The 144,179-nt window shown below is 39.6% G+C and overlaps 1 protein-coding gene and 1 long non-coding RNA gene across 2 annotated transcripts; one reads left to right on the top strand and one right to left on the bottom strand.

The window, feature by feature from the left end:
* Positions 1-41,281: 41,281 nt before the first annotated feature.
* DKK2 (dickkopf WNT signaling pathway inhibitor 2) lies at positions 41,282-81,935 on the top strand. The gene is made up of 4 exons (XM_041480142.1): positions 41,282-41,565; positions 76,025-76,175; positions 76,793-76,942; positions 77,474-81,935. The coding sequence occupies exons 1-4, from the start codon at positions 41,308-41,310 to the stop codon at positions 77,722-77,724; spliced, it is 810 nt and encodes a 269-aa protein (XP_041336076.1). The 5' UTR covers positions 41,282-41,307; the 3' UTR covers positions 77,725-81,935.
* Positions 81,936-83,043: 1,108 nt separating this feature from the next.
* Positions 83,044-87,623, bottom strand: LOC121360288. Its single transcript, XR_005956181.1, has 3 exons — positions 87,492-87,623; positions 85,135-85,246; positions 83,044-84,081 (listed from the first exon to the last, which is right to left on the bottom strand). It is a non-coding gene; the product is annotated as an uncharacterized LOC121360288 (long non-coding RNA).
* Between the last annotated feature and the right edge of the window lie 56,556 nt (positions 87,624-144,179).

The following is a 144,179-nucleotide window of genomic DNA, read 5'->3' as shown; positions in this document are numbered from 1 at the left end:
TCTTTTTTTGTTACCTGGTTCTCTCTTGTTACAAGCAGACTGACTACAGTAGGTGATGAACTGTGCAAAGTATCTACTCATCCTTGGCTAGAAGGGCTCTTTGTTGAGATATGCTTGTGCTGGATTAATTACTGCAGCTTCCTAGCTGATGTACTGGAGCACCAAAGGGCTCTCAGCTCAAAATTAAAATTGGAGCAGGTTGTTTTCAGACCTCAGGTTAAAATTGTAACTCTGCTATGGAGTTTTTTACTTTTTTTTTCTGGAAATAAATATAACACAACCAGTGAGGCCACAGATATTTGGTGTTATCGACAACATCTTGAAACAAAGTTGCAAGAAATACAATATATTCAGGTGTTTTTATTTATTTAATTTTGTTCAAATGACTGAGGGCTTTAAATGTGTACTGCTGAATGAGACTTCAGAGTATTTACTTATTTGATATGGAATGTTTTAAAAATGTTAGGCTCAGGACAGTGAGCTGTAGCTGATACAGCGATGAAACTCATAAATGTGCACTCCCTTTACACAAATAGATGACCAAACAACAAAACAGAATGTGCTTTGAGTGATAAGTTTCTTTAGTGATCTTCAATTTTCATTCACTTTAGGTGGAATTTACTTTCTTTATTACTGAACCAGCTAGTAGTTAAATTTATGACCTTTCCTAAACAGTTAACAAAAATGTTATTGCAAATGGAGCTGATAACAAGGAAAAAACCTCAACAACCTGCATCAGGAAAAAACCCAAAACCCTGTAATATAACAATCGTCTCAAAGTTTAGTAAAATAAAATGGTGAGAAACTCAAATTTTACAGAACATAAAGGGATCTCTATGCCATGGAAATGTGTATAGGCTTGAGTTGTGGGTTTTCTGGAACATATTTTCATAAAACCAATAACATGGTCAAGTGGTTTTACTCTTATGGTTTCCTGGGGCTACTTCTAGTTTATAGAGATTAGTCCAGGGAATATCCCAAGTTTTTTATTTTATTATTCACACTTTACACTGTGGTTTAGATTAAACTACCCCTTGCCAGTTTTGGAAGACATTCTCTTTACTTTCTTGATGCTTTCTCATATTATTATTTTATTAGACACCATGATGGGTTCAATTTTTGAGAACAATAACCTGCAAATACAGCATTTTCTTTTTCTTAGTTGGACCTCCTGTTTAAATGCACATTCAGTAGCTTTTTTATTTTTTTTAACATAGTAGTAGAATCATAGTGCTTATTAGTTGTGCCATCTGATTTCAAAGTAAAGTTCTTTAGCTACAGAGGCTACCTTTGAATCCTTGAACTGGCAAGCACAGCACTTGCTCAGTTTTAATCACATCAGCTGGATTTCAGCCAAATCTCTTTGAGCTTAGAGTTCCTGTGTTTAAGCATCTCAGTTGTGATTCCAGGATCAACTTCATATGGTCCAGAATATTCTTGCATTTAAGTACCTTCTACTTCTGGTTAGAAGGAATCATTTGGACCTTCTGTCACTTCAGCTGGTTGTCTGAGGGTATGAGGCTCCTGGCTCTGCTAATGCAATGAAAATAGGCAAGTTGCACAGCTGCGGTTCATACAGAAGGATGCTGCATTGCCAATACTTTTACAGGATGTTTTTTGAACTTCTTGTTAGTCTAAGCTTCTCTCCCTTTTCCTGTGCTCCTGCGGTTGGATATTAATATATATTAAAATTTAGGATTACTCTAAAAGTTATTTTTGAATGCAATGTGAATACATATTGTTTAGAGGAGACTTGGTATTCTCATGCCTTTGGTATTACTACTTTATCTATCTTGACTTAAAAAAAAAATAAAGGGGAAGGAAGAAAGGTTCCTCTGACCCTGAAATTCCAGATGCCTGAGATTAAAAGAAAGAACTGGGTTATCCCATAATCTATGCTGGCACTATAGCTGCTAAGTAATTTAATGTGAATGCTGTGGAAATGATGATGTATGCCATCAATTGCTGTGAACACAGCTGTGTTTCATCAATCTCTGTTTCCCATGAGACAGAGAACTATCAATGACTTTTACACACTTGATGTCAGCATTTGGGTAGGTCTGAAGTTTAATTATTTTATGGAGTTTTGCATCAGTTGTTTTTTAGTGCCCACATCTCTTATGATTTTTATTCAGTAACAAGAGAGCTATAGTTTTTTAATAGCTAAAAAAAAGAAATTCATAAAAAACCCAACTGCTTTCTTCATAGGAACTGAGCTAGAAAGTGACAATATCCCACTTTTTGAGCAACTTGGCTGTTCTGTCATTCATCAGATGACAGTCAAATCAGTTCCCTTCCTGACTGACAAGGTTTCCCAAGATTGGGATGCTCAGCCTTTGCACTATTCTAGACTAAGTTTTGCTTGGCTGTGGGCTGCCACTCTTCTAATTTTTTTCTTCTCACTGCTTCTTTCTTCTTCTTCTTTCTTATCCTAAGAGGTGTTTCTTTATTTCCATCTTTTTTTTGCCTTGACACCATACTAAATTAATTTCCAGCAATAATTTTCTTTTCCCCAGAGAAAATTCTCCTAATCCTCACCTCAAACTGTGGGAAGAAGTTCCCTCAAGCTGCAGCTCACTGACAGCCAACAGTCCCAGTGACCACGTTCTCATGGTACTGCACTAAATGGGCAGAAAAATCCTAAAGGAGGTGGTTCTGAGGTTGCTACATCTTGTGTTTGTTACAGACCCAAAAAATGAGTTTTGGTTTACTGTGACTGAATTCAGTCATGGCATGGGGCAAAAAGCTTGATTCCAATTGTTGGAAGGCTCTGGATGCACTTCTGTCTCGCTTCCATGTTTCTGGTTTTATGCAGGAGCTGCTGCCAGGTTGTACTACACACACAATGTGCTATGGAGTGTTCCAGTGGAACCCTTGCTATCTAGATCAGGCAGAGATTTATCCCTGCTGGATGATTTGAAGCATTTCATATATTGTATATATTGCTTTATTGGGCACCAGCTCTGTTTATCAGCTTCTCATGCACAAAGAAATAAAACTCTCATACACTTCTCATAACACCTTTGCAATGCATATCAGGAATATAACATGATTTCAACTCAACTCAAACGTGGCCTTCCAGTGTTTTATTTACATCTACCTATTGGAGCAAAAGTAAGGTATGTTAATTTACACTTCATTATATTTTGGCTCCATATTAGACTACATAAACAATGTGAAATCTCCACATGTAAGAGAAAAGGAGAAAACTCTGCATGTTAGGGGTTTTTCCTCAGTTTTAATGCTAAAGATTCTTACTTGGAGATGCTTATTCAGGAAAAAAAAAAGTTTAATACTTTGACTATATTTAGACATTTTTAACATTAGTGCAAGTGGAAAAAAATCTCAATTCTGCTATCTTGGTAAAAATTTCTATTATTAATACTCCTGTTTACAGAATGATATTTTTCAGCCCTGTTTTTTTATCACTCCCGCCTTAATGTCTCTCTCCCTCTTAGTGCAGAAATGCCTCATTTTGCCCACAATTTAAGTGAGGAGTGCTTTTCATTTATAAGCACACTGGATATTGGGCTGCATTGTTAGAATGTTAGAATGTTCTTGTGCAAACCTGATGTACAGTACTGGTGGGATGACACAAACTGATGGGATGATGTGTGCAAACACTGACAATTCATTACTAGATTCAAAACTGAGCTAAGTAAGTGTTATTACGTGGGTGACTCCACAAAGCACATCTTACTTGACAGTTGTGATGCTTTGGCACTTTGGTGAAATGTATGAGGTTAGAGGTGGAGTTTTTAGTTACAGCATCACATTTTGCAACATGAATTAGACTTGGAAAAAGGTAGAAAGGGCAGTAAATAATATTTTGGGTTATCTTTTCAAGTATTGCTGGGCTTCGGTCCAAATACTAGGTATAATTTAACCAAGGTCTTTGTAAATATGTCCCCCAAAAATAATTTCTTCTGCTTGTCTTTTGCTAGAGCATAGATACATGTCTCTCCAAGTAAGCCCAGAAAGCGACATAGAAATCTCTATAATATACTAGGATTTGACTTGCAAGAAGAAGTGAGTTATTAAAAGAAATAGAAGAAAAATGAAAGAAAACCTATGCCTTTAATGAACAGAATAAAGGAGAAAAGAGAATGTTGATTTAATCTATTGATTTGCTGTGAAGTAAAAGAACAGATGTTTTCTGTTAGGTCCCTGGATAAAATTCAGTAGGCGCCACTAATACTCAGGGACTGGTGACTCCTGATAAGATTGAAAATTGATGTCTGCTCTATTGTAACCAAATGGAGATGCAGGTTAGGCTGCTTTAGGTGACTCCTTTCAGAGTACGTGAATACAGAAAAAATATCTCATTTTCCTAGGCTGAGACACAGATGAGAAATGTTTTGCCAACAGTTTCCAGCTCCAAAGATGTCAGCCATGAAGAGTTTAATCCTTACGGTAGGCAGTGGAGCACATAAAGCTCCTTTGTTGTAGGTCTGAATCCCTATGGATAAAAAAGGTAGAAAAATGGTAGATTATCTTTATTTGCCTGATTTCTGTTTGTCAATCACCTCTTTGAATGTCTAATCCAATAATTATCTACAGAGGGGCTCAGGGAGTCGTGATTACACTGTAGAGGTGTTGGAAGCAAGTCCATTTCAACATTGGCCCAGTTTATCTGACTGCCTCCCCTTCGACAGATCCAAACATTAAACAGATCACATTTAATGGAAGTTCAAAGGCTTTCCCAAAAGGTTCAGAATTCTCTGTGATCAAGGAAAGGAAAAAAAACCGTTTCTCGTTTGCTTTCTTGGAAACCACTCAAAGCAATGTAATTCTGGAATTCAGATTGTCCCATAGTGCTTTTTGAGAGACCTGTGCAAAGATTGCTGAGGTCAGTGTGTAGATGTTCCCAGGTGTCTGGTCAGCTTTCAGCCAAAGAGAGCAGAAAATCCATGCAGAACACCCTGAGAATTTTAAAAAAAGCACACATGTGGTGTGGGGGTGTGTGTGTGTTACACATACATGTGCGTATATATGTCAGGCAAAGGATTTGAATTCTTGCTTTCAATATGAAATTCACCTCAGAAACTGCAGTACTAGGCAGGATCTTTCTGCAACGTGACTGGAATCTATTCTTCACACTTCTCTTACAAGGAAGACTAGAAGGCCTTCCTCCTCAGCCTTCCTGAGATTTTTGGCATGGGGCTTTTATGTATCTAAATACATGCACATGCACACCCCCTAATATTTACTGTCATGCCTTGCTGCTTCTTCTGTGCCTCCTTAAAGGTGCTGTAAGTTGCATAGAGAAGTGTTTAAAATAACAGAAATACAGGTTTGAAAACTGTGTTTTCCTGATGAAGTGACTTCTAAGTGTGCACTGAGACTTTTTTAGTTTTGCTGTTTAGTTACTTTGCAGTAGCAGATGCCCTGAAATGGCAGACAATTTGGATTTTGGTATCATACACAGAAAGTGGCTGTGGCAACTGTGGGACTCCCCTGCTAGATGTGAGGTGTAAAACATGGTACTTGGACTCCAGCCTGGGGCAGATTAGTTCCTACTTGTGGGTGAAATTTGTAGAGAAGACAGAAAACTTATAAAGAGCTCTAAGGCCTTTAACAAGAGACTTATGTAGCATAAAATGACGTACTCTTTAAAAGACTTAAAGAAAGCGAGAAAGAATTTGAGAAAAAGCATGGCATGGTTTTGATGTGATGTCTCAGGTATGAGCTAGTCAATACTGTTTATAAATCTCCCCTTTTTAATGCATCAGGTCAAAAATTATATTGACCTCTAAACATTGCTAACTAGCTGAAATGAGTCTCAAATATAATCCAGCTGACGTGTAATAGGCATTACAGGCTTGGAATGAAGTCAGATGAATGGAAACATAATTTAACTTTCCAAGTTTCTTTTATTTGTAAAGTATTTTAAATGTCTGATTATAATAGATTCTGTACAGAGTGGTTTATTTTCAGCTGTTAGGCAGATCCACATCTCTAAAGAGGGTTTCCTGAGAGTCATTCTGGGCAATGTTCTCTATTCTTGAGGAAGCTATAGGGTTTTTAGCTGCTGTATGGTCAACTTTACTTAGAGAACGACATCTGTAACCTCCTACAATTGTAACTGTGGTCTTGTGTCAGCATAACACATAATCCCATGCTCGGATCCAAGCCATTCAGCTCTCCTGTTGAAGTCAAATTAATAAAGAGAAAAGGAATTGTTCACATGTTCACTAATAAAATATAAAATATTTTAAAATTGTGATGGACAAAATAATGTTAAAATTGTCTAAGGTTATTTGCACAGCTCGCCTGCAGATCATTGATCTATGTTTTGTATGGTTCTTCAGGATCTGTGTGGGACCATAGGAAATGTATTTTGGAAGATTATCCAATGCTGAACTGAAGGCTTCAAGTGACAGACAGTCAGTGATTGTGTATTGGCTGGCTAAATGGTTTGCCTTCACTCAGAAAAAATACACTTCTGATTTCTAACCTGAATTTTTACAGATTCAGCTGTTGGATCTTTTATGTTATCTGGTTTCAATAGCCTTTATCCTCTTCTGCTGAAATAGACATGCAAGAACATCAACATATTCCTCTCTAACCTTCCTTTAGAAGAAAGCAAGTGAGCTGAATTGTGAAACCTTGAATAACTGTTGCACTTCTTTTGTTAGCCTGTTCCAATTTTGTTCTGTTTCAAATGTGTTTGGTAAGTCTTTTAAATTGAGAGCAATGTGCCTCATCTGGAGGGAGAACTTTCTGATGATCAGCAATGCCTGATGCTCAGAAGCATGAGCAGCTTGGTTCAGATAAGGACATAGAACTGCAGGCTGGTAAACAAACCTCGTTCCAAATTCCTCATGCTAATTCAAATATGTACTGTCCATCTAGACTCTGCACGAGAAAAGCTCCCTGATGTTGCAGCAGAGATGCAGGAGAAGATACCGAAACGGGGAACAAAAATAGGTGGGAATGACAGCAGTTGTGCCCACAAATCTTGTGCTTCTTCCTAACAAGGAGAGCTGGCCCTTTGGTGCGAGGCTCGAGCCCTTTTGACGCCTGTGTTCACCATCAGCATTTGAGAGGACATCGCGTCTCGCAAGGCTGGGTGCTCTGCTGGCAGGGAGCTGGAACAGAGAAAGAGCTGTTTTAAGTGCTAGCTGGAGATTCATTGAAAAGGCACATGCTAATCTGTGAGCATTCGTTTACAGCCAAAATCTGTGCCAACAAAATAGCTTTATACTGGTGATACGGAATCAGTCAAACGACTTGTCTTTGGTCTAAGACTAATCTAGGACAAACTGCAGCATTATTGAACTTCTGGCGTCCAGTTTCCCATATGCGGAAGCTCTGCCCACCTGCTCTATCCTTAGTGTTTGTCCCCTGGAGTTCAGGCCAACCACCCGTATCAGATTTGCTCTAGGAACTTGCTGAATTAACACCAGTTTCTCGCCAGGAATAAGAAATATATTATCGCGACCGTCTTGGAAGGATATTGATCGAGCTGATAGCCAGAACCGGAGGCTCGCCCAGCTTCCCGCTGGGTATCCATCCCCGCAGCTGCCGTTTCCTCTGGAGGAATCCCGGTGTTCCCAGGGCTGGGAAGCAGCGCTGCCGTTCCCGCGGCCGCCGGCAGGTGGCGCTGCTCACTGCGCGCTGTGGCGGCCCCGGGGCGGCCGAGCCTTCCCGGCCGGGAACAGCCGGGATGTGTGCGGAGCCGGCCGGGAACAGCCGGGGTGCGTGCTGAGCGGGCCGGGAACAGCCGGGCTGTGTGCTGAGCCGGCCGGGAACAGCCGGGGTGCGTGCTGAGCGGGCCGGGAACAGCCGGGATGAGGCCCACAGGGGTGACCTCTCTCTGCGGTAAAAGCGAAACTGGAGAGCTACCTTCTTGTCAAATGCAGTCAGGGGGAGCCGCCGGTGTTGTCAGGATCCCCCGGGGTTTGGGGACACTCAGGAAGGTGTCTGGTGTGCTGATTCCTTGGACAGGCCCAAGCAATCCCTTCTCGGTCGCAGGAGTCGAGGGAATGGCCTGAAGTTGTGTCGGGGCAGTTCATGTTTGGTATCCGAAAAAGGTTCTTCTCCCACAGGATGCTTGGGCACTGGAACAGCTCCCCGGGGAAGTGGCCGCAGCCGCAGCCTGGCAGAGGGCGAGAAGTTGAAGGCAGCGCTCTCAGGCACATGCTGTGATCCTGGCCCTGTGCTGTGCAGGGCAGGAGCTGAATTGGGTGATCCTTGTGTGTCCCTTCCGGCTCGCCTTGTTCTGTGATTCTGTAATCCAGACCCAAGGAGGGACATGCAGGAGCTGCAAGAAAGCCTCGCAGTCCTGCAAGTGCCAAAACTCAAACAAAACTCCTGGCCTGTATAAGCCATTCCTATTTAAAGAACTAAAACATAACAAAATAAAATAAAACCTCGTAGATTATTGGGAATTTGATTTGATATTAGGAAAAGGCTCTTCCCCCAGAGCTTTGTTAGGCACTGGAACAGGCTTCCCAGAGAAGAGGTCCGAGGAGCAAGGCTGACAGAGCTCAAGAAGTGACTGGACAATGCTCTCAGGCACAGGGTGTGACCCTTGGTGTGTCCTGTGCCAGACCAGGAGTTGGACTCGATGATCCTTCTGGGTCCCTTCCAGCACAGGTTGGTCTATGACTCTATGAATGAAGAATGAGGAAATTAGGGATTATGTCCTCTTAAGATTGAGGTGTTGCTTTCTTTGAGCCATGTAAAATTGTAAATTTAGTGTTCAAATAAGTGTTTATAGGAAAAAAAAAAAAAGTATAAGTGTAGCAAGTGTAAAAAAAGCAAAGTGTAGCTTTTAGCCTGTTCACTTGAAAGTGATGTGTGTGCACACTCCATGGGGAGTGCATGTGCCTGGCTTTGTGTGGCTATGCTGCCTCAAGCCGGGCAACACAGACATAGAATTTTAATATGCGCTGTGGAGTTAACAGGTGAACTTTGGACTTTCACATTTCCTTTATTTTATGGTTGAAAAACTATTTGTATACAGTGTACAAAAAAATCACAGCATTGTTTCAGCAAAATCTCTGCTCTGGCAATCTTTTTATTAATGAAATGTAATTTATGATGACATATATGTCTAATCAAGAAAGAGTGACTTAACCATGCAGGTGGTTAGCTTACTATTTGTTTTTAGAAAAATACATTACTATATGATTTTCTTTGGGATGTAACAGAAATCTATTTCTATTGAGAAGAAATATATTTTACAATTAAATTGTATTAACCTGTGGGCACTCATTTTTCTTGAGGGTTTTAATCCGTTCTTTTAACCCTTGTTCCATTCCCCTGTATTTTGGGAGACATCTTCCATGCAAAGTTAGATACAAAATTGTACAGCTTCTTTTCAAATAAGCCTTGGGCCCCGAAAAAGCCCCAAACCAACAAAAAACTGAAAACCCCAAAACAAAATAAAAAAACCCAACCAAACAAAAAAAACCCCACCCCGACCAACAATCAGTGTCTTTTTGGCTAATGTTCCTGGAATATATTTGGTTAATATTACTAGAAGTAACACAGATTAAAAAATTGGGATATAGTTGCATTGTTGCAGCATTAAACCAACAAAGGGATTTTCTTCTTTATTCTCGCTATAGGCTAATGGTATGAAATGTGCAAAGTCCCAGCTCAGGCTAGGTGCCTCTGCAGCAAGTTACTCTCATCAGCTGGGTTAAAAAAATGAAATTACAAAGCAGTAGCTGCAGCCACATGGGAGCATTATCAAGTGGGAATTTCATGCAGGTGCTCTCCTGACACCCACTCTCCTTCAGAACAAGTGTCCACAGGGCCAAGCTTTCAACATCAGCTTGAAATTCCTCTTTATTGATTTCGAGGTCTAGCTGAAGGGCATATTGAATATTTGTCTTACAGTCTCTTTCTGAGGGCAAAATAGACACAATCTCAAAAGGCATAAATTTCAACTTACAAATCAACTGTAATTAGCCACAGAATCTTATGCAAGGAGCATCCTTAGACATGCTTTGAGTTTTCTAATATGAACAAACACAATATTTTCTTTAGGATGCTTAATCCGTTCAATGAAAAATATTTAGAAAAAAGGGAGACTTTACTATTCTGATATATTGTTTTGTCAATGATTGTGATGGATTAAAACTGGGAATTACTGGGTATCTGTGAATAGCACCCTCTCAGAAGCCTTTTATGTGCATTACTGGTCTTAGTAAGCAAGATGATACATTTCTTTTGAACATGTACTTCAAATTAGTTGCAGCTCCTACTCGGAAGAGGAATATTTGTAACTGACCTTTTTTGTTTGCTTATTTCTTTTACTGACTTGTGAGGCTTTGATTGAAGACTTCCATCTCTTGCTTTTTCCTTTAGCAATGGTAATTCTCATTTGTATGTGATTAATTCAGTGGTCACTCCACAGGAGGGTATTAAGTAAAATACTTAGTGTCTTTCCCAGAGACCTGGTTCTCTGCAGGGAAAAGCACCACAAGAACAAGAATTAGAATGAATTTTGGTCCTGGTGGAGATTTGTAAAAGATACCTTCTGCAGGCAGTCTGGCCACTGGGAAGAGGCTCTTCATGCAAGGCTGGAGGCAGCTACAAGGGTCAGTCTCTGATCCGTGCTTGCTGATGACTACCTTCGTCATCCTGAGCTGAAGCTGCTGATCCAAGTTTATGTTTTTATTCTCTTTGGTAGCTACTGCACAGAGCTTTGAAGTATCACAGCTTGAAACAGCACAGAGCTTTTCTCTGCCAGCCCAGATTACTTATGGGAAAGCCATCAAATAAAACTGATTTAGATACTGCAGTTAGCAATGCTGACATCATCAGTAGTCCCCTTTCAATTCCTCTGACAGCTTTGACTCTTTTGCTTTACTATTTGGAATAGCATTAAATGCTGATGAGACAGTATATATTTCAAGTTTCCAAAGTCCTGTTGGTCACTCGTAGACAAGAAGGGGTACCCCTTTTTTTTTGGGGTATAGGTACCTGACATTAACTGCTCGTGATATGGTGCTTGCACATCCACAAAGCTATTTCAGTACTGCTGCATTCCTGCTCTGGTTGGACAAAATGCAGTATATCTTTCATTTCCTGCCCATTATTGGATGGTTAAGTGAGTTCTTAGAGCTTTAGGAGATTTTGTGCATCTCAACAGAACCTTAATTGTTGGTGTGTTCTGCCTCAAAGTGATGGGTGTCATGGCTTTAAGATTCTGAATCTAAATCTCATGGCAGCTGAGGTAATAGAGGGTCAGTGATTTGGGTCCTCTTTCAGGCTCTCACCTGTAGTTTGTTCCTAATCAAAGTTGCATTTCTTGCACAGGAGAGAAATAGCTGATGATTACAGAAAGTTTACAGAAGAAGACTGAGGAAGGAGACATACATCATTCATGACTCTTTATCCATAGTAAGGGTGCAGATGTCTGTTAGTGCACATTGTTTGCTAAATCCATTCGATTTCCTGATCTTGTGCCACCTTGCACAAGTTTGCAATAGGGTTAGTATGCAGCAATTCTGAGAGTATCTGCTCAAAAACCATTTATCATCCTGCCTCTCACAGATGCCTCTGCCTCACTTGAAACATACTTTGAGCTGCACAACCCATGGCTTTTTTTAAGATCTGAGATGAAAATGGATGAAAACACATTAGCATGAAACAGATTCTCTAGCCCTTTTGTCAATTTTGTTATCAAGTGTGAGCTATCAAGTTAAGAAATTATGGGGTTTGAATGTAAAATGTCTTTGGGTTATTTCTGCCTAATTTTCTGAAAGAGTAGCACTATTTCTTAGAAATTAACAGCAGGATAAATAATCATTCTATTTCTTAGATCATACCACATCTGATTTGCTGCTCTGTGCACGTCACTAGAAGACTGTAAGAGAATAATTTAGTCCAGGTTAATTCACATTGTGTCTTCTATTCAGTTTTGGACTTCAAGAGTTTTTTTAGCTTTTTCCTCCTCAGCCATACTTTTGATTGTGAAGAATATTTTTCTTTGCATCTATAAAACTGAATTTGGTTGGTGATTTCTCTAAGGATTGTTACACTACCTCTTATGGAAGTGTCTTAGTAGAAAAAGAACTTCAATTAAAATATGCTATTTAAACCCCTTTGTTGAGATAATAAGACAACTTTATTAAAAAATATCTGTCCCATGCATGATTTTAATCAAGATAAGAAACAGCATGAAAAAAGTAGGATTTTTTTATACTAAGTGCAGATTTTATCTGCAACTAGTTTTGAGTACTTTGGGAATATGTTGCTTCAGAAATCACCTCATTCTTTTGGTGGAGTGACTGTGTTTTTTAGGTATGCCTCAAAAGACCAAGAGCCATTTTGGATGCAGAGAGCATGAGTGCAGAGATCATCACACCCATCAGCACCAGGTTCTTTTTGTTTTATGTCACAGCTATGTAATGTTTAAATAAAAATAAATTAAGTGTTAAGTGGAAAGTCTTCCTGCCCTAGTGTGAATAACAACATGCTCCTGGCATGACAATATAGCAGTTGTTAGCTCTGTGCTGGAGATGATCTCATAGTTGGTTTAATCAAAAATCTAATCTATGCTGTTGAGAGGACTATAGCTTTGGAAATTCAATCTTTTATTGTTTTGCCAAGAACTTTCTTTGGTGTCCTTTGGGTCACATTGGAAGGCTCATTTTGTTGTGCTAGGGTTTTCTGAGTGAGAAATCACACAGAGTTTTTGTTGTGGGGCCTCAGAAGGCTTTTCTCACACAGGCTGGGATGCATTAGGGAAATGAGTAAACTAGGGTCATATCATACATGCCTACTCTGTCCACTGCTGTCTGTGTGTTTTGATAGATGAGATGTAAATTGTATTTATTTGCATTGAATACTATTGCTTTTCTTTAAAGAGTTAAGAAATCCTCGGTAGATGTTTGGTTTTTTTGTTTTTTTTTTTTTTTATAATGGTAAACCACTTAGGAATCCACAAAGTCAAAAGCTTGCTTGTAAAAATTTCTAGTTCCTTAACTCGAGTGCTTGTAAGTTGCAAATGCTGTTGTTTTTAGAACAACTGCTGTTAATGAGCAGGCTTTTCCAACCAGTTTTGAATGGAATATTGAAACATGAAAGATAAACTGTAGTTCCATCCGTTTTATTATTCTTATAATTTTCTGTTCCCTGACTTTTTTAAGAGGCAGATTATGTTCTGTTACGAAAAGGCTGTTACTTCAGTCTAGAAGAAACCCCTTTTAGATGGGAAGGGGAAGATGCCTGAGGTGTTTGATGTGGGAACCTCTGTCATACTGTGTTATCTGGAAAGAAGAATGGAAAGTCAATGAGATTCAGCAGTTACTACCAAAGAAACTAGAGGGGCAGGAAAGGAAGAATCCTGCCAGATGCAGTCTTGGGTGTCATAGAAAATCCCCTCATTTGAATCCAAATCCTATTTGCATTGTGCTCAATAGCAAAATTTCAGCATAACATTTTGAAGGGACCTTGTCAGTGCCTTATTTGATAGCCTGTGATAATGAATCATCTTCCTTAAACCAGTTTTCCTGCATTTCTGTATGACCTCAAACCTTCTCATATAACTATGAAACAGCAAAGAGATATTTATTGTGCAAAGGCTAATGAAAGGCAACTGTAAGAGTAATCTGCCTGAAATGTTTTATTTTGCTGGGCTGTGCAGTTCAGTTTGGTGTTTCAAGTCACACAGCAGTTCTGCAGATTCATGGTTTCCCCGAGGAGTGTGATGGCAAACCCTTGCACTGCCCCGCTCTCATTGCGGTGGCTGGGCCTGTGTCCAATACTTGATAACCAAGTTATCCCACAGAGTCATACAAAACTCCTTTTGATCTAATGCAACAGGACATTCTTCTGTCAGTCAGTAGAAGTTAAAGGTCCCCAGGTTCTGGATCCAAGCAGACACTTAGGGGTTCTTTTATCTCTGGGCATGCAGCCTGGGCAAGTCACAGACTCTCGCAGCCCCATTGACATCCCCGGGATTCAGCACTGGTGCGTATCTCCAAGGTTTATTGCTGCTTTCAGGAGGTGTAAATTAAAACCAGCCGTTCAAACAGGATAGTCTCAATTCCAGTTTCATGAGCCACACCTCATCTTTTATCACCTGTGAGTGTTTCTTCCTATGTGTTGCCTGTATCTCCTGATAGCGATGAACTGTAATTCACTTTGAGAGAGTTGAGAGTATAATTTCATCTCTTGGGTATACTATTTCCCCTGAATGCCATGCTGGGAATGTATTAATATCTCTTTTATATGCCAGACGAATGTGGAATATGCATCCTGGCAGTGTGTTTGGAGCCCAAGGGAGGGCAAGTGAGGAGAGAGGCTGGGCTGATGGAAACGCTGTTCCCTGCGGGAGGTAGGAGTGGTGGAATTTGCTGTGCCACGCTTTCATACTGAGCCTCTTCTCTGTTTTGCCAGTGGCATCCCTACGCAATGTTATATCAGCTGTTCCCAGCCCTTCACCAACACAACCCTCTTTTGTGTGACCTTGGGTCAACCCTGGGCAAAATACAAGGAACTGGATGATGCAGTTTCTTCCTGAGCTTACAGGACATAATAACAAGTGTGAAAACAAGGAGGCAAGAAGGACAACACAGATCTGTTTCATGGCTCTTTCTTTCTTTAATTTTAGCTGTCATTTATGCATTCACATTTGTGTTGCTCTGGTATTGCTTGAAGCCCCATGGGTTGTTACAAGTTCTCACTAATTAAGAAGTTGATATATTTTCCTGGCAATTTTTTTTAAGCTCCTTGCTTTGTGTGTCTGACTGAAGGTAGACTTTATCAGCTGTCTGCTCTTTCACTTGCTTTCTATTTCTGCTAAATAAAAAACCCCACCTTTTCTACTCTATAGTCACAACCCTGGATGGATATTGGATTATTTTTTTTAAACAAGAGTATTTCTCAACATTATCGGCATTGTTATGAAAACTAGTTGTTGTCTTCATTGTCCTTGTAGCCCTTTTCCACTCAGAGCATTTATTTAATTCACTTAACAAAGGTATAAATCAAGCCATTAGTAAAAATACTGGAAATACCTAACTGAGGACAGTTAGGTATTTCCAGTATGCTACATCTATATACACACACACACACACACACATATACACATATGTATATGCATATTTCCAGTTAGTGAATCACTAATAAGAGCTCCTTGAGTACAGTGCTTCCTCTAGTCTGTCTCCCCCAGTGGCTTATGAAAATGTCAAGGAAGACAGTATTGAAGAACTTGCTTTGCTAAAAACTGTATGACATCTACTGCATCTCCACTAGGCATGTATCCTGTTACAGGAGAGAAGATTCGTTTATGTGACATGGATTCATGTCTGATAAATCTATATCTGTAAAATACTAACATTTGCATTTTGTAGCATTGCACCCTTCCTTTTTCAAGCTTAAGCCTTCTGCTTCAAACTTCCTGTCTCTTAGCAGGTTTTTAGCTCTCAGTGCTTACTTTTCATTCCTGTTCAAGTATTGTGATGAGGTAATATTCCACCTTTCATATTTCTGGGTTGTGGTGTGTTTTTGCTTGTTTGTTAATTTGTTTTGGTAGGAATCAAATTTGTCATGTTAAATTTAAAGCTGTACTTGTGATACTTGATCTTGGTGGAGAGTATCCCTGTTATTTTTTGAGTGCTTTTATCAGTAATAATCAGTAATAATTCAGAGGCTGAATCCCATGATAACAAAGGCATAATTCCACTGGGGTCCTTGGGAATTTTCTCTTCAAAAATGACCACGCAATTACTGTCAGGATTTCTGTCTTCAGACGGTAGCTGAATGGGCATTTGGACAGAGTACTATTCCGGTTGCCAATCCCAAGTTTCTCTCCCCACCCAAGTGAGAGAACTGTGTGCAATTACTGCTCCATAAAGGGCTTAGCCAGCTGTGGGATGCTGAACACTCAAAAATCCCATTAATTTGAGAGGGAATTGTTGATCTTGCCCTTTCTCTGGATGAGGCTGTATATGTTCCTAGCTAGATTGCTCCAGAGACCTGGCAATGAGTCTGGAGGGCATTTTCCTAGGCTGTTACTCAAATATCTGCTTGCAAATATGCAAAATATTCCCAAGGGACAAAATGTTGTTGGTAACATGACACACCCTCCCACCACCCCAGAGAATAATGTCTATTAAACCCTTTTTAATTAGTTGTGGTATTATAGATCCTGAGCAGTGCATATTCACAAAACTGTTGTGAAGCCACTGTCCTGTCCCATTTCTCCCTAAGAGGCCTTTGATGCTCTTGGTCCTATTCCGTGGCTCACCAGTGCTATTCAAGTCATTATTCAGGCTTTTCAAAACCTGCCCTCAGGCTCTCAGCTTCTTTGAACATGCCTCAGCTTTTCCAGTCTCTGAGCCCTTTCTTCATACTGTGTACCATGGAAGACTGTTGTGAAACACATTTTCTGCATTCTTACCCCTTCGAGGGCTTCCATATTGAAATGTTCTCCAAACCACTGTATTTGAGGATAAAACTCCAAAGTTCTGAAAGCTCTGATTTTATAGACTTGAGGGGAAAACCAAGTAGGACCTTAAAGGGGATCATCTGTAGGGTTTTTTGAACAGCAGGCTTTTGGAATGGTTTTGTAAAAAATAAGGTTTTCAGTTCAATATTTGTTTTAAATGAAGAGTAGGCCTCTTGCAACAATTGCAATAACTCAGTGACAAATAGTCTGTTTCCATTGTCATCTTATTTTGGGCTTTTAGAAAAATGTATTGAAGATATTTTTTCTGGAAAATTGACATTCTGAACAGCTTCTACTTAATTGATTAGCCCTAGTATTGAGGTGTTGGCAAGAATCAGAAGAGGAGAGTGGCATTTTAGAGAAGAAAAAAGTTGGATAGCTGAAGCTCTTTTTATAATTTTAGTGGGAAAGGAGTTGAGGCAATGGATGTTTAGAAGGAAGAGCTTGCAATTTGACTTGTGTCAGCCACAGAATGCTGAAATGTGAGGGGGCTGTCTTCAGCTAGAATGCGTGTTAGAAAGACAAGGATTTAGCTTAATTTGGACAAAGAACTGAGGACTGAGATAGCTCTTCAGTAGTAGAAATAAAGTACATTTCATATTTATACTTAGTGTTTATTTTCTTCTCGACGTTTCCCTCCCTTCACAAAACAAAATTAAATACAGTGGATGAAAGCAGAATTTACCTTAAAATTTGATTTGATGGATTTTTCTGAATGAAGAGCATTTAGGTTGCTGCTCCCTTCCTCTACATATGTAGCAGTACAGGATGCATGAATATAAATGTCAGGCAGCTGGGAGCTGTTTGTTTTTGGAGAACTGGAAGCTCTTTGAAAACTGCAGGAGTAGATATGTTTCTGAAGTTTTATTTCATTGTTTAGCTTTCTGTCATCCAGAAGTGCAGTGTTTACTTAAATGTTATACAAGCTCAGTGTTGTAAATTAACAAGTACTGTTGTAAATTAGGAGTCTTGGCTTTAAACTGCTGGACTCAATGTTATAATTGAAAACATCTCTACAAACACTCAGCTGTTGAGTACTAACTTTATAGAAATACCTTGATTTCAGAATATGATATTCACAAGCAGGTCTGAAATGTTATGTTGAGCTAAACCTGAGGTGTACCTGAGGTATACATTTAAATTTTTTATCAAATGAAATGTGCCATGCAAATCTGAGAAATCCATGCAATCTAGGGTTTGATGCCCTCTTCCTGTGGCAGAGCTCCTATGTAGCTCCTGTGTGTACTATTGATAAATGTGTACACAGCCCCAAGCATTAGATTTTAATTTATATGGTTTAGAGATTCTTTTATTTCTGAAGGAAAGTTTATGACATTGACATTCATGTTTCATGTCAATTTCTCCATCGTGCTGCATGTAAACACAGTCACATTGAGAGATGGAGATGGAAGCTCAGAGCAAGACAGAGGAAAATGTTGGAGGTAAGGTAGACTTAACCCTAAATAAGAGTTAACCAACCCCAGAGAGGTGTGTTTTGCAATAGAAATGTGATGGAATAGAAGGAACACAAACAAGTCAGGACATTTACACTGTTTCGAAGAGTACAACTGCTCGAAGAATCAAATAGGTAATAAAAGACAAAGCAGAGCTGCAAATGTCTTAATAAGTAGAAAAACCTTCAGTATGCACTCTGCATACTGTGATCTCTGTTCTGACTTCCTTTTGAAAAAGAATATATACATTTTATCCATATGTGATGGAACTATTTATTTAAGAGGGTAGTAGAGTGTGAGCAATGGCAGTGGAAATGATTGAGCAGTAACAAGATAAACATTTACCATACAGAGATCTTACTTCCAAACAGGCTGTGTGCTTTCTGTAAAAAAAAAAAAAATAAAAGGAGATTTCACACAATCACAGAATTGTTAGGAAGGGACCTCTGGATATCATCTAGTCTAACCCCTGCCAAGGCAGGGCCACCTAGAGCAGGTGGCACAGGAGCATGACCAAGTGGGCTTTGAATGTCTTCAGAGAGGGACTCCACAACCTCCCTGGGAGCCTGTTCCAGTTCTCTGCCATTCTCAATGTAAAGGAGTTTGTCCTCACGTTGAGGTGAAATTCCTTGCATTTTAGTTTATGGCCATTTCTCTTTGTCCTTTCACTGTGAACCACTGAAAAGAGTATGGCACCGTCCTCTTTGCTCCTGCCTTTTGTCAGCATTGATGAGATTCCCTCTCAGTCTTCTCTTCTTCAGACCCCAAATCTGGGTCCCAAAAAAGGCCCAGCTCCCACAGTCTCTCCTCATAAGAGAGATTCTCCAGACCCCAAATCTCTTTGTGGCCTTCTGCTGGATGTGCTCCAGGATCTCCCTGCCTCTCTTGTACTCAGGAGCCCAGAGCTGGACACAGCACTCCAGATGTGCCTCGCCAGGGATGAGTATAGAAGGATCTTGACCTGCTGGCCACACTCTTCCTGATGCACCCCAGGATACCATCAGCCTTCCTGGCCACAAGAGCACTGCTGGCTCATTTCAAGTGAGAGAAGTAAGTGAGAGGTTTCTTTAAATGATGCTGCTTCAGTGATGGTTTTCCTTGTCTCAGGTATTAAACATGAGGCATTACTTGAAACCTAGGCTGTTTCAGAGAGTAAAACCAGTCTTCCTTGTTTCCCTCCCCATGGTGGTAGAGTGTGGGACTTTGAGGTTACTGAGTTTTGGGGAGTGATTGTAGGAAGGGAGCATGTCATGTGTTGCTTTGTTTGGTTGAAATGATGGCTGAGGCGTTTTACCTCCAACTCCTCAGGGGATGAGCTCCCACAGCTGCGTACATCCCTACATAAGCTCTGGGCAAAATTACTGGCATTGCAAGTGTTGCAATTTCTCAAATCATGGGACAAATACTCAGTTTTTGTTGCTTTTCTGATATTTGAAATTACAGAGGCAGCTGCTGCCCTGTTTTTCTGTTTGTGTGTTAAAATCCCACCAGTTTACCTACATGCGGGCTGGAACCTGCCATGTGGTGTCCCTGCTGGTATTGTTCCTCGCCGTGAGAAAAGATGGTTTGTTCCCCAGCTGTCTCCAGCTTCCCCCACTACAAGAGCACTCAGCTTCCATCCTATACCTTGGAGCAGGATGTGGCTGAGGCCAAAACCACCAAGGGTGATTTTGCAGCTTGGAATTTCCCCATGGCTGTTGTGTCCATCTTTTAAGTATAGCAGCAGAAAAACATTCAATTCAGCAATTGCTTTTGTTAAGAGCTGATTTTAAATGCTGAACACTGCTGCTGTGAACTCAACTTCGTGTCATTGCAGTGATGTACCATGATTTGGTTGAGCACCAGGCCCGCCTGACCTCACAAATCATTTGGACAAGGCTTTTAGAAACATGTCATGATTTTTGGGGCTGTGCTGTGCAGTGTTGGACTCTATGATCCTTGTGGGTCCCCTTCAGCTCAGGAGATTCTGTGATTCTATGATACCTGCCCACTTTGTTGGCTTTTGCTGAGATGATTTTGTGTGTCATGTATCTTCAGGAGACTAAAACACTCTGTGTGAGCTGCCATACACTATTTTTCAGTTTTTCATGGCAAACAAAATGCCTGTTAAACCTCAAGTGCCTCTGTTAGGATGAAGTTGCATGTGAAGTTACAAGGCAGTATTTACATGATTTCCTTGTGTATTGGTAACTTCATTCCAATAACAAATAAAGTCAAGACCTCTCAAGTGTTAGCCATAAACATAAAACCAGAGGTGTCAGAATTAAATTCTTGCAATTCAAAAGGGAAAGCATTTTAAACAATATTAGAGGAAACCTGAACCATTTTTTCAAGCCTCCGTTTAAGTATGCTTCTTACTAAAAGAGGTTATATAATTCTTGGCCTCATTACAAGTCTAGTTAAACAATTTTAATTTAGCAGCCAATTGGAAAAAAAAATTAGTTTGCTTTCTGTTGGCAAATTGTAGCACTCAGGTATGGTCAGTTCTGGCAGTTCTAGTCTAACACACCTTAAGAAATGCATTTAAACCCTTTTTTTCTACCTTTTTTTTTTTTTTTTTTTCCATCCAGCTGTAGGTAGCAGCTGACATAGCAAAGAATGTAATCAGGCGTAGTCAAAATTGCTGCCAGGGTGAGGAACCATCATCTCTCAAAGCTAGAGCTATGAATTTTCATCTTGAGTTTTTCCTTAGCAGTGCTGAACATCTTCACAGCACTCCCAGCTCTGCTTCCAGTGGTATTCATGAGACTTGAGTTATCTGGCATTAATCTGGCTGAGAGCCTGTGATCACAGACAGCTTTCCCTCTACCACCCATTGCTTGGCCTTCTGACTACAGCAGTTTCTTCTACTCCCATGCTGGCCCCCACTACTGCTGATGCTGCTGTGATGTGACAGGGCACACGACAACATTGGCCAGCCCTGGCCTAAAATAGCCCTTATTCTGCTTTCATTTGTGCAAGATTAATTTTGTAAACATTTGTGTTTGTATAAAATTATTTTCTTTTCCTGGTTTTTCACATGGTCCTATGGAAAGCTGAATCAGCTCAGCTGAAAGATGGCATGGGAAGGAGGGAGTATGAGGAAGGAGTTGCCTAAACTGGCCCTGATGCTAAAAATTGAAAATCTGGGACTGGAGCTTCAGTGTATACGTCCAAAGCATGGTGGCTTAGCTGGCAAAGGCAATTTCCTTGTTCCTGCTGTGCCCCATCAGCATTCAGAGACTCACTCTATCTCACGTGCCTCCTGAGCTATTTTCCTGGAGTTAGTAACTACCTTGTTACTGTGCTTGTGGACTTTAATACAGAGCATGTAAAACATGAAATTGGTCTGCATTTCTTTGAGTCTTTATGTGTGAATTCTTTGTCTTAAATGAGAATTTTCTGAGTATTGGTATTTAAGGGGAGAAGTAGTAGAGCTCTCTGGATGTTATGTGTCTAGTGATCATCCTTCTAGCTCCATTTATTTTACATAACAGTGATTTTAGTAAGAAACTACAAAACAAATGCATGCTTTTTGTGCACTGAGGAGAGCAGCAGACTGGACCTCAGCCTTTGCTGCATGGAACCCTCTGGGCACTCATTTACCCTGCAATGCAAATTTGCACTCTTTGCCTGCAGCCTGTGCTTTGCTTGTACTACAGGACTAAATATTGACCTTCTTCATGTCCTCTCTTTGTCACACTTTGTTTATGGCTCAGAGGCAGCACATGGAGGATGGAGACATGCATTTTTTCCTGCTTGTATTAGCCACTGGGTCTAGATCAAGAAATATGTGATCAACATTTATGGAACATGATCAATTGCAGACAAGTAAGTTCACGTCACTTCCACTAACATTTTTCCATTTAAACTCTTAATTCTCCCTCATGTGACCTCAAAAAGGGAATTTATCACAATCTGCTAGCATTTGAACATTTCTGATGTTATAGACAGAGATTTGTGGGTGTTCAGGGCCTAGAGGATCTCAAGCCAGACCGGCAGATTGCAAATCTGTTAATGTAAACTTTGGGGACTATTTTTACAAAAAGAAACACTAATTTTAATAAAAGCTGACTCAGTTTTCAGGGTTAAAATATGTGCCTGTACTGAGCTGCATAACAAGCAGAACATGCGGAAACTCCTGTTCAATAAGCCAGAGCAAAGGACCAGGGAGACCTCTGCTCCAGTGCCGTGATTGTTTCTTAAGAACCTGAATCATAGCCTGGTGATTTGTTAAATTTGCATTCAAATTTGAGTTCAAAGCTGAAACTGTGGCCAGCCTAAAGTCACCTGGAGTTTTGCCTTTGACTTCAAAGGGCCACACTTTTTATCCAGTTCTATAGTTGCTGAGTGATGAGGAGGAGCTCTTTTTCAGCTCTGCAGAGACATGTCTATTTGATGTACAGTTCTCCACCATGGCAGCAAAATCCTTTCTCTATGAGGTCTCTGTGCTCCTCTCACTTATTCCTTCTCCTGAAGTTATAAATCTCTGTTTAGGGCACCAAAATCCATCTCTGAAACAGCTGGTACTGATTTCAAGGATGCTTCAGGTAAAGAAAAAACATCAGCATAATTCCTGTTGGCAGTCATCTTCCTCTAGATATTAAAAAAAGAGGAATGGATCTTTTCTATCATGCTTGTTTGTTAGAAGAAAAAGCACACAAGAAATATCACTTGCATCCCCAAAGCAGTGACCAGAGACACTTGCCATCATCCTCCATCCTGTCCCTCTGGGAAAGGTAGGACAGATAGGAGAACTGCATAAAATGGTGATGTGAATGTAGGACTTCCCTAGGGAGTGATAGGGTAGGTCCCTTTTCATGTGGGTTTTAAAAGTCACCTACAATAACTTAGAACAATGCTGTCCCACTGCAGTCCTCATGGCTGAAATGCCTAACTATGCAAATAGGCAGGATACATAATAATTTTCCTTCTTCCTTCCTCCCTTCCCCAAAACTGTTGTGGAGGCCCTGGCTGTTCTCTTAGCTCAAATAATGTTTGACAGTTCAGAAACAAGACAAAAGACAACCTTCTTTTATTTTTTTTATTTATTTTTTTTTAATCCAGATAATTTAATACAATAAAGAAGCAAAGACATCAAAGCAAGGAAACCGTATATATTGTACAAAGCATTGGGAATCTGTTCTCTTTTCAAAATTTTGACATGTGCTATGTACTGTGGTTACAGCTATTAAGAAAATACAGACATCTTTCCATGCAGTCCTCTTGCCATTTAAAACAATAATGTGAAATCTGTTTTGATGCTGCACAGAGACACACAGAGCTTTATTGCTGGCTTTAGCGAAGGTGGGTACAATACGTTGGCCTTGTACTTCATTAGAGCAAGAGCGCGGCAGTCCATGAGAGGAATGAGAGACATGCATTAGATTTATGGCACAGTGCAAGTTCTGTGTATGCAGACTGCTTTCTTCTGTCTTCAGAGCTCTGCTTAACTTCTTTTGAAGCACGTTTCATTATCCTTTATTGCCTGGGAGGGTGTTTTCAGAGATTTTCCTGCCCTACACCATAAGACTTAGGCAGGAATGCTATTGGGATGTAACACGGAAATGCACAGGATCTGCTCTTGTGATCTCTCATATCTAGAGGGCACCATGTAAGCCTGTGTCAGCATCATCTCTGATCAGCTCAACAGTTCCTGAAACAGTTGGTGGAGGGGACAAATGTTCTAACACTGCTCACAGTTCTTCAGAAAATGTCTCTTTTATGGACCAGGTGATGTCCATAAGACCCCCAAGCTTCTCTTTACTTTCAAGCATTTAAATTATATACACACTTGAACACAGGGAGTAACATAATTTAGTCCTCTTGGGAGGAGAGGATGAGCTGTAAGTCATGTCTTCTACTGGGATTCCAAATACAACTGCCTGGCTTGTTTATTTTAGAAGTTGGGACTGAGTTGTCTCAGTTACCAAGTTGATTATCCTTAATAGGCTGAGGTTGTTTTAATTATCGTCCCCATAAGTGTTTTACAACTGTGGGGAGATCGTTCTAGAAGATAACTAAATATTGAATTAATGAGAAGGGCTGGGATACAAGGTTTCAGATGGGGAGGGATGAATGGTAGTTGTTGGGCTATTTAGTTGTTGTATTTTTTAGCAGTTTATAAATTAATTATTTTGCCATAATGTGTTGCCTGTCTGCAGGTTTAGGTGAATTTTTAAGTGTGGAAATAACATTTTCACACAAATTTAATAGGCAGGCTGTGTCAAATACTGAAATCTTTCTTGCTTAGGTAGGAAGGTGAGATGACAGAATTTATATTAAAAATACATAGGTATTTGTAAAAATGATGTGTGAAAACACCAGGTCAAGGCTCTCTTGAGAAGATTTCCAAGTCCCTGGGTTATCTCAGGATCATGAACTTTCTAGTTTAGTAGGGGTATATGGTAGATAGGAAAATTAAGTAGACTATTTTTAATACAGGAGAGAAGCTTTTCTTTCATATCAGGTGTAAGCATAATTGTACTTGCCCCTGAACACATCTCTGCTTCTGGGGGAAAGCTTTGGAAGTAAACATTCATCTCTTCTGAAGGCTTCTAATATGAGCAGTAAAACTTTGTGTGGGTTTTTATCCCTTTGGTTATGAACCATGATGGGCTACAAAAAGAAAGTAGACCATATTTGGTAAAGATCAGACTTTGTTGCTAGCAAATTTTATTCATATAAATAATGTGTCTTATTGCTATAAAGTATTGGCTAAAGAGACAGGCTAGACATTGACTAAAGAGATAGGCATCCATCAACAACAAAACTGTGAACCAGACCAAGGGAATATAAGCAAAGGAATGGAGTTTGTTTTCATCTTGACTCTTTAGATGGATTCCTGAGATTATTTAGTGCTCTTTTAGTTGCTTAAGTTCCCATTGAACTTGGATTTGTCTTGATCTAGTCCATTCCAGACATTGTTACTTAATATTTTACATATCCCAAGATGTCACTTGGATTACTAACCAGACTTTTTTATGCTGTCAGCCATAATTTCCCCTGGAATAACTGCCTTGCTGCATCCAGATAAACATCTTCGTATTTATTGTTGCCCAGCATGGAGAAATTCCAGCTCCTACTCCAGCTGGGATGACAAGATTTTCAGACAGCAATAGTAACTTATAAGTAAACTCTTACATAAAGGATATAGACTCATATTAAAATCATATTTGTAATCTGCAGATATTCCGTGTGGAAAGGGGATTTTAGGACTGATGCATCTCTTTGGGTTGGTGAGCCCATACTGTCAGGCTGAAATACATTCAAGCCACCTGCTAAGTGCACAGCTGACCTAACACAACTGAAGGAGGACTTGATGTGAATGTATGGGTCACAAGTTAATAGCTGGAAAATATGCTAAAGTCTAACAATTGGAAAAGACATTTGCTATGCTGCGTTTTGGTATGAAGCTGGTAAAATGGCAAAGGAGGGAGTGACAGTTACTTGTGTTGCATAACTGGATGCAACAGTTCCTCATTTGTCACATGAAAAATTAATTTAACATTTCAAAAAAGCATTTTATACTTTTCAGATGCGACTGGGATTCCAAATGTAATATATAATCTGTAAGTCAGAAGTTGATCTTTCTGATGTATTATGTCATTTTTGAGCATATCTAGAGAAACAGGATTAATTTGAAATTTCCCTCTATCTTTTTATTTGCTGCTGCTTTTAGTATAACTGTGCTGCATTTTTTATTAATTATGGAGAATGATGATCATAAAACAGGAATCCCATGTTCCTTGCATCTCTAATTTGTATCATGGGAATGGGATATTTCATTATTACCATTGGCAGTAGCAACAGCAATTCTTACTCTCTTTATATGAATCAGGCTTTGTTAGCATCAAGCCAAATATTATGGATTATGACAGAGTAAGACTCTTTAAGCATGTGGGTAATTGCAGGGGCACAAATAAGCAAAAAAGAAACTGCAGTATACTTTGGGTAACCCTGTGCTTTAATCCAATCCTGTAAAGTTTCCAGCACATGTTAAGTTTCCTTGCTCATGTTGAGTGGTGCAGCTGCTGGCTAAGAGCTGAATTATCTATCTAGAGCAAGAGCATGGCTTCAAGGGGAAGCTGTCAGTCTGTGGCATAGGAGGCACATGTGACCTGTGGAATATCTCCACATACCTGAGAGCCTCCTAAAGAAGGTGACTGAATATCCTCTGGTCAAATGTTAGCATGGGACAAACCTGCTTGCTGCAAGCACCATTTCCTCAACACCAGCTGGGCTCCATTTCCAAGTAGCTACTGCCTAAAAGGGAACAAATGAGCTCTCCTAGAAGGACATGACACAGAAGATCCTTTCCCAGGTCCTCATGTTGGAAGTCATTCAGAGACGTGCCTCCATCCACTTCACTTAGTGGTGTGTAAGGAGGGAGAGATTCTTTCCAAAACAGGGAAGAGCACGGCCAAGCCATGATGGTACTGTGTATATTAGTACATTTCTACAGCCTCTGGGCATTTATTTATTAGTTTAGAAATCTTTTCTGAAAACACTTAGGAAAATGTTCTTGATACGCTGTGCCTTTGGTACTTAGCTGAAGCACCAGGGCTTTAGTAGTTTCCAAGTCTAGCTTTCCTTTAAATGCTGCTCACTGGGCTAAGTATTTCTATTCCTTAATTCAGAACATTTCCTTTCCTGGACTCAAAAAAGGAATTCTCAGGAAACTAGAAGGTGTAGAAGACTTAAGCATAAAACATGATTAATGCCTTTGTGAGGAAAACAGCACACGGTTGTGTAAAGAAGCATCTCTGAAATGAGGTGACCACTCTCCACCTACCGAGGTGCAGTTGTTGTGTAGCTCACTAGAGGGCATATGGCCGTGCTTCATAATCCTGAAGATAAAGAAATTCTTATTAAATGGTGTGTGGGGAGGGGGGAGATATTGCTCCTTTGCAAGCAGAAAATATTAAGGATTGCAGCCACTTATTTCACTTGCTCATTCGAGTACATTCTTTGGAAAAGATGTTTAGACTAGTCTTGCAGTATGCATATAATGGCTTTTCTTTACCAGAGAACGGAAGCAGAGGTATGTGCTGCAATTTACTCTGAATTCATTTTGTCCTATTATTTTTCCTTGCTGTTTTTTCCTGCTGTTTCTCTGGGACAAAAAATGTAGATACCATAATGATCCTTCCTTATGGAAGCTGCCAGAATAAGCAACTCAGATATTTGCCATAAATATTTCAGAATATCTAGCATTTCTATTTGTAACCACTTAATCTTGTACACATGTTAAAGGAAATCAATTTTTAAAAACAATTATTTTAGATTTAAATTTTCTTTAGGCAATAGAAAGTAGAGGACTTGGTTATTTTTAATATGCCCCTACCTTGGAGCTTTAAAATATAGAGGCATTTGGGTCAGTTGTTTTCATTTGCTGTATAAACAACCCCTAAATCTCCTGAATTTCCTAAGTATTTCCAGTTGTTTTCAGTTTTGGGGGTAAAAAAGGGCATAATCTAAATAAGTCTAGAAAAACCAGTTTCCCCCTTGTTTTTCTGTTGTGTCTCAGAATGCAAAGCTCTTTGTCCTTTACAAGTGTGGCAAGTTTGGATTTGCTGAAGTAAGAGGACACAGGTATAGCACCTTTCAGTTAAGTATAGATGCAGAATGAAATATGCCAGAGGACATTGCTTTGGGACCCCTGGGCCAAATTCTGGACTACTTCACTTAGCTTTTGTTTTAGCTCTTACTAGTACAAGCAGAACTTCGTTGAGCAGTGGCCTGTGTTTTTCTAAAACATTGTTCCTCATCATCTAACTCTAAGACCTGGATCTAGAAAAGTGCAAACAAAGAAAAAAATAAGTCCAGGAATTCTATATGACTAGGCAGTGAAGAGCATTGCAGAAGGACTCTAACTTAATTGTTCGCTGAGGTTTTTTGTTGCATCTCCCATCCATGTGTAAAGAGGCAAGTGGTGAAATGTTTGTGTGGTCCCTGAGTGGCCACTGGAACCTGTCAGCTCCCCTCTGAAATGCAGTTCAGTTGAAGCACAGCTGCTAATTTTTTCTCCCTGACCCATGTCACTATCATGGCACTCGTCTGTTTTTTTGTGTGCTCTGGGTACCAGTGTCTGGTTAGCATCCAGCCCCACCTAATCTTCCAAAGCTCTTTAATTTGCCTTCCACCCCTGATGTATGCACTGTTATTTTTCTGAGCTCACTCCTCTGCTCAGCCAGTGTGTCACCCCAGATCTACCTTTGCACAGCTCACGTGGCTTTTGTCTCCTGCGCTGATAGTATAGCCTTTGTGAAGTGATAGCTCTGAATTTCATGGGGGAAAACCATAGTGCATCTGAACAGACAATGTTAAAAGCATAAGGGAGATAAAAAGCTAAAAATTAGAGTACATTACCCTCCTTTATAATTTCTCAAGGTTCTCTATTTCAGCAGTCCCTACAGAAAGCTCCTGAAAGATAGCATGGCCAAGTCAGAGGAGAGTAGATCACACTGTGGCTTTAATTGTAGCATAAAAAGAGGTAAAGCACAAACATATGGAAACCAAATATCAATGGCTAAATACTCCTCTCTCACCTTTCATTTTGAATGGCCTCCTGTTTGGGCCACAACCTGTGGTGCCCCCTGGACTGCAGCCTGGTGGATTTGAAACAGTGAGGGTAAGGGTCACACTGGTGCTGCTAGCAACCGAGGTGGGGCAGCTGTTGGGGCAAACCACAAAGCCTTTTGGCTAGCAGGGCAGGTTCCCTTGCTTTCTGCTGCAGCCAGCACCAGCCAGCCTGCTCACAAATAGCTCTTGTTGGTTCATGAGACATTGCCTTGTGCTCTCCTCGTCACATCTGTCACCTGGAGAAGGGATGTGAAGCTGGCAGGTGGCTTGGCAACAGCAATGTCAAATAAAAATCTGCTCTGGGAGATGGGACAGTGGTGGCAGAGCCTCTGCAGAGCATATTTGTCATGTGACAAAAGTCCCTGGGTATATTCTCCATCTCCTCTGCATTAAGACAGAAAACAGCTGGGGTTAAGCTGAGGCACTTCAAAATTGTATGTAAAATCAGCTGGTTACACTAATGAAGGGCTGGTACCAACCACCTCCCAATGTTACCTTACATTCTGACTCTGAGAACACAACAAACCTGAGGCTGCTCAGCCATAATTAAAAAAAAAAGAGTAAACAAAAGCAGTCTCTCTGCTGAAGAAAATTAATTTGATATATCAAAGTAGCAACAAAACTTTTTTCTTTCCCCTATATTGTTTCCCTTACTAAAGAACCCATTCTGCATCTGCCATGAGGATTTGGATGGTGGGTTGAGATCACATTGAAAGTCAGGGTGGCCTACATCAGAAAAGTTGCATTTCACAGAACATTTGCTATTGATATGTTGGGAAAGTGTCAGACTTGTGGGAGGACTGGAGAGTATTTGCATGATACATTAATAAGAAACAGTTTAGTATACTAGATTACTAAAGCATGGTTAATTTTGAAGCCAAAGCCCACACATTCTTAACTTTGTTTCCCAGCTGAAGAGCCAGTGTGCTCTCATGTATTGTACAGAAAACGGAGTGTTCTTTGAAAGCAAACCCAGTGTTTAGAAAATTCAAAACTGAGCTAACAGCTCAGCATATAGGCATCACACAGGATGTTATTTTAAGCTGTAATGGAGACATGCATTTTTGCTTTACAAATCTTATGAAGCTGAGATAGTTTCATTTGTCTTGGGAAGTTCAGTATCTGACAGGCTGATGGGAGGTCTGTTCAACAGTTTCTAGAGGCTTTAACATGCCAGTTTTGATGGTGAGCTGCTTTTTGAGACTGCATTCCTCCTCCCAGGAGCATTTTGAAACAAAATTTTCTGAACTTCAGAATTTAACTGACTTTAAACAAGTTTACTGTACCACATCCCCAGCTACCATACTTGACTTTGGAAGCAATACTCATCTTTCCTGCCTTGAGAAAAGCACTGGACCTGTGGGAATGTGTGTTTTCTAGAGCTATTGGTAAATAAGATATTGAAAATGCAGTCCTATTTCCTATGATCATATGAAGAATTAGAACTAAAGTAGATTAAGTTTCTTCTCATTTTAATCAATGCAATCAAAAAGTAATACAGCCTCCAAGTCAAAACTGGGGTGGCATTGTTGCTGGAGAATGAAAAAGCTATCAAAAACTGATGTGATTATCTGGTCACCTGTAAATTCAGTGTTTAGGAGCTGAGAATGTTAGATTCAGAGGGACGTTGCATGTAAGTTTTAATAATCTTAATTGGTTTTTTATTGTTATTTTTGGGGAAGGATTTTTTTCTCTGTGCTGAATGCATGGTAACAGTAGCTTTCATTGAAGCAGCAGAGCTCCACCACCCAGATGCTTCATGCTTGTGCCTTACAGTTAATGTCACTGTTGCTCTTGAGTTGTAAATGGTGTCCCCTCAAAAGTGCCTTAGATTCACTCCTTTGGTATGTTAGATTTTTTACATCCCTGTCTGAAAAATACCTAACTCTGGGAATAACCATCTGGACTGCTTTGATGGTTTGTTGCTGACCATGTGTGTGGTTGTGTGTGGTAGCAAATGAAAAAACCAGTCTCTTAGCCTGATTAATAAACAGTACCATGCGATTTGGGAGGGTGTTTTTTCCACAGAGAAGCTCCCAGCTCCTGCCCCAGAGATACTGAGTTGATGATCATTTGTAAACTGGTGGGGAGAGAGATAACAAAAAAACCTCACATAATAAAACCATGTGAATGTTAAATGTTAACATTTAAAAAAAATAAAACAGGTACATCATTAAACTCAAATTATTTTTTCTTTGATTATGCACAGAATCCCTGTGAAGAACCTTATCTTGTTCAGTATTAGATAAAGTGGTTTTATCACAATAGTGTTCTTGTGATGTATGGAGGCATGGATATAAAATATTTTTTCAGTAAACCCATATAGAATTTAAATATTTATGTCAGAATTGATGCTTTGCTTTAATAGAACTGTAAGTAGAAGTTAGCACATTATTTTTTTATTCATCATTCCCCTTGTTTCAGTGTTGCGGGCTACTTACTGTTGTTTTGTGAAAAATTCCTAACCAAGGAAGACTAAGATTTAGCATGTCTCAGTACCATATTGTTTTTCATTTGGTATGTAAAATTGGGAAGATTGCATAGCCTACACGTAGAGTGTGGGGTAGAAGTGAGATATTCTTTCTCACTAGCAATCAGAGCCAAGTCTAGGCAGATACACAGAAGTAACAAAATTGGAGATTTGGAAAATATAAGTTAAATGTCCAAAGTTGATCAGACTGGTGAAGAAAACCAGAGTCAATGTATTCAGCTGCAGGTTTGAAACCTTGGGGACACCACCTGCAGTGCTGTGTCCATCTCTGGGGTCCCCACCACAGGAAGGACATGGACCTGTTGGAGCGAGTCCAAAGGAGGGGCCACAAAGTTGATTGGAAGGATGGAGCACCTCTCATATGAGGAAAGGATGAGGGAATTGGGATTGTTCAGCCCAAAGCAGTCTGTCATTCTGTGATTCTATTTAAACTCTTCTCACCCCCATAAGTCATACCTAGATTATTATCTGCTTCACTTTTTATGTTGACTCTCTTAGTATTTACTCAGTTTCTTAGATTTTTCTCTCTTCCTAAGAATTTGAATCCCACTGTTTTAATAATTAATTTTCTCTCTACTGATACTTTCTGCAAAATTGAGATGGCTAGTAGCATCTTTTGTTATAGTCAATCTTTTCATGGGGATTCCAAAGCTATTATTATTGAACTGGGCAATATGAGTGATTTTAGTACCTTTTGTGTCAGGACACAAGTTTATATTTTAGACTATGAACTAATGCTTCAAACGCCTAGAGAAGAATAAAGGATCAAGTCTGGGCTGAAAGAATCAGAACCTTGAAATGAGAATAATTCTAAAACCTAACATTTCCATGTTTCCATTAATTCATTATGTTATGCTCTGAAAAAAAAAAAAAAAAAAGGAAAGTGAAATTCAAAGACCAAAGTCCACATAGTTTTCTACACACAAACTAGCATTTCATCTAGATTATAGATGAAAATAAAGTTGCAACTTGCTCCTAGGACATAAAAAGCAAAGGTCAGATGATGGAAATAAAGGGAAAAACATGTAAGTCTGTTTATTCTGCATTTCTTGGCAGCTAATATATTCAGTATTCTGGTACTTGTTATGTAGAAAAATAGAGCTGCCTATTGTGGATAATGGCAAATAAGGCAAAGGACCAGTTTTGTTCCTCTTGTAACTCCATCAGTGTCAATGCACTTAGACCAGGAATTCATTTAGCAGGGGTCTCTGAATCACCAGCTGAGGTTCAAGTGCTAACTTCTTCTAAGACCCAGAGAAGTTATGCTGAGTAAGGCTGGCAAAAGGGTTCAATTAACCCTTTCAGATGGAAAACTCTGGGACAGAGCTCCTTCTATCACAGCACAGTTCTAGAAGGAGCCAAGCCTTGGGAAGGAAGCTAAGGCTGAGGTTTACATAGTCATTGTCTTTGAATTACCAAAGGCCAGAGTGAGGATGGCTTACCAAATGCCAGAATGGGAGTAAATTTAGATGCTCCCAGGATTATTTGTGCTTTGAGCAGTGAAACAAGCTCCCTTCTCACTAGCAAACTGGGCTGCTCACCAAAGAGGAGAGCCTCCCTTTTCTTCCTCTTCTCACCTTTATTTGCCATTTTCTCACACTGAGAGTAAAATGGAGAAATACCTAAAACCAAGGAAATGAGTAAAAATATACATTGGCAAGGGGAAAACTGCAGCAGGTTCTTCTGACCTGTAACCATTGAACTTCACAGTTGCTCACAGTCACCTCTGCATTAAGCCAGGAATGAAGCCTGCATAGTTCACTAAATGGCTATCCTAATTTTACCTTCTTCAAAGATTTTTAGGGAGAAAAATGTACCATAATCCTGCATTTTGCTCCTACTTTATTTAGCAGCTGTGTAGACAATGTCTTCAAAACAATATGGACTGAACTCCTTTTTTTTTCTTTTGCTGTCCACTTTCAATGACAGATAGATCAAAGAGATTGGTATCTTTAGTGCTACCTTGAGGTTCTTTTTTCTCTGCTATGCAAGCAGAAAAATCAAATACAATTGTGTTAACTTGTTAGTAGGACAGATTTTCAGTCTGTTTAATGAACTAACCATTCAGCATAAATTTTTATATTGTGGACAAGGAATTTTTGCCCTGTTATATTATCTCCACATTCTAAAGCAATATACTTGTGGTACAAAAACTGAGGGGGAGGGTGGCAGGGGGGTGTAAAGAAGCTTATTTTACGATATTTATCTCTTTATTTTTTAAAATAAAGACAGCACAAAAATTGAGCAGTCATACAGAGAAGGAAGCAACCTCAATTATTGACAAGGCAGAGGGTCTGCTGTTACCCTGAGACTGGGATATTTATTACAGCCTCTAGATACACCATTCTAGCTCCAAAACCACATATAAGGTAGGTTTGAAAGACAAAGCATATGAACAAAGCTATTTTTACATTCGGGCTTTTATACAGTCTTCAGTTGTGACTGCTGAAGACAACATGAAATCTGTTTATCAGACAACATGAAATAAATGTAATAAAAAACAATCAGTTTTTTCAGTCCTTATTATAGCTAAGGTTGCACAACGGTTTCTATTCTAACCCTTTTTAACCTCATAATTTTCTACTGCTTTCATTTCAGAGAAGGGAATTTTCCTTACGGTTATTTTTCTTTGGAAAGTTTGAGTAACTTAGCTCAATATTGCTAAAAATATTGCAAAGAAAATGGGTGTATGTAGGCTTGCTAATTATAGATATTTTTCTTGTTTTAACAACTCTTCAACATATGCAGCTGGGGGAGGGAGAGAGGCTGAAATTTCAGCTATTTCCATATCAAGCCAGCCGCCTTTTTGAGCTACCATGGATTCATGTTTTGGTTTGTGAGTTGTGATCCTCTGGAAAACCACGTGCTGAGCATTCCCAGTGTAGCTCACATACATCCTCCCCACGGATCTTGGTGCTGAGGAAAGCTCTGGTGGGACCAGCAGCATTCCTGTTCACACACACACGGCAGGAACACGGGAAATACTGCCTGGCCATTGCTCTGCACGTGTGGCTGGCCCCCAGGGAGATTGTGGGGTTTAGCTTGTAACCTCCCAGGGGTGGGAGATGCCCCTTCATTGTGTTTTGCTGAAACTTTTCTTTTGGAAAAGAATTCTTTGTCTGATCAGTGCTAAAATCCGTGTGGCTTTGGGACTGTGGTCAGGTGGCTTTTAGTTCACTGACATGGTGAAGGTGTTTCGGAGAAAAAAATGAAATGGCTTGAAATAATTTAAGATGATCCATTATTGCATTGGCTTTTGAAGCAATGTTTATCAATGATTATTAATTTTGATGGGCTGGGAGTGCTTTGTCTTCCTTCCAAGAAGTTGGTTATTCCTGCTCCAAAGGGTTAATTGTTGTCAGAGAGGCTGATTGAAATCCTGGACCACAGTCCACTAGCTACCAAGCTAGTCACAGCACACTGTGTTGTGAATTAACTCTGACACCATCCTGGACTGTTTTAATCAGGAAAAGGAGTTATTTATGAGGAATAACTGTAACATTCAGTACTCATCTTTTTCAAAAAATATCATCGGGAGAAAAAAATATAAATAAGAATTTCAAAACAGTTTTATTGCATCATTTGCCTTCCTGCTCACGAGGAGCATGGTGTTAGGAATTAGACCCAAAAATACAGAAATCAAAGGACGTGATATTTCTCCTGTTTCCGTGCCCGGGGTTGCACGCTGTGAGCCTGCCTCTCTCCAGGCTGCGGTCGTGCCTCCTGCTCGGCTGCAGCTGGAGCCTCCCGTCGCCACTCAGCCGGGTCAGGCGCAAATTGCACCAGTGGCTGTGCTTGCTGACACTTTTGGGGCGAGGGGAACCTTGGCAGAGGAAGAGGTGAGCTGGGGCTGCTTGATGTGGCCGGGCACGACGTCAGCGGGGGGATGCTCTGCAGCCGGCATCGAGCTCCCGCCTGGGGTGTTGTGGTGGCAGCCAGCGAGCGCTGGCAGTGCCACCAGGCAGTGCCACCGCTGGCAGTGCCACCGCTGGCAGTGCCACCAGGCAGTGCCACCAGGCAGTGCCACCGCTGGCAGTGCCACCGCTGGCAGTGCCACCAGGCAGTGCCACCAGGCAGTGCCATCAGGCAGTGCCACCGCTGGCAGCGCCTCCCTGCGCCGCCCTGCAGGGCACCGACAGCGTGCCCCACCGCACTGAGCCCTTCGGGATGAAGGCAGAGGAGGAGGAGTTTGGCTCCTCTGGCCGTCTGTCCCAGCATTTGCAGCAGGGTCTCCACGGCTCGCAGGGCTATGGCTGTGGCTTTCACACACCATCTGTCAAGAGGGAAAGAGGAGGAGGAGCAGGGAGTCAGTTCCTGGGGTAGGAGTCTCACCCGTGGACTTCAGTGCAACGTGGCATAAGCTCTAATGAGGGGTGGTAATATAGAATTGTTGCCTGTGGAGAAGGGGTTTGTGGTGGCCATGGGTTGCATTACTGTGGATTTCTGGACACCCATGTCATGGCTTCAAGCCCCAGCTTGTCCCCAGAGGGCTTTGCTGGGCCCACAGCCCCAGGCCATGAGACATTTCACGGAAGTGCTGGAGTGGGGGCATCCTGTTGTCCTTGGTCCCCGTTCCAGCAGCAGTGTCTGCATACTCTTGCCCTTCTATTGCTGTGCAAAGCCTTTTCTGTTGAGAGGGTTTGGTTGGGAGCTAAATATAAAAATGGTGAAAAAAGGAAATCAATGAACCAAAAAGTCATCCCCAAGAAGATCCTTAAATGTACTTTTTAAAAAATTAATATTGTTGAGCTGTAGCATTAGCAAAAAGTAGTTATTGTTTGATGGTCCTGACTGAATTTTTTAGTCAGAAATTAAATAAAAGACAGAGTAGGCCCCAGGAGCAATGCTAGGAGAGATTTGGCCATATCCAAATTGTTAGAGTTGATGTGAGGGGCAATGGAAATTCAGTGCAGCTGGTAAACCTAAAAAATAATAACAAAAAACAATACACCTCTGTGTAATAGAATGTCTTTCGTATGACAAATATTCCTAAATGCTTTATATAGAATTAAAAACAGATTTAATTTGAAGAACAGGTAATTTTGTTTGTTTAAGGGAAATAAAAACATAGGACATTAGAGTTAACTAAAGCTGGCGTAAATCAAAAAGGGTTCAACTAAAGTCACATGGCTTAAAATATAGATGCTGTAAAATACACAGGATTGCAATCGGGCCCATAATATTTTACATTTACAGTGTGTAATTTTGCCCCTTTGGAGGAGGTCAGGTAAAGGATCTCTTCATTACATCCTATTTCTCTTTTGTCTTTAAATTTGGTTTATTAATTTTTTGCGTTCTTTTATTTCTTGCTTTTGTCTTGACTTCTGCTAGATTCTGCCCTTTCCAAATATTTTGTCTTTTAAAACTTTCAGAGTCAAAGGAGGGGGAAGAGGACAAAAGGTTGCTTTTCTTTTCCATGTCTCTCCTGACAGCCTGCCCCCCACCAAATCCTATTCTCCTCCCAAGAAAAATGAAAAAAGCCTACAATTAATTTAATGGAACTGCCTGGCAAAGAAAAACGAGACAGTAGAAAAGGAATTAAAATATTGATATCTGTGAATGAAAATACCCCAAATTTAAATAAATTTTATGCCTTTTTTTGTCAATAATAAGTTGTATAACTGGAAAAATTCTATAAAACTTCTGTTTGCTTAAGGCCACTCAATTCTCTTAATAAATTTAATTAAACAAGTTTAATTAAAAGAAACACCAAAGCATTTGTGAAATAGAAGTATGTGTTTGAACCATTTAGACCTCCAACATTTGTTCAGGGAATGAATACCGGGTTTAGAAATAAACACAATCTCTGTGGTGTGCCTCCTTTCCATGGGTGCAAGTGAGACAGATGAAAAACCCTATGTTTCTTACAGAAAGCATGCTAGTTTAGCTCCAAAGAGATACAAATGCAGACTTCTGTATTGCAATAAATGTGGTTTTTATAATGAAAGGAGAGCTGAGCGCTTGTGGCCCGCTGATGTAGTTCTCAGTGTTTGCACTGGAGGTCTCACTGGCATTTAATGAGCGTGGCCCTCTTGGCTGTCAGGCTGCTGTGCCTGGGTTGTAACCAGCTCAGCCTCTCTCTCCTTCTGCCTACTGGAATTGTTCAGGAAGAAACAGCAGTTAATGTGGAACATACCCAGAGCCGAGGGATGAGTCCCACTTCTGGAGGATCCCAGGAAGATTTGTGGTTATGTATGCAGTGGTGAGGAGCAGATTCAGTCCCTGCAGGATGGCACTTGGTGAGAGATTTCTCATGACATTCTACATATGATGTAGAATTTGCCATTTATTGTGTTTTTTTTGGAGTAGTGCTGTTTCCATTATTCTGTGTGGTTACCTGCAAAGTGTCCTTTTGGGCACAAAATACTGAATTGCTCTGGGTGGTTTGACTGACCACACACAAAGTATGTGGGCCTTAGCTTCTCCAGAACAGGCATCAAACTTAGTGGGAACTTAGAGGGAGACTGTGTTTCTGCATGATCTGCTGTGTGACAACCTCTGCTTAGTGCACTCCATGCACTTGGTTCTCTGGTAGAGGAGCCCCATGGAGAAACACATCGTGCCCCATGGCATTTTAATGTTTTAGAAGTTCTTGGTGTTTCTCAAAACCTAAGTTGCAGTGGCACAGTCATAAATCTGAAAATCAGATATGCTTTTTTGTTATTTTTGCCTCAATACTGTCTTATTTAAGCGGATATTGTGAAATAAGTCTGTGTACAGACTCTGAGGTGCATCAGGGCTGCTGAAGTGAGGAGCACAGGTAATTTACACATCAGTTTGGAAGTCTGTGTTTGACTGATTTGAGGTAGAAAAGGCAAGGCTTGAATGCTAGTTAAAAGTAAGGGGGAAAAAATAAAACAAAAAACTCCCCATCAAACTACCAAATAGCTTGTTTCTCTACAAGTATTTCTCTACAAGTACAAGCTTTTGTTAAGGGAGAAAAACAAAAGCTCCTCCCTAACACGGATTTAGTGTCCTGCCAATCTACTTCTGCTTTCTGTGGTCTTGAGCATCCTGTTGGTCTGGCAGCAGCTGCCCTGCAGTGAAGTGTGTTGTTCTTCCTCTGGAGGGAAATATCTGTCAGGCTAATAAAGCAATACCTCTTCCCAGTTCCTCAGAGATGCTGCAAAATATCTTCCCTACAGAGCAGTGAGTCACAAGATGGGTCTTGCCCTGTTGTAAAGTTACCCATTTCTATTCCCACTAAATTTAAATTAATGCCTGGAAACTTAGTTAAATGCAATGACTGATGAACTTCATACTTCAGTGAATCCAGACTAATTGACAAAATGAATTTGGGGCACCTGTTCTGAGATAGCTGAAAAGCTTTGATTGTTCCTTCCCAGTTTTCTTCTAATTTCTAAGTATTCTGGATATACAAGGACTTTGTTATTTACATCTAAAGACTTTTAATGTGGCTTGTGTTTTCCATTTATTAATATAAATAAAAATTTTAATGAGGTATTAATAGACATATATTTAATTAATATAGAGTCTACTTACTATCTGATCCTTTAGATGCTGTGTGCCTCTTTTAATACCACCCATGTCCATTTATTTCAAGAAGAGCTGTATGATATTTGCATGAGGTCATTGTATTGTGTTTTTAATGGCATGAATTCTCTTTGCATGTCTCATCAAATTATTTTGCTCTCTTTATAATCTTCCCTTGTTCCAAGAAATTCTGGTGGATAATACTCTACCACTGACTTAAAAATTTGTGTTCCTTCCTGGGTAAGAGAAACACAGGTGAGATAAGAATTTTCCATGACATTACCTATTAGAGCTTTTCCTGTGGGCATGGATAGCTGTTTGCTTTTGGGTTGGGAGGGCTGAAGCACCATGAGGCCTGGGTGTCAAAAGCCAAGTCAAAAACAATCAAAAAAAGACTGGCTATGTCTCTTTCCTGTGAAGTAGCAAATTCCTTTCTGATTTTTCGGAAACATTTCCTTAAAAATGTCTTCAAGCATTGCCGAGGATTAAGTCAGAAAGGTAATTTTAGTTTATTTGAAGCTGCACAAAGATAGAAAAAAAGGAAATGCTGTGAAGAAGACAAACTTGAGAGGTTTTTTTTCATTCTTTGCTCTTTGCCAAACTGAATACAAAAAAAACCATTTTGAACCTAAGTTTTTGAAATTAAGTCTAATAAAATTTCTTTCAGTTTCAAACCCAGGAAACACAAACTCATCTGAAGTCAGAGTAAGTGACATACTCTGTAGAAGAGTTTAAAACTCAGTCTTGGCACTGACATGTCATTTCAGTTGATACTTAAAAAAAAATAGTGATCCCCTAAAGTAAGAAGTCATTTGATAAGGAAGATAAAATATCCAAAAAGCTGCCCCAGGAGATGGATTTAAATTCTCTCAAACAATTCTAAGGTTTGAGCTGTGGATAAAGATACAAATTACTCCATTCTTCACAAGGTGCTCTGTTTTTTATATAGCCCATGAGGTTAGGACGCATTGCTAGCAGTCACATGACTCTAGCTAGACAGCATTTGACAAATCTTATCCAAGGTGGTGTGGTTCCTGGGGCATTCCTGCAGAGAGCTCCCAAGTCTCCAGGAGCAAGGGAGCAGCAGCACTGGAGGCCAAAACGGTGCCTGACTCCTTTCTGTTTTTTCTTGCCTTGGCAAGTGCCATTTGCACAGCAGTTAATTTAGAATAAATGAAATTTCAAAGTGCGCATTTCTTGTTCCCCCCCTTCTGCTATGTAAAGGGCTACAGTAAGAGGAAATGATTGATAGATTAGAGGAGGGACCCTCCAGAAGAGGGGAAAAGCATGAAAATTCTCTCCACTGTTCCCAGACAAGGTATTGTTCATACAAGAACATGTGGGATGGCAAGAACGCTGTTCCCCTCACCATCTTTTGTTCCCTCCACCCCCCTTTCACATGTCCAGGGGAAGGACAAGAGCTTGTAGCTGCTCCATGGCAGTAACTGAGTGCCTCATGATGATGTTCTCTGCTTCGTTCTAGAGCTTTTGCAGGGACAAGTTAAGAGCTGTACTGTTCTGCTAATTTTATGCTGTGTCCCTGCATACCTTCTGTTTCTGAAACTGCGCTGTTTCGGTGCTGCAGCGAGGTGATGTGTTGGATGGTGTGGGTGTAGTTCGTAGCGTTGAGGGTTTTATTACAATCATGCCAAGGAAATGGAGAAGGTGGACACGAAGAAAGTGTCTTGGGTTGATGTTGGCACTGCGGTATGAGAAGGGTCAGGTGCGGAAGAGTGCAGCGCAGCCTTCTCGTCTGGACGTGCCCTTAGCCTGGACCCCGCTGGCTCGGCGGCAGGCTCGGCAGGAATCGCTTGGCGCCCCGCGCCCTGCCGGCTCTGCGGGTGTGACGGGCTTTGCGCGTCCCAGCGCTGCGGGCAGCTGGGGCACCTCGACACGCGTGGCAGCCCGGTGTCGGGAGGGGGCACGGCGGGGCTGAGCCCCCGAGAGGGACTGGGCCCGGCAGGAGCCGCAGCCGGGAGCGGGGCACGCCCGGCCCGGGCTGACCCCGCCACAGAGAGGGGGAGCCCGCCAGGCTGGGGGGAAGGGGGGACGGAAGGCGCTGCGCGGCATGTCCCTCCCGGGGATGGGGATTGCGGGCTGCGGAGGGGTCAGCGAGAGGCTTCGAGACCACCGAGTGCGAGGGGCAGCGGCGCAGGAAGCCCGACGGGGGCTCTGCCTCCCCTCCCGGGTCCCGGCGCTGCCGCCGCGAGTGGGGCCGGTCCTGGGGCTGCTCCGCCGCCGGATGCCCAGAACCCCTCGCCCCGCACCGGCCGGGCTGCAGGAGGAGGAGGAGAGGAGGAGGAGGAGGAGGAAGAGTAGGAGGAGACCGGGCGCTTTCACTCCTGCTGACTGCTGAGGCAAAAGGCAGAAAAAGGAGGAGGGGAATAAAAAGTAAAGAGGGGGGAGAGAGAGTGAAAGAAAACTAAGCCCAGCTTTTGCCGGTGCTGCTTGGATTGGATCTGGTTTGAGTTTCCTCTCTGCTGGCTTGAGCAGCAAGAGAAGGAGGAGTGGGGGAAGTAACTCGCTCACTCTTCCTCTGAAGCTTTAGCAAACGTGCTGGTGCCTGTGCTGGCGGGGAGCTGCCCGGGTGCAGTTCCTTCGCAGCATATTGCTCTCACTGCCTGGACTTCTCGAGGACCTGGAGGAAAAAGACGTCACAGACCTGACAGTTGCTCACTGCCTATAGACTTGTCATTTTTTTTTTTTAATTTTTTTTTTTTTTCTTAGGGGATTCTTTTTTAAAAGTATTTTTCTCCCGTGTCTCAGAACAGCAGTTCCTTGAGTGGCTTTGAAATCCATTGCTTCCTTATCAACTTCGGGAGATATTTTTAAAAACTTTTTTAAAAAGAAAAAAGGAGAAAAAAGATAATCCTTTTGGGGGAGGGGAGATGATCGTGCTGATGTGGAATAAGTGCTCCTGCTGTCTCCTCTTACTAGCCGCGGTCCTGATCGTGGAGAGCTCCCAGCTAGACAGCTCCAGCTCCAAGGTGAACTCCATCAAGTCCACCCTGATGGGGGAGGCTCCAACTCAGGCAACCAACAGATCTGCAGGCATCCACCAGGGACTGATGCTTGCTAGCAGTAAGAAGGGCAAAATGCTAGAGCAGATGGGAAAACCTCCCAAGCACTATCATCGGCAAGGAGAGGTAGGACATGGCTTCATTGCTCGAGTGTCTGTCCGTGTGCTGTATGTAAATAATTGCTAGTCTTCCCCCTCATATTGTTTTCAGAGCTTTAATATGCTAAATTAATTGATTTACTTCATTGGGTTTGCCTGGGACAATATAATCTCGTAATGGGTGTTAAGTACTGTGCAACTGGGAGGTTTAAACCATTCATTTTTCTCTGTAGGGTTAATAACTGATGGAAGAAAGAGCAACCTAAAAATCTATCATCTTCAGCGTTTCTTTTTTTTGACTCCTTCAAAAGGTTGCCAGAAGCAAAGGAAGAAATTTCTTGTTAACTCTCAAGACAGTAAATGAGTTGAATTTGAATAGGTGAGGAAAATTTGAACATGAAGTAGAAATTCACAGCAGTGTAACAAACTTGATTTTAGAAATCACACCTGGCAAGGTGATCTCTGGTATCTTTATCCTTGGTGAGAATAAAAAAGCATGCTATCCCTGTGGTATACTTTAAGGTACAGTCCTTTGTTTAATAAGACAGAAAACAAATTCTAGGTTCCTTGTCCAGAATATGCTCCAGTGATTGTGGAAGTTTTGTTTGGTTGTGAGAGTTTGAATGTAAAGAATATAGAAAATGTTATAGAAAAAAAAAAAAAAGGTTAAGGGGAAAAAACCCCAACACTCTGACTTGCTTGGGCAGTCTTCTTTCCTCTCTACCCTACCTGGAAACTTATTTTCTGATATAAAATAATCTTCATTCAACTGTCTTTTGCTAAACTATAAAGCAGCATTTTAAGTCATCAGTCCTGTTCTTCCCTCTCAAGTCTTAACCTGGATGGTATGAATGTTGCGTGTTGTGATGTCGAAAGAGGTAGACTTCTTCAGAAAATGTAGATTTTATTGGGTATTATTAGTATCTCTAAATACAGCTGCTTTTCATAAGCAACAGTGTAGCAGCTAGAAAGCTGCCAACATTCAGCACTAAAAAGGCAAAATACTCAATGCCTGAAGGGTCTGTACTTGCCTAAATTTTCCTTATAGCAGCAGAGAAGCTGAAAGTTCAAGTAATCCACTGAAATTTCTAAAGTGATTAACATCAGCTTCCTAATAATTAAATGTTGTAATTTGGTTTTGTGTGCAGGCATAGTAACAGTAGTGGTAGTTTTGGTTTTTGTGTGTGAGAAATTTCCAAGCTTTCTTTCCCTAGCCACTCAACTGCTTTATAATTTACTCAGAATTTGGTTGCCTCTCCTTACCTCTAAGCAAAGTTTAGCAAGAGATGCTGTGATGAAGTTTCATATTACTAAAGTACTGTGCTATTCTCTAGTTCACATTTTACTAATTACAGTTGCATTACTATGTTGAATCACCTTGAGGAGATAGAGGTGCCCAATGCACCTTCTTATATGTTCTCCTTGGATTTTCTTTTGTTTTCAATGTATTCACAAAATGTCCAAATACAGGTCCTATTTTCCCACTGAGTGTTAGCAGTCTCATGAGTTTTGTGAGTTTCTGCTGCCCAGCTTTTGCCTTTTGGAGAAGTCTTGCCACCTTCCCCTGTGTACAACGTCCTCAGCGCTTCACTGTGTATTCAGCTCAATGTTGAGAATAGTTGATTATAATTCACCCAGTTCCTGAAAAACAATTTGTGCTACCTACTGGTTGTATTTGCAAGATTTGCCCCTAACGTGCCTGCCTGGACTGCGATTTCTGTGTACTTCTAGTTACTGTCATGAACCCAACAGGCACATTTCAAGTGAAAGACAGCACTGTAAGTATCTGTAGTGGTAGAAGAGACATCATGCATGTTTTCATGTTTGTAGCATAAGCAAAGACCCCCAGAGAATTGGTGGCTGTGACTCCCAGGGAGTGAAGCCTGACCTCCCATCAAGGGCTGTCAGCACTGAATTTACCCTCTCTCCCTGAGATTCTGTCCCCAAGTCCTGCATGGCCTCACACAGATGTCTGTGAAAATGACACAGATTTGCTCCCAATAATTCTAGATGATACTTTTGGCCATCTGCCTGAAGCAACACAGTTAATGCAGAATTGCAATAAAAAGAAGGAAAAAAAAAAAAAAGGGAAAATACAAGGAAAAGAAAATTAGAGGAAAGAAAAAATGGAAAAGAAAAAAGTAATGAAAAGACAAAAGAAAAAAGAGAAGAAAAGAGAAAAATGGGCTCTTTTCTGAAAACGTTTTCTCTTTGGTGATACTTCCAGCTGTAGGGCTGGTAAGCCGCTGTGTTTTTTAACAGCGGTGTCACGCATATCAACCAATTAAGACATTTCATAATCTTTTTTAAAGTACTCTCTTACTAGGTTAGTGCTTAATTTGTTTAGATTATGGGACTTTGCACTGAAGTTTACCATGCCACTTGCAAAAGAGCAGACATATGCATTTCTTTCTAAAACAATCTGTTGAATTAGTGGAATTTGTAATGTCTCAAAAGTAAGAGTATCTTTTATATCTTGGCAACATTAGATGGTGAGTTGAGTGTCTTGTTTACAACTAGGAAATAGTTTATTAAGGACCAAGGATATGCATATTAAAGAAAAATCAATAGAATTTTGCTGTTGTTTGAAGTCTGCGAGCTGTGCTTTCAGGTCTGACCAAATCTGATGAAAGGACCATCAGCCTACAACCTATTTGCTTTTCAATTATGTTAATTCTCAGGACTTGGAGCAACTTGGGAGTGTTTAATCAGCAATAAATCAGCCGATACAATAGTTGATGGCTTATCTGGAGTGTTGATGTTTTTCAGCTGGTAGTTACAGTGCTTCTGCCCAGAAAGGGAAGATCCAACGCTCTTTTGTCAGGCAAAGTTCCAGTTTAAATTAATGAAAATACTCACATGAGCAAAGCAGGTTGATCCAGCTTGCAGAGAGACTGGCGGGGCAAATGTGGATTTTAGTAAGACTTAACATTTTTATGTCTTTCTGAGGAATATTATTTATTTTCTGGTCTTATTCCCTTTACTGCCTTGGATCAGCAGAGAATGAGAAGCACTGATGTGCTAAATCGGTGAGATTTCATTCTCTTCACTGTTCTTTACTGTCACTGCTGCTTTTCCTTTTCTACAAACTGTTAATGTTTCCCCAATTTCACAGAGAATCAGAAAGTGTCTACGGCATTTGCACAAGGGAAATTCTTGCTCAAAATCAGTATTGTAAGTGTATGCTAATCTAGGTTGCTTTTGGGGGCGGGGTGGGGGGATTGGGTGTCAGTATTATATACTGTCAGCTATTTATTTCCTCTCAAAATCTGATTTAGAGAAATGCTTCTAGGGATATCCAACACCTCAGTTCCGTGACCTGTCTGTGAAAGTGTTCTGGATATATTCCCTCTCTAGGAAAATATGATACAGTGAACAGGGTCATAATTGACAGTGAAGATTGATTAGTTTTTCTGTGTGTTAGCTATAGCTTCCACTATGTTTGGGCAAAGTCTCCCGCATGAGTGCTCTAGCTCAACTATAGAGATGTAACCTGAAAAAAAAAATAGGACATACTGTGTGATGCTTGAAAGGCATGGCCATTCCACGGGTTCCTCGTTGATGATTTTGTAGCTTCTTTAATTTGCTTCATCATCTTTAAACTTCTTGCCTCTGGGTTTTATTCCCCTCTCTCCTCTGAGATGTGTCCACTGTGTCAGTGCTGGGGTTTGCACACCTTCACACTCAATCACCTTTAATGATCTGGTAGGCTGTGACCTACCAAGCTTTATTTCCAGCTATTTTCCTTCTTTAATCTATGGGTGCTGTTATCTTCTTCCCTTCCCACCTCCTGGCCACAAGCTGTCGTTTCAGCTCCTTCCCTAGCAAAATGTGTCTCTTATTCCCTTTGTCCCTTTGCTGCTGCATAGCTGTTTGGGTTTGTGCTTCCCATTGAGACTTTCCCTTCCCCATGAACATGATGGGAGCAGTAGCAATGAAGGGAAGAACTGGGACATCCAGTAGAGGGAACTGACACATCTGTGGGGCTGACTAAGAGATAATAAGATCTGGAAAAGGGAGTGAAAAGCTGGGACAAGTTTTAGTGCCTCAGAGGCACAACAGACAGCTGTCAGATAGCCTTAGTATTCCAAATGCACTTGGTTTAATGTTAAGATGTGTTTATTTTTTTTAAAATTCTCTTGCAGGTTGAGCTAAGATGTTCAAGGCTACAGAAGCCAAACCAAAGAGGCATTTATTCAAATGACTAATTTGATACTGATCTCATACCTATTAATGCGTGGACGTACATGTGTTTCTTGGACAGGACATAGTTACCCACAAGGACTTGCTAGAAAATGTTTGGATGATGCTTTGTAGCGAGTAAAACAGCATGAGATGTAGTAATTGAATGCAGTGCCCTGACAATGTTACAATAAAATGTACCAAAGACACCAAAAATGTAACCACAATATCTTAAATAGCTAGCGACCAAGACAGTAAAAATTATTTCTCCATGGGATTAAAAATAAATTAATTAAAATAGCTAGAAATTACATCCAGCAATAGCTGACTTTTATTTATTTTTTTAATTAAAAAAATTACAGAATTGCTAAATCTGCAGAGGCCACCAGAGGATTAATTCTTTACTCTTGCTGTTTGGTGTTAGAAATCTGGGTGACATACTCATTTACTGGCAGCAGTCTTGCTAAATAACCTACTGGCTTCCCTCTTAACTGCAAAAAATGGGGGGCAGAGTATTATCTCCTTCCTGGGCCATGCTTGGTGTCCCCTTCAAATTGTTATTATTAACTGATGTCATAATATAGATCAAAAGCTCCTATAAAGTAGCTTTACTACGAGTATTTCTTATTAGCTTTGCAACAATACCTAGAAAATTTCTAGAACTCTGATGTGCTGCTGGGTGTGCAAGTACTTAGGAAGAGTCAGTTTCTGTATGGAAAGTCTGTCAGAGCTTAATGACAACACAGAAGATGATGAAGCATGATTACATTTTCCTCTCAGAAAAGTGAGTCTGATTAACTCATTATGTTTGATTAACTGATGCTTTGCAGATGCAAATAGAGCACAAGTTTAATTTTGATCTTAATTATCTCAACACCGGATGTCTCTTGCAAGCACTTCGTATCTCATGGCTTGTCAATAGAGCCTTTGGTCCTTTTACACTTGTACTTACAAATGCCTCACCCTGAAAATGTCGTTCAGGAGGAATTTAGCTCTGCAGAGGAGGAGCCACATGAAGCTTCTGCTTCTGTTTGGTTTTCCAGCACGGCTTCCCTCACCAGGTTTTGTATATCTGCTTATTTTTTTAAGTATATCCAAACAAGTTTAAGGTATATGTAAAAATGTTAATTTGGAGAACTTGTTCAAAACAGAGAGCTCCCCCCTGCATGTGCTTGCCAAGGTCACTACCAAGTTCATGCCACCGCCTGTGTGCACACACTGGTTGTGGCTGGCAGGAATCAGGGAGTGGTGGGACACACCTGGAGCCAGCAGCCCCTGCTTGGCCCATCATTGCCACGGGGCTTGTCACCATGTCCTGTGGAGCTTCGTGTTGGTTTTGGCACCACAGTCATGAAATGTCTGTGATGGATTTAAGGAGCTGGAGTTTGTATGACACCACAGACATGGTGGAGAAAGGTAAAAGCCACCATTCTGCTCTTCCTGCACTGGTAAAATTCCAAGTGTATTAAGAATTTTATATTTACTCTTTTTTTAGTGAACTGAAGATAATTCTTTTGAAATCTTTGTCTTTTACTGCTGTGTTCTAGGTGGTGTTTCTGGTACTTTTAGGTTGAAACCTATAGGAAGCTTCTATGAGCTTCATATCCATGGATGTGAAAGGCCAATACAAAAGCCAAGAAGATCAGAAGGTTTGCTTTGCTACTATTTTAAAATGAATTTTTCCTGCAAAAGTTTTTATTTTCATTAGAGATCACGAACTTCATTTCGTCTTTTTTTTCACAAAGTGTAGGATGTGCACTGGCAGTGTGTGTCCCCAAACCATCACTTTTCTTCAGTGTAACTTTTTTCCTTTTTTGGCTGAAGGTCAAATTTATTCTAATGGAAATTGTAATGAACATCAAGCAATTTTCAAATTGTAATGAAATGTGGAAATAGATGATTTATGGTATTTCCAAGCTAATTGCAGAATCCTTTTCTCTAGAATGGGCTACAGAATGTAGTGTTAGAGAGCAAGCGAGATGGCTTAAAAGGATACATATGTTCATACTAAAGGACAGCATAATACTAAATCACAGCAATCTTCAAATAAAATAATGAGTTTTGTTCATCTTGGTTACAGTTTTTTGGGGATAGGCCTCAAATCCATCTATAATTTATAAATTTTTGTTCACACAAACAGAACTTGAGTTATGAAAATAAATGGAATACAAACACAGAGTGGGAACATGGAGTTCACTCATTCAGCAGCTATTTTATTCTTACTAACGGAAAGAGCAGAGCAATGCTACAAAAAAGAAAAAAAAAAACTTAAAAGTTGTTGGGTTTCCCCCCCTCAAAGCACATAAGCACACGGTTCAGCCCCTTGGGACTTTCTTAAAGCTAAGCTTTGATATGATTGAATTTTCATATGCATAGTAATGAATCTTTGAGACATGCATGTTGCACATGTGTAGTGCAAATGGCACTGGTTTAGCATTTTGAGCAGTAAGCAAAGGCAGACTGCTCTGCACATGCTTGGGAATGAGGTGTTGCTTCACTCTGCAAGCCCTCTGCCTCATTCTCTGTGCATCATGTAAGTGTGAACCAGGCTGTGCATGCTTTTAAAAGCATATTTATCGGTCCAGTGAATGAGAGGACAGGGTTCAGTTCTACGTGTTTTGGCAGCTTGCCTCGAGTAAAGCAGTGACTTGCTGTCAGCATGATCTCCTCTCTGCAATCTGAAATGACTACAGTGGAGATCTCTTAAAGGAACTGCGAACACAATACATTGATGTTGCAGCAGGAAACTTTTATTCTTGGAATCTCATTCTTAACTGGAACAGCATCAGGGAAAGGAGTGCATCTAGTGGGGGAAGTTCTCATTTACTTTTCCTTTTGCACAGAGCAAGGTAGCTTCCCAAACTCAGTTCATTTTTGGGTTTTTTTTGCTATATGTTCCTATAGAAAATGGTGCACCTCTTCTTGGCAGTCTGAAAAGATACTAAACTGGACATTCTGCTGTGGCATGACCTGTCAGGATTAGTACATACTGCAGTGTACTTGCCATATTTCTTTGTTTCTTTTCTTTTGGCTTGAAAATGAGAACACAGAGCCCTCCCACCCAGTTTGTTGTGGACTCAGGATTCTCTTTTCTACTCAAAAAATAAAAGTTTGTGTTTCTTTCTGTCTTCTGGGGTTTTAGATTGCCCACACAGAGGCTGAGCTAGCAGTCTTTCACTCTCCCTAGGAGTACTGAGTGCGTACTTCCTTTCTTTCTTTTTCCAAACATCATCTGCCTGTCATTCTTCAGGGGTGAGGGAAGACAGGACATATCAAATGGTCATGTTTTACCAGACCTGCCATTCTTAAATTTCAGTTTATCATCCACTGAGGTAGCAATAATGACACCATCTGGCTCACATAACCAACCACTCTGTGTGAACTGAACACTATGGGGTTGCCCAGTGAGACTGAAAGTTGTTACTCCCAACAAAGCTAAATTTCCATTTGTATATTATTCATAACCAATTCCTGTGGTAGGGTGAGAGAGCGTGGGTGTAGGTTAGAATTCAGGAATGGAAACTTTGGGAACCAAGAAAGGACCATGAAAACAGGAGGTTGCCATCCTCTCTCCACACTTTCTCCATATGGAGCCAAATGTTGGTGTTGCCTCATGTCATCTTACAGGTAAAGAGAAAAACTGCATGGGCTTAGAAGTCTGCTTTATAGTTTGGTGGTAGTATTAAACTGCTTAGCTGCATACAATGTTTTTGTAATTGTTTAAATAAATACAGAGTTTTTAAAATGCTCTTCAGGAATGCTTGTAAACTTCTGTGCTTGGATTTGTCCCCATTGCTATCTTCCAGACATCCCACTCCTCGCCAGGAAAATGGCTTTTTAACAAGGAGAATACTCTGGAAATTACTTTCTGAGAGGGTCCTGGCCACAGCAGCTGCAACAAATTGCCACTGAACTTCAGTCCCAATTGTTTTTTATTGCTAAAAGGATAAGTGACCAAGTGAATACTTGTATTATAGCTTCACGACAGTTTATTAAGTATCGAATTGTAGTGTGTGATCTTGTCTAACCAGAAGATTAAGGTTTTCCTGTGGAGAAAAATTTCTCTCAGACTTTGTACCGATGCTTCGGCTGCAAGAGGGTGAGAAAGTCCTGCCAGTCCCAAACTGTTCTGTGGTTAGGCTGGCTTAGGCTTTTCATCTGCTGGGGCTGCTCAGTGATGTCAGCACAAGCAGAGCTATAACAGCATGAGGCAGCTGAGAAGTCAAGGCACCGCAGCCCATTGCATGTTGGTCCACCTCCTGCTGAGGAAACAAGGCCATGGGGGGCATTTCCTGAGCAAGAGGGTTTTGAGTAGCAGCACAGCTTCAGTATAGCTCAGATTATGCTAAGTGGGAAGCATTTTGGGCATGATTTTCCAATTAAGCAACACAGAGCCCAGGAAGGTCAATAAAGGATGGAACAAAATCTTGAGATGGTACAGGAAGCATGCTTGTGTCCTTGAGAAGGATTGGTCACCTGGAAAGGAGGTGCAGGTCTGCTTGTCCTCCCCTCAGCCTCTCTGCTCAAAGTTTGAGGATCCCTCCTTCCCCAGACATGCTGGCCTCACTGTCACTGCTGTAGCTTTGGGGCTTGGGTTTGGTTTTGTCCAATGCATTTTAAAGGATGGTGCCTTTTCTTGAGCACTATCCTCTCAAGTTATCAGTGAAGAATAGATAAGAAAATCTTTATTTCAGGCACACATGTGCACTGCAGGTGTGAAGGGAACTCTTAAACTGTTTATGAGTGCACAAAGCCTCATGAACAAAGAGGGCAGAAAAGAATGTTGTCATTTTAAGGAAAAATATGTTTTAGGGGCCTGTTAAAAAATAAAGCCAAAACAGAACAGCAAATGGGCTGCAGATTGTCTGTGTAAGAGGGATTAGCACCCTGAAAATCTCTGATAGGCTTGTGCCACAGATAGTCCCAGTCAGCCAAGATGCCATTTGACAATGGAGTGGGTATCCACTGTCAGGCTCTTGTCTTGGAGAGTTACCCACAAAATCCTCTTCGATAGGCATACACAGGTGAGTAGGATAGCACTGCCTTAACTCTGTTTTAAAGGTTTTAGATGACTAGAAGTCAACGGAGACATTGTATGAAAGGTGTGATAGTGGGGTGTGAGTTCCAGATCTGGGTGCCCTTGTCACTTTTACGCTTGGTGGGGTTGAAGTCTGTCTTACTGTTAAGGGTCAGAAGGGTCAAGGATGGCTAAAATGAGAGAAAACACATTACTTTCTTTAACAGCCATGTGAGGATATCTTAATTTGTTTGGAACAGCTTTCAGGTACACTGAGGGTAGCATCCATAATGGTGGTGACAATTCAGTATCCAAACAAAAGTGATGTAACTCACTTCCCTCCAGCAGTATTTTCCAGCAGATGCTCCAAAAAGTTTGGCTATAGACTCAAGTTCATGCTGCTAGAAATGCTACACTTCAGCTCTTTGCTCTGCAAAATATGCTGCTTTATTGCCCTTCATATCCAAGAAGTGCCACACACTTCTGCACAGAAAGCCATCTCAAAGGTTTGGCTCTGTTTACTGACATGATGAGTCTGAAATGTATTTATGTACCTAACTCCCTGAATGTTTTCAGTGGGAATTAGGTTCTCCATGCATTTAGGAATGTAGTTGTGGTCTTTTCCATGCACAAGAGAAATTCAGAGGAAGTTGTCTGTCTGAGACTCAGTGCAAAGCATGCTCAGGGACAAGGACTTCTCTTTTCCTTCATCACCTTGTCCGATTTTGATCATCAGAATAATTTGGTATAATTATTACTACAGAAAAGTTTAATCAGAATACTTTATGCAGTTCCCTCAATGATGAAATAATTATATAAAAAATCAGTTATAGGTTGTATCTAATGTAGCAGACATGGTTACACACCAGCCCTTCTCTCTGGGTTATAGTCTTCATAGTTACTTTTTTCTTAAACCAGCATATCTTTTTTTTTTTTTGTTTTTTTTTTTTTTTTTGTCCTGTAAAACTGGACATGGATGCAGAGATGTTGCAAGGAGAGCTGTAGTGCTTGTCTTTAATGAGCTTCTTCCTGACCCACCCTGCGTAAAGCAGTTGACACATCATGTGTTGTGCAGCTGGGACGGCTACCCTGGCACATATCTCTGATATGTGAACGTTTTGACTTTGGCCTTTTGGAAGCACTGGTCCCATGCTGTTCTCCAGAGTCATGTTTAAGTAATTTCCCAGATACTGTGGATATAGGGCCGGTAGGAGCAAAAGCTGCAGTGGAATTCACGAGTACAGATTTAGCTGATTCTGTGAAAACAGGTTGCGCAACACAGACTGACAGTTTCTGGATTTCATTTTCTCTCTTTCCTTGGTTTGACCTCCAGTGTTCCTTCTGTCAGCTGGTCAGTATTTGGTTCTGAAACTGTAGAGTTTGTGCATTTTGTGTGTATGTGTGAATGGTTGGGGTTTTTTTTTTGTTTCAGTTTTTTTGTGGGGTTGTTTTAATTTTGCAATGTGGCCCTTTAAATTTGCATTTTACCCCTTGATCAAAGGGCAGGCCAGTTTCTGTGAGACAGCAGCTCGGAGGACTTGAAGAGTGCCGATGTGGTGCAAGGGTGAAATCCACACTGCTGAACAGTCTGAGCAGACAAGAGCAGCCACGGACAAAGTTCATGCCCTGTCAGTGGAACAATGCACATCTCTGTCCCTGTAGTATGGGGGCTCGGCTGCTCCTGATGCTCCTGACTCTACTGGAAGTGTTGGTTCTTGTATGCTTTGACCATTTGTTAGTAAAATGGTCACTGCTTTTACTTTTGATCCCCTTCTGCCCTAAATGACCCTGTTGTTGGGAAATCAATTTAAAGAGTAGCTACTAGAGGACATTTTGTGAACATTTGATCAAAATCAAATTACGCCATCTTTGCTCTTCAAATACTTGTGCCAATGGAGCTATAGCTCAAGTAAAAAAACTTTAAAGAAACGGATATGCCAAGTTATTACCCATCCCATAACTGATTCAAATAACTGATAATTAATCAAAAATAAGCAGGATTAAACTGCCACATTTCACTATACAGGGAGGCTATGAGCAAAGCTTCACATAAACCTTTCAGGACTGATACTGTTTAATTTATTGGCAAGTGTTCTGGAAAATGGGCACAGAAAGTTTTACAAAAATTTATTCACAACAGTAAAAACTTCAGTGGGCCACAGAGTTGCAGTAAATGCCAGTATACTGACCACCTGAGAGATAAATGCCATAGGTAAAATTCCATTTCTAATAGTGTAAATCAATACAATATGGCACCATGTGATGGCAATTTGGCACATAAGTGATAACCTGTAATTTACTATCTTTCGTGATGAAGCAGCAGCAGAGAGACAAAAATTAAATAGTAAGAACATATTTTAAAAAGCCAAGTGGAATATCAGCTGAAAAAAAAAAAACAAAGCAGAGGGCATTTTTAAACTGGTTCTAATCTTGTGGTGCTGAGTAACTGTTAAAAGATATAAAAGCAGTCAGGATTAAATGGAGAAGGGATGATCATAACACCAGAACTGCTTAAACACAGGAGAAAGTAAATAGAATGCAAAGACCTAGTTTGGAAAAGGGATGCCCATGGGAGAACAGGATGGAGAGAAATAAAGTACTGAAGAGTCAGAGGTAGGTGAGTGGGGAGCAATCACTCAGTGTTTGCTGTAAAAGAAGAGCCAAGAGCAGACAGTGTGAAATTATCAGACAGCCAGGAACTACTTTTTCATGTTGTGGAGCTCATTGCCACATGACGCTGTGAGAGCCATGTGTGGGAACTGCTCCCATGGAGAGGAGACAGGCATAGAGAGGAGAGATGGCACTGGTGGGTACTGAACTCCCAGCCTCAGATGTGTCTAAGTGGCTGTTGGCTGAAACTGGGAGAATGCAACTGGGAGAAGTCCTTCTGTGCTTGCCTGTAATCTTATTCCTCTGAGTATTTGCATCTAGCTGGATGCTGGCCTGGCCACTTTTCTCTGATAGGTTATAGCAACTTTTATGTACTTATGCAGTTTTTTTCTTTACCAGTATCATAAGTAGCCCTGCTTGTTGCCTTAATTTATCAGGAAACTTAAGCATATCTGGTTCAATGTAAGCATTTGTGTTTTTTGTACTTCTGTTAGGATGTGCATATACAAATATTATACAAAAACTTAACTAATGAGCTGAACCCAATCCTTGGGTCTATGACAGTGGACACTGATTTTCTTATCCTCTCCAATGCCCATGGACATCAGTGTTAACAGTACCATGAATGCCATTGTGACTTCATTATCCACATTTTTAGTCAAAATGTTAAATAGTCCAAAGAGATTGCTGCAGCAAATGGAAAACATGACTGTAATGAAAAGGAAATGGAAAAAAGAATAAAGAGGTGAAGAAGCTTAGAACAGATTTACAAAGTATGTAGGATACACAAGCCAGAGGAGACCTTTCAAAGTTTTTTGCTAAAATTTAATCAGCTACAGAAGTAAATACTTTCCAAAAAGGGTAAGATTTTTAAGTCATTCATTAATCAGAATAAAGATTTTTGGGATTTGGGGAGGAAGGGGTGTGTGTCTTTTTGCTTTTCTTTCTAATTTCCTCAAGAATTTTGCTAATGAGTAAATCCTTCCCTTACAAATTATCATTATATACAGGGCTGAGTATCTTCAAATTTTTGAAAAGTCCAATGTTTCCCAAGTTGTTACAGTTTTGATGGAAACTACTCTGATGCCAGGGAAGTACAGGGTGGGTTGGCTCTGTCTACAAATAGATAAAAAAAGCCGAGGACAAAGAACAACTCAAGATTACAGTCAAGCTCCAATAATCTCCTGTTTTATCTTTGAAGTCAATTTGACCAGAGATTTTAGGAGCCTAAATAGAATTCACAGTGTTAAAAGTGCTGGTATGTGTATATTTGTGTGCATGTCTTTCCCTGCTTTCACCAGATCCTTCTCTGCATCAGGCAACAGTTGGAGTTCACAAAATAGTGTGTTCCCTCTGTTGTTTTCCCCTTGCAGCAGTCTCTGGTCATCATCTCTGGCTTAATGAGTATTGATAGTATTAAAAATTTTTTTTAAACCCTCCTTTGATCTTCCACCTGCAAACTCCAAAAGAGCTAAAAGCCATGGTTAACACACATGTTTAAATACTTTGGCGTTCAAACTTGGATTCCAACCATCCAGGTTCAGTAAAAAACTTGGCAGAACTGCTGCCTCTCCACTGTGCTTGACAGCAAGGTGTGATATCTTGTGACCAGTTGATTGATGTGAAGATACTTGGTGCATTTATGGCTAGTGCAGTACATGAATTTTGGTAGATGAGACCAAGTCCAGTCTGCTCCCTTCTCTAAAGCAGCTGTGGAAAGGAGCTTGCTATCCTAAACTTGTCTGTTTGTTAAAATCTCTGACACATTTTTTGCTGGTGAAAAAAAAATCCCAGCTAATGGTGTGTATTTGTTCATTCTGCTGGTTTTGTGCATATGGTGTATTAGCTGTCTGAGCAGATTGTTTTCAATGGCTGTGTGAGATAGTATTTTATAGGGCCACAAATACTGTAGTATTTTATAGTATTATATGGGGCCACAAATGCTTTGTTGGTTGGACTTCAAGCATAATACTTGGTTGGCTCAGTCATCAGTTATGCTAAATTTCTGGGGCATTGATTCCAAAAGCCTGTCAGTGTATGCCATCTGAATTTCTCCATCAGTAAAGTGTTCCTCTTTGAAAAAAAATACATGATATTTTAAGGAACTAAAAGTGCTTGGAAGATGATAACGTAGATGACCAATCCATACATTTACACAATGGGGAGTATTTTTAGAGAAGAGAAACACAGAAGAAGTTAAATGTTTAGAAGTTTAATAGGAAGTGCACAGGTTGAATATGACCCTGCTTAAGTCAGTATGCTTTTAAACAGTAGTTTTTCTAAACATACCTTGGAATAGTTTTAATATTTTAAATATGCATACCTAACATAAAAATAATCTGGTTTTTTTTCTGTTTAGTTCAATGTAAAAAAACCCATGCCATTTTCAAAATTGGTACAGATTCTAAGCAGAACCATATCATAATTTATTGCAGAAAGGAAGAATATTTGTTTTGAGAACCTACATTTGCTCTTGAATCAGCAGGTTATGCTGCATTCATTTCATATCCTTCTCAGTTTTCATGCTCTCTCATCCATCTCTTTCTGATATTATATTAAACTCTTGAGTGTATAGAAATTTAGATTCCCAGGACTCTGAGTTAGAATGGAACTCAATTCATCTGACAGACTTTGGAAACTGGGACTGTAATTCCCAGTTCATTTAGATACTTAATGATCATTCAGTCTTCTGTCTGTGTTTCTACTTGCTCACTCACTTTTTACACAGTAGGAGTCAGTCAGTCTTCAGATCAGAAGCATATGGTACCCCTCCAGCAGACAAACATTTTCCACCAACATTTTGAAGAGAATGAAAATCTAAATAAATAACCCCCAAGGCTGAAAACAGCCTATTCACCAAACAGCAATTCCACACGAAAAATAAATGTTCAGCAAAGTGATCTTTCATTTGAAAATTGGATCCAGACTCTACAAACCGAGAAGGGTGAGCAACTGTGTCGTATGTGGCGCAATGCAGTTTGTCTGCAAAGTGTGCTGCCACAAGGTACTGATGTTCTGCTTACGGGGAAAAGCAACCTGGGCAAAAGTTAAACTGTTTGTTTGTCAGCAAACTGTTAAAATCATGGTACCATGAATGTTGTCCCTCATGAATTATGAATGGTTAGTGTGTGTGGACCATCCACCAGCTAGTTCAGAATGATGCAATTCAGAACAGATTCATCTTTTAACGCTTTGTTTTGAAAAGTGTAGATTTTTGTTCTTTGAAGAAAGGTGGTAAAATCATTATGTCTGAAAGGCAAACAAAAGTTAGTCTTTTAGAAGGTCAGACACACAGTTCCATGTTTATCTTTTGCTCTAATATTGTAGTTTCTCAGTAAATTAATCATTGCTGCATTGGTTTTTTTTTTGCAAGGAATTCACTTCTTCCATGGAGCTACCTTTAGTACCAGTAGTAGTAGTATTATCTGATTGAGAATGGAGGGAGGAAAAGTACTATAAGAACTTAAGGGCCAGTTATCCTGTCAAAATGCAGTGTTATAACTCAGCTGCCTCTTCAAGCAGCAATGTGAAGTGGAAATCTAAGGGTTCTTTTCTGAAAAGAAAAATCACTGTAAGCTATCATAACTTAGAAGATTTCATTTTTCCTGAATTGCACTGATCTTTTTTCCACCTCTGCAAGTCTGTGATACTTATAAGAGCTAAATCTAGTACCTTTGTGCTTCAGGCTAAGGTGAATTTGTTCTTAAATTGATTTAGCAAGTGATCAGTAAGAAAAAGATTTTAACAAGGCAACTAAAGATTTCTACCTTTAAAATACTTACAAAATTTTAGCCAAGGACAAAATTTTAGGGGTGGTATAGTAAAGACAATATCTGTCATTTTCCGTCAGTGATAGCACATGCTAATTTGTTATTTTTTATATTATATATGACTTATATATCTGTACATATGTGCATATAGACTAAGACAATTTATCATATGTAGATTAAGCAGGAAGTTTAAAATTTACTTTCTGGGGGTTTTTGCTTATGTTTTATGTTTTTTGCTGATTTTGTGTTGTTATTAGAGCTGGTTTTGCAATCTCTAGTATCAGGAAAAGGGAAAACACTTAAAAGTACAAGAAGTATTGATAAAGACCAGTTCTTTGATTCTTTATTGATAAAGATTCAGTCTGGGAAAAATCTTTAAAGAAATTAGGTATTTTGAAAACTAAATTATTCATTATTCTAAAATGAATGATTCATTCCTACTAAATGCTCAAAGCATAGCAAATTTCCTTTTCTAAATGGTTTTGAAGGTGAGGTTGGAGTTTGGAAATAAAGTAAAATTGTTATAAAACAGGTTGCTTTAAAAATGGCATAATGTGCTTTCGTATGTATTGTTTTCCAAAGTTTAAATTTAGTCAGTTTACAAACGGGATGAGAATTATTCTATCTGTTGGAGATGAAACCTGTTCTGAGATCAGTCTGTGCACTTTTTCTGGTTCACTCATTACAAACAGTAATAATTTTGTGATTGCTTTTTGGTCAAGAGCTTTGCTGTTTATGCACATGCTAGAGAAGATTACTGTCTGGATTCAGGTTAATAGGTGTGATAAAAGAGTGGAAATGTTTACTGTGTTAAGGAAATTCAGAGAACGGCTGATTTCAGACGGATCTTTTGGTACAATTTAACATTATCCCTTACTTCAGCAACCTGATTTCAGGTGGAAAGACTAACTAAGACATTTGTAGCACAAAGCTAGCATTTCTCTGGTTAAAGAAGCATTATTGAAGCATAAACTAAAATTTTCTACTTGAAGGGACTGCTTTGACTGATTTTGGATCCCCCACCAAAAATAACCATAGTAAATAATAAATGTAAGATTGGTCTCATATAGATGTGCAAGAAATGTGAATTGTCAAGTGCAATCTGATTCCTTGGTACTACTTGTCATATTCCTGTGAAAATTAATGGGAAATTACAAATTTCTACCAACAGCAAATCTGGCCCCTATTTTTTATATAAAATAACTCTATATTCTTCTAATTTCTATAATTTTAAACCACAGTGGTGCAAAAAAAAAAAAAAAAAAAGCCTGCATTAATTCTTTCCTCTTATAAGTGTGCATCTTGGCATATCTGACATCTAGCAGTATTTAGGAATGCCAGCCAGCCTTCCATGTCTGTTTTTATAATGTTGTATGTCAGTCAAAACTGCCCTACAAATAATTGTTGTCTTTGTCCTACCCCTCAGCTTCAGAGCCATGTTTTAAAACAAGGCTATAAGAGTTGTTTTCTTGTATAGATAAATCTGTTAGCTGGTGTTTCTGTCTTGTGTTTATCATGAAAACTCGTTGGAAATCTCAGTTATATCAAATTATTTCTAAACCACTTCCTATTTGGTAAGGTAAGATGGGATTGATAAAACAAAGAAGTGTTCATTTGACGTGTGGTTTTGTGACTCACTGGGTAAAACTATTTATGCTGTGTGATTCCAGTAGGTTTTCAAACAACATCAAGGAGATATTTATTGGCACCGCTGTTTTTGTGGCACTGAGAAAAGAATAAATAAGTGTAAGGGAACAGCTGTTTGAAGTTCTTCTAGGAGAATTTAAATCCCCTATTTTCCAACAATGTGAATGAGTCTGCATTTGAATGCTAAACCAGAAAGGTTTATAGTGCATATGGTACCTATTTGAATTTTTTAAATGTCTAATTTCTGCTGTGGAAATGGAGGCCAGCTTGAGTTATTTATTGTGGGATGCAGAAGGAAATCACGACCCTTTGCAGGGACACGTTAGAATCCCTGCACCATTCAGCCAGTTTTCTCCTGTCACACCTACTTAAATTTTCAAAAAGAAGCTTTAATGTATTGAGTGTGCTCTGGATCTTACTAGTTCCGAGCACTTATGACAGCTTTCAGAGATTGCTGGTGGCTCCCAGTAGATTGTAATTCTAGAAACAGGAGCCTGATGCTAAGCATCACCACCTGTTCCCCATTATTTTCCTTCAGAAGAAAACAATGCAAGTATAAGATTACATACTAATGGAACTCATTTTCACTAAATAGGTACATTTGGTCACATGTTATTTGGTGGCCCATAAAAGAAAAAGAGGAAAATTGTATACTCTTTTCAAAAGGGAGAAGCAAATAAAACTTAAATTCAGAGTTTCCTAAGTAGGATTGCTAAACCAAATTCTTCCACGGCAGGTATACCAATATGCAATATGTAAGTACATACAGATTGCTTGTTGGAATACCTGGGTTTTCAATTTGATTTGTTGTCATATCCTAAAAGGCTTTGGACTTCATTCATCTCTTTGTAAATTCCCTTTAGAGCTAGATTTGAACCTTTTTGGCATTTGCACTGAATTCCTATTTCTGCTTTGCTTAAAACAATGCAGGTCTCATCTCTAAGCAAGGTTTCTCTACTGCCTCTCAGTAGAAAAAAATATAAGCAGATACAGCACGTTGATAATGATACTTGCAAGTTAAGTAGTTGCTTGTTGCATTCTGTTATAATTTGCAATACATCAGCGTGGTCCCATGTTACATGTCTGCTATATGGTCATGTGACATATATCTAGGTAATGAAGGAATGTTTAAAATGAACTCATCACTGCTTTTCTCGCGGGTGTTAGCATACACATGTAGGCAGTACATTTTTCAAGCATGTGTATGTCTCCCTCCCTTGGAATCCTGAACATGTCAGCATTCCTGTGGAACCTGTGATAGCCTGGCCTGGTCGGGGTACTCACCAGTCCTGCTTTTGGGTGCAGACCAGCCTCTAAATTGTATCTATATATCTGCTTCTTGGCAATTCTTGTTGCTGTTTTTCCTTTTGCTGATATCTTATTCCAAAAAAAAACCAGCTTTTTTTTTGCCTTTTTTTTTTTTTTTTTTTAAGAAGTTTTTTTCCTGCTTGTGTTGCTTGGTGATTCTTGTCTGAGAATCCATGTCAGACTGTTGGTAGCCTTTCAATAGTCTTCCTTCTTGCAAACTCTTCAGTAAAAGGTGGTGGGTTTTTTGAGATAACACGCTTCAACAAACGTGCTATTTCCTGATTTTGCAAACAAGGTTCAGCTGTTCATTGAATGGCAGCAAATTAAGGGTGATTTTACCTACTTTTTGCACCTTTGGGGGGATGAGGTGTTACTAGCAGTGTTTCTTTGCTGTGTTCATACCTGGGAGACAAACCCTTCAGTCAGTAATCCCATCAAAATTAATGGGGTCATGCGTGTGGGACACTTTGTAGCTACTAAAAGTATTTTTCCGGCATAGGTTTGGTGTCTGTATGAGGCAGCCAAAATGGAAGTACTGTCTCAGCTGTAATTACCAATGGAAAAGTCTTAGGATCAAACCTTTGATATGGTTTATTCTCTCAGATGTGTTTGTTCTGTAGTATTGGACTGGGTTCTTAACTCTGAAACGAAGGTTTTGCACAGAGGAAGCAGAAATAGATTTATGGAGTGCTCTATAGCTGCTTTTTCTGAACGAAGTACTGCTCTAATGACATATATTCAGGGACTAGGTTTGTCTGCAAATCACATTATTTAAGCTTTTAAGAACTTCATTTCAGATGTACCAAATGGATTTTAGTGGACATTGTTAGACCATGACATTACTCAGTACATAGATGAGTGAATGTGGTGTTTCTGAAAAACTGACAGGCATGGTCTTACCTTTCTGTGATCGAAACAAAGCATTTCTATGCCTCTTTTCAAAAGTGTGTTTAAGCTGCTTTAAATTAACTGAAAGTGAATGCTTCCAACCAGCAGAAAATTTACATTTCATAATTTTTCTTCTGTAATGTATTGATGACCAGCTCTTCAAATCTTTTATCATGAGCTAAGTCTGTAGTGAGTAAATCTATTTTGAAGTTCAGTGAAACCATGGGATCACTGTGAGGACTACTCACTCACATTAGGGAGAAATTACAAAATCATGGCTTTTTAGCTTTTTGAATTACCAAATAACTTTAAAACTTCATTCTGATTTTGGCTGGGAAAGCCCCTTTGTTGGCCAAACACAAAATTTCCATTTGTTTACATCAGGTTTTTTCTCCCAGAGCAGACAACAGCAGTGCTGGATTCAACATCTAAAAGCTCTCTGGCAGGATTGGTGCCTGCACCCAGCCTGGTAAACACTGTAGCTTTACTGTTCTTCATGTAACTTGCTAATAAAAGCAGTGATCTGGGAGAGTCATGAGCCGAGTTCTGCCTAATGGAGTCTCATTTAAACTGTGGCTTTCTGCTTTTCGTTTGAACTTCTCAAAAGTCTTTCTTGAGTTACACTCGATAGGAATGATAAGGGTACTACTGCACATTCCATAGCAAATCTGTAACACACAGGGTGTTTTTCCACTTAGACGTGCGTGTATTTACATGGAAGTTGGGCCTAAGACAGAGTCTTGTTTCCAGACCAGAAGTACTTTGACTTGAGGACTCTAAGATCACTAACTTTGATTTTTGGTGCATTGTAAACAACCGTGGCTTAAGCATTGGTAAAAAGCAGCTGACACTGAAAGGAAAGGAGGAAAAAAAGTCAGCAAATGTTTGTATAAATACCTGAAAGAGGTGCTGGGGAGGATTCAGGCATTTGTATTTTGCTCTTAGCATGCACACTCTACTGGCCATCACTTTATGGCCAGGGGGTCTTAGTGGTGTGACAAATTGTTTCGCTGCTGCTAATGCTGATATTTGTCAGTGCCTTCCATCTTGCTTCACTGAGTTTTATGATGAAGACATTAAACCACAGCAGAGGAGTAGGTCAGTGATTGCAAGGGGGTGTGTGTAGATCACCTTTGTCCTCTGTTTAAAGAAAAATGGACTAATTGCACTAGGATGAGCTTCTTCCTGTTTTTTTCCAGGTCTCATGATCAAGCATGGTAAGTCGTGTTAATACAAGATAAGGAAAAATAAGAAAATATTTGGAAAGGGATGTTTTGAAGCAGAATTATTATGTTCTCTCCAAATGTGTTAGAAAAAACATCAAAATAGCAATGTAGTTGTATTTTATGTTCAAGGAATATTCTGAAGTATACACAGGCCTAACTGATAGACAGTACACTTATGACATATTTCTGAGGTACTACTCAGTATCCATGCTCATGCTCTTTCACACAGTCCACCTGTAGGCTTCAGCCTGATTGCATTGGTTTAACTGAGGAAAAAAATCTCTTTTATTGAATAAACCCAGATAAATACACTTACATTAGATTAAATCTTTGAAAGTACACCATGTGCTATCTAGGGCTTGAGCTAAGTACTGAGTAATTAACACACCCTATTGTTGCAGGTCAAGATAGCCTGACACCCTCAAACCAAGAATTTTGACTGATCCTTTATTTATACTGACAAAGTTTATCCCTCTAAAATATATTATCTCTTGGCTGTTAACCCTTTAAGATAAGCACTGACTTGCCTTTGGGCTAAGTCCTGAAGTGACATGCTTAAGTGAGGTTCTTTTGATTAAAATGAGAATAGTGCACCAAAATGACCAGTTATGGGTTTTCAGGCAGAAAGTAGCACAAGGCTGTACCCCAGTGCCTCAGTTTAGAGAGATTCTCTGAGTAGGCAAATTGCTGAATGCTCCTACCTCATATGAGCCTTTGAGCTGGTTTCAAGGAAAATCCACCAGATTTAGGAAAAACTCTTAATTCTTAAGCAGTGGTACTTCGTTGCTTTGTGGGCTGATTTTCCTACTTGGGAGAAACTTCTTAGGACGATAGAAATTGTACCCGTTTGGAAAATGAGTGGTCTGTGGAAAAGGGGTAATTTTCTGTTTTGGTTTGGGGTTTTTTTTTCCCCTGTGATTTTTCACAAAATATGCAAACACTCAGGTGAATTTAGTCACTTGGCTATGCCAAGAACTGCCTAGTGGGTTTTGCAGCTCTTCCAGCAGAGCAGGTGTGCAACCATAACTGATGTAAGAGTTGGTTCAGTGCAGGTGGAGAGAGATCCTCAGGGCCAATTCCTCATCAGAGCTAAAGAGATGGCCCAAAGGGAAGTGTGCTGTCTCGTTGTTTTAGTTCCAATGTATTCTGAGCAATCCTATCTCCTGGAGATTTAGAAGAGCAGGAAACTGAAAGGGAATTGCTTGACTTGGGAAATACCCTTCTCATGACTAAGGAAAACCACCTAGAGTTCATTACTTTTCTGTGATGAAGTACTTTTAATTCATGTCAGCCTGGTCTGTTTTTCTGCCTCCTTGTCATGCATATGGGAAAATAATCTGTTGCCCAATAGGTGAATCACACTTTGTGTACAGTAAACTATTACAAATGTACATATATTGTCAGAAATATAAATATGTAAATAACATCAAGGATCCGAATAACATCACTACTGCTAGTTGAACTTCCCAAGACTCATAAATAGTTTTATCTTTCTAACTATTTTTTTTTCCTGGAGTGTCATGTGAAGTATATATCTCCACATCTCCCATATCTTCCAGCAAACACAACACTGTAGCAAAAAGTAAGGAAGGAGATCTTCTTTTGTCATAATTACATAGCCATGGTCAATGTTTGATTTCAGCATGAAATTTAAGGACAACTCTGCACATAGCCATGCTCTAAAAGATTTTTGCCAGTTGTTCAATAGCTGAGTTTATCTGTAAAATGTGCTTTTAAAAATCAAGTTATTTCTCTAAAATATGCTTCCATGGGTATCATTCAAAAGTAGGATACATTTTTTCCCACTTGGCTGGTAAATGTGGCCATCTTGATTTGTGTTTGTGTCTCTCTGTAAAGGAGATAATTGTTACAGTCACTATCGCTTATATTTAGCACATCTGAAAGGAAGGGTACAAATTCAGAAAAAAAAGAGATTATCATAGAGTTAAGTGAATTATTTCTGTTCTGTGTACTTCTTATGTGGCCTTGGCACAGCAAGACATTTATACTCCACTATCTTGGGTCCAGCTGCTTAAAGAAAATAAGAAAGAAAAAGGAAAAGTCAGACAAAACCAATTAAGTAAAACACTTGAAATCTTTTCTGCCCTGGTTGGTTTTGCTGTGTAGGCTACCTAGCAGGTAAAGAACTGATCATGTCCAATTTTAAGAAAGCACAGCACCTAGAGACTGCCTCTGGGCGAGATTACAATGCCAACAGGAGGAGGCCAGATACAGGATGACTCTATGTTTGCAATTCAGGGCATAAAAATGTGGAAAATGCCTGCTAACGAAGCGTGCAGTACCCTGGGGAATGCAGCTCATGCAGAATAGAAGTTGTCAAGAAGGTGGTGCAATATTACCATGGTTCCTGCTTCTTTGCCTTTCCTAACAAGAATCAGATATACACGGAAGTTTTCGCTACAATAAAGTTGTAAGAACTAAAAAGTAGTATCAGGTTGCTGCATCTGGCTTAGCTTTAGAAGTGGAAATATAGTAATGGGATAAATGAAAGGGCCACCCACTATAAAGTGTGGGTGACCAGTATAAGGAAAAAAGCACCCCCCCTTTAATGCTTATTTATTCCAAAGGCTGTTACAAAGAAATTGCTCTCAGTCTGATGTAGTGCCAAACACGGGGATTAAACTTTTTAATGACTTTTTGTTGACCAACATCCAAGACATCTAGGAACAAAAGAGATTCTGCAACTCCACATAAAGAATATTATTTTCAGACAAGAACAGAGTGCTTGAAAACATAAGTTCTGAAGATAGGATAAAAGGTAGCAGGGAAGAGGATAAATGCATGTCTCAGCAGCAGAACAGTTTATTTTGAGGGTGGGGAACAGATTTAGAGCTAATTCCATGGTAAATGCCAGAATTCTAGGTAATTGCTTGCTGACAATGACTAGAATAGGACAATTTCCCTTTTGGCTGGATTCAGAAATTGTGTAGGATTATTCTTCTTTCTTTCTTTCCTTACTCTTTTTTCTTTAGATTAGGTTTCTCCTAGATTAGGTGGGGTTTTTTTCCCTACAAATTAGATATTTTCTGAAATCCTACTGTTCTGTCTCTTTTGTGTTATGGTCCCTAGCACTGAAGGAAGTCTTGCTTGAAAATGGAAAGGGGCCCATAAGATTGAGAAGAGGGTGTAGTCGGAGCGCAGTGTCTGGAATGAAAGATGGTCCCCCAGTGACTATTGCAGACTGAAACTAAGAGCAGTCTCTACTAACTTAGGGGCTGCAGACATAAATGCAGTCTGAAGCCACCCTGTTCTTGCCTCCTGGACTGCATGTGCTCTCTCTCTCTTCTGAGAATTGGGGTCTGGGTTTGTTTGAATTAATAGTGAAGTCATTACACTATGTAAATATGCTAGTCTTCATCTGGTTTTACTCACAAGCTATTCTTGCCTTGCTGTGCTGTTCCTGTTTTCTTGTTTGTGCAAAATTAACCAGGAGCATTTTAAAAGAAAAGGGGGGAAAAGGGTGAATAGTGTTGAAACCTTGATTGCCACGTTATTTACCACAAGCTGAAGTTTGGTAGGCAGTTCCAACTTAATCATATAATAAGAGTACAATTGCATTTTTAATGGAGCTTTTAGGAATCCTTTCCCTTTGTCATCTTTGGCCTTCTTTGAGTAAACTGTGATAATTTGTCTTAATAGCCTGGTATTACCATTTTTCATTTTACTCTTCCTGAGGAGTCAGCTGAGCAGCAGTATGAGTCTAAGCACTTCACAGCGTTTGCCTGTGCCCTCAGGGGGCTGTGACCAAGTGTTTTCCCAGGACAGCTGGTTTTCTTCAGGTAGTCCCACTGCATAGGCACTGCTGGCTCCTCATCCAAGCACAACTGCTCCTAGAATGAGTCAGGATGAGGAGCTACACTCTCATAATGTAGTTCTTCCTGTTGCTATGAAAAGGAAGGCGCCAAGCTACATTATTGACTTGTCCTGTTTCTCAGTCTCACTCGTGCAGTCCAATTGTAAAAACTGAAGAAATACTAACTTTTTTTTGTTTCTTTTTCCTCAAAACTCGTGGACTTCTGTGGCAGTGCCTCTGAATCATCTGTGGTACAAGAGATTGGAAAGTGGGAGCTGGTGCAGGTACCCCAGAGTTGGTTGGTTGTTCTGACATTAAAGCTGGACTGATGGAATTTTGATGTCTGATTTCAATTCTCTGCAGGTGCTTTAGCATTCCCAGTTCCCCCTGCAATGGAGCAGTCACAGCCATCATGTTGCAGAGGGGCTCACGTAGAACAGGAAAAGAGGGAAGGTCTTTGGAATATTGGGTGACAGTGGTGGTTTCTGACACATAGAGAAAGAGCTGGGGGTTGGAAGAGGCGTATGAGTGTTCCCACACAGATGACCATCAGGGAAGGAGACAAGAATGCTGACATTCAGTAATGATGTTAGATTGTGGTCAGCAGTCTGCTGAGGTGGAGACTGCAGTTCATCCTTCTCAGACATATGGCATCTGGCTGTCTCTCCAGCTGCCACAAACTCATGTTTTCAGGGCTGTCCTTTTAAATATGAGAAGCAGAGAAAGCGCATTTTGAAAAATGGTGTCTTAAATGCAAAGTGTATTCTGTAAGGAATACCAAAGAGTCATTTCCAGGGTGAGGATTGCAGATGCTGCACAAATGTTTATAACCTGAAAGCATTCTCTCTCCAGGCAGTGTAGCAGACAAAGGAGAGTTTTTGCACTGCCTTCAATAAGATAGGTTTTCCCCCTCGTTTTTCTAGAATTTGTGAATGTTTACTCGCTTAGTAGGAATATTACAGAAGGTAAAGCTGTCATCTCATTTTTCTTGCTCTGTATACATGCTTGCAGAGATGGCTCCCAGTAAAAGCTCCACCTTGACAGTGTGCCATGGTTTGTAGATGTTCAAACCCAGGTGTTAAGCAGTAAATTGCTGCCAGTTTCCAGCAGTGTTATTCTACACCCAACCACATCATCTGAGTATTTCCCTCTGTTTTAATGCCTGGTACTTTAGGAGCCATAGGGTCTGCTAGCTGTTTTCATCTGGATAGTATTCTTAGTATTCCAACTGCGCATCCACTGCAGTAAACATGTTGATCAAAAAGCCAGAAGACTCTCATGCTGAAATGGGTGAAAAATAGCCAGAGACAAAACTAAAAGGAAAAACCTTCAGAAAAGGAGTGGGGAAAAGGAAGATATAAAAGGGCAAGAACAATCTGCTGAAAAGACTGGACATAGAACAAAGCATGTCTTAACAAACCTTCATTCTTTGAGCAGCCTTTGGTGGTGCATTTGAAAATTACATAAAATCAAGACTCGGAGCTTTCCTATCATATTGATTTAGAACTACACTGTTGGCTTCAAAGATTACCTAACATTGTTTTGATGCTCTGTTGTGATGCTGCTGCTGGTAGTTCACCAAACAATATAAATCAGACACATTGAGACAGAGCCTGCAAGATTTAGGGTCAAGCTGAATGTTCCCCAAATTTTTGTACCTTCTTTAATTGTCTCTTCTGTGAGGTCCCACTTCTACAGAGCAGGAAGCCACCTTCAAAATCAAGCAGAGTGGGTGGCTTGTGATCTCTCCAAATGTGGAGGAGGGAACACTGCTATGAAATACCGTCGTCACAATACCAGGTAGACAGGGTATAAACCTGAGCACCTCTGGATGTACACTGTGCATGGCGCAGGAAACATAGTTTGCTTCCTTTGAGAGGACAGGATTCAGCAGAGTGATGCCAATATGGTCCTAAGGGTGATAATTTGTCTTAAAGATGGAATAGAATAGGAAAACTCATAGCTGTGCTCCCTCAGGGACAATAATGTATATGCTGTGTTCTGGAGCAAGTTTGATGCTGTTCTGTGATAGACAATGTACATCTATGCATATTTTGGTCATACTGTGCTGCCCTTTAAGTTATTTGGAAATGTAACTCATTTCTGGTTTTACCTAATTTTACCGAGGTCAGCTTCCATCTCCTTCACAGTCATTATTTAAAAAATTATAGAAGTATGATGAAGAATTGAAGGTGAATTAAGTTCAATAAAATTTTAAGGTTGATTATTCTAAGTGTGTTAAACATTTGGGTTTATACTTTCATGACACATGTAAAATGCACTAAATTAAGGCAGGTTTAACTGAGATAATAGTATCCTCCCAGAAATTTTGCAGATCTGCTTGCATTCTTTCGGATTACCTTCCTCCATGTGTCTTTCCGAAGCCAAGGCCAGCTTTAAACAGACACTACCTTCTCCCAGTAGGACACAAAAGGCAGGTAATTCTGTAAGAGAAGGTATAAGCTGTAGAATAGGTTGGAGTGGTTGGAGTGATCTAGATAGTCTAGACCTAAAATGCTTGTTGAAATTCATTATGTGGGCTGCGAGACGCATAGGGTCACATGTGAGTGAGATATCATTCAGGAAAATTTTCGGAGGTTTTTTCCTGTCTGCACTGGGAGAATCAGCACTAACACTGACTAGTGCTGTGTGAAATAGGGCAGCACAGCTCCCCTGTTTATTTGGAGGCGTTTGGCTCTCTTTCCACCAGATGCAGCTACACGCTCCCCCTGAGCACAGCTCCCTGCACAACTGCCTAGTGCTTGCAGAACAGGATGTTGTTTTCCATGGCATTATTGTTTGGACAAGAAAAACTTACGAGAGGACCCCTGTGAGTCTTGCCTCAGTTGGTTCAGAGGGACCTCAGTGAGATTTGTTTTCTGGTTGTTAAGATCTGAGTTTTCTTTGGCTCTAGCAAATCATGAGAGCTGGACTACTGCAGGTCGTAGAAATGTTCTTTCCCCGGTGGTCTAGCAGTGAATTGAGAATTCCTTTGAAAAATGAATATTTATTGTTTAATAATGCAGGCTTCTGGGACCATTATCCACACAGTTTGAAGGAGTGATCTTTGGAAGCTGCAGTATATGTATCCATGATGTAGCACTCTGTGAATCAGACTTCATGTAACAGCAGCGTTGTGTTAAATTGAAGAGTTAAAAATAAATTATCTCTAGAAGAAAGTGCTTGTACTGAATCTAGAGGCTGAATATGGCACTTTTCTCTTTAGATCTGTCCGAGAAATGGGTCAGAGTTATATTATTTTAACAAGAACAAGGTTTGGTGAGAAAAATTGAATCATTAAGCTTGCTATGGCAACTGAAAGAAGTAAAACTGTTTCATTGCAACTACTGTTAAGTTTTTTTTTTAGGAAGGATCTGTGCCACAGCAGTCACGGAGAGTTGAGAGTTTCTGGTTTCTCAGTCTGAGACAGGATCCACGTCTGGAGCTGTCTGAGAGCACAGCATGATTTCCTCTGTGGGATAAATTAAACATGGCTTTGTGCTTGCACACAGTGAGATCCCTCACTATCATCTATGCCTATGCTGAGCTAAGAATAGAAAAAAGCAAGATCAGCAGTGCTGTGGGAAAAATACATCACTCCAGATGGCTGCTGATAAATGCTTTTCTTGTTTGGGATTAATAATGAAATAGTAAATAATGGTAATTTCTCATCCACATCTTCACCTACATTCTGCTTAGCAGCTAGGAGATAGGCTGAGGTCTGTCAAAGGTGGATTTTTCTGGATACACCTGTGAAGCTATCAGTAAGTAGTTTAGTTGCCTTGCAGGGAAAAAGACAATCCACAAAGAGCTGGGAGTTTGCTTTGTTTGTTAGTTATTAAAAGGTTTTGAATTCTCCTCTTACCCCCTCCATTCTGCTTTATCACATTCATGTGGTGCTGAATAAAGAGCTGTTATTTCCATTGTTACTAAGGTTTGTATCCTGTGAGATCATGTTAGGATTTCTCTCAGACTTCTGAGAGAATCTTCACTCTGTCTCCAAAGAGGCGAGTGGGACGAATCCCACATCTGATGTACTCATTTAGCTCTACAGGCCACATGTTGCATACAACTGTCCCACCAATGTTGATCTGTTAAAAGCCAAAACAAATTTGAGACCCAGCTCAGAATCAGGCCCAACTGGGGAGCCAAACAATGACTTGCATTCTTTGTAGTTAGTCTTGACAGCAGGCTACTTGGTTAAAGCATATGTTTGCATTTCCTAATTTATTGGCAGGCTTTTAATTTGGATTACTAATTCTTCAGAGAAAGAGAAAAGAAAAAGAAAACATGGCACCCCTGTGGCTATTTCATATGTTTGCTCCATGGGGATCAAGTCCTTGCTCTGAAAGATAGTTCTGTCCTGTCCAAAGCAGGATGGAAAGGAGAGACTCTCACCATGACTGAGCCAGTTGGTTGCTTCATTGTGCCTGATGGCTTTGGAATATTAAGCAATATGCCCAAGACTAAAGGCAAAGAAGCTCTTTTGTTCATCTCTCAAGTGGAGGTTGGAAACTCTGTCCTCTTGCCTATAGTTAGGACAGTTTTGATCATCTAGCCAGCATATTGGCTACAGAGAGGTCAGCTTCCACCTCCTTCACAGTCATTATTTTAAAATATACAGAAGTATGATTAATTGAAATAAAGCAAATTACTTTTTCCCCCCCCTTAAGTAACAAGTGAGTAATAAACTGATTTGCAGTACCAATTCATTTGTGGCAAGCTGTCTCACAGACATTGTATGAATATAAAAGATTGGGTAGATGTGGTATAGAAGAGATTTTGACAGCAGAAGATGATGTCTGTAGTATGTAGTAGCACAGTCTAGTGGCACAGGTAGTTGCACAGGATATTAATAAATAGGGATAGTATGTACAAGACTGAGTAAGAGCCTAAATTCATTTTCTGACATATGGGTACCTAGGGAGCAAGGCCATTCCTGGATTAATGTAGTGTCCATTTCCTTGAGTCCCTTGTCTCACCTTTGCAATATAGCTACTGCCTCTTTGCCAAGTGAGAGGGGATGATGAAGGACTGACCTGGTAGCTCTGGAGAGCTCTCACTTCCTGGCTGTACAACTGGTTGTAGCTTTTCTCCTCTTCTTCTGCTCAGTCCCCACTATGGACAGGGGATGATTGTATGGACCAAAGCTGGCAGAGTATGCAGAACAGTAAGTGCAGTGGTGCCGTCATTTCTGTGGTACATGAAACTTCATCTGTCTTGCTGAGTGCTGCTTGGCATCCACAGTGAAAGGCTAATGGACAACCTCCATGCTGTTTCTTCTGCTGGGAGGGGTAGTAGCCATGATTTTCTGCCAGGACTGACTCTGCACTTGGATTTTATGATGTGTTTTAAAAAACAGTTAATTGCTTCTGGGGGAATCACTGTATCTGATATCTGTTCCATCAGAACACCTATTTGGGCACAGCTCCTCTCAGAGCTGAAGGTGGGTCTGAAGCCAGCAGTGTCTCAACTGCTTGTGCTGGATGAGTGATAACACAGTCTAGGTAAAAATGCCAGTGGCTCTTCCTGCCTTTCACTGACTTGATTAGCTAGTACAGTGTGCACTACTTCAGCATAAAAACAAATGAGACATCCTGATACAAGCAGATGAGAGCTTGGTGACTAAGACACTGGCTGGCAATATTGTCTTCAAATATTTGCTGGAGGCCATGCTGAAATTCAAGACCTTATCTCCCAAAGCTCAATAAAGTATGTTTGCCATCAGTCTTCTCACCCTTCAGCACATTACAGTGTCTGTCTTACTGTCCCCCTGGAGTGCTTCTCCATTGCTTTTTATAGTGCCAGACAGAGAGACTCAAACTGTTTGACTTCTCAGCACAACAGTCTCACCCTTTAATATTGCTATAGCTTGCAGTGAAACTCTGTGGTGCCTATAAAATATGTGTGATGGCAAATGACTCCAGCAAAAATATCAAAAAGTGTCCTTCCACTGAGAAGAGGGGCTAAGAGCTCCTCTGTCAAAAGGGAAAGACAAAGGTAAGCATAAACCTCACTGCTGCATGATTCTCAAATAATGAGAATGACATTATCCACTTAACCACAAAATGTAGGCAGTCAGTTCCTTACACAGCCTTCCTGGGAAGTTAATATAAAAAGGAAGATCTCAGTGCTTGGAACGACTTGTTCAAATATAAAAAATCCCCAACTTTTGTCCTCTATCCTCTGCATAATTTTCCTTGAGTATTTATATCATGCATTCATGAAATTTTGAATATAAATTCAGAAGGGAAGGAATATTCTCTCTCTCCAAGAGAAAAGTTTAACATCTCTGTGTTGTTGGGACCTGACTGGTAAAGGTTAGTCTTGGTGTACTGATGCAGGTGACATTTTGGCACAGCACAAGCAACACCTATTTCAAGATCTATCCTGAATCCTCTGACATTGCAAAAATCCCTTTACTGTACAGTTTTGGACAAATATCAACAGTATATTTTATGCAAGGATGCAAAACTAATTGGAATGGCTGAGGAAAAACCATGTCAGTAAACAATACTCTTAATCAGTCAACAGTTTCTGAAAATGTGACTCATTATCACAGGCACATCTAGTTCATGTCATGCTACGGGTGACTTGATTGCCTGTAAGTGGGATAAAAAAATAAGATTGTTTAAATGCAGCTTCAGGGAGTGCTACATATTTTATCTCAGTTTCATCTGGTTTCCCATGCTATCAAAGCCATGTTTAGTGGATGGAGATTTACAACCAGAAAATGATACGTGTGGCTGAAGAATGTGAAGGAATGATGTGCCTTATAGAATTAGTTATCATTGCTGGGGAAGTAGAGCTGGTTTACAGCTTGCTTCTTCCCTCTCCATCTGGGACTGATCTGTGTCTTTGTGTTGTGTATAGGAAATGTTCTCTACAATTCTCTGAACGTAAAGACTCTGTTCCAGGCACTGTGGTGCAGGAGATTTTGGAAACCTTGACTTATACATAGTTAACCTGCACATTTTTACAAGTATGTTTTATTTACCCTGTATTTTAAAGAAGTATACCTAGATTGACTCAACTGACAACAAAGGAATAATTATGGATGCATTTCCCTCCTGCTAGCCAAGGCTAAGTACACAATATGGTATTTTATGTTTCTGTTTCTATAATGAACGCTACACAGCAATAGGAATTACTCTGCTGAGAGCAGGAATTATGTCTATTCTAATGAATGTCTAGTGACTAGGAAACAGACACAAAGCTATATAGGCATTTTTGTTTCAAGGTCCTGTGATTGATAGCCAGGCTGTAAATGGATAGTGATTTTGGAAGATCAAAATAGTTGGTGGCAGCAGGCATTTGCAAGAGGGTTTCTTGTATGGCTGGCTGGTAGCTGGTCTTTTGAGTGGAGCTGTTAGTTATTATCTAAGCTACATGTAACAGACTTATTTTTTGATGTGCTGCAGTCATGTGTCTTAGGTAGGTCAGTTTTGGCTTATTGTAATTCAGAAGTATCATTTTTATTTAGGAAATGGCTCTAGATTGGGAAGAAAGGCTGGGTTCTGTTGATTTTCCTAGCAAGTTTTGAATTTGTCTTTTGTTACTTTCCCCATTCTCAAGGACAGAGCGTAGAGCTGACAATTAGATGCATATCTTAAAATATCTTTTCCATGTCACTCAGCTTAAAAGCCAAAACTAAAACAATCACTAGATATGGTATGCGAGAGCACTCATTAGCACCATTCAGGATCAGGGAACTCTTTTTTTTTTTTAAGAAGCTATTTGGGGAACCAAAATAAAACTGCAAGTAGGCTTCTTGCTGACAAGTTGCAGGTGTATGCCACATGCCCATAGTGGAAAAAAGATGTGGTTATGAAGGTCTTGATGACAGACAAGGGTCTAAAATGCCTTCATCTCCAGGTTTTAACCAGTCCATCTGTTTTTTATTTGCATTTCCTCTAGCTAGCAGAGTTAGTATTTTCCAAACTCAGAATAACCATGCACAAGTCTATATAAAATGGCTTTTTTTTTTTTTTGCATTGTAAGATCCATAGGTTAATAAGGTATAATTTAAATAAGGAAAATCATACTTTTATGGTAGCTATATAATAAATTTTAAGTCAGTTTTATTTATTAGTATTGGAAGAATGTGGGAAAGTAGTGATGGGATTGAGGAAAGAGCGCTTTAGCTCCACTTTGCTAGAATAAGTGGAATCTGCTTATGCCTTAAGAGTACCAAAAAGGTATTTCTATTTGTCTGTTATTGGTACTTCTAGCTTAAAAGATCTGGCCTTCTTTGATTTCATCCTCTTGAGGAAATGTCCATTCTTAAGGCTGAAAGACTTCCACATAGTTCAGATTACTCCATACAGCTGCACCCTGGAAAAATTCTCAAAGGCACATATTCAGAGGGCAGAAGTGATGAGGCAACAGCACTTGGGAAATATGCAGCCAGCACTTCCGGTCTGTAAAGTAAATTTTGACAAACAGCTCATGAAGTCACATGAGAAATGGCATAGTTTCCCCTCCTATTATGGACATGAGAGAAATTTGTTAGGTTTTCTTGGAAGATCTCTTGTTTCTTATGTGATTCTCAACAGAATTGCATGAAGATAGATAAACAAGAGTTTCTCCATCTAAAGAAACAACTTTCAAAGTGAAGTCTCGCAGACCTTGAAGTTTTTATTTTCTGAGAGAAATATAAATCTTGATTTCAAAAATGGTTACAGAAAAGTAATCATTTTACACTGGAAATTAGTCAGTTGAGCATTTTTTTTGGGGGGGTGGTGAACAATTAATTGCAAAATTGTTTTGAAAAGCAATAGTTTTATTTATTTGAAATATTGGAGAAAATTAGTTGAGGAAATGCAAACATAATTTTCCAGGAAGTGCACAAAATTTATTGTCATCTTTTTTTTTATTTAAACAAATTCTTCAAGAATAATTTTGAGGAACGGAAAAAAAAATCTGTAATTAATTTTACAGGCAGTAAAACTAGATTCAAACAGATAGCATAGTTGTAGCTGTGTGGGAGTCAGCAGAAAGCATCCTGGAATGTGGCAGTGTGTGTTACTATGTCTCTTTCAAGAATCCTCTCTTTTCCTTTTGTAGGAACAGAGTTTTCTTTATCTTTAAGGGAGAATGCAGTGCTTTTGCTTTTTCCCCCCTCTTTTTAAAGTCTCTTTTCCTTTGAGGTAATGCTGGCTTTGATGAACAGAGAAGAATTGTATAGCCATGTATCTGCTTGCAGGGAATTGTATGTGCAAGATATTTTGTGCTCTGTAATACGTCCCATGCTGCATGCCACGGGGTGTTGTTTAGCAGGTGGCAAGTATAAGGAGTATACTGAGACCAGAAGTGAATGCAAGGTTATCAAACTGAAATGCTGACCAGTGACATTTGCTCACTTCCAAGGAGTCCCACTGGTGTGGGCCAGGGATGAGTGGTGCAGTTACAGACCTTTGAATGAGTGTGATGCAGATACTCATGGTGACAACACTGAGCTTACTGAAAATAAACCAGTGTGTTTGACAGCTGCCAAAGGAAGAATGCCTCCACAGAGCTTAAAATGAAATGTTACCTTTTGGAGGGTGTATTTCAGTATTGTAACTGGCTTTCATGGCTCTGTTGATTGTTCATTGTGGAGTTTTAAGCTCTTGCCTATGAATCAGATCCCTGAATCCACAAAAATATGAATTCTCTTGTGCTCACATACATTTGAAGTAAGGAAAGATGAAACCATGAGCAAGCAGGTTCTGTCTCTTATTCTTTAAGCAATGACCAGCAGTTGTGTGAGCTTAATTATTGCTGTGTGTCTGCAGTGGAGCACCTCTAGCTGCATCTCCTAGCCCCGTGAATTGTTACCTCAGCTATTGTTTTATTTTGGAGGTTTCAGTGGTAGTTTGTTTTCTTGTTTTTTGTTTGTTTGCTTGTTTTGTCTTTTTTTTTTGTTTTGTTTTTTTTTTTTTTGTTTTTTTGTTTTTTTTTGTTTTGTTTTTGTTTTTGAACAGGCTGCATCCATTTCTTGTGCAAAGGAGTGCCTCACTGCAAACCTTTCTCTTCCCCACCAGGCCTATCCCTGCACTAACGACAAGGAGTGCGAAGTTGGGCGGTACTGCCACAGCCCCCACCAAGCCACGTCTGCCTGCATGATGTGCCGGAGGAAGAAGAAGCGCTGCCACCGGGACGGGATGTGCTGCCCCGGGAACCGCTGCAACAACGGTACGGGGCTTTTCAGCAGAAAATCAGACTCCTCCACATCATCTGTTTCTAGGAGTGCTCCCAGCAACAGTATTTTTTTCCTGGGTGATAGCTCTTCTTTTCCTAAGCCAAGAAAACTTAATTGTCTACTTCATTCCGCTCTGCCTAATTTTCCTTAATAGTGTTTCTGTGTTTAGGGCTCAGGTGCTACCAGTCTTGTCTTATATTTTGTGGTGGAGGAACACAAAAATGCTGCCTAAAATCACAGCTCTACATTCAGTGTGCTTTGATTCACTGGAAGACTGCACAGAAGTCATATTTTAAGGAAGCAAAGGAGACTTAATGAATCCTGAATCTACTCTCCCTGGAGAGGGTTATAACCATACTGTTTGCATTTCCATGGAGACTGGAGAGAGATGTCTATAAGGAGCTCTCCAGGGTCTCAGACCATAAAGCCAGAGTGACAGAGAGACTGTCTGACAGTGAGTGAAGCAGAGCTGTGGTGAGGCTAAGTGCCAGGAACCAGAGGTGAATGTGTGATTAGAGCTGAGCTTTCATCATCCTGACCTGGTCAGTGCACGTCTCTCAGCTGCTTTTCCTCTCATTCAGATCTTTGAGTGGCTGTCTTTTCCTTGCAGGTATTTGCATACCAGTTACTGAAAGCATCCTTACTCCTCACATCCCTGCTCTAGAAGGGCCACGCAACAAGAAGAATGGTCATTATGCAAGCAAGGATTTGGGATGGCACAACCTGGGGAGGCCCCGATCCAAGCTGTCACACATAAAGGGTAAGATCACATTTGGACTGGACTGCTCTGTTCCTTCATGTCATGAATCATGTTGTTACTGTTAAGATACAGCAGTGGAAACCAGAAATAGGCAGTAATTTCACAGGGAGTGGATGTCTATTGTGAGAGATCACAGCATGACTCAGAAAGTGATGTAATGTCAACCGACAGCTCCTGTGATTGAAACAGCATCTGCTTTCTTCTCTGTATCAGATGTGGACTGACAATCATGCTATCAGTAGTGCAAGACTGCAGACATCCTCCTCTTGTAACAGCCATGTAATTGAACACTTGTCATTCCACTTACAATCCTGCAGCTGAATTTCTCCTTTCTAAGTCATATGGCAGATCTCCTGAATTACCCCCTTGAACCTTCCTAATTAATATTTTCTCTTGTGTTTACATCCTTCAAATAGCCCCAGGTGGATAATATCACCTCTCCTTTTTCTCAGTTTCATTTGCATAAGTCTGCACTGAATCTGTAGTTTCACATTTTTCCACGAGATAAAGTAATTTGGTTGCTCTTTTTAGGACACGAAGGCGATCCCTGCCTACGGTCGTCAGACTGTATTGAGGGACACTGCTGTGCTCGCCACTTCTGGACCAAAATTTGCAAGCCTGTGTTGCATCAGGGGGAGGTGTGCACCAAACAGCGCAAGAAAGGGTCCCATGGACTGGAGATTTTCCAACGATGTGACTGTGCCAAGGGTTTGTCTTGTAAAGTATGGAAAGATGCGACCTCCTCTTCTAAATCAAGACTTCATGTGTGCCAGAAGATCTGAATGAGGATTGGGAAGATAGTGTAAAGTGACTGTGTCTTTATATGTTTAATGCATTATGGCATGGTGGAAAAAGGGGACTGCAAATGAAAGTGGCTAAAGTAACAGTTAGAGTATGAGTAGAAGTCACACCAAATGCATTTCTTTTTGAGCTGGTGGTAAACACAAGCGTAGCTGGAGTTCACCTACCGCACGGTTCTCCTGTAAATAATTCTCCAGTTTGTGGGAAATGCTAGTATGCAAAAAAGTAGAGTGGAAATGAATGTCACTTACCTTGCTGTGTTGTCCTGTGATGTTTCAGGGGTTTAGTGTTAGGGCTACAGTGGGTCTACAGCATGGTAAGGATTTTTTACAGAAATTATATACATTGTACTCCTATAGGAAGCAGTGCATGCCAGGAAGACTCATCTGTCAACACATTATTGGTCACGTTGCCAATGTGGCCAAATGGAAATAAAGTTACTGTGAATGTCCACGTGCCCTCGTTATTCAGGGCTGACATTCAGCAAGGAAGCACTCCTGCAGGACAAGAGTGCTATGTTTTGCTGGCCCCTAAGTAGAAGGTGAAAACTGGCCATGTCAAAATTTCAAGAGAGCAGCAGTTTACCTAAGAGGAGGAATTTAAACAGGGTTTTGTTTCCTATACATGGGTAAATTGAAATGCTTTATGTAGTTCAATGTCATAGTAAGGCACTTAATTACTTGTATTTTTCTCAGTTTACTGCTAATATGCATTGGGTTGAACAGATGAAGCAAATATGTGTGCATGCTGAATCCAGAATTATATACGGACAGTACCTCATTAGCCCTAAATATATTTTCCTTGCCTAAGCATTCTTGCATTACAGACATTTCCAAAAGAAATAGCAGAGTGTTGAAGTACTTAAAAGGAAGAGCTTTGAAGTTGTTTCTCTGTTGCTGTTATAATACAATATATTCAACACCTCAACATTTGCTGAGGTGTTTTGAGCATAGTGCTGCAAACTCAAACTTTTACGTCCTATGGCACTCTGCAGCAGCATAATGGATTTGTTCTCGAGACAGCAAAGAAAGAGGAGTTGGGTCTTGTGAGCATCTCCTCTCCTGCAGAAGAGGATGTAAGAAGATGGCATGACCACAAATGACTTGTAAACATCATGTGATGTCACAGCATACCAGCCTCCAGCACGTATTTAGCCTGAAACTGATGTCCTGTCACTCTAGAGTGTTCTGCCAGGAATGACAGAAATATATAGACTGTGGGAACAGCTGCCAGCCCTACGTTGTTTGTGTACTGGTTAAAAAAAGGACAGCTTCTCTCCTGTGACTTGTCTCCCAGGTCTTTTCAAACTTTTAAAATTTTACTTATTTTCAAATATTCCTTTGTATAAACTTTGATAAAGAGACTGATATTACTTTAAAGAAGTCTGATTCTATAATTGATCTACTGCTAAGTTGTAATTGCCCATTTATAATTACCCATTTTCATGTTCTATGATACAAAGATAAAAAGATACTTTTCTGTTTATTCAGTTCTGCACAACATGGGTAGGCCAGTATGTAGTTTAACTTTGAAGACCACATTACCATTACCTGACACATTTTTCCACCAGTGGGATGCTTTAAAGCTTTAGCTTAGCTACACTACTTGACTCAGCCTTCCTAATTAGAACACAGACCTCAGCTTCATTGCCCTTATTGTTCATAAGAGTCTAAAGCAGAAGAGTATTTCACACACCTCCTTCCCTACTGGAAATAACCCTTCTTACTCCGGCATTTTCCAACATCACTGAAACAGGAAAAAGGCTCAGAAATTGCAAAATACTAAAAAAGTCCAGGAACCAATTTTAACAAGTTTTATTTACACTGATGCATCACATACTCAGAACAGGAGCTCACATGCTCTCACTGCTCAAGTGCTCACTACATATAAAAGAAAATGAACAGGGGGATTGCAGAAATGGGGTCCCAGCATTTTTTAGCTTGTCTTATTGGCCTACCCGCCATTTTGCTCTTGCAAAACACAGTTATTTGGGATAATTTATTTACAGGAAATGTTTAATGAGATGTATTTTCTTATAGAGATATTTCTTACACAAAGCTTTGTAGCAAAATATATTTGCAGCCTGTTGAATTTAATGTAGAAAAATGTATAATAAGATTAAATATATTAAATTTCTTTTCACATTCCTCCCCAAGTATCTTACCCATATTCTTTTCCTTACCTGATGCTTAAGAAGAATAGTTCTTTACAGAAAGCCATGCAAATCAATTGAAAAAACAATCATTTTTCTTAGCTATGCAAGTAAAAACATCTGATTGTACTTTTTTCTGTGTGTAGGCTGAGTTCTGGTAAAGAACATGAAAGTCATCTTAAAATCCCCATACATCATTTCTACAAAACTGGTTTAAGTGACAACAACCTGTATGCTTCTCTTGGGTTGCTTTAATCCTAAACACTCAAGAATGCATTTTGAAAATAATGCACCTGGTTGTGTCATGTAAAATCAACCAGGTTAATTTGGAAAGGTATCCAGACACATTTCCTGGATAGTGATACATACCAGAGGGACTCATGCTAGATAAAGGTGGTATTCAAATTACATAGCATTTTGTTAGAGGCTACAGCATGAAAATGCACTCCTGCAAAATCTATAGCTAGCAATTCTGAAATGGCAGCTCACAGCATTCAGCTCTAATAACATGAAACAATCCATGTGACACAACTGCAAATACTGTTAATAAAACCAGCCAAGTTCTGATCCCAGGAAAACTCCGGCAGAGCACAATAAATATTGCAAAATAATGCCTGTGGTTATTGAGCAATGGTCTTGATATCCCAGTTAGTTGTTTCTGGTAACCCTTTGCTCCAACAGATGTACATTTAGGGGATGGAATGATCTCCAAGTCGCACGAGTGATTGTATTGCTACTGTCATTGCAATATTTGGTTGGTAGGCCTTTGAAAATTCCAACATTTTAACATCAACATAATAAAGTTGTGAGCATTTTCAGAGCCCAATGACTTCAACAAAGACTGCCAAAGCCTTCAGAGATTTAATCTGGGAACACAAACAATAGGCACAGGCAGTTCCTTGCACACCACAAATGCTGAGCCACATAGCTGAACGGAGTAGCATGCAAGCAGTTTCGAAAGACTGAACTTTGGTTGTTTAGAAGACAGTCAGTCAATGTTTTGTGGAAATATACATCAGTTTGAGAATAAAAGAGCAGCTAAATTTTGGGATAATTGCTCTCACTCACTGTATCACTCATCACGGGAATTAAGAATGAGTTTGGTTCAGTAACCTCTCAGAAATTTGCTGTCATGACACAAGTACACAAGATGTTATTGCTGAACAATTCAAATAATTTTCTGGTTAGCCTAGAATAGCCTCAGCAATGCAACATCTCTTTGGAAATACTTAGTAATTTTCCTAAAAAGAATAGATTTCTACTTTATAACGACGTATATTTGATTTACAGTATAAATGTGGGTGTGTATCTGTTACTATACTATTTGCTTTGTCTCATTTTGTTTGCAACCTATAGTATTTATGATTTTAAACATTTTTAATGAAAACAAAATGATTTATCTGCTTCCATAACAACACTTTCAACAGCATACATCCAGCATCTGCCACCTAAACCAGAATTCACTGAAATTTAAGCCATCTTTTGCATATTCTGACTTTCCAGCTCATTGTCTCAGAAACAGCAAAAAAGCCCTCACCAAACACCCTAAACTATCTTGGGCAGAGGCTGAGAAGAAACATTCCTAAACTATTCCTTCTCTCTCTGCTTTCATTTTAGAGCTCTGCATCATCACCCCCACTAGCAAAAGTAAGTGCTATCAAAGAAATTTGTATTTGTATTGAAAGGGAACCTTCCAGTTCCCTTTCCTTCTAGGAAAGCCTATTAAGAAAGAGGTCCTGAAGGTCAAAACCAGCAGAAACTCATATAACAGAGGCTCTAAGCTCAGGTTTTTAGGAGTTTTGAGATCTATCTTCTAACTTTCAAAAACTTAATTGCTAAGAGAATTACGTAATATCAAGACCACGATTATAAAAAATAAAGAAACCTTGTTCTTCAGATTGTCAGTCACATGTTCTGAAAATTAGTGCCCACAGTGTTGGAGTAAAAACAAACATTTCCTCCTCACCCAGGCAACCTTACCTCTAGTCCCTGACAAAAGGAAAGCAGTTGTTTTGGATTTCTTTTGCTCTGGGCACAGTGTACACAAAGGAATCATTAATTTTGTTTTATAATAAAGTTATGGTTTCTTACCTTGTTTACCAGTCTGATGTATGATATCTCTTTTTTGTTGCATGAGACAGGAGTAAAGAAACAGAGTTAGCTTCAAGTTCTGTGCTCCCTCATTTAAATCCTAGTGTTTCACTGAGATAAAGACTTTCAGCTCAAGTGCCTTATCAGCTAATACAGATTTTCACATGCTCACCACTGCCAAAGAATGCTTACAGTGCAACGCAGACCCTGTACCCATTCTTACCATTTGTTTAGGTTCAACTTTACCTGGCTTCTGTGTGTTACTGAGAAGCCCCAGATGTCTGCTGCAGCCCCCTGCCACTGCTCTGCTGGCTTTTCACAGCCCTCCTTGTGGCAGAAATGTGGGAGGTAAGGGGAAAGCACCAAAAAAGCCAGAGGTGGCAAGGGTGGGAGCCAGCCCAAAGCTTGAAACAGTGGGTACAGGGGGCAGGCTACCTCAAAAAGTGGCTAGATGCTATTGCAAACCCTGTGAACAATAATTAAGAGCAGGGCAAAGGCAAATGCCCTCTCTTTTTTCCTGAGCCATGACCCCACAGTGCTGACCCAAAGAGGGAAAGCGTGTTTTAGTGACTCAGGTCCCTCAAAAGCTGAAGTGTTGAGCCTATTTCCTGGAAGTAGAATACCCCTCACCTTGATCTTCAGTGTGTCCAAATCCCAGTAATTCCAGAGGCTTTGGATTCAGGCGTGTTGTTTGGACAGCATTGCTATAGTTCAGAGCCTGCCCATGCCTAGGGATCCCTCTGAAAGTCTGTGCAGAAGGAAGGAAGAGGAAAAAGCAGGAGACAAATGCCCTTTACAGAGCTCCAGCTGGTCCTGGAGCTGTTATTTTGACCACCACGGAGGGACTGACCTGGATGGATATATGGCATTGGATAGAGCTTGTTGCAAATTTGTCCCTGGGTTTGTTTTTTTGGGGTTTTTTTTTGTTTTCTTTTTTGGTTTTTTGTTTTTTTGTTTTTTTTTTTTTTGGAACTGCTTATTGTTATAGCATGAGTGTCAATTACTTATTTAAAAATGTCTGGTACCAATAAACTCTGTTGTTCTGTCAGCTCCCTGGGTTTGTTTTTTTGGTTTTTTTTTTTTTTTTGAATTGCTTATTGTTATAGCATGAGTGTCAATTACTTATTTAAAAATGTCTGGTACCAATAAACTCTGCTTTTTGCAGTACCAGCTTGCAGCTTGATTTAGAAGTGGTTTGCTGCCTGCCAACTTCCTGAAGCAGAGGAAATAATCTTTTAGGGGAAACTAGGATTTTAATAAGCACAGGGGTGGGTTTTGTTTATTTATTTTTTCTTTCCTTGTTAGGAAAAAAAAAATATTTAGGAAAAAAAAAGAAGAAAACACCATTAACACACAAAGATTTCTTGACACAAATAGTTTTAGGATCTTTGGCAAAGCTTGTACCATAATTCTTCACTGCTGTTATCAAAGCTGGCTGAAGAGTAGTTAACAAATCAGAAATCTATACCAGTGTGATTGTTATGGTATGGTTGTTCCAATTTTCTATTCCTCATAAGCTATTTATTTCTGAGAGTATCTTATTCAGCAATATTCACTCAAACTTGCAAACTTTTTTTTTAAAAATCAAGTATTAAACATTCATTATTCAGCACAATTTTAATTGTGGACTCACAAGTATCATTTCTTTCCTTAGTGAAGGTAATTTTTAATGGAGCCATCAAAGTATATAGATACATTGAAAGTGCTGAATGACACAATGACTTCTGGAAGAAATTTGCCAGGAATTTTGGAATGCAGCACTCTAATGAATCCAATGACCACCCAAAGATTTAGAAAAACCCACCTCAAACTTATTTGGGCAATTTTTCTCAATATCTGAGCAGTTTTGGATATTGCAACAGTGCTTAAAAGAAAATCTTAATGTATGTGTTCTCAAAGGACAGTTAACTCTTCTGCTTCAAGAAACATTTCATTCTTCTGTGAAGTTCAGAAAAGGGTGATAACTGTCCTTGCAATGCAGCACATGGATAGCTGGTAATGCTGTACATTTGGAGACCTATTGGATTAAGTTATAAAGATTTTTAATGACTTGAAAACCAGTGCGGTGCTCTTTATCCTGGAGCTTCCTTCCAACCTGCGTGGAGATCAGTGGTTATGGAGGGAACATTGTGCAGGTCATAGATTAATTTCATTAGATGAATAGAAATAGAGATTTCATTAGAAATTCGTCAGGATGGCTGTAAATAACTCTGGAGCTAGAGGCCTTCCCTCTGCTACCACAGCTTCCAGTGAGAACTCCAAATGTATCAAAATCTATGAATTCATCAGATTAATTTTGATTTCTCTGCATCTCTGGATTTTGCATTTTGCAGAGTCAGATGTGAAAATGGCAAAATACAATTCTCATACTGTTTCCAGGCTGACAACATTTAGAATCTCATGATAATAAGTGCCATTGCAGAACTTGTTTCCATGAGATTTGCAGCTCAAAACATAGATCCAAAATGTTCAGAAGCCTTAAAGCAGAATACAGAATTCCTTATATTTATTCAATAACCAACTCTGAAATGTGAAGATTCCCATGTCAAAAGTTTTTGTATCCTTATGTGATTGCAATTGAATACCATATTGTGCAATGCACAAAGTACATACTCAAAAAGCAGAAAAGATCAAATTAAGACATTTTCTTTCCAAATCTGATGTGAAAACTAAAAGTCACCCATGACAGAGTTCAATTATTCAGCACTCAGCTTGTATTGTACAGGGACTATATTAATGATTCCACTCAAAAAATAGAGAAGTGTCTTAGCACAACTCACCTGAATGTTAGAGTGACACCATGACTGTAATATTATATTCAATATAATATATTAATATATAAATAAACATAAATATTTACAGATACACATATAAAATATGCATGTAATAATTATCTTCCTGCCCCCTCACTACCTGCTGTTGCACTGCTGTATGTCAGCATTTACAGCAACAGGATTTCACCCACGTGAAAATTACTTATTGAAAATATTTGGTTGTAAAGAGGCATAAACCTGTCCATACAAGTTGTGTGTTGACAGTCATTACTATAATTAGTGACAATCTCTCTAATTAGGCAATCAGGAAGACACTCATGTGAAGAAATGTTGCTTTGCATTCATTCATTTTAACAAAAGCTGAAATCACTTACCTGTAACAAGAGTCAACTTCCCTGGTGTTGCCTTTCCCATCTGATTAATTTTTATATGACCAAACATATTTAATGAGCTTCTCAGCTGTGTTATCAGAGCAATTTTACATTCCTAAAAACAACACAGGAAATTAGTGTCAATTTATGAACTCAAATCTAGTTTTATTTTTGATTACACATTCACATACCTGCATTTTTTAAAAAAGATAAACTGTTCTAATTTTCAGACGGTTTCAGGTTTATTCCACCTCTAACCCAGTTTCAGAATTTAAATCAAAGTAATTGCATGGAATGTAGAAGTAAGCAGAAATGAATGATCACTTCTAACTTCTACTGAGCACTAAAAAAATCAAGTAGACAAACTGTCAGGGAAATGTGGGATAAAGCCTGCAACAGCTTGAAAGAAATGCGAGAATTCAGGCTTATTTCAGTACATCCTGAGTATTTCCTTAAATACATCTCTGATATGCAAACACTTAGAGTATAGAGAGACTGATTTAGCAATGATTCCCTCACTTCAGTGATCGGGAGTAACAACATTACAGCAACATAAAATAGTTGCAGGAAAATATTCATGGAGGGCAATAAGGAGATTTGGTTCAAGGGTTGAGGGTTTATTGACTTTTTAGAAAGAAAATCACTGTGAAGGGGATGATGAAGTGCTATCAAGTCATGAGAGGTTGAAAGAAGGTAGCCTGAAGCAATAATTTAAAAAATATTCATGTTAGAAAGAAGCAGTAGGTCATCATAATACTCATGTGCATAATGAGATACTTTATTTTACCTACTTAGCCCATTTAAACAGTCAAGAATACTGTCCTAAGCACAGCTCACACATGATATCAAATAATATTTCCCTCAAACACTTCACTTTGAAATCACTAAGATAGAAGGTGGCTTGTCTCATGCTTAAATACATCTGTTTTATCCCCATTTGACTTAAATTGGATTTTTTTTTTTTCTGTCTGGATGAAGAGGATGCATCTAGCCACTCACATTTCAATTCATCTAGGGAAACTGGTGAGACTGTTTGAAACATGCACAGAAACTGCTAAAGTGATCAGCAGCTCAAATCAGCTTCATTGACACTAAAATTAATAACTGTGGAGACACCCAAATACTGTAGTGCAAAGCTCATCAGAATTAGAACTTGTGACAAAATCTACGGAAAATATATATTTTTTTTTACTCTTACTGCTTCCATTTTAGGCTAGAAAGCAGGGTTTTTATCAGTGGTTTTTATTTTTGGATGGCTCTAGATAAAAATTCCTTTTAAGTACTCCATCCAGCTCTGGGGCCTCAACATAAGACACACATGGATCTGTTGGAGTGAGTCCAGTGGGGGCTGTGAAGATGCTCAGAGGGCTGGAGCACCTCTCCTCTGCAGACAGGGTGAGAGAGTTGAAACTGGTCAGCCTGGAGAAGAGAAGGCTCTGGGGAGACCTTACAGCACCTTCCAGTGCCTGGAGGGGGCTACAGGAAAGCTGGAGAGGGACTTTTTACAGGGACAGGTAGTGATAGGATAAGGGAGAATGGCTTTAAACTGACAAAAGGCAGGTTTGGTTTAGATATTAGGAAAAAAGCTCCTCTTATGAGGGTGGTGAAGCACTGCAATGGGTTGCCCAGGAAAGTTGTGGATGCCCCATCCCTGGAGGTGCTCAAGACCAGGTTGGATGGGGCTTTGAGCAGCCAGGATTCATGGAAGTGTCCTTGCCTGTGGCAGGGGAGTTGGAGCTAGATGATCTTTAAAGTCCTTTCCAAGCCAAACAATTTTTTAATTTTATCCTTGACCAAGTGTTCAATATTGGTGTTGCATCTTTTTTTGCAACAAACAAACAAACAAACAACCCATTACAACACTGACATTTAGAACATTTCCTTACATGATGGGGATAGGAACAAGAAATGTATATTCCATGCCTCCCTAAGTCACAGGAATGGTTTCCAGTTCTTAGCAGGGAAATATTAGCAATGTGAAATTAATTGCAACTTCCCTTCTGTTTGATATAAGGATTGGAAAATACATTTTCTCTAGAAAAAGTAGTTTGGATTATCCCTGGGAACTTTAGTGAAAAAGTTTAGTAGAAGACTTTTGTACAATGTATTAACAATAAAAATAACAACAACAACAACATAATAATAATAATAGTATAAATGATAAATTTCTAGTTTGCTAGAAGATTTTACTACATTTTTAAATATGTTATTTTTAAAGCTTAAAAATGTACAGGACTTAATAAAGGATTTCACCAAAGAGAAGACCTGGCACAGGATTCCTTTCAGCAAATTTTAACTGTCTGAAGGTTAAGTGTCATGACAAGATTATAAAGACAAGAGACAGAGAAAAAATAATTCACCTGCCCCGTGTCAGAGCCTGCTTCTGTAGAAGTCTGCCTGGTCCTTGGTGCTTGCCTTTGTTTCTTCAGTGAGTAGAGGGAGAGCTTCAACACTGAGTTCATAGCACACCTACAGCTTTCAGATGAGTAAGGAACAGAGAATATGAATTGTACCCTTTGTGCATAGGAGGGAAAGGTTTAAGCAGCGTATGCACAGCTTCCTTTAACCTTCCCATATCTCACACTAGCATGGTGCAGTTTTTTGCACCCACTTAATGAATATTTTATAAACTGCCTCTCATTTCATCTGCTTCTTGATCTGTTCTTCAAACTCTAACAGAGGCCAGTGCTGCCTTGATCCTTGAGGGACATCTATCAAGCCCTCCTGAGCATCCTTCCCTCCTGGCTCTGCCTGATGATGCCCCCCTCAGTAACTAATCATTAAATTTTCAGCCAGTGTTTTGGCACTCATTAACCCTTTGTTTATGGAAGACACTCCTTGTAGACTCCAGGACATCCACAGGCATCTTTGACATCAGCTGAACCATGCCCTGTTTTGTTTTTACTTATTCTCCCACCAGACTGCAGCCACCTCTCTGAAGTCTAAATCTTTTGGTGCTGGGGATGAACTTTTCTTCTGTATTTGTACAGCACTTAGCACAAGACCATACAAACTCACAGACAAAGGTCTATCACCATCCCTATTTTTACTACTATATATATATGTATATTTACTATAAATTTCAGATGGGATTATTCTGTTAACAATTCCTAGAGCCAAATGAATACTCAGCATTGTTCTGCCTCACGCTACAACAGTTTTCAAGTTGTTTCATGACCCCGCCATGTTCAGAGACCTTCAACTAGGAAGTATGCCCGTTGTCAGTAAGCTGAAAAAGAATTAGGAGTTTTCAAACCAAAAAAGGCAAGAAAAGTATTGTTAAAGGAAAAAAAAAAGAAAAAGAAAAAGAAAGGAAAACCTCATACTCTGCATAAATGTGATCCTAATACAGGCCCTGGCAAGCTGTTCCACCTTTTCAGTGAGAATGTGAATCAAGCTGTGGGTCTCCTGGAAGGCATGCTGCAAACACAAACAAGCTGATGGCAGTTCCTCAGTGTCTTCTCTGAAGGAGAGAGGTAGAAGTGCTGGTTCTGCATCTGAACATTTCCGTCTACAACAAAAACACTTTAAAGTATCTTACCATCACATTTGATATCATGCTAACTGCAGAAACTCTTACTATCTGCTGTTCCCATCCCATGAAAAACATGACTTCACTATACTGGGATTACAAACTTCTCCTCAAGCAATGTGGTAATTTAAATTCCATTTCCCATATGGACAAGGCAAACAGGCTGTAGATGGACCTTCCAGCTATTCTTTCTTTTTAATAACTGATGCATGATGGTCATATGCTAAACTCATTTGTCAATCTTATTTTTTATCTATTGCCTGGAAAATACAGCAACTTACCCCCGGACGGATGGAAGGGAGACTTCAGGGCTGTGAATGAAAAACAGCCTGCTTGGAGAAGCGAGGGCAGGTGGTGGCTTTGGCCAGCTGAGCAGGTGGAGGAGCTGATTGTGAGCAGGAAGGGTCCAGACAGACCCACTAATTAGGAGGGTGATAGGAACAGGGCACTTTGTGTAGCCAGCTTCAAACCCCATAACCTACCACCTGAAGCACCCTGGTCAAAGCCCGGCTGTGCCCGAGGAGCTCCACCTTGTCCTGAGGATGTGCTGGTGAAGGCTCCGCACAGCCAGTGGCCGCTGGTCTTGGAGCTATTCCCAGAGACGTTGAGTTCTCAGCTCTGGTCCAACTGGCAGTCTCAGCCTTGCTCTAACGAGACCCAAGGTGGAAATAAGCTGGAGAGGTGCATTCCTGCTTTCCTCCTGACAAGTGCCTCCCAAGGGAGCTGCTTGCGCGCTGCTGTGGCCACGAGAGCTGAGCCATCAGCTCACGCCACCCTGGGATGAGAAAAGTGACACAACCCGGCCATCACACAACACGTGGGGAGAGGTCTCCTCAGGAAAGGAAGAAGCCATGTGCACCTGTGGTTTTATTAGGGAAAAAGAAAAGCCTTAAGGACCACATTTCTATATAATTTTTTTTTTTAAAAATTCAACCTCTTTTAAATGTTTTCAAACACTGACATCATGTTCCTAACAAAAATAGTGTAGTTCTACTTGTATCAGTTTTGTCCCTCAGAGACCTTTTTGTTGTATTTCAAACACATCTGAGCTAGGAAAACCAAGGACAAATTTTAAAAGTCTGTATTTGGAGACACAAATTGGGAAACAGAATTTTGTAAATGGATTTGACTGGTGAAAGGAAAGACAGCCACTTTAACACAATGCATAAAAATGGTTTTGGAATATACTAGACAATAAATAGAGTGAAGAAAGATATTTACACTACTTAGCTGTTACAAAGCAAGGCATGTTCTTAGCCAGAGTTTAAAAACACATATCCAACAACTTAATTTATGTGTCTTTAGCTTAACAAAAAAGGCTTAAGCTTTTAAAAAATAAATTACTTTACTCTTATATAAAAAATTCAAGGGTTAGATTTTTACTGTGTTTTTTCCTGTATATGTCTTTGAATGAGATCACATTTAAAATGGTTATAATGATTTAATTAAATTTACAGCTACTGTGTTTTTTCCTGTATATGTAGTAAGTTGAAGTAATCTTGTCTTTGAATGAGATCACATTTAAAATGGTTATAATGATTTAATTAAATTTACAGTCCTAAGAAAACAAACTTTCCAGAACTTCTTTCTACAAGGTAAGTGTTCTACAGAGACAAAACAATAAGTTCTAAGACACCAGTCCTGAGATGGGGGGCATTTTTAATTTGTCTAAGATATCTGAAGATGTGGAATTAAGTGAGACTTTCAGAAACATTTACCTTTTAGTAATTCTCCTGCCTTTTAAGTTGAATTCTTCAAAAATTTACATTAAATATTTTTTTTCTTATGGCAGCTGTAATTGTCACACTGCTGTTGCAACCCTTGTACCTGTCGTATCACTAGCAGACATATCTTCAGAATTGCAACTTGAATTTAAATCCTACTGATAAACTTCTTACAACCTGTGTATCAAAAGAGTCCATTTACTCTTGTAAAATTTATAAACCCTGCATATCCTGCCACACTTCTTACCCAAGTGCAAGATACACTCTGCATGCTTAAAAGCCTGGCTCCTGTTGGGAGAGCAGCTTCTCAGGGGCTCGGTCTGGAGGAAAGGAGAGAGGGCAGTCCTGGTGCCCATTCCCCACCTGCAGCACACCGTGCCAAGGGCTGGGACACCCTCTGTCAGTGTGTTCCCCTCAGACAGGATTTCCTCTGACTCAAGCCGCAGAAGCTTTGCAAAAGGAACTTCACGGAGTCAACAGCCAGGCACGACACCAGCAGAGAAGATGTAGAAAAAGCAAAAGCAGGAACTGAAAATATTCTCTCTATTCAGACTGGGCTTAAGCCATTCTTGATGCTTGATCCAAGCTTGTTCCAATCTCACCTCAGTCCTTCCACCTCTGCAGTGCTCCACAGCCCTTATCATCTTCTCTTTCCCTATTGTTTACTACAAGTTTCCCCTATTCCTTGTCTTTCTAATCCCTAAACAATATTCTTCTGCCAAAAAGGGAGAATTAACATCCCATTTATCATCACAACATGAATAGCTCTGTATTACCACTCTCCCTCTTTTGTCTATTCCTATACTACTCTCCAAGGCAGGAAGATTACCTCTTACCCTACACTTTGTATCGTGTCCAGCAAAATATGACTGGTTTTGGTCAGTCCCTCGTAAATAACACAAATCAGTAAAACCTCTGCAAGAAGAAAAGCAAAGAAACTTCCTCACCAGGATTTTTGATGGTGATGTTTTCTCAAACTATATTCTGACAGAAAGTACCATGGTCTCACTAAGTAGAAAATTATATTTTTAGTCATTTGACTTACATGGGTGAGTTGTTTATACTCACAGCACAGGCTATAATTCTTTGCTCATGGCCTAAAAAAATGCTTCAATTTATGACTTTTACCACCTTTTCTCTTTGAATTTCTCTTCACTACTCAGATAGTACAGCTACAATACTTTGTTTCTTGAAAACCTAAAAATTAAAACTACTCGACTTCCATTTGTGCCAAGCTCCTGCATGTCATTTTTCTCTGACATTTTAAAACAGAATAATTACACCAAGACCCAGATAATCTATGAAACATAATGAGAAATCAGACAGTATGAGAAGAGCGCAGCATTCTGGAAACCTGTGAAACTTGTTCCAAAGAAGCTATAAAAACAAGCTGCCAGCAGTGCTTGCCAGGTTTCCCAATGTTCTTACCCATTGTCTTTCCCAACAGGCACTTGAGGTTCTTCAGAGGTTCCATTTGCCCCGACCCCCGCTGCTGTGCAGGGTCCTGCGCGGCGGGGACTGACACAGCCCTGCGGGCACATCCCACTGCAGATCCACGGCTCAGCCGCTGTGCCTTCCCTAAGCCAGGACTGGAACCTGCAGCACAGACCATCTGGCTCCTCAGCCTGCTGCCTTCGTGGCTTGCCCTTCCCTGAGCCGTCTCTCTCACCCTCCTATGGACACTGTCCCTTTGTTATTACCTGCAATAGCCACAAGCCCTGTGGGTTTTATGCTCCTGGCCAGGCTTCAAGTTCCAGCGCTTCCCTTGCTTCTCACCCTCTGCACACTAATCAGGGTTTCCCTAGTGGGGTCTGGGATGTAGATGCCTGTTTAACTTCTGTCCTCAGCATTTCAAAACCATTAGTCAGGGCCTGGACTGTGGCCATCAGAATACAAGTACTGTAAGGTAAACAGTAACTCCCATATATTCCTCACCCCCTGCATCTGGAAGACAAATAATGAGTCCCACAGTGTATTGTTTATTCTCATCCCATATTAATTTTAGTTATAATGGTCAGCCAATAGCCTTTTCCTGGACATTAAGTGGAGCATGGCAAGGTACCACAAAGCATGGAGATGGGTACCCTGAGATGGGAGGATGGCCAACTCGTGCCTTTACACACTTCACCATATTCTGAACTTTATCTCCAATTAGCAATCCTGGTCATTGTCACTCTAACGAATTACCTGTGACAGCCTGTATTACCTGCAAAACAAATGCTTGATCCAGAGCAACCTGTGGTCAGAGCAAGCTTCTCTGAGTTAAGCCCCGTGAAATCCCTGGGTGGCCATGCCTCTACCTGCATTGCTATAAATAACATCCAGCCCAACTGTTAAACTCATCTGCAAGCACCGAGCCTTCAGCTCATCACTGTTAATTCGTCCAGGCTCCCCTCTTCTTCATTTTGGGTAATGTCAGGTTGCTTCTCCCTTGGGTGAGATAACACTGCACTTACTAATTCCCAGCTTGTGGGGAGGACAGAAGACAATGGGAGCTTGTAGAAGACAGAGACAGTCAGAGAAAACTTGAAGACAATCTGCAGTTCCCCTGTCAGTCTCAGGCTTGAGACTATTGGGGTCTATTGGTTTGCTTAAATTTTCTTTTGGCAACAGCCCTTTCCTAAAATGTCCTTCATCTCTCTGATCATTTACCAAATCACTTCACTGCTATATCTGCAAGTTGCAATGCTTTTCTTCATTCTAACTTGTCCCTTTGATTACCAGTATCAACTGTTATTGAAGATCAGCTTCTAAAATGTGCTTACATTTATATTACATAACTTGCATAAAATATACTATAGTTTAACAAACTATGTTAAAATACAGACTGGTCAAATTACATAAATCCTAATAAATATCCAAACCAAAGATTTAGGGTCTCTTGTACTCACATCTGTTCACCTAACAGACCCACCCCCTGTCTATCATAATAATAAGTCCTGGTCCTCAACAAGTGCCAGTGAGACTTATGTGCATGCAAATTGATTTGTTTCCATCAATGCAATACCTAATCAAATTCTGGTACACATTAATGGTGGTCTTCATCATAAAAAAACCCAAAAACAAAACAGTGAACATGTGAAAATGGAAACAGATGTTTTCCTAACTACCATAATCAAGAAGACCAATTTACAGAGTAGAAATAGTTATTTGCATGGTCAACAATTATGTAACAGATCATGCATCTTCTGCTACATTTTTTTTCTTCTATCTAATTTTTTTGCCTTAGGATAAAGGATAAGGCTGTTACCCATATATGCTGGGGAAAGACCAGTGAAGGAATTGCACAAAAGCATAATTTTTTTCAGTTTTATGCTTATGTTGTTTTCAATATTGCAATCTTCATCATTTACTGGTAAAGAAAAAACAAAGAATAATGTTATAAAGGATGAAATACTATTTTCGACACAATCTATTGCTATTAAAGAGGTTATAAATCATAAAAGCGCCGGATCTTGATTTGTGCCCATACTACATGCAAAAAAAATGGCTTTGAATTTTGAATGGCAATGGAAATCAATCCCTTCTTGGAATAATATTTTTTATAGACTGTGTGTTCGTTTGAATCATGATTTGATGGTATCAAATTTTTATGGAAAATCAAAGAAACAAGAATTAAAAGGAACAATGAAATGTAACTGGATCTAATATTTCGACAAGAGGCAAGATAAAGACTTGTGCCTGAAGACTCCATGGTCTAAACTACTGTCACATCTCACTCACTAGATAAAACATGCAATCTCTCCCTGTTCCCGAAGAAGTAGGGACATTAAGACCACAGACAAAAGCAGTTTTACTAGGAGAGGTCTGCACAGAGAAAAGTTGTTCCAAAGAGAGGCTTGAATGACACAAAGAGAGGTCCTTGGTGCTTGACAGATGGAGAGTGGGACGGCATCATAAAGATGTTAAGCTATGACAGAGAGAACATAATAAAATCAGAAGGAAGTTACTGGCAGTCAGCAGGGAAGAGCGAGTAAGTGCTCTCTGGGGATGTGCACCCCAAGCCCCTAGAAGTTAACAGGAGATTAAATTCATCTTTGTGTAACTGGGATATAGACTGAAGCCAAATAATTTTGCCCTTAGCTTCAACACTGTCAGGATTTCCACTTACTTCAATGCATCATCAGCATAAGAATACATTTAGCCTTGGTGCTAAACTGCAGTCCACACGAGGAAATGTCATCCAGAATCAAACTTGATACTGAGCTACGCTGATTTATGACATGTGTAGATCCAAAATTTTCAGGAAGAAACCTTCAGCTCAGAAATAATACAGGAACATGTAATTCCTGTAAAGCATCTAAATCAAGCACTTACACGAGGAAGCTGGGGTCCTGACAGCCCTGGGGGGAGGCTAAGTCCTTAATTCAGGTGGTCTGAATCATCACCTGGCAGGTCCCCTCCACTCTGCAGGAAGCACCAGCTCTGAGGCTTGGCAGCCCCTCTGCCGCTTCCTCGGAATGCCCTCTGTCCAGGTAAAGAGGTAGCAGAGCATTGCACAGATCCTCAGCTTTTACTGAATGCTTTGCTTTGCCCCTGAAGATTATGTTCTCACTCTCCCACAATAAAGTTTAAGCATATTAATGAAGAAACTGCATAGGTTAATATGAACAAGGCTGCAGTCCCCTCTCAGTTACGCAGTTGGAGTGTTACATAGTTTGTGCATGGAGCACAGAACGGCTCTGGCACAAGCATTTCACTGGATTTGCCTCCCTGAGGAGCAGATTCACTCTCTCTCTCTACTCCCCACAAACGGATGTAGTAATGAAATAAGCTATCCCAGGCCAGAAAATGCAGATGTGCTGCTCTGCGTGCTATTGACACCCAACGCCGCGTCCAGCGAGAGTGAAGCCAGAAATGTCCACCACACCCAAACCGTCTCTGAAGAATCAGACACGTATGCCCTTCCTCCACCAGATAAAAAAAAAACCCTAAGAATTATAGGTTTTATTAACTGCTTTCTCCATTTTTTTCCTTCTTGTCTGTCAGCCCATTTATCTGAGTGAAGGCCCCTCTGAACACTGTTTCTTACAAAAAATATCTTCTCAGAGATACTTTACATGTTTTCAAGAATTGCACTTCTGCTGCTGCATGGTCCACCTTCTGTTTCACACACTGCTCATCTTAGAATACAGCAAAAAGCAATAATGATTGTGGGGAAGGGAATGCTAGAAGAATGATAGGAGAAGAAGTGAGTTTCAAAAAGTAAAACAAACAATTTCTGGAAGTACAAGTCCTGCCACTCCTCTTCGCTCCTTCTCCCTCCCTACCTGCTTCTATCTCATGCACAAACACTGTACTTTGGATAAGTTACAAAGTTTTGCACAGAATGAAGAGCAGTTATTCTTACTGACAGTACTATATGAAGCCAGTAACTAGGAGTAACTGGGGCCAGGTCCTTTGGGAAAAAGGTCAGCAGAATTCCAAGGTATTTTTTCTGTCAGCACTAAGCAATCCGCAGGGAGTCAAAATTTATCATTATACCGGACTCATGCTTGAGCCTATCAACCTTTTCTTCCAGGAACTTTGGTCCATATATAAATATAGACTAAATATATTCTTACATGATGAAATGCTTGGCTTTTGTTTTTGCCACAGGCATTCAAATATAGTTATAAAACAATGAACACAAGGAAGGATATATGGACAAATCAGAAAGAGTGCTTAAGACATAAATCTATGGTCTAAGGGAAAAATGTTTTTCCTTAACCATGTGTAACAGATTATGAACCTGATTTTACTGAGAAATTGTATTTACTCATTTGAAATTTGCATGCAGTATTATAAAATTAATCTAAGTTTCTTTGTAAAACAAATACAATTTTTCAATCATGATTATGTGAAAACAGATTTTATGGAGACACATGAAAAAAAAATCAAAACTCTGTGTAGAACTGCACGTGGTCAAAAACCTACAAAATGCATAGAGGGCTTCATTGCTAATAAAATAATGTGGCAATTATTATGAAGCCTGTGCTTCACTTCCCTCAGAAGAGCAGAAGAAAAGGCAAACCTGAAATTTTGCAGAAACACCCAGAAAACCACCTCAATAATGCTGTGCTGGGTTAGAGTTAATTTTCTTCCCAGTGGCTGGTGTGGGGCTGTGCTTTCGATTTGTGCTGAACACAGAGTCGATAACAAAAAGGTGTTTTTGTCATTGTTGAGCAGACGAAAGAGCCAAGGCCTTTTTGTACTGCCACGCTGGCAAGGGGACTGGAAGGAGACACAGCCGGTGACCCACACTGACCAAAGGGATATTCCAGACCACATGATGTCATGCTCAGTGTGTAATGTGGGAGGAAGAAATAGAAAGGAAGGGGCGTTTGGAATGATGGTGTTTGTCTTCCCAAGTAACCACGGGATGGGGCCCTGCTCTCCAGGAGATGGCTGAACACCTGCCTGCCCCTGGGAAGCACTGAATTCATTCCTTATTTTCCTTTGCTTGTGCACGCACCTTGTGCTTTCCCTATTAAACTGCCTTTATCTGAACCCATGAGGTTTTGACCTTTTACTCTTGCAGTTCTGTCCCTGATCTCACTGGTGGAGGAGTGGGAGAGTGGCTGTGTGGGGCTTGGCTGCTGGCTGGGGTTAAATCACGACAAATCCATACATTCCCATGACATAAGGTAACCAGTTCCCCTGTGTACAACTTCCCCTCAAATTCACTCCATAATTCTTTTTTCCCCAAAAATGATAAAAACTTCAGCCTAGAGAAGAGGAGACTGAGAGGAGACCTTATTTTGGTTTTTAATGTCTTCACAAAGGGAGACAGGGACTGATACCTTCACTCTTGAGACCAGTGACAGAACCTGAGGAAATGGCATGAAGCAGAGTCCCAAGAGGTTTAGGTTGGACACCAGGAAACGGTTCTTCATCCAGAGGGTGGTTGGCCACTGGAACAGGCTCTGCAGGGAAGTGGTCACAGCACCAAGCCTGTCTGAGTTCAGGAAGTTTGGACAATGCTCTCAGGCACAGGGGGTGACTCTTGAGGTGTCCTGCGCAGGGGCAGGAGTTGGACTCGATGATCCTGATGGTCCCCTTCCAACTCAGCTTATTCTGTGATTCTGTGACAGAGTAGCTAGAAATATGGAAACTCAAGGATAGCTAATACATCCTCTTCCATTTTAAAACCAAATCAAGAGGCACAAACTTTCTCAGGTCCTCAAGCACTTGCTCTAAGCCACGGGCCAGTCATATGCTTCTAGTTCGGCATCAGTCCAGCAAAGCACTTACACAAAGCACTTAACTTTGAGCACATGAGCAGTCCCATGGATTTCAGTGGGAGTTCTCACAAGTTTGATGTTAAGTGAGGGCAAAAGTGACTTACCTGGACCAGTGCCATAAACTGGAAAGCCCATACTGCTGAGACTGAACATTTTAATGCATGAAGTGTCTGTCCTATTTTGTGGGAATGGATACTTAAAGATAATGCTAATAATCACAAGAACCTCTGTTATTTCAGGTACAGGAGGGAATGGAAGATTTTTTTGGACAGAAAAGAAAACAAACATCCATCCAAACTGGTACAACCACCACTGTCAGGTGTTGCGTCTGTGTTTCCTAGGACGACGAAAAAAATATTATTGTGTTTCCATGGCAACACAAATGTATATGCCATGATGCAAAATACATTCACAGTATGCAAAGGAAAAAAAAGTGTCTTATATATACAGTAACATAACAGATGAAAGATCCCTATCCAGCTCAAGGACAGTTTTTCCTCCCAGTTACCCACATAAAATAAAATCAATCTGGCATTTACATTTTTCTGTTTCTATGCTGTTTCTATGCACTGACGCAGATCTACTGTGCATCCATTAAGCAATCCACATTTTTTTGGGTTTTGAGCCCAATAGGTGCTTTACTTTATATGGTTATTGAAGGGCATCAGCCAGGAACTGTCTTTTCCCTCTGTTTTCAGATGTAGATTGGAAATGTTTTTCTGACCCATTCATTATTTTTAATTTGATAAGTGTAGAACACTATAGAATGGACAAATAAATAGCACCATGGGCAAAAAATGAAGCTTGAAACTGTAGGCGCAGTGAGGGTCTTGTCTGTCAGAGTCAGCCCTAGAGGATTCAGCCCTGCTCAGGTACAGAGCAGCACTGTGATTCACACAGCAGCAGCCAGCAGGGTGCGAGGGGTGCAGCACACGCCAGGTTTTCCAAGAATCAACCCCGTGGTGCGAAATAGAATCAGACCCAGGTTGGATTTGTTGGTTTCATTAGAACAGCCTTACAGGGAAGATTTACCTGCACAAAGGCTATGCCATGCATATGCAATAACTCCTAAACAAATCACGTACACAAAGGTTGCTGTTCATATCCCATGTACATTTTTCTGCTGGATGACTCTGGCATACATAGAAAATATTTATCCATCACCTATGAAAAACCACAACCAAAACTGTCATTCAATCCTTAGCAGAGGTGCCAGTAACTGAAAGGTATGGAGATGAAAGGAGTGATTTTCCCTACAAAACCATCTTTCTGATGGTGCATGCTGACACACTGTTGCTCTAAAATCTGTGAAGAAAAGGAGAAATTGTTTTCATTACTACCAGACTACCCCCAGTTGAACCTGTGCACCTACAGGATCTTATCAACTGTGAATGGGATATAACTGAACCAAATTTATTTCTGCTTTCAAAAAGTCATAGCCAACATCTTCTAGGAGTCAGTTCCTCCTAGCTCTGTTCCTGATTTTACTATGAAATGTCAGCCTCAGGTTACAGCAAAACTGAAACAGAACTGTGGGACAACTCAGGAAAGGTTGGCTGGCTGAACTATTTGTGAAATATAATTATTTCATTTTTGATGAGAAAAGAGTGATCAGGGTCACAGATACAAGTATTTACAAGTGCAAACTATTATCCTAAGAACTCTAGGATTTAGCTAGGGAAAAATACATTTACTGGAATGAACACTGACAAGTAAAATATTTAATCCCTAAAGTTTTATTTCCCCCTAACATAAAATAATATTACTTTGAATGGTCCATAAATAACGTTAATGGAGAGATTTTGAATGGTAAATCTCTAATGATATACGAGAGAGGACTTAAATAGGTTTAACTGGGCTCTTTCTCAAACTTGGCAACTGCGTTACAAATGGTTTTAGGGTTTTTTAAGCAGCATTATAATCTGTTATCTTTTTGGATCTAGTCCTAAAAAAGCTTTTTGTTCTAAATTTGCAAACACCACCAGTGCAGAAGCAACTAGAGAAAAAGCATTTGTAGTGTCCCTACCAAGTTCAGAGAAAACACCACTTCAGTGCTCTGCGGCGTGATGGGAGCTCTCTGCAGATGCCAATGGGTGGTTGTGCAAAGCCTCAGCTGGGCTTCAACACGTGGAGTACGTAAAGGGAATCTTTGTAGCAAACTTCTGCCAACAGAGCTGCTACCTGAGTCCACATCTAGAAGCCCAAATGGGTTAAATTCTTCTTTTTAAAAATTATTGTTCCGATACAGTGTTACTCGAAAATAGTCTGAGATAGCCAAGGGTTATTGATCATATTTTTGTAAGTTAAATAAGAGAAAGAGAAAGATGGAGAAGAGTTCATCCAAATTAGCATAGGAATGCTTTCCTTCCCACCCTCTGCTGAGCCCCTTCTAGTCCTCAACTCTGCGCCTCAAGCAAAACTAGTAACACTGGGACATAAACCACAGGTCAGAATTTAAGGTCATGTGAATTGACAATATTCCCCCCACACGATAATTTTAAGCAAAATAAAAATTCCATCAATAGTGAGTCATCAACAGAGGTTCAGTCTAAGATCAGAAACAGGACTAAAACTGCGGCTGGAGTAGGAAACAGCCCAAAGCACTGTCTTAGAAAGCGTGCAATGGATTTGTGTGGAAAAGACGCTCGCAGCAAAATTGTGCATAAATCTATAACCATCTCTGGTTCACATGCTGAACAATTTTGAATGTGATAAAATAACAGTTAAATTTACTGAACTGATGATATATGTATGCCACAGCTTACCCCTCTGAAAATATAAAACTGTACCTAATATGATTTAGAGAAACAATTCCGAAACAGCATCTTGCATATAAATAACAAATCGAAATCCCTCTAACTAGCAAGCTTTTAAGCAAATAGAAGAAGAGAATTGTTCGAGAGTATAATTACAGAGGGAAGTTTGTTTTTTATTTTTGTTTTGATATTTATTTTGATTTTGGTTATGTGTCACAAAAAAAAAAAAAAGAAAATTATTTAAATTTGTATTTAGAAGGCATTGCCTTAGTCAAAATGCCATACAGAGGATTTTACTAAGCCAAAATTAAGATATCTTAATTCCATCATTACAAAGAAATACTATTTAAAAATACAATAAGATTTCCACTCTCCTGTAAAATTTCTGAGCTACCTAGATGTTATGTTTTACAGATATTTCTACACTGTGAATACAAAATAAGAAAAAATATCCACAGTCAGAAATTCCACCTCTCCTCCTTCTTATAGCATGCACTTCCAGAGTAACTTTCTTCATCTTTATCGGCTTTTGTATCTGAAAACTTTTTCCAAAAGGCTTCCACAGTATGACTCCCTAAATTGTGCATTAATCTCCTACAGATCACATTTTCTGTGAGATATTGAAATAAAACCATTTTTGACTACTTATTGTCAACTGAAGTCCATGGTTTTAGTGGTAATGAGGACGAATATTACGTTAAGCAAAACTTATGCCTTTCAAAACTCAAGGAAAGAGGTATATATTCAGAATTTAAGTTGCACATTTACACAATCAGAATTTCTATACAAATCAAATTCCTGGCCAAGGTATTCTAAAATAATAATAACAATAGTCAGCACAAATGAGATCAACTCGTACTTTTACTTTCTCTGCCTCAATCAATAGTATTTATTCCTTTTTTATTTCTTCGTAATTAATCATCTAGAAAAACTAAGCTGTCATCAATGAAATCAGCTCTAGCAAAGTCAAAATATTATTCAGTGGAATTTTTTCTCCAGTTTTCTTGTACAAAAATTAGGAATTCCTCCACTGAATAGACTTACCTGGGTACATAGTCAGCAGGAAAAAAGAATTCAAAGCCAGCGGCTGAACAGACTTTTTGCAAACGGGCGATCACTGCTTTTTATTTTTTTCACATTATGAAATGAAATTTTCAAGGCTTGTTTTTCTTTAATGGCCATTGCAGAACAGCTTACCTTCAGCATCATATTTTTTCCCTTATATTTAAGTGCAGTATGGGAGAAAAACAACACTGAGGCTGAATTACATCTGTTAGAGATCATATAATTTCATATTCATATATAATCTTCGCTACACAAGATTTCAGCAGTGCTATGCTTCATATAACAAGGACAGCAATTACTAAGAATGTTTTAACACCCCTCCCAAAATCAAAAACCCCTTTCAAAAGCCAAATTAGATATATTGGAAATAATGTGTGCTACAAATCTTTTTATCAAAAAGAAAGAACTCTATACATAAGTTTTCTTATAATTTCTCGATCTACTTTTCACTTTACTTTTCCTTTTGTATTTTCTGTGCTTTCACCAAAATTCTCTCGTTGGTCTTGCAGCATGTAATGATTGCTTTGCTTTTAGATAAGGAAAAAAATTCAGTATCTTTTTTTAAATTTAGGTGTCTAAACCGAAAATGCAGGCACGTGTCCAATCACACAAAATAAAAAGATATCTCCAAAGCCACTCAGGTAAAAGGGAGGGAGTCATGTATCGTAACCCTGAATGGAGTTTTTGAGAAGGAATTAAAGAGAATGAGACTGTGCATCTTTTAGACAGGGTATGAAGAATGCAGGCAGGAAAAGACAGCAGGCAGCACACTATGTTGATTGAAAGACTTATAGAGCTACTGAGAAAAAAAGTCACCTGCCACATTTCTTCTTCAATTAAGGAAATTATGCATCCTTAAGAATGATTTAAGGTCATCAATTTCGCTTCAAAAATCAATCTATTAAAGAAATATTCTCTCCTACTTTGAAGAACTTGTATTTTTTACTAACTCAAAATGAAGTTGCTAAAATCAATGTGTCCTAATTATATATGCTCATCTTCTGATATTTTCATCTTCAGTCTCTTTGGTGGAAAATATGGATACTTTTTTCAGCTATTCAAGGCAGCAACCTTAAAGCTAAGTACAAAACCCTTAATTTTGACACTGTTTCAATTAAAATACTTCTGCAGAAAGAAACTATGAAAAAATAGTTATACCCAAATGCTACTATTCAAGCCTTTTTGAACTACTCTAAGTTGTTACCCCATAAGTCCCCTGAATTATGTTTGCAAGATTCCCTGCAATAATAATTGGTGTGATCGAAGCAGTTCCAAGCCATTTCATAGAACAATTCATGTCTCGGATTTAATGCTGAGAAAAACAAAACAAAACACCAAAACCAAACCAAAACAAAACAACCTACAAACACAAAACAAAACCCAAAAAACCTAAACAAATAAAAATAAACAATCGAACCCATTGTTTCATGTGTAATTTTTGATCAAGTTAGCAGGACATTGCCATAATCCTGATGTTAATACCTCTTTCTACAAGAAGTCCCAGTGAAGTAACTTTTCATGGAATAAAGAAAATTTTTCTGCCAGAGAAAAAATATCAGAATATAGCTTTTTTTCTCCCAGTTCAAAGTTACTGTTCAGTGTTTGTTGAAGGTTTGATTTTGCAACACCTTGAGCCTGATTCAATTGGTGCCAAATTCCATGGAACTGTACCTCTTCCTTCAGTTAACTATTGGATCATATCCCATCACATGACAAATATTCCCTATGATTAACTTGGGAAACACAGCACTCTCAGTGCCACAAAACATTTATAGAAAGGATGAAAATGCTTTCAAGATGTGAGAAGTAAAATTAAAATTAAGCTTCAAACAGGACAAGGTTACTTTTAATCAAATACATAATGCAGATAAAACCTTATTTTTATGTATTTGTTTTGTTTAATCAGAAATACTGATCTGGTATTCCAGAAGATTAAAGTTTCCCTACGTCTAACTATGGCAATAAATCATCTGTATTTTTAACACATTTAAAAGTGTTGAGTTCCCTGTGCCTCGGTCACACAAGTTCAGAATTTTCCTACATTTAAATTAAGATCTTTGTCATTTCCAGATTCTTCAGGAATCTTTTCTCATAGGTCAGATTAAGATGTTTCTAGTGTGCCAGAATCATCATCTTTTTCTGTTTGTTTGTTTAAATGAGGATTCCTGTAGGAATTCTGTGAAATGTCAGCATAAAAATACCTTTATTTCTGTCCTTTGACTGGAGTAGGGCAGCTTGAAAATTCCTAAATTCAACCGCGGCTAGCACTTCTCGTCCTGCAGGGATTCCTGCAGTTCCTGTATTCCTGCTTTCACTTCATTTTTAAGCTGTTACAGATATCTTTTTATGAACTGATATATCTTCACAACTACTTTACAGGCACTTTGGGTTTCAGAATATTTTGCAGACTTAGGCTTCATCTTTCACTGAAGTGAAGAAGTTCATCTCATCTCCTTTCATATCTCTTTGTTTAGTTTCCCAAATATTTTTGAGCTATTTAACTGGGTAAAAGCCCCTAACACCACAGCTTACAATGACCAGAGTGTGACCTAACTCACACCATACAGATCATTGATAGTGATACCAAAAACCCCAATATAAATTCAATTAGATAAAAATGGACTCTCTTCATAGACTTAGATGTAGTAACTCTCTTTGTTTTCCTAAGGCTTGCCTGTTAGTTGATGCTTCAAACCATACTTTGCTGCTGCCTTGTCTTTCAAGAAATCCTCCTTCACTTGCTTTCCCCTCCTCTATTTTCGTTCCTCTGCCAGCCTGCGGAGCACACTGTAATTACTGGTATCTTCTGAGTGTGCTGATGAAGCAGAGCCTGGAACCCACACTGTGTGGGAGAAGCAGTTGTCAAATTTGGGATTTGATAATCCCAAACTGAGGGAGCCACATTCAATGGAAGTGGTCTGCTTGACCTGCTGATTTTTGATATTGGTCCCAAATATCAAATATTGCAGCATAAGTGGTGCACTTTACTCCAAATAAGAAGTTTTTCTCCTGGCTCAGATCCGAGGACTCCACATCTGGTTTGAAAAAGTGATAAAAAAGAGAAAAGAAAGAAGAAAGAGAAAAATAAAAGAGGAAAAATGTGGAAGCCAGGGAAAGAAAGAAGGAAAGGGGAAAACAAAAAGAAATGAAAAGAGGAAACAATGAAACAAATAAAAGAAAAATGGAAAGAAAGGAAAAAATTGAAACAATACAAAACAAAGTGGGTGGGAAAGGAGAGGTTCACAGCATCGAGCTCTGTTGCCCAGTCTGAAGCCGCTGTGGGTTTGGACTCAGAGTCATAGATGCTCCAGGAATGTTTCTCTCCCTGGTTAATCACCACACCTCAGACAACCACTTGCATTTAAGGGAATGAATCTCCCTTTGCAGAGCCATAAGAATCTTTCCAATTACACCAACAGGATCCTGGTCAGCACCTGTATGAGGATAACTACGAAAATTGCTAAAAACATCCTAAATTCTATCTCTAAATGAAAGTACTCTAAATTAAGGTACTCTTGCTGCCTTGCAAAAGACTTGCTCAAACTTGTGTAAACCAGCACAGTCCTTGGCTCACACAATTTTAATAAGACCCATGTGTATTTAACCAGATTATATGACACATGTTAAGGTTCATGTTTGATATCAAATTAAGTATACGGATGATTTATGGAAAAGAGTTCACCTCCCTTTCCCCCACGTGAGGTTTAAAGACTAATCTTCAACCAGATCTTCCAACACTTTCTGCATTTAGGCCTTTCCCATTTGAAACCTTCAATGTTGTTTTTATTATCACAAGAGACCGATACCCAGCCTAGCATCTGTTATTATTCCCTTACCTTCTCTCCCAGGGAGAATGCATGAACCTAGCACATATCACTGTGATTACTGGATGCTGCTAAATTCCTAGAAAAAGAGCAGCATTGCTTGCCTTCTAGAAGGATTTGATTGCACTATTACTCTATGCACTAATGTGCTGCTTAGCTATAAAGGGAATAGTTGAGTGGTTTCTTTTTAAAAAATCCAACATACCTATAAAACATGTTCCAAAAAATAAATGAACCCCCACCATTAGCTTTTACCCAGAAGGATCAGCATGACAGATGTATTGATAATGACACATATTTGGCTGGAATAACTTTGGGAGACAAAAATGTGAGTTAACACCTCTCTCTCTCCTCTCTCTGATGCTGTGCTTTAGCACCTGCTATCAAAACCAGGCAGGTGATGCTGAAGGCCATTGGCTTCCTCTTGTCAATTCCACTGACAGGAGAAGTTTCACAGATCACCACGGACATTAACAAAAATTATCTCCTCAGACTGAAACATGAATTCACTGCTTAACCAGATAGCCCTTGAGCTTTTATTTCTACTCTTTCCAGGCAATCAGTGCCCTGCTTTGAAGTGCCCTTGGTCTTTGTGACCCTAAAAACTCATTTCCATTTGTTCTCTTTTTTTGGATACAACAGGAATCTAACTCCTGGTGCCTGTATTTGGAGCTTCCTACTCACAGCCTTGACCCCTTTCCCACCCTAATACTTCTTATTTTTGCAATTTTTTCCCCAGTGCTTTTTTTTTCTAAAAATAGAAACCTGTCTGTAGGTATTTAGTCAATACTGTAATGAAATCTGATTTTGTTTTTATACCACATGCATTTTTTTTTCCTACTGCTTACCATCTTTCTGCAGAAGGGAAACTAACTTGGTGAGGACTGTGATGCAAGAAATTTCCTTCTTCTTTAGAATATGGTGCAAATGGGTACATTCAGGTATGTTGCAAACTCCTAGAGAAAAAGTTTCAGAACAGTAAATACTTCTGAATATAATGCAGATGTAGTCATGTTTATATATGATCTCGCCTGATAAATTTGAATCAATGCATAGATCTGGAATTAATTAACTGTGTGTTGTTACTTTCAGCAGACCCTGTCCTCAGCAACAGACAGCAGTCTCTAGTTCTACTTATGGTCTGAGTTATTACGGGCCAAAAAAGATGTCCCTCGAAGATTTACTGCCTGAATAGCCAGGCTGCACTGAAACCTTGGTATTTACATGGGATTTTAGTATATGCATATCACAGGGCTCGTATCCCTCTTTTACAGATGGCTCTTCCAAATTAATCTGACAAGAGTTAAGTTCCTTGCATGCTGAGACCGCTTGCTGTCCTGCAGGCAAATATACTTTTATTACTTTCCTCTACTGTGTACATAGGATTTCTCTGCAAAGATGATATATTCATAGGGTCACAGACTGTCTTTTTGTGCTGCATTTTGCTGTACTTCAAGCAATGGGAACACACTGAATAACAAGGGTGAACAGACTAACCAAATTACTAATAAATAGAAAATTCAAATTACTTGACAAAAAACACACAGGAAAACCTAGTAAAAATGCTGTGACAGCAAAAGACCTTTATCTGTGTATATGCACATAAACTGCTTTTTTCCACCGCGTACCTCAGAGATTTGTGTCCTGTTTGTTATCTTAGGATGAATTGATCACAGTCTGATTATATAGAAATTGTTTACTCCATAAGATATCAATCTATGGGACCACTTTATGGAATCCTGAGCCTTTAGGTTTATCTACTCTACAATGTCTATAAATTCATTGGCTTAAGAAAAGTTAGGTACAGCCCAACAACATTTTAGAAACCTTCATTATGTGAGTTTTGCTCACGTATCTCCATTAAAAGCAGATGCACAGTTAAATACCTTTTCTGGTCCTGACTTTCATTTGAGAGACAAAGCCATTTTAGAACAATGCCCTATTAGTGCTAGCAATTTTATTCTACATGCTTTACTGATAAGACCTTAAACGGAGTATGACAGTGCATATAAAAGGCAATATATCCAAAGAATTACAGATGACGTTTTATCTGTTCACAGAATGCTGTGCACATTTCTTTAAACTATCTCTGAGAATCTAGTCGTCATCATACAAGTATTTTTCAAAATCTTATTTTAATGAAACACATTTAGAAGCTTGTTTTAATGAAACACATTTTATCTTCTCATACACTGAAATGAAGTAAGAGTTTGCCGTACTGCTTGCTCCCCTTCAAGGAATCAAAGGCACAAGATAGTTTCGTCACAAAACCAGTAGAACCATCTGCAATTCCAGTTGTCTGTCTCATCCCTCTTTCATTTCCTCTGCCTGACAGCAGGCCACTTAATATGCCCCCAGATGAAAAAAAAGGCAAACTGTTTTCGTCCTTAGATATCAAGACTTGATTTTTCCCTCACTCCTATGAACTGGACTTTCAAAGCCTGGTCAGCTAGCTGAAGTTTGCCTTTTTCACCACTGCCCTTCTAGCAAACAGAGTAGCTGCAGAAGTTTAAAATTTTCAGTCATAGTCACAGTTATGAGAAGCCATCTGTCTCCTTCTGTCATGGTTTAGGAATGGTATTCCCCAATTTAGTGTATCCACCGAAACACTCCAAGCCATGTGCCGCTTGCTCACTTCCTCCTGCAGTGGGCTAAAAAGGAGAATTGGAGGAAAAAACGGTAAAGAGGACAGGTTGAAATAAGACTGATTTACTGGAAACAGCGATGAAATAAGAAAGAGATCAGTGACAGCAACAGTGTTAATTATAAAGGGTATGAGAGAGGGGAGTGATCCACATGCAATTTGTTCTCCACACAGAACCCTAAATAACCTGATTGCTCCTAAGCGACTGGAAGGGCACCCTTTCCCCACCCCCAGAAAATAACTTTAGGTGTTATGGAATAACTTCCATGTCCTAACCATGCCTCCTCCTGACTACCGCAAAAATTAACCCTGTTCTGGCCAGAACCAGGACACCTAGAAGAGCAGCCTAGAAGAGCTGCTGACTGTGTCTCCTCCATGAAAGCTGTGATGAGGAGGAAGGCGGCTGTCCTTCTCACTTGGGGACTTCACACTTAAAGTCTCAGCCCACACAAAAATACAAGAAAGACAAGCATGAGCTCTAACTCTGCGAACACTTTAGCACTCGTCCAACTAAGCAAAGGCAGCTCAAGCTTTTGCAGAGCATTGCAGGTTGCAGTGAAGATGTGATCACAATCTGCCTACAAGCCGCGTGCAGAGGACCAAGCTCACCACAGTGTGAACAACATGCAGCCACTTAATTTCTCCCAGCTCATACCCAAGATACAGATATGTCTTGGAGGACACACATTGTCTCTCCCTTTATACAGCCTGATTAATCTGAAATGAAGTAACAATAACGTATTTTAAACTTTCTTGTTCCAGTAAAACTCCTTTCTGTTCAATTTCCAGTTTATTACACTTGATGATAAGAAAACTCTAAACAAAAGTAGCAAGAGGATTTAAAAGATAAATAATTAATAGTTTTTTTAAAAAGCCCAGTATCAGACATAATTCTTTTATACTCTTCTAAACACTCTTTTTGTTTCTTTTAACACTCTTCTGAAAAGTTTTTTACAAACACTTTGTAAAATCCCCACTGCCATGGGGACATCATTCAATGTCCACAATGAATAGATCTATTAAAAGATAAAAACTAAAATTAAAAATTAAATAAGATAAAAGAATGACAAATAGGAACTTTACAGAATGCAATAAGATATATTTTACATTGGTCAGACAAGACTTGGAAGAAGAGTACACAACATTATAATCAATTTAAATGGAAATAAAATCAGACACACATGCAGCATTTTTAAAGATCCCACCCTCTGCAGAAATTTCCCAGAAAATTATTTCTTTCCGAGGTGGAAAAACAGTCTTTGGTAAACTGTATACAGCATGTGTCATTTTGGGACTGTTTTCTTGTATAATCTTTGTCTCCAGGCTCTAAACATAAAAGATGGAGAGATCTAATTTATGAAGTTCACTCTATTCATTTTACCTATACTTTAAAATGTGAACCTATTAATTTTTACAGCAAGAATATTATAGCTACACCCAACCTTCATTATAAAGTCTTCAGTTTCCCTTATTGCAGGTCCAGAGGACCTAATCATACTCCAGGAAAGAAAGTTATCAAATTATTCCTGCAAAGAATTAAAAAAAACAAACCCAAACATCCAAAACGCTAGCTGCTGAACAGGCCAAATGAACTAAATAATGGGAAACACATTCACAATGTCCTTTAATGGTAAGTCTATCCAATTTGTGATTTAAGAGGTCAAGCTATTGGTTATTTTTGCATTCCTGGTAATTTAAGAAGAAACAGGCTGGGAAATGTGTACTCACAGGCCTTATAAAACTGCCGGCCTTATTTTGAATAATGGACATCCATTGTAAAAAGCTTACTGGTGGAAAAGCCCCCCTCCACGACTGGAGAGCCCGCTGCCCATGAGGCTCACAAGGAAGATTGAGTGCTTAAAGAGACAAAAGAAGTCGGCCACAAAAAATCCTGCCACCCATGTGTCCGGAAAATATGAATTGCTCCAAGAGTTGGGACAGCGAGAACTGCTGACACCAGATGGTAACGCTCCCTGCAAGAGTCCCGCACCGCGCTCTCGTGCTGGGAATGAGGGCTTTTCTCAAGGGCCTGAGGCTAAACCTTATAATTGGGCAAGCAAGAGGAAGGAAAGGATGAGATGGAAAGACGTCTACAGCTCTCAGCTGGGGCAGCCCCAAAGGCTTCCAGCCTTGTTGCATCAGCACAGGCTCCAGCCAGCCCACCCACAGAAATCATCAGCTTGGTTTTACCTGGGCTTATGATCATTTTATAAGAACTGAGGGCTGTTTTGTTGATTAGTGGAATACTCCCTTCTATGTGAAGAAAAAAATAAAAGCAAATTGAAGCAAATTACAACGCATCTATAAAATAAATTAAAATTTTAAAGTGTATGAAAAACTTGATTTCTTTCCCTGCTCAAGGTGGACTAGAAAAATAACTCAATTTTTTCCCTACTCAAGGTGGACTAGAAAAATAACTCAGACAAAAGACAAGCCTGCATGCTACATTCTAAAAAAGGTTGTTGCAGACCTAAAAAAATCTTGCACAAACCACCGAGCACTTCTTAGGGAATGGAAGTTGGCTGGGGAAATCAGGAGAAATTAACAGGTTTTACTTACCTTTCCACTGTCAGGTTACTGCTGATCTTATATAGCATTGACAACATGCACTCAATAATTTCACAATTTGGTTATACAGCATTTCTGCTCAATGATTAGTGCTAACTGGAACATTTCTAATTAAATTTCATTTCATCACGGCCAAACTGGGCGTTGCCTGTTTGAGGTTTTCTATTCCAGCATGAATGGAATATAATAGGCTGGTGATTTGGACACCAACTTGAGGTGTGGAACAGTGAATTTCAGTTTCATTCACTGCCTGTGTTCCTCCAGCTCCAGAAGAAATAATCTGCCTGAAGTTAGCCAGAAGCAGAAGCAGAGAATGGAGCTGTGTTCACCCTGTATCTACGCGTTTTTAGTCTTATTCTTCAAAAAGTCATGCCAATGTATTTTTTGTTTCTCTTTAAGTCATTTGCAGGCCAAGTATCAGGACCATTTTTCTGTGATTCCAGATGAAAAGGAGACTTAATTTTTTTTCTTCCACACAGCACTAACCTAGCTTTGTTAAGCATCAGCAGGAAATTTATTGAGCTCCACCAATTATTTCCGATTGCAAGGACAGTGAACAGGAAGCTGAGACCCACACCTAATATTCAGCAGTAAGCAGGGCTCCATGTCAATATATCAGCTGCTCCAGGACAGGCAGAAAGAGAAGAATATTCCATGCCTGCTCAGTGGAGAGCTGGCCATCATTTTGTGCTCTCAGTACACCTGATCTGTTCCACTTCCTCTGACCCCACAAAATTTACAGCAAAGCCAGCACCACTTTAGGTATGATAGCCTTCTGCAAGCTGTGTCTGCAGAAATTAAATGAGCAGCAATGTATCCTTAGCCTCAAAGGACTGCGTGGAGTCTTCGTTAGTCAGGTTTGTAGAAGGTTAGAGATCACTGGATGGGAGTTCTGCACAAGTGCAAAGCGTTACAACATTACAGACTGCAAAACTTTGTAGAGCTACAATTTTTGTGGTAGCCTGGGGATTGTCATGGTCAGAATCAGCTATGTCACTCTGCAGTTTTGGTTACTAAGAAAAATAAATAGATTAAGCTATTTGGTTTCAGCAAGGTACATATGTTTTTCTAAGTCATTTTGTTCACCCTTTACTTGCTGTCTCTTGTTTTTTGTTGCTGTCCTCACTCAGGATCAGAGCTTTTCAGGCTGGAAGGGACTTTGGGAGGTCATCCACCCAACCCATCCTGACACACAAAGCAGGCCCAGGTCTGGATTCACGCCACACTGCCCAAGGCTTTGTCTAACTTGGTCTCATCCAAGAATGGAGACCACATGGCATCTCTGGTCCAGTGCTCAGCTGTCATAGTAAAACTTGTTTTTCTGTGTCTAATAGAAACCAGCCCTCTCTCAATTTATGCCCTCTGTCTCTCCTCCTCTTGCCTTGCTCCTTAGGGCAGCTGGTGGCATTTCCTTGTAGCTTCCCTGTAAGGCAGTGGTTGCTGTGGGATCTCTGGGCTGCCTCTCTCCCAGGCTGAACCAACCCAGGTCCCTTTGCTGCCACTCTCAGGGCTCCTGCCTCCTGGCCCCAGCTGTCCTGGTGGCCCTCAGCTGAACTTGCTCTGGTCTATTAACACCTTTCTGTCCTGAAGCCCAAAGCAGGACACAGTACTCCAGATGTGGTCTAATGAGTACTGAGTAAAGTTTTCTCTTTCAATCTTCATCTCAAAAGCAATCTAACATTTCCAGCGTCGATGGTCCCTAGATTCAAAGAGAAAATTGCAGAGATTAGCTGCAGAAATTCCCACTGAAACAGTTTAAAATACTTCAGCCTTTTAATGAACTTAGCCCTGGAGAACTGTTTTTAGCTCAGTAGGCTGAGTTTCTGAAGATCATTTGGAGTTAACAACTTATATGCACCGTGCACCATGCCAGCTATGCCATGGGTGGCAGAGCCACTTTTACAGTGCACTTTTAACCATCTTTGCCAAGTTTACCAGCTAGAAGTGCCTCTCCTCTCCTGATCCTTGAGCAGTGTTAATCAGTCACCATTTCTCATATCCTGTCTGATTTATGGTTTTCCTCCAGGGCAAAGACTTCAACAATTGAGTTTGGGTTTGGACCTACAATCTGACATATGTTAAACATTACCAAATTTTCAGGTGTTGTGGGGTATAGGAACTGTGCAAATAATTACTTTTTTGGAAACATGACTGAAGTTATTTTTAATAAGACTTTGTTTGATTTCTCAGCATTTTGGACTATTTGCTTTCATTACCCTTGTACTACATTTCTGGCAACTGCACTCGCCTTCCTGTATATGACAGGAGAGCTATGAATGGCTTGATCATACAGAATGATTTATAAATCTGTTAATTAGTACCATGGATCACTTATTTTAATCCTAAGGCTTAGCTGAGCTGTATATTGGCACAGTGAACAAAGGGAACAAACGTATCTGAAAATAGTAGTTATGTTATTTATTTAGCTTTAATATAAGCTGAAATTAAACCCTTGTCTGCTCTCTTGACACAATTTTTGGACTAATCAGGATGGGGCACAGTTGAGAATTCAAGAAAATGCACATGCCTAACTGTGATTGATTTCAAATGGTGTTAGGTACATTTCAAAGTTCAACCTGAGCCCTCTTTCTCAATACCTCAGAGAATCTTTCTAATTACACAGACCCATTTATAAAAGTCATTTAAAATGGCAAGGACAGAAAGGATTTCCAATAACATGTTGTCACACTGATACCTCTACACAGCAGCCTCTTTCCCTTGCTGAATTACAAAAGCACATTAAAATTTCCTGCCATTTAAAAATAATCATTAGGAGGAATTAGGACAATATTCTTTCTATCCAGAGGCTCTGTCTCTGTCTTGTCCCTGGCTCGTCTGGGCTTCAGTACAGCAGTTTGTGTTCTCTGCCAGACTGCTGGGGTGTCAGCAGATAAAATGTTTGTTGGTTCTACTTTCATTATTTATGTCCAATATCTTCTCAAAAGATCACCCTCCTCAGGAGCTTGGTTGGCAGCTGAATCAATCATTTTAGCCAAAGCTAAATGTGTTCTACCTTAATGCATCCTTGAAAAAATTCAGTCTTGAAAACCTTGAATTAAGGTTTTTAAAAACAGAATTAATTTTCGTAACTTTTCTTTTTCTTGAGCAGAGAGGATGGAAGGCAAGAAATGAGGAAAAGGCTGGGAACTCCAACTCAAGAGTTTAACGAAGAATCAACCTCTTTTGAAAGGATCTTCAAACAGGAACACTTGGCAGGCAAAACGGCTTATTTCCTTTACCTATGCAAAATGAAATAGAGGTGCAGGAAACTGGCTACTTAGCCTATTTTCATGGTTGATACACTGTTTTTCTTCAGATTCTGCATATTTTCTTCTCCTGAGTCTTCAATACCTACAGTATTTGAAGAAATAAATTTTTCTTTGACATGCCAAAGAAATATATGCCATTCATATATGGCTGATAGTGAAATGTAAGTTTAAATACATTTAGATACATTTTCCCCTGTGGTTAGTGTCTTGTGAGCAGACACTGGCTATGGACAGCCCATTTGAAAGGCAGGAACGTCTATTTACTACTCTAACATTACACTAGGAGTGTCAAGAGAAAGATTCTTTTGTACCACTTGAAACTGCCTAATTTATTTCCTAAATGCTGGTGATGAATTTTGATCATCAAAAAGCAATTTGGCATGTCACATAGTGTGTTCAGTTGCTTTATTAGGGACACACCTGGAAAGCACATTTTCCCACAAGATTTAACAGAAAAGTATAGCATGATGCACAGGGTAATTCTTTATTTAATAGTAGTTTCATAGGATGTATAATGTTTAAAATTTTAATGACATTTTCTAAAGCAACATGGATGGAAAGTGTCTTGAGAACTCTTAGTATTATCCCCCAAATAAAACAACTTTATCTAACATTATTACACGTTTTTTTGAAGCTGTGAGTGGTAGCAAAGGGCTACAAACCTTCAAGAACCCCTTATCTAATCTGGCATTTGTGCAAACAGAGATTAGACTGTCAAGCCAAAGAATGTGTCAATCATGATACTAGAAATATAGCAAGTTTACTTTTTAATCCACTGCACATGGAACCTCTTTACAGTGTGTTTCATATCATTGCTTCTCATCCCAATTATCAAAAAATCTTTTCTTTCCCTATTCACTGTAAGCATGAACAATATAAGCACAACTGCAGGTGGTTGCCAAAGAAGTTACTTCATTGTGGATATCAATTCATAGTTTCAAAATTAATATTTTCTTTGGCTTGCCTTTGGCTTTTTTTTTTTTTCTTTATTTTTTCCCTGACCATTTAAGACAGAGTAGTAGGGAGTCACCTCAAGATAGCATGCAATCCTGATCTTAAACTACAATGGAAAAAAGAAAACCCAATCAATGGTAATTAGGTTTGCCTTGTTGAGAGCTTTCAGGTTTGTTTTTGTATTGGATTTCCCCCCTCCTGTCCTCTTTGTCCCATATCTGTTCTTGAAGCTCTTATGCTACAGCAGGGTGTTAGCTTCAGCTACAGATTAAGAAACTAAAGCTAAAGAAAACTCCTTGACTGACAATTGTGGAGTGATTTGAAGGTGAGTAGATTTCATTTGTTTGCTTATACAGTGTGGGAAAATGACAAACATTTAAGATAAACATGGGAGTACAACATAAAACATTCTTCTGGGTCTCTCTAATCAGAAAACATCCTGATGTTTTGCTTTCATTTTTTGAATTCTGTAGTCCACTGGACAGTCACATATTTCAGAAATTATTAGCAACATCAGCATATTGCTATAATAATTTTGTGGCTTCTGGGAAACCATTGATTTTATAATTTCTGAAATGCTTGGAACACCAATTCAGCAACTTTGAATGCTTCGGCCACCTCCTAAACCACCAATGTAGCATCAAAGCTAACAAATCCCCTTTTACCCAAATTTCCTTTAGATTTAGTCATTGATACTATTGATATAAATGTCCTCAGAGTAGATAAAAATTTGGGTGAAACCACAGCCAGAGCTGGAAAGAAGCAGGGTGTAGCTACCCACAGCTTATGTCAGACATCCAAATAATTTGGATAAGGTTTTTTGGTCATACTGCTGCTGTGTGAGGACACAAAGCGAGCATCTCTTCCTGGTCATCACCAGGAATAATGTATTTAGTATTAAAAATTAACCCTTTGCTTAGGTGACATTTCCTGATAAGGAAGTGTTAATGTCTCTCACATTAACACATACAGTGAGCACCCATGAGTGATGGGCAAGGAGAGGGTTAAAATTCATTTCTCTCTGCATATGGTTCCTGTCTTAGCTGTGAGATCAGTTATAGGTCCCTGGCCAAAGATAACAGCTAAAATATAACAGATGCTGGTACTTCCACAGCCGAGGTGAAGTATTTCCTTTCATCCTCACTAGTCACTGATAATGTCCCAATTCTCCATTCACTGCAAACGTCAAGGGCACGAGCAGGTTATTACAGCCTGCAATGAATGGGCTGTTTAAATTGAGCCCATGCCTGTGCACAGTGTGAAGTTTCTCCAGCCCTAAGGGATTAAAACTCAGTGGGGAAGAAAATGATGCGGTCACAAAGGCAATGGCTGGACGCTGAAAGCTGGGGTCCCTCTAATAGGGTACTGCTGGGGAAGAGGGGCTGGCTGTCCTCATCCCAGTCTTCCTGGCAGAGCCACCAGTGCAAGGCAAATACTTTCTGGGGCTACCACTGCTCTGTTTTGGCCTGTTGCTTCCTCGTCCCAGTCAAACCAAATGTTTTGGAGGAAGTATCCACCTTGCATCAATGTAAACGGTGCATGAGGACCTAAACCAGCTTCTCTGAATTCAGACTTTCCTGAATATGTCAACATTTAATACCACTGCCTGGTAGTCATCCATATGGAGCATTTTGGCAGCCATTTGAATATGGCTTAACCTGTAGGGCTGTGGGGTTTTTTGTGCTTTAAACACAACCACCAAATGTTGACACATCTGAAACCTAGTCTACATATATAACATTTTCCAACCAGAGTTAATGAGTTTAGGCATAATGGTATTAGTCCAGCAGGTAACTATGCTAGCAATCAAGTTGCTTTTCATCAGTGTAGCTGAAATAACTATAAGATACAGTGTTGGAATCAATGCTGAATCAAAATTGGCAATATTGCCACACTATTACAGGGGATAAATAAAAGAAAAAGAAAAGAGGTGCAAGATGATCCACAGTAAAGGAGGGTGGAAATGGTGTGAAGGGTGAAATTGGAATACTTCTGTAGGAGCAATATCCTGGGAAAATGTGTTTTCCAGTTATACTCATGCATAAAGGTCCAGAGTGCCATCATACAGAACTGCAATGCCAGGAATCAAGATGACAGGAGAGCACTGAGGTAAACTTAAAAAAAAAAAAAGGGAAAATTACCTAAAGAGAAAGGGTAGTCTATAAAGAAACAAATAGAAACAAAGAGGTTGTGGTGTCTATTTTCCTTGCAATAATCAAAGGGCTCTTTCAGAGGAAATACACAAAGTGTGAAACCTAGATTTAAGCTCAAAGTGTCTTCCACTCTGAAATCAGAGTTGCCAAAAATCCAGAGAGTTGCAGTGGTGGTGTGTACAATTCCGGATTTCTCAACACCATCTGGCCATAGCTTTTGTACACATCTCAAATTCAGTTTCTGTAAAACATGCACCTTGATCTCTAACCCAAACTAACAGAACAATCGTACATCCAGATGAACCAAACAAAATAATAAGACCAGAAAGGGTCACTTTAAATATGAAAGAACAAATAAAGAAAATCTTGAAATTCACTAAAATTAAGACAATATTGTATCAAATGTAATCTCCTGTTGGTAGGAGAGGACTGTGTGAGCTATAGCTCGGGGTGGATCTGTGTGGACGCTCCTTGCCATTAGGATTACCTGTGTAGCTGCCTGCTTTGGAAACTCACACACAAAAACTAACATTGTCAGTGGAGAAATATTCATTCAGCCTTAAAACTCTTGCTGACAGAAGTATGTTTTTCCAAGTAATAGACAGATTTCTGCAAAAACTATCATTTTTCCCTGGGAAAATACTGACAGGCCACTAGAAAGCATATCAAATTAAAATATTGAAGTAAAACTATACTGGTAAAATATTATCTTTTTGCTCATATATGTGTGGCTGTGCCCTGTGGAAGTTGCCAGCCACACTCCTATCCAGGCTGCTCTGCACTCTCATGGCAAATCTCTTCTCACCAAGAAGAGAGGCTGTAATTTGTTGTAAATACTGTAGTACAACCAAGAAACTCATTCCATAGAGGAGGAGAGCATGAGACAGGCAAAGTACCTTCGTCCACTTGAAGCTGGGCATTACTTCAGAAAGGCCTGTTAGTCAAAATACAAAATATCCTCAGCTTTGGTACAGTATTTTCTCTTTTGGCAGCAAAATAGCAAGCTTCATTTGTCGGACAGTTTGGATTACTTTTTATTGTTCTAGTTTAAGCAAAATTTTATTCAGAAGAGTGAAATTTCACCTTTCTTTCAGGAAAAGATTACCTTTGGAGTTGCTCATTAGAAATCAACCCACAGGGCAGGAAATCTGCCTGAAAACTTAGAATTTCTTAAAAGCATTTCAAAATAAAAGGGGAAGGACAGGAAAGAAATACAGCAAATATTATTGCCAAAAGTTAAATAAAATATCAAAAGCAAATAAGGTCAGACAGATGTGGTTTTTTCCTTCAGTATTTAAGCCAGCATCTTGAAGAGAAGTTGTGTTTCTAAAGAAGTACTTTAAAAGAAAATCTCTATTTGAACAGCTGTGCTGAGATTTACCTGAGTTTGTAGGGGGAACTAAGCTCTAAACAAAGTTGAGCTGCCTTTTTTTAAGAATTGTAGCTAAAATGACCAATAACATAGAATTAGACTTATTTTTTAATCACTTATTAGAGCAAGGCAAAGGAACACCCTTGCAGCTGTAATGATGCCGTTACATATGAGACCATGCAATCTGTTATGTGCCATATATAATCCCAGTGGATATTTTGTTGATGGTATCCAGATATCAGAAAGGGAGCAGTGACCAGTAATTGCTCAGTGACAATGGCATGGCATTCTGCTTCCTGCCAAACTGAGGACAGCTGAGGAGGTTAGACACATGCAAATCCAGAGCTGGCACCTGAAGCAGTGGGCATTTCAGAGTGGATGAAACTGTGGGCCACCTTTTCAGCCCCTCTGTTAAGAAGTATTGGCTCCTGATCAAAAACTTGACAAATAATTATGAGAATATTGAATTTCATTATGTCCTTGCAAACACAAAACACAGCAAAAACTAAAGTTTTATCAATGTCATTTTGCAACGACAGCCAATTTCAGTGTCTTAAGCACAGAGCATCCTTTCCATGTTCCCATTGATGCCTTCTCTTTTTCCTATGAGTGCCAGATTGTTAGCATTTGGATCTCACAGTTCCATTACACTCACTGAACAGATTCCAAAGTGCTCCTTGCTACCTTATGGAAATATCAAGTAAAATCATCTCTTTTCACAACCTGGGAGAGCAACTGTAGGTCTTCTAAATTTATTTTTGATAGAAGTCTGTTGTGGCAGACAGGGATGAACAGTTTTCCCCTTCTTTTTTTTTATGCAACATATGTTAAAGGTATTATTTCATAAAATACATGTTTATTATGCAGTTATCTCAGCCCGAAGGCTTATGGCTTTCCAGCATGTATAAAACAGTACATAACTATAATCCATAGAGACTCTGGGTTTATTTAAGTCTCTTGACTCTCAGCAAAAATACCAAAATAGCATAAGTAAATAGAAGGCTGTCTGAATGTAATAATCTTAAAAATAAACAAACACATCTCGTAAGTGAGCACAGATCAGCAATATTGTCTAGTTTAAGTTCCAAAGCTTACTGTCTCCATCCAGAAATTGGTAAGAATTATTCACATAGTTGTAAACTTACTAGTTTCAACCATGCTTTCCAAATAAATCATGTAACCATATAAAGATATTTTAATAGCCAGATGTACTTTGGTTCCTCAATCATCTGAGGTAGTAAGAAACATCTGGCAAGGAACTTGTCCAGAGAAGGACAATTTGCCTCCCCATAACAAACATACATACACATATGCATAAGAAGATACCTTCCAGCCTCAAATATGCAGGTCTACCTCTAAATATTACATCTGCTCATGTTTAATGGTTCTCTGTGGTTCAATATTTAACTATTTTAACGTTTAGTCATACGGACAAGTGCATGTGCTTTTGTATTCAGCAAACTACCACTAGGAATAAATGATAAAGAATAATATTCTTTACTGATTGTATCTCAACCAAACGCTCGGTCGAGGAACCAAAACAGACGTCAGCTTCTGAATCTCAAGAGGTGGATCTAGGGGGAACCTTCTGCAAAAGCCAAATAGGTTTTCACACTTAACATGTGTACAAGCAGTTTCAATGTTCCCTTTCCTGAAGCTGCTGCACACACAGAGTTAAGGGCTGTTTTTGCCAGAATAAATCTATTGCATCCACTTTTAGTTCTCTGGGCAAACCATTACTGTTTTCCCATGAAACTGAGAATGTAACTCAAAAAAAAATTTGAAAGTTTTTGGAAAATCTGACAGTCTTTTGAAAAGGGATTTGGCAGCTTGAAAAACACCATAACGTTTCACCATGGATGAGAAAAAAAGAGATAATTACTGATATCTAATTTATCCAGACTAATTTTCAACAATATAGCAAATGATTCTATTCTTCTTCAGAAAATCATTGTTGGGTCTTGCACATGAGCAGTATCACAATGGCATTAGCAAGCAAAAGCATTTTTATATCTGTGACTGAAAATTGTTTCTAGTCACAGGGCTGACTTCAGTTTGTGGGTTTATTGCTGTAAGAGATAATTTACCTGGTGGCCATTTATTTAAAAGAATTTTTATTCTGTTCATTTGAAGTGTGATAGGATGTTTTCTGGCTTTTTTGTTGCAGAAAGGACCAATATACTTGCAGTATTTCCTTTATTTGCAGATGCAACTCTGTTCAGACCCTTATAAAAAACCCCTTGTTTTTTAAAGAATAGGCAGTATGATATTTGGTTTATTGCTAAGCTGATCATTGCAGGCAGCTACTAAGAATCCTAGATATACAGTGGAAATAAGTTATTTTAATTTTTCAACTGAAGTTTTCTCTGTTACTGAGACTTAACAGCCTGGTATTCGCTGTTAAAATGCTCTGTTAAAAGGCTGAAAGCAAAGACTCTGCCCCTTTAGTAAACAAGTAGTGAATTGTGTGGTATGATGATTAGACCAGGTAAATGAAAAACTACACAGAAAATCAAATTTTTAGAAAGAGTATCAGAGAAGCTAAACCATGAGATTGGAACCAAGTGGTTTTTACTAGTTATTTTGTAGTTCAAGTTATAATAATAAAAACTTTTTCTTACTGCATAGTAAACTAAAGGAAGTTTTTCTAAAAATGTTGCATATTTTTCCTCCATTCAACCAATAGTTACCATCATATTGCCAGTGGATATTTAAAAATGCCATGAAAATCAACTCAAGGATATAACTAATATTAGTAAGGGTAAAATTTCAACAATGTAATAAAAGCAGATTACATGTAATGTTTAAGCAATAGCAAATGAAAATGCAAAATATTCTACTTGAGCACAGTTCTTATCCAAAAATCAGAAAGAACTTTCCCAAATCAGTAAGTCATAGTCTCACAGATGGTAGTAAAGTCCCTTTAGCTCCTCAGCCAAGCTTATAAACACGTTTCAGACAGCTAGCATACTTCATCTTATCTGATAAGGGGATTCCTGTCCTACACAAAAAAAAAAAAAACCACAGAAAATGTAATCCACTGGACTTCACTGGAGCCTTTGTTATGTTGCCACATGGGAAGTTATTCATTCAGCTGCTAAAAGTGGAGATTAGCACCAGAACTACGAAAGAGATAGTGGACTTGACCACTAATTGTTGGGAAGTACTGAAATTATAAGGCTTGAAAGAGGTTACCAGTGTAACTCCTCAACAGTTCAGTCTTGGAGACGACTCTTTTAATTTAGTGACATTTTCACAAACTGAAATAATTTGCTAGTGAATCTGCCAATTACATAAGTGTGGTGGAGGCCTGGAATATCCCATGGGAAAAAAAACAGTGATCTTAGGGACAGACATGATACCAAAAGAATTAAAAGTTTTTTAAAAAATAAAATCAGAAAACCAGGAACAGGATTACTAGATTTCTCTTGGACAGCTCTTCCAATGGAAATGGCAGAGATCTGGCTACATTTTCCAGAGACAGGGGGACTCTCACATGTTTATGCCATCTAACCCTGGATGTACCTTGAGGATTTTCCAGCAGGGACAAATATTTGTGTTTCGGTAGAAGACACTGGCAAGACCTCTTTTGAAAGACTGTGTACGCTTATGGTCAGCCAAGCTCATAAAAAATTTATTTAAACCAGAACAGAGCTACCAGAACAAATAAGAGCACTAGAATGTTAAAAAAACAGGGCAGCTTATTTGGCCTCTTAAAAAAAAAAAAATGTTTAAAGGGACTTCAGTTTTCCTCTGCAAGCAGTCAGAGTGATTAACACTAGCAGGGGAGAAGAGCTTTCCAGGATCCTCTTGCCATAGGCAAATATAAGTGAAAACATTCCTCTCCCAGTGAATATTCCTCTCACTCCATGTGAACTCCTCTCGTCCAGTTCCAGCAGGCCTAGGACTGGGGCTGTGCTGGCACACCCAGCCAAAACAGCTGGATGGGGGCAATGAGGGCTTCATCCATCCACATCACCTGCAGGCTGCTGAGAGCAGCTTTTCAAAAAAATCAGAGAAAAGACACACATTCAGAGATCCTCTGCAGAGCAGCCTCCTGAAGAAGCTGGTTCCTTGTACCTTGTGATTACCTGTGTCCTTGTATTTGTGGAGGCATCAATGTCCCATCTTTTACTAGATCAGATTGCTCAGAGCCCCATCCAGCCTGATCTGGAACACTTCCAAGGATGTGGCACTCGCAGCTTCTCTGGACCTGATCCAATGTTTCACCATCCTCACCATAAGAGAAAATTGACTATGCAGTCATAGTCCAGGTGAAAACTGGAAATGTGCTGCTGAGAAGAAAATTGTGCCTCTTCAGAGAGCCTTCTGGGATCTCCTCACATTCTCTCAGTCCTTTTCATATCCAGCTAGCGTGGCTAGGGACAAACTCACAACTCAGCCCTACTTTCATCACTTCACTGTCATTCCACATCTTTGGCTCAGGGAGGGTTTTCCTGTCAGGCCATAAGAAAATGTAAGATTTTTTTTCTCTTTTTTGACCACCACATTCTATCCTCTTCCATTTCAGTCTTACTGTATCTATCTAGCCCAAATACACAGAATTTTGTTTTACAGTCCTGTGTCATGCAATCTTCTGCTTAGATGGTAGCAAAGTTTAGATGACCAAAGAGATAAAGAAGCTGTTCAACAACATATATTGTTCTTCTATATTGTGTCTGGCAAAACTGTTGGATTTTTTCCTTATTTTCAAAAACAGAACCACAACCACAAAAAAAATATTTCTTGTGATTTTGTCCAAATGAGCAAATACATGGTTTCAATAGAAACACTGACAGTTTAAGCAGTCACAAGCAAAGATTTAGTGAGTCTATGGGCACTAATTTCTAAATTATGTTATTGGGGGATTTGGGGGATGCCAGTGCAGAATGATGGAAACACATGGCTAAATAATGCATACTTTGAAGTCACAAATATGTTCATACATTTTTTGGTTATCTAAAATAAAGTGTGTTTTAACCCAGATAATATATATAAATGAACTTTAAAATAAAATTCCTCCAGATTGCAGTGACACAAAGATTAAGAAATTTTGAAATACTAGAAGTAAATTTGAATTACATTGAGATCTCTGACTAATAAGGTATTCTAGATCAGTTACTTAAAAATCTAAATACTACCTAGAGGGCAGCAAATACTGAATGGTAACACACGAAACTGAAAAGCCCTGTAATTAAAATCTATTTACCCTCTATTCCACGTGCTTAGAACTAAGTTCAGGTTTTCGATTTAACTGCTGCAGAATACCAAGCTTACATTACTATAACACTCTATAGCCTGAAAGATGAGAACAAACACCATCATAGTCATTTCACAAAAAAAAAAAAAAAAAAAAAAAAAAAAAAAGTTCAAAAAAACCCAAAATCACCAAACCAAATCCCACAGTATAAATGGCTTTTTAAAAGTTGGGTTAGATATACTAGTATTATAATTCACCACACCTAATCTAGGGCACTTTGGGAGGAAAAGACAGCCATAAACCTTTGAGCTCGCCTAGCTGTAGCAATGCAAAGAGCTGGTTTCACAACACTGAGCAGTTACAAGTCAACCATACCATGGTGAAGAATCCAGCCTGACAGCCACACCTACAGCATGACAATGCCATGCTTAGGCATGATTTATGCCTTGACCAAGGGAAAAAGCTTTTTCAGCTCCAGGAATTTTTATGTAACCATGCAATAAGGAAGATCACCAAAGAATATGTTCAGTCAATTAAGATAGAAGAAACAATTGTACAATCATACTCAGCTCACCCAATGCTTTTGTGGAGCATCTGGGTGTCATTAGGTTGGCTTCTTTTAGTCTGATCATATTGCCAGCCAAGTGGTTTCCCCATAACCTGAATTAATATAGCTCTTTTGCCAGCTAATTGTTAAAATCCAGAATCACAGTATCAAAACATGGTAATTGGTCTACTTTTTTGCTCATTACACAACCCTATTATTGACAAAAACATAAAAGTAAATGATGATGGAGTATCATGCCTTTATTATTTTCATTACCACTGAGCCCTGGAGCCCCACCACTAGAGAGGACCCCACTGTGCAAGGCATTCTACAAACAGAGTAAAAATGGCTCTGGACAGAGAGCAGAGCTCTGCAGAAAACCAGAGAGGGCAGTTAAACAATAATAATTTACACTGGGATGAAGCAGACCCAAGGAGCGAGGCAAGCTAAAGAAAAACAGGGAACAGTCTCTAGAAGGAGAGTTGCTCTACTGAGAGGAGAATAGGAAAGGTGGTGTAGGAGACCAAAGGAAATGCAGAAGTAGCACCTAGCCAGACTTAGAAACATTTCTAGATTTGTCTATTAGTCCTAATTACTCTGCAGTTACCAGTTTAGTTCTAGTGCTGTTTCTCTTAGGTGAGGCAGAGAGAAGCTCCCTGTATTTTTGGGTGAGCAGCCCTACTCTGTGAGGAGGCTTCTAATGGCCTCTTCAGATCCATGTACCTTCCAGTAGGACACAGCAACCAGTGTGACTAATGCCAATCATATGCAATCCATTCCCTCTCTCATCCTGCTGCCAGGGGAACAAGTGAGTGTGCAGGGAATGTTTTGTGTTAGCAGCATTTGGGTTTTCCCACCCTTGCACACAATGCAGAAGACAAAGCCAGCTGAAGAAATGCATTTTTCCTTTGCAGCAGAAATGCAGAGGCTTAAGAAAGTTTTATGTTCCTGTGAAAGTATATTAAAGTTCATGCCCTAATGTAAGTACAAATGGCTAAAAAATCTGGGTTTGAACATGGCTTGTTTGTTTAATTGGGAATCACTAGATTATCTCACCCTCTGTATTTTGAGACCAAGACCTACAGGGACATAACCATGGCAGACACGATTCAAGCAAAACAATGAAAAAACAATATTTTCATTTGTGTGCATGTGTGCAAATGATCTAACAAGAAAAAAAAAAAAAGATCTGAATGCTGCTTCTCATGGAGCCAGTAAAGGAAAGGTGTCGTAGAAATGAAACCAGGGCTACAGGCAGACCCTGGAAGCCGGCAGAAACACTGCTGATTGCTTTCAACAGATGAATAAAGCTGGTGCATCAATAGGCAAAGCCTGCACTCTCAACAACCCCTGCAGCACTACAGGGCACACAGTGAAGGCCCACAAGTCCTCTAACTTTGCCTGTAGTAAGTGACTCCCACCTTAGTTCCACGATGAGCAGAAGCAAAGTGACATCTGGGCATAAAGGCGCAGCAGGCAGCCATGAGCTGTGGTGTTTCTCAGGGTTCAAGAGTGAAGATACTTCCTCAGGGAGCATTTATTTCGCTGTGCAACTCTCTCTGCTAAATCCATTTTTAAATGGGTTAGTAGTTGCCACGTTGCTCCAGCTCTGATGAGCGAGGCAAGACACATATGAAGAGAGGTACCAGCGACACTTTTATTAAACCAGTTGATGCAGCTGAATACCTTATCTTAGCCATTCTTTCATTTCCTGTTGTTTCCCTCTCACAGCCTGTTTTGATTTAAAGCTGTTCGTTCAGGCAGGAGTACTTCACATAGGTAACACAAAGTTTACAAGACACAAAAGGTGTGTGTGCATGCACACACATACACACTTGCCCATTATTCCCACACCATCCATATCTATAGTCTAGACAAAGCTACAAGGGCCAGAAGTAGGGAACAGGAAAGGGAAATAAAAGGTGAGGATTGCATCAGTGTCACCAGAGCCTAAACTAGGAAAAAACCAGAATGAAAACTTGCATGTTTCTCAGTGGGCTGGGATTTGACCTTCCATCAACCCTGTTCCACACAGACCCAAAAGATATTAAATCACTTTTGTGGCAGGAGAGCAGTAATCAAGCCCTCAATCCCATAAGAATTAAGTTGATGCACTAATTTGCCTTTGAGCTGCAGAAGGACATACTTTCAACTATAGGGTCTGAGTAGCAGCTGATGCTGTGCCACAAACAGCTGTGAAGAATCTACACTGGAAAGACGGGGTGCTAGCTGGAGTGAAAAGGCTTCCAGAGAATGTTTTAAAGTCCATGAAATCAACTGGCCCCCAATATCTCTGCTCCTTAAAAATGGGACAGAGCACCAAATCACACAGGGGATGGGATGGAGTGCAGAGGGCATGGTATTAGGGCATACTCATTAAATACTCTGAGTACAACCTTGGTTATGAAGAATGAAGCTTAAAAAAAAAATCACTCATTTTCAATTTATTTCTTTGATTTGCCCTGCTGGAAAAATAAAATAGGCAGTACAGTTTCCTAAACCACAAGACTTCACCACAGACCATATCATCTTTCTGCTGGTATCCAAACACAACAGGCATGGGATATACCCCTTCATCTCCCTGGGTGGTAAATTGTTACTCAGTCCGTGGAAAACAAAAGGAACAGATGCACAAAACAAGACTGTTTTGCAGGTTGCAAGAGGCAGTCCCATCCCCTCGGCAGCGCTGCCAGCCCTATGGAGCAAACCCTTGCCATGAGGGTGTTGGTGTGAATGACTGACAACTGCGCTGCGGTAAATGCACATTAGCACTTCTGGGTTGAAAGCAGCCAGGTTGACAAGAGCTCCATGGTAAGAGATGAGTCAGCTCTGAATGGATCCAAATTGAAGCCAGCAGCGTGGCTGGACATTTTGCACCAATGTGCAGGCCATCTGCTCCCAGGGCAGCAGAAACGCTCAGCATGCCCTGGGTGCCTTGAGAGGGGAATATTTTTCAGATGCTAAGTAAGCTCATGGGCTGAGTGATTTCAACTAAGCACAGCCATCATATCTCAGGCACCTTTTAGCAGAATACAAACCAGAATGTATACCAGAGTATAAATGCTGCTGCTGTTATAGAACACATAATCTGTTATGCATGGGCTTAAGCAAGGGGGAAAAGATTTTCTTGAAACCAACGTAAAATCAAGCAACTCATAGCCAAAATCTAGTCATTTTTCTGAATTTGTAGGTTGCTTGTTTTTTAAACAGAACGTTAGGAACTGCATAACTTCAGTGTTTTGGCTGGTGTTCATTTAATGGCAGCAGGATTTGGACTAAATTTGACACAGTGCCTTACTGTCTTGTTCAGCCATTTGTAGTGAGAACGTTATTGGTGATAATTCAGACATGTTCCAGATGTCAGAGAAATGTTCACTCATTTCTAAGATTCTTGTGTTATGCCAAATACACACAAATAGAATTCATACCAGAAGGTAAATAATTTATCATTTTCCAGACCAAGAGGCAAGAAAAAATGAAAAGCATCCAGCACAGATACCACTATATATATTGCTAAGACAAAACATAATCATTTATGAGACCCCCCCCAGTCCCATAAAAAGACAAATGTAATCTTAATGTGTGCACCTACTGTAAGATTCTTTCTTTCTTCCTATGAATTCAAGTATTATTTATTCTGTAAGTGTTCAGTTAAGGCATTGTCTTTTAAATTGCATTGTCTCTTTGATTTTGTTGCTTTTGTTATTTGAGCTTTCAGGTGTCTTGTTCATCAGCACCTGTGTGCTCAAACAGCTACTTTTGTGTGTGTGGAAGGAGTGATATTATGAGCAAATAGAAATACAATAGCACATATTTATCCTCAATTAGACAATCCTGTTTAAAAAAAATCCAATAAACATACTGAGCCAGACTGTATAAAAAAAGGATACCTATTGTCATTAACTGAAATGTTTACAAAAATGTTACAACTACTAATTTCTTTGTTCACCTCACCCCTATGCTGAATGAAATTCAGTGCTTAAAAATCACACCACAGAAGTTTTGCAGAGCTTTGCAAGTCTCTTCATATACAAATGACATTTAATGTATGTTTCAGTGATATAGTTTCTACATTAAAAAATTGACCTGGAGATTGCTCTCCCTAATTCTTTCCTCTACAGCTCACCAGAATGTTTTTACATTCATCAGTCACCCACAGACAAAAAGCTTCAGATCTGCAATATGTTTGATAGAGAAATCAGTGGTAGAGACGATAGGAGAAGGAAATGAAGGAGAAGGCCGTGGATTTTCACTTAAGGGCAGGGAGCAGAGTTTGAGTTTTAATTTATTTTACTTAGGGCTGGTAAGTATAATTAACCAGATATGGTATGAATACACAGCCACATTTGCATACAGATGGTCATTTTGCTTGTTAAGACTGAAAGACTTGCTCATGTGCTGAGCTTAAGACCACATGTAATCCCATGTCAAGTCTATTTTGCCCATGATGGTATTTGGTGAGTGACCTCTCCCTGTCCTTAACTCATAAGACTTTTGTTGTGTTTTCTCTTCCCTGTCCAAATGAGGAGGTAGGAGAGAGAGAGGTTTTGGTGGGCACATGCCTTCCAGCCAGAGTTAACTCGTCACACAGAAAAGTTGGAAAGGAACTATTTAGAAGGGCATGTAGTGGTAGGGCACAAAGGGTGAGTGGCTTTAAACTGGAGGAAAATAGGTTTAGATTAGCAAATAGGAAGAAATCCTTCACTTTGAGGGTGGTGAGACACAGGAACAGGTTGCCCAGAGAAGCTATGGATGCCCCATCCCTGGCTGGAAGTGTTCAAGGTCGGGTTGGACTGGGCTTTAAGCAACCCAGTTTAGTGAAATGTGCCCATAGCCATGGCAGGGTGTTAGAACTAGATGATCATTTAAATCCTTTCCAACACAAGTCATGATTCTCTAATACTAGCAACATTGTCAAGGGATTTATCACAAAGTTGCCTATTGCGATAAGGAGCAGACATTCCCTTTACATGAGCCTGATAAAATACATCAGTTCAGCATCTGACTATTTTTCCAGTAACGTGAGAGGAGGGGAAAGGTGCAGAAGGCAAGGCTACAGCAACATGCAAACATGGTCTTTTGGATATCCCAGGTGTTACAGGAAAGGTACCCATAAAATCCCTGAAACAGCTGACAGCAGACAGCCTTCACCCCGCCCTCCTCTCCAGACATCCAGCACAGCGCAGGGAAAACACATCATGGGCAAAGGTCTCCAGAAAACCAATGCAATCTGTTGGCAGCCAGTGGGTTTACAGTTATAACTTACTGCACCTGAATTAAAAATAAGTTTGAGGGGGGTCTCCAGATCTTCATCTGCTGGTCCCCAAAGAGCTGAAGTTGTCTTTCACAAGAAGGTGATGGTTGCCCACTTGGTGTTTTAGTGGGGACATCTAAGTCCCAGATATTCTGATGCTGTTCTAAGGTAGCTCACCCATGGAGACATTCCTTATCTCTTCCCTGCCTTCATAGACCTTCTCCAGAATAAAATCTGAGATAATTCTCCCTGCTCCTTTCTGCCTGATACTATCAGGTATATAGCTACTTATGGTTCTATATGTCACAATTTTTTCCAGTTTCTAAAATATTTTTGTCTCTTTCTACGGCTTACTAGGTCTAGTCTACAGTTCCAAATTTATATTCTACTTGAAGGCTTATGAAATGTGAATCTGACAGAGAAATCGCAACTGATGAGTGCCTTCAAATTCAACATTTTATTTTAGAATTTCTGTTCCACTAAACTGTAAAAAATCTGTCTGAAATTACATATAATTTCAAAAAAAGAAATATTAATGCCCTGATTGGCAATTGCACAGATGTAATCTGAGTGTCAGTACTTATACCAGCACAAAACTAACACACATCCTATCAGAATCCACTTGCACAGACTGTATCCTTTAAACTGCTCATTTTCCTCCACTCCAGACACACTGAACTCATTGTTTTAATAATTAGCATCAAAAAGCCTGAACTTTAAAAAAACACAATAAGCATACAAGTAACACAATCCACATAAAAGACAAAAAGCATTTGTTCTTTCATTAGATTGACTTTTGCTTAGATGCACTTAAAATACCACATCATAAAATATATGTGAGGAGACCATTTATTGCATGAACAATTAAAAAATTTTCTCTTTCTTTATTTATTTGTATAGGACTAGCTGCCCCACAAACCACTTGGCCAAACAACCTGTTGGAGTACTTCCAGGATGCATTGAGACATCCACCAAAATATCAAAGGCTGTAATTACACTTTCATCGTATGTTCCAACTCATCCAAGAATAGTCAAGAAACATTAAAGACAACAATCTCATCTGAAGCTAATTACTGACAACTAGCTCAATACTGCCTATAGAACTCATCATCTTTGATTTTATTCTTTAAAGAGCAGTCTCATCAGTTCCCATGTATCTCAAAGTATCTCTTGAAAGGGTTGTAATTTCATGGCGATGAATTCCAGGTCCTGAGTTTCTGAAATTTTATAACTTCGCTGTCATAATAGGTTCTTCGTAGTTGGTCCAAGTTTGATCATAACTGTAATGATGAAATGATTGGTTGAGGGAGTGAAAAAAAAAAAAAAGAAAAAAGAAAAAAGAAAGACTGCTGAGTTAATAAAAAATTGGGTGGGATTTTGGACTCAAAAATAAAAAAAATAATACAAAAAAATTTCAATCAAATCTATTTTATGATTTCTTCTCCCATTGAAATTTTCAGCATATTTTATAATTTCATTTTTACTCAGAAAATGTTGTTTGTTTAAAAGGGAAAGTACTGTTTCTCATATTTTAGAGATAGGGAAATGAGGCACTTTGGAAAACTGCAGTAGGGAAATGAGGCACTTTGGAAAACTGCAGTAGAACAGGGACTTTGAGCCTGGTGTCCAAACCATCAAATTTATCTTTTAAATACTAAAAATCCTTTCCTACTGCTGCTTTCAAACAGCAGCTGCACTAACTACAAGCTAACCACATTCTGGCTGAAGCTGTGCTGGAAACCAGATTCATTAAGCCAGTGGAAACATTGCTGAAGAGGTTTCCCTAACCAACAAGGTCAACTAATTTTCAGATTTTCCTCCTCAAGACAGATGGCGGACAAGCTACTTCAAGAAGTTTTTCTATAAATATTAATCAAATTTTCCACGAAATTTGCATTTTGTTAAAAATATAATAAAATGGGGGGAAAAAATCAATAATACTGCAGTGCTTTTGAAAGCCTCATTTTTCCCCTTGGTGATTCCTTTGGCTAAAGTATTTTACTGAAGCAAAGCCCACTTTTTGGTCTAACTAGTGGAACAGGACTCGTGGGGACCACTCTCCTCCCCCAGGTGAAAAGAAATCTCAGCAGATCCCAGACCTGCTATTGTCTTCTACAGAAAACACAAAGAGATGGCACTCTAAGAAGCACTGGGTGGCAGCAAGGCATGCTGAAGACAGTCTTGAAAAACTTCTGAAACTGGCTGTTCTTTAGTATTTGGTCTAATCCCTGCTAAACCACAGTCCCGCGACTGAAACAGACCAAACACTGTTTTCTAAAACTTTTGGTGCCAGAAACCCTTCTGCACTGAGATGAGCCTCACGTCCTTACACTTCCACATCGGAAGACACACATAAGCTTTGCTTGGCATGGCATGAGGCTTCCTTTGAGGCAGTAAATGGCAACACCAAGTCCTGCTTGGGATCCCAAACCAAAAAAGTAATGTGGGGGGACATAGAACAGAAGCTTAGCTTAGTTGGTGTGGACTCAGGATTACCCTCAGGAGGTCCCAAGGCTATAAGCAACTGGCAACCAGTGGTCAGTGACTAGCCAGGAGAGGGATGATTCCTTGGGAGCTGGGTGAAACCAGCCAGGGGTAACCAAGAGAGCAAAGAACAAGTGTCAAACATATGTCAAAACCACCATATAGAATAAATTCAAATGCTATGTGGAACTACAAATCAGTCACGAATGAGATATGTGCTGACCATGCAAAAGTGCCTGCAAGCAGGTCCTAAAATGAAGGAGAAAGATTTCTCCCAAGGATGTATTTGGAATACTCAGGATGCAGACAACTCACCAGAAACTACCATTTCTGCTAAGATTGAAAGTACTGACCCCCAGACCCAAAGTGCCAGTGGAAAGTACAACTTAAAAGAAAGAGATACATAAAACTTACATTATTCTATACGTGCTAGAAAATGTGTGTATGAGTCATTTTATCTGCATTTACTTTGCTGTGTGCCACTATTGGACAATTAAGATTTTAATTATACTAATGATACATTCTTGTCTTTGAATAGAAGGTGTGTTCTTTTTCCCTACTCTAACATCTTGAATGTGAGAAATTTGTGGGAATTCAATGAACCTGTTCTGTAACTGGGATGCAGCAATTTCCTGAGAGTAACATGCTCGCTGGTTCATCAAATTCAGGTTAATTCTTCCTTGGGGAGGGAGCAGGAGTGTTTTGGAAGAGACAGAGCATTTAATAGGCATCAGTTCAAAGAACATGATACTTACAGGAGTAAAACCATTGACATCAACGTTTTCTCACCCTTACAGCCTCAGAAATGCTTCAAATGTGATGGATTTCACATCGATACAGATCATCAGCTCTCACAGCACTCAAAGCCCAGGCAGATGACACATATCACAGAGCACCATTAACATATGGTGCTCATAAACTATACTGCTGCCCGCTCCTATTGGGGGAGGTTTATGGTTATGTTCTACACGGAGTTATCTTGTCCAAAGGTATCACACAGATGGATCACAGCTATAAGAGCTGCACCTAAGGAAAACCACCGGCCTCCTGGCCAGCTTCAGTTGTAATCAGCGCTAAAGGAATAATGCTGTTTCCAGCACACTGAGCTGCAGCTGAAAGGGCTCCATGAATTCCTCAAGGCTACACATCCCTACCAATGTCACAGCCTGAAAGGGAGAGGTCAGCCACGCCTCCTACCCAAGGCTTTTTGCATTGCCTTTGCTCTGCTTGGGGCTGATGATCATTATCCGGCTTTCTGCCCTCCGAGTCCCCTTCGAGCAGGGTGGGCAGTCATCCCACACAGCACCTGTGAAGCTGTTGCTGCAAGAGAACCTGGCCAGACCTAGCACCTCAAAACTGAGACCCTGCTCCGTAAGTCAAAGGAGGTTTGCCAGGATTTTACGCCACACATCAGGTGCTGCCAATTAAAAAGTCTCAAAATAGTGGAATTCGTGCAATTATATGAACAATAATAATAATATAATGTGTAAGTTAAGAATAAAAACCTGAATTCATAAGTAATTTTATTGAATAAGTGGAAAAATGGATCAACAGTGGAAACTGATATATAATATGACTTTTAGTTATGATTCTGGAGTAGGAGTACTAAACATTGGAGGGGGTTTTTAGAATAAGACTTTATTAACTGAAAATCAAATTCTCTAGAAATTGCTCATTTTTTCTTTTACCCTTTGTTTTATTGTTGGACTAAGGCACAGCAAATTTTGCCAAGAAAGGGTAAGATCCTGTATAATATAGCTGCTCTAGGGATAGAAAGAGGTTATATAAATCCTCCCAAAGGAAAGGATTTGTATTTTTTTGTGGAACTATAAACATAAAGCAAATGGAATCGCTTAAGGGTTGCTATTTGCCCTGTTGGTTCTTGTTCATCTTATAAACTAAATGCAATAAAAGAACAAAGACTATTTTCCATTTTTAAGGATTGTTTCTCCATCAGAGCTATTCAGAAACATTTTATTTTCCAGTTGGTGAATTCAGATTGTGGAGGTTTCTGTCTCTCCTTCCTGTACTTGGCACAGCTACTCCATTTTTCAAAAATACAGTATCATGTCAATGCCTTACACTTTACTTTAGTGCAAGGTAAAGAACCAAACTTTGCCTGCTGAGGAAAATAAACAATATATTTTAGAAACTTGTTAAAGGAAAATTTGAAATAATTCATATACTCCTTTATGGAAGCTCTCAAGGAAATATCAAGATAGAAAACACAGTGAAGAAATTCAAAAACTTATTCCTAATTTACTTGAGCCAGCAAATATTCTTTAAAAAAAACAAGCAACCTACATGGCAAATAATTTAATAGGAGCTGCTGAGAGCTTCCTATCAGGGCAAAAAAAAAGTTATTTATTTATGTACTGATTTGTGGAACAGGATGGGTATTTTAGAGAGTGACTAAGGTCCTTTGCAATTAGATTGTGATTATTTCAGACCATTGTAAAAATGTATTAAGCCTTCATCTACTTTTTCTTCTTTTGTGTGTGTTGACAAAGCAAAAGCGACACTGAGTTAATGAGAATAAATTTATAGTACTTCATTAGTAACCCATGTCAACTTGGAAAAAAAAGGGCAGGTGTTAATCATGCAGCTCACTCTTCTGGGTTCTCCTGGTTTGTTTTAACCATGTAAATGTATTGATGGAAATGGAGACTCTTTAGAAAAAGGAGGAAAATGTGCAAGTTATCCATCATGCAGAACTGGGAGGAAAACAATTATTTTTGCTACTTACAAGAATTCTGCAGAAAACACATTTTCCTCCCTACAGGCTGGAACACACACAACACTCCCTGTTCTTGAGACACATATCAGAGGGAAATTAAAGGAAAATACCCCAAAATTCATACTCATTGGCATACACTATTTGGTCTCCTTAGGCTATTTTTAAAAAAATACTGGTGATGATACTCAGTAGAATTGTGCCTGTTGGATACAGTTCTTCACCCAGCCACTCAGGAAGACTTCTGGCCCCTGTGAGTCCTGCTTTATCCCTTTGTATCCCTTTATTGGGCTGACACATCAATTCACATCATGTACACAATTAAGCCAAGGTTAACTAGGGAGGTTTTCACAAGGCACACTACTGGACTCAGAATATTCGTATATTTTTTAAAGCTGAAGTGTCACACACCTTTCCCAGATATACCTTGAGGAAGGAAAATAATTTTTGATTCAATTAGCTGCAGAAACATCTTGCAACCTCTTTGCAACAATTTGTTACGACCTTTCATAAATCAGAACTGTGTTGTTTAGCAGCCAATGAAAACATCTGTCAGAAGACAAAGAAATTAGTCCACACTCACATGCAAAGATGATTAAAATCAAATTCAGACATTAATAATTGATCCCAGGTGTCCCTCTATTCTTTGACCCATAGTTGTCAGTTGTCACTGATGTAGTTAGATGGTTAGAAAGCTTTTTCTTTTTTTCCATGGTGATTTGGCAAGGTTCTAAAAGCTTTTAAGAGTCAAATCTAGGAACTCATGCAATAAATATCATTATTGTAGAAGCCACAACAATTAAAACCTTTTTCCAAGAATTTTAAATCATCTTAATCTGGAGCATTATAGACCATAAAAATAGTAAGTGTTTGTGGATAACATTGTCTGCACTTTTTCTTTGGAAATTTTGAGACAGTCATTGGAGGTGGGTTGCACACTCAGCAGTATATTTTGATCATTCAGATGTGCAAATACTCAAGATGACATAGTCTTTTCCTTTCCACAAAACACAGGCACTTTAGCAGCTGAAAACAAGTAATGCCTAAGTTCATGAGCTAAGGAGCACTATGGCTCCATAACAGACTTCTTTAATCCTTGGGCCTATTGCATTTTTTAACCGTTTATTTTCATTTTTAAAAAAAACCAGATCAACCTGATATACACAGAGGCTACTATTGCCTACAGTTTACATTTCAAAAGGCAGCTCCCATCACCATACATGGAAAAGAGGAGAGTGGGAAAGTCTGTAAGGAGGCTCTGCTTTTGAGTCAGCAATGAGTAACCACTGTTCTCAGTTCAAGGTTTTGTGTTGATAAAGAGTTATAGACCAGTCACCAAAACAGTAATCAAAGTGTTACTGGACATTAAATGAAAAATGCACAAATTAGCAGTCAAGCAAGAATTGTCAGTCTTTCTTTTACTATCCACACTCAGAAGAAGACTGTTTACTTTTAGACACACATGCCATGAGGCATTCACCACCAGGATGCCACCACACTCAGACACAAAGACTCTTGTCACAGCAGAGCCAGCTAACCCAGCAGAGAGACTGGGTCCCCACGGTGACCCTTGTGGTGATGCAGGTCTCAGTTTCATTTTGTACTGCATCATCTATTCAGGCATCCTCTCAGTCCATAATTTAAAATTAAGAGTTTATAGGAATGAGCCTTAAAATGCTCATTTCCTTTTATAAGGAAGTCTCTCCTCACACACACACACCAAAAAAAAAGGCATGGATGTAGAACAAGGCATCCAGGGAGAGAAAAATGACCTCAGCACACAGTGTCACTGTAGCAAGCCTTACCATCACATTATGTTCTCTCCAGTTACGTTGCCAGCTGAGGCAATGCGTAGTCTTTCCTGCTTTTCCCAGATTTCTACACAGGAAACTTGTAACCTACTGTGTCTGGCAAGAGCAGGCTGTACCCAGGCAAAAGAGAAGAGTAATGATACTCCCAATTAACAGCCAGAGGCCAAAGAACCAACGCTTCTAAGCCACAAAAAATGACGCATCATAGCTGTGTCAAGGGTACTCAATATGTTCAGTTAATGCAGAGAGAAAAGGAAAGTTTGGTTGACAGGTGAACTTCTGACATTTCCTTTTGCCCCAAAGGCCACATACTCACAAGAGCACTCCAGAAAACAGCAGCAGAAAAAGACTTCATGTAGGAAGATTTCTGTTGCATCAGAGGCCACTGTGGCTTATTTACATTTTATCTATGTCTTCACAGAAATACTTGGTTGCTCTTGCAGTAAAAGAATAAGCACAAGGTTACATGAGAATTTAAACTCACTGCCTCCTAACATCAGTCAGGCAGCTGGCAGCTCCCAGGCTCTTTTGTTTTCCATATCGAGCTGGAACCTGATACGAAGAGGCAGATTTCCATGATGTAATTAAAATCTTGCTGGAAATGAGATTTTTCACATACTTCATCAAACTTAAAAGCAGAGGCATTCAAACAGGCTGCATCTTTTAAACTCTTGGATAAGATGCAGTCTGTTCTTGTACCAGCTCTCATTATTATCCGTGCAGAAATTCTCTACAATTACCATTACATTAAATTAAGTCCACAGTCTTTCTTCTATGACCAAAGTAGGTGCAGATGTTTAGATTGTATAAGGCATGGTCTGCAAAAAATGGAATGGGAGCTGAAGAAAATCACAACATCATTATCCAATAAATCAGATAATTAGTAACAAAGAGGTTACTAGCTCTCAAGATACTATAATTTCCATCTAATTTAATGTTACTAATTAGTAATGTTAATAATTAGTAACATCTTGATTATCTTACAAAAGAGCATATCCTAGGTCTCAAAAAACATTTCTCACCATCTTTTGCCTTTGGAAAAAGTCACCCTAACAAATATTTCTTTTCAAAAATCATATTCTTCTGAGTAATATCATTGAAATGAGACCCCTCCACAGCGTTTATAACCCTCTCTGTTGTTATCTATGAGATTCTTATCATGCTTTTCAGTAACTGAGGACAATATTTTTCCAGAAGAACCACTAGAGTTCATGTTAACCATTTTTAATGATTTTTATTTTGCAGTTCATAAAAGGCCTGCAATACAGTATGGAAGTATTTAGCATGCACACAAGAGTTAGGTATTTCACCCTTTTTTCTTTTTAGTGCCTAATTGTTTTCAAATTCCTGACAGAGTAAATTAGTCAGAAAGAAAATCAAGAAAAAAAATTGTACTGGCATTTGGTATTCTGAAGGTCCTGTTCCTAATTTCCTCCATTCTTTCATGTAATAATAGCTTTGGTTAAGCCTCCGGATACATGGTAAATTGGACTGAGTTTGAGTTCTTCCTCTTAATAGCTTTCCTTGTAAAAGGGTCCAATGCAAATAAATACAATAGGTCACATTAATCCATAAGTTTTTTGAAGGGGGGAAATCACGGAGAAAGAACTGATTAAAAGTTTGCAAAAGATTCGTAACTTTAGAGAAAATGTTCATTCAGTTCTCCCATGCGACACACGATGACGATTCAAATCCACCAAGGTGTGCACATGGAGGAAGGCAGTGCTGGCTCTCCTTTCCTGTGACTCCTTGTATTTGGAAGATAATTAGGACTTGAACAGCCATGAATAGATAGGTGACAGATTACTTTGGATGCTTTTTTAGAACTTGGGGTAGCTTTGCAGGCCAGGCTAAGAATGAGAAACGTCTTCTCACAACCAGCAAGGGGAGCAGGTAGACAGTAATGAAACTTCTAACCACAGTCAGATGCTGAGAATTCAGTCTGAAAGTTGGGTTTTCAGTTGATGACAGGAGCTAAATCTTATTGCGCTTCCAATTAAGCCCCTAAGTGTTTCCAATTGTTATGCTAATATAGGCAACATTAGCATACCAAGTTTAGAATAATATACACATACATTATATACACGTCTACAGTAAGTCACAAGAGCACCACAATTCTCACCCTTCTCAGGAGGCCTCCCTGCAGGGGACACATCAAAACCTTGCACTTACATGATATGTGTTATATTCCCCAATTTTAACCTCTGTTTTCCTCCTGTAATGATCATTTTCTCAACCACCCTTGTCCTGACCACCTTAGTAACTTATTATCTATCTCCTTTACTTTTTCTATAAACATGGATGCAGTTTTGGTCCACAGAATTGCTTGAGTTTTCTTAGTAGCACTTCATCTGCAGAGTTTACAGTCTCCTACAATCTGCTGCTGCTAGACGTTATCCTCCCACTGGTCAGCCTGTAGGACAATTCTCCAGCTACTTCCAATCAACATGAGACAGATTACCAAAGACACACAATTTGAACTAATTAACCTAGCCTAGACCCTTTTTGCTTAACCAGGTGTGGGGTCAGCTGCATGACCAACTTAGCTGGCAGCTGTGAAAAAGTGAAAACCTCTGGGAGGAAGGATGTGATGAGCAGCCAGTAACCATCGTACTTCCTCTTCCAGCTGCATCCACAGCTCTCCCTCTAAAAAACAGTCCTGATCCCCCTTGCAAAGGGTCACGCTTCCCTCTGCAGACTAAGGCAACATGCAGTCATTACTAGCAGGCTGAAACCTGAGAAGAGCAACTCCAGTACAACTCTTCCTTATGCTGTCCCAACTACTCTTGCCAGTCTCTGAGGACCTCTTCTGTCTATAACTTGGCATTTGTAGGCCATCTGTTTTCTCCTCTGTTTGTGTACCATCAACACCATTAGATAGCTCCTCTCCTTAATGTTGTGTCCCATCCAAGTTTCCATAACTCTGCTCTGACAGTCTTTCCCCTGTTCCACCTAAGCAGTATTGAATAAATGAGAACATTTGGGTGTCTTCACACAACGATGTGTGGTCACTCCCTGGGACAACCTCCTTCACCTGTTCAATTAGGCTGAGAATAATCTGAAACAAAACTCGTGCTGAAGGTTCTTGTTCAATACCAGCTGCTCCAAGGTCCATAATTCAGGCATCCCTGAAGCATTATCATGCCTATGTTGGCTGAAATATCCTCTGAAAACTGGCTCCTAGCAGTTTCCTTCTGTAGCTTTGCAACATGTCATATTTTATGTTTAAGTGCCCTAGTACTGAAATACAGTACACTTGAAAACAGTCGTGCCAAATTTTTAATTAAAAGCCCCTTTTTTTTCTTCCAAATAGGTTGGAGAGCAAAAATCTCCTTTTCCCACTTATAGAAACTTCTATTTCTGCCTCTATTTTTCTAAGAAACACAGAGACATTGCAAAGTGCCCCAAATGTGTCAACAATCAATAAAATTCCACATGTGCAAAAAACAGCCTTAAAATAAAGATAGTATACTGACAAAGTTATAGGCAGAGGGAGGAAACAAAAGGTAGTGAGGTACACGTTAAGAATACTGTTACTAGCTGTTGAAAGAGAGTCCAGGGTATATTTCAGAAGTTCAAGAATGAAATCACCTGGCCAATATTATAACAGAATTCCCAAACGCATCCAAACGAGTTTTTCCTTCATCTTGAGGAAGCCCTGTGACTGTGCCTCTTCAGGCCCACTACAACACTTCCAACAACATGAACCTTTTGTTCTGAAAACCAGAGGAGGAAAGACCTGGAATACATCTACGGAACATGAAAGCTGGAAGGAGACCCAAGCGGGGTGAGCTGCACAGGAAAAGATCAGAGTCTTTGATGGATTTTGAACAAGCACAGGTGTGGTGGCATGAATTCCTAGTAGGATTTATGCATTTGTAGCAAGAAAGACCTTGAAGAACCAAATTTAATTGTCAAATAGTCTAGAGGAAGACTATTTCTCAAAACACATAATTACATAACCATGTATGATTTACAGATGGTGGAAAAGTACAGCACCTGTCACAGACTTTGCTAAGCCAAAGCCTAAATATGTTTATCCTTCATAACATGTTTCTGACAAAGCTTTTTTAATTCTAGGTCCACTGCCAAATGTGGACCTAATCCTTTCACATCTTTACAATATTGTCATCAAACCAATGTTCACCAGCTGAGGAGAAATCCAGCACCCTAGAGGGTATTAGTCCTGCTGACAGAAAAAGCAGGTAAGGTAGGCTAAAAATCATGGGCTCTGAAGTGAACATTGTATTGTTTTAAACACTGGTACAAACATGGATTATTTCAGCTAGGTGAACAAAATAAAGGTTAAATATTCTTCTCCAAGTTTTCTTCAATGTTCAAAGCACTGTAAGGATTAAGAACTCAGACTAAGCAAGTGATGCAGCATGGTAGAAATATATCCATAAAGAGAAGTAGCTGGTGGTAAAGTTGAGATACCCTCACTGTTGGATATTCAGCAACTTCTGGTGCCCAGCAGTCTGGTCCTGGGAGCCAAGTACCCACTAGCAGCTTGGAAGGTATTTTTTTGTTTAGCTGCCAAAGGAAACCCCACTAACCCAGCTGCAGGCTGCCCCACAGAGGACAACAACCCACTTTCGATGTGGGTGAGTGGATGATGTGTTTCAAAGCTCACTAACGTACTAATGGAAATGTTAAACACAGAGGAGCATAAACCTAAGCCTTGTTTAGGACTTGTGACTCCAGGGCACAAGATGTGCAGCTTTCTTCTTCACTGATTGCTGGCCATCATGGCAGGCTTATGGATTTCAGTGACAGCTTCTGGAGCTCCCTTCGCTCTGAAATCTAAGCCATTTTTATTGGGTATCTAATGTTAGGACTTTGTATCTGATACTATTTATTTACATGTTTTAAGAAATGGGAAAGTGTAGCTGAGGTGAAGACATGTGGCAAGAGTATTCCAGATGGTCTGAGCTGTAGGGGAAAGAAACTGGATTACACTGGTGTGTTACAGACCCGCTGGGAAGAAATTAAACTGAGTAAGTTAATGATAAATTATAAATGAAGTATGTGCCATGAATATTAACCACACACACTGAGTACTTTCTGAAACTGTCTGTCTCCAGAAGAATAGTTTTGTAGCCACAAGACAGCACCAGTTTATTTAGGAGACATGGGAACTCTGTAGGGAGTAGGAATCCTACAGAACTAAAGAAATTGTCCAGTGTTGTGAAAAACAGAAAATGATTCCTAACTTACACAGCATACTAAATAACAAAGACATTAAACTTTTATGGCACTCTTAGGGGATGGATGGAAGCCCATTTCAATAGCAGATTTAGTCCTCCCCCGTTACAAAACATCAAGATTTACATGAACCTAGGGAGGAGGAAAGCTAGGGAGATACAGAAGAAGCATCACATCCCAGTACAACATTAATTAATAAATAACAAAAGTGTCTTGAGACTCCAAAAATGTGGGTAGAAGTATTAATGTCAGTAAGAGATATTTTTGGAAAGGATACCTGTATGACTTCAGAACAATGGTGTTTTATAAGTGTTGGAATGAAACTTCCACATGTCAACTATAAAAATGAAAAATAAGTTGTCACTTTAAATTTTCTTTCCTAGGCAAGCACCTTATTTCAGACTCTATTGAGTGGAGAATCCTTTTTTTTTTTTAACTTTTTGATGATATACAAGTACATAGGCACTTCTTCAGCTTCTAGTTCCCCCTGCCTTAAAAATTTTACTCAATAATATCAGATATGAAGACTGTACTGGCACAAAAACCCGAAAACACAATGCTCCTGACAGCCTTTCTAAAGGCTCAAGTGTTTGTGGCCAGACACCTCCTGACACAAACATGGAACTTCCCAGCTTTCCACTGTTCTGGCACGTGGCTATGGTAAAGAGAGGAACACAGCCTTGGAGGTCCTCACTGGCCAAGGAAGAGCAAAGAAATCACCAAGAACGTCTGCCAGTGCCTGGCTGAGGAATAGGCATTAGCTGCTTTTCCTCTTTGTTTAACCAGCACAAAGGAGCCAAACCAGAGCTGGTCAGAGCACAAGGTGTCAAGATTAACTGCTGGGAGCAAGTTAATGAGTCAGGCAGGTAAGAACAACACCAAACCCAGGTGCTCTCTGTTAAGAGCTGGGCTGAGCTGCTGGTGGGGATCATACACAACAGGTAAGAAGTGCCTGAGATGCAACGCAGGGAACAGACCTGGGACTAGTGGCAGACAGATTCCAGCAGCTGGAGAAATCAATCACTTGCTACAGTGCTTAGACCTCACTGAGGCAAGAATAAAGTTTAATACATACTTTTGCTTTTCTTTTTAGAAGATGAACTTGCCTTTCTCTGTATTACATCCTAATGTAAAGATGTCTGGAAAGTTATGCTCTGGCCCTGTGCCTCAAAAGTCACACATAAACCTACCATAAACTTCCACTCTGCTCTAAAAGTGCCAGGAATGACACTTTCAAGGCAAAAAATTGAAGGACATGTTTCCAGATACATGGAATATTATATGACTTATGTAATTGGCATAAAGGGATAAAAATACAAAGCATTAACATTTACTTAAAGAATTAAAAGCCTGAAAAAGTCAGGATGTGTAGTTTACAAGATTGTCAATCATGCAAGACAAGTCCATATAAAGAAGGAATATATTGGCAGTAAGAGTCATATGAAGTCATATTAATGAAGTGACTTCCCCCTTACTTCTCGTGAAAAAGAAAATCTTATCTAGGTACACAGAAGAACACAGGCTAAGTGGACACAAGCCACGTATTTCACTCCACTTTGCGAACACCTAAAATTTTTTGTTGGGTTATTTGGTTTTTTCATTTTTTTCCCTTGTAATTTAGCTTTGGAAACAGTTAGGCATTCTAGCATCAGTTTATTCAAAATGTCTGCTTCAGCATGGGAAGATAATGACTGCTTTGTCTTATTGTCTGTGCTAGGAAAACTACAGATATTTTATATCTGCAAAATTCTTTGAAGTTTGTTGAAAGTATTGCAGCTCTTTGAAGAAGGATCTGAAATTTAGAAATGAAATGGCACTAATAATAAGGAAGCAATGTCAAAATAACAAGATAGCACACTGTGTATCTCTTGAATTTTATTTTCCCCTGCATAGACAGCTAAATAGAAGGAAGATTATAGAATTCCCTGCTGTAATAACTTAACCTAGCTAGCAGCAGCACAGATGATCCAGTAGCATGGTATGGTATTCAGGGCTGTGATGACTTGGCAGCTGGTGGTATGGCACACATGTTCTGATGGTTGGGAAGACCTGGAGCCTCTGTTGCAGCACCTTGAAGTCCCATCATCATTGTCTCCATCTTGCTCCAAAGATGGGGAACAGACCCTTTGGAATGCCATGTGAAAAAATTTTTCAGATCATCTGCTGTGTAGACGATCTGAAAAATTCCTATACTAGGAAAAAAAAAACAAAAAAACCGATGAAACAAACAAAAACAAGGCTAAAAGCAGAGAAGAAAAACAGATTACTCAGGTTGGCAGTGGTTTAAAACCTATCCCTATCAGCCTGAAGCTGGAAAGTGACAACAAGCAAAAATTCAGGCAGCTCTAAGTTAGGCAGCAGAGCCAGCGTGAGCAGAGGGGGAGGCTTGGCTGTGCAGCAGCCCAACCTCACTGTGCTGAGTGTCTGGCTGGGGAACCTGCATCTGCAGCCTCCAGGGATGTAAGTAGCTCTCAAGGCCACACACAGCTTTTGCTGGATAAGGCTTATGGTGAGCTGCGCTCGCTATCCTGTTTTCCAGGGACATCAGCGCTCAATAACTACTTAACTTTTCACCTGTTCACTCCTTGTCACTCTTCAAAAGAAGTCCTAATGCCACCTAATGCATACTGGGTAGCAGATACAGGGTGTGTGTATCCTAGCAGGGATAAGCTAAGTGAGTTGAAACAAATGAAGTGTTGCAGTCTATGACACAGGAAAGCAGGCAAATG

This window comes from Pyrgilauda ruficollis, unplaced genomic scaffold, assembly GCF_017590135.1.
Source record: "Pyrgilauda ruficollis isolate IOZ18807 unplaced genomic scaffold, ASM1759013v1 scaffold5, whole genome shotgun sequence".
Taxonomy (NCBI): Eukaryota; Metazoa; Chordata; class Aves; order Passeriformes; family Passeridae; genus Pyrgilauda; species Pyrgilauda ruficollis.
Note: the sequence above shows the minus strand (reverse complement) of the source record. Positions and strands in the feature narration are given on the sequence as shown.

Bases quoted from the DNA above. Each gene is read 5' to 3' on its own strand.
- DKK2 (XM_041480142.1), top strand. From the start codon at position 41,308: ATGATCGTGCTGATGTGGAATAAGTGCTCCTGCTGTCTCCTCTTACTA. The intron at 41,566-76,024 runs GTAGGACATGGC...CTTCCCCACCAG, and splicing joins ACTATCATCGGCAAGGAGAG to GCCTATCCCTGCACTAACGA. The intron at 76,943-77,473 runs GTAAGATCACAT...TGCTCTTTTTAG, and splicing joins CAAGCTGTCACACATAAAGG to GACACGAAGGCGATCCCTGC.